This window comes from Artibeus jamaicensis, unplaced genomic scaffold (assembly GCF_021234435.1).
Source record: "Artibeus jamaicensis isolate MK-2021 breed Jamaican fruit bat unplaced genomic scaffold, CSHL_Jam_final contig_889, whole genome shotgun sequence".
In the NCBI taxonomy this organism is placed as follows: Eukaryota; Metazoa; Chordata; class Mammalia; order Chiroptera; family Phyllostomidae; genus Artibeus; species Artibeus jamaicensis.
This window is the reverse complement of record NW_026522005.1, coordinates 4,609,611-4,753,789: the sequence shown is the minus strand read 5'-3', so window position 1 is coordinate 4,753,789 and position 144,179 is coordinate 4,609,611. Positions and strand designations below refer to the sequence as shown.

The following is a 144,179-nucleotide window of genomic DNA, read 5'->3' as shown; positions in this document are numbered from 1 at the left end:
CCAGCAACGTCTGGCATATGGTAGACACAACGCGTATTCGCTGAATGAAAGGATGGGTGTGTGGAAACACAGAAGACGGGATGGGTGGCTGGATGGGTCCTTTCAATGTAGCTCAGGAATCGCCTCCTCCAGAAAGTTGTTCCTAACTCCTACAGGCCCATAATTCTCCTTGTTCACATGCAGCCACAGGGCTGATTGGCTCACACGAATTCTCTGTTTACCCATCTGTCTCCTTATTAGGCTGGGAGCCCCTCAGGGGCAGGGACCGCGTCTCCTCCATGGTTGTGTCTTTACTGCCTTGTCCATAACCACTGAACTGAACTGAAGTAAATAACAGCCACAGCAACCCACATTTCCTTCTCAGAAACTGGTGACAGAGTGAAAGGGGTGTTCTGTTCGCCTCATAGGGAGCAAAGCCCACAGCCCCAAAAGTCTTTGGCAGGAAGGAGCAAACATGGTTATCTGACTTTGAGTGGTTCTGGTGGCAACCACCTAAAATTGAGAACAGGGTTTCAGATATTCTAGTATCTGTTATAGGCTTTTAGGGTTTCCCTTTTTATTTTTATTAACAGATATGTTCCCTGAGAACTGCAAAAAATTAAGATTTTGCCCTTTTAGATGGAAAATTTTTTAAAATTTAGAATTAACGCAGAAAGATTGAATCTCACTAATTAAAAGACTGAAGAAGATTTTCTAATTTTTAAATATATCTTATTGATTATGCTATTACAGTTGTCCCATTTTCCCCCTTTTACTCCCCTGCACCCTGCACACCCCCTCCCACTTTCATTCCCCTCCTTTAGTTCATGTCCATGGGTCGTACATATAAGCTCCTGGGCTTCTACATTTCCTATACTATTCTTAACCTCCTCCTGTCTATTTTCTACCTACTATTTATGGTTCTCATTCCCTATACCTTTTCCCTCTCTCTCCCCCTCCCCCTCCCAGCTGATAACCCTCCATGTGATCTCCATTTCTGTGATTCTGTTCCTGGTCTAGTTGTTTGCTTCGTTTGTTTGGTTTTCTTTTAGGTTCAGCTGTTAATAGTTGTGAGTTTGTTGTCATTTTACGGTTCATATTTTTTATCTTCTTCTTTGAAAAAATATTTTCAATATCTGCCTTGTGCCAGACACTATACTAAGGTATTTTGGAATTTGTTACCTCATAATAGGCCACAACATTAAGTATGAAGTAATCCTGCTCAGAGGATGACTGAGGTTCAGAGTAGTTATGTTGTCCGAGTTCTCAGAGCTGATATGTAGCAGGATCTGAATTAGAATTCATAACTCTTACCTGTAAGGTCTGTGTATCTTCCGCAACATCAGTGGAACACAGGAGGGAATTACTCCTAATTTACCTGCTGTGTTCGTTGGAATTCTTGCATATTGGGCTTTCTTAAAGGGAGGTTCTCCAGACTTCCTCATGTCCCCCCACTGCAGCTCACCGTCTTCACAGCCCGGGTCCTTTCACTGCTGGCAGGGAGTTAACACCACGACGCAAACCGACCGGGCCTGACACGCGGCCATTTCTATGTGAAGGACAGATTGTTTGTGCAGCAGATTCCTTTATAATAAAAATGCGGTACTTGGAAGATCGAAAGCAATTTGGGTTTAAATCATTGTTGGCTTTGTGGGCCAGGGCAAATCAGCAAATAGAAGAACATCTGCCTTCCTTTAAAAATTGTACAGAAATGTTATCACTGGGCAAAAATCAAACTTCCACAAAATGGAATCTTTTGGCTACACATCGCTGTAACAATAATCACATTGTCTGCAAGTCCTGGCCATACATTATTAATATATTTTTAGAGAAAGGATTTTAGTAAATGCAGGTTTTGTGGATTTGACTTCAAGCACAAATACTTTAGCAATGCTTCAGGTTGAGTTTCTGCAGTGGATGTGTTTTGGCAAGAGAGAGGTGGCGGGGCCAGTGGGACTGGAGAGATTGGCTTGAGCTTATTTTGGAATTCAGGGTTTTTTTTTGGAGTGCTTGTATTGATATGTTAATTCGGACTTTAAGTCTAATGTAAACGCCATATTCTCTCTCAGGTAACTCTGGACCCTTCTGTTAACCCTCCCCTGCACCCTTGTTCAGAATTCCCATGCCATCCAGAGCAGGCGGGCAACGGGTGCCGTGAGATGAGCACGGGTGTACCTAGTCTATCGCCCAGGTGCACCTCACTTGTACACTTTTGTTTGTAGAGAAAGTGTTGTGTCCACACCTTGGCTCCACCCCTTCTTAGTTGTGTGGCTGAAGGGAAATTACTTACCGCCCCCCCCTGAGGTAGGGCAGTTTTCTTAACTCTAAAATGGGGGTAACAGTGCCTACTTCAGAGTGTTGTTGCAAGGATAAACTGGATAATGTACGTGAACGTGCCTGGAATTGTTCTGGGACCTTGGAGGCATCTGTTGCTTTACCAGTTATAGGGTAAAAAGTAGTGGTGTGTTACTTGGACTGTCAAACTTTTTGACAAATTAAGTACATGGGTTCCTGTTGGACTCACCCAAGGCCAATCATTGGGATGTGTCTTTGTGTGTGTGTGTTCACATCTGTGTGCACCACGGGGAGAAAGAGAGATTAAATTGTTCTTTGTAGAGCCCACCTGGATGGTGGTTAAGTTCTGTAAATGGACTGTGTAGCTTTATATCCTTGCTCTTCCTTGCACCTGTCACGTGGCCGTAGGCAAGTTCTGTAGTCTCTTCGTGCTGCATCTTTGTCTGTGGAAGGGGAGAGGTGCCTTAAGTTAGTTGTGAAGGTTGAGTTAATATATATTAAGTACTTAGTATGAACTACTTTTATTTAACTCTGTATTTGTAACTGAGCTGGAAACAGAACTCTCTTTGGCTGTTCAGTCCCTGAATCAATAGCTATGTTCTTTCTTTCTAGGATCAGCAGGACCTGGCATTGGACAAAACCGTGGCAGTGAAAGAGACAGAGATCCCAAGGAGGTCTGTGCTCAGGGAGGTGCCAGGGCAATGATCCGTGAGGGGCACAGGCGGGTGGGATGACAGAAGCCAAGAACCTGAGAAGAACAAGAGAGGAGGAAGGGAGCCACAGTATAGTGAAGGGAGCACCCAGGACCCAGTGCACTGGGGACACAGTGACACTCTCTGCCTATTGCTGCTGCTGAAGCTTATGTTGAAGGTAGAATTTGACACTTGGGGTTTGGGAATGTTGCAGGCTTCCAGGGTTAGCTTGGGCAGTGTGGAAAAAGCCTGCGGATTCTGTCTGGTATCTGCAGAAGTGGTTGGGCCTCTTCTATAATACTGTATTAAGTGTGCCACCTAGTAGGGAGGGCTGAGTGTTCAAGTGGGCTTGTTGCCCTGAGAGCCAGAGGAACAAAGCAACCAGGTCCTTTGCGGTGACCTAAGGCAAAGGCTTCCAGTTACCTGCCCCTCAGCCCCCATGCTCAAATCTGTGCTTTATAGAGTTGATGTCCAGAGTTCTGGGAACTGGGTGCTTATTGTCATTCTAAATATGTTACAGGTGATAACATCTAATGGCAAGCAGAGTATCTCTACCACTTTTTAACTGTGTGGTTTTGAGAAATTTACTTAACTTCTCTTTGACTCACTTTCCTCATTGTTATGGACTGAGTTATGATTGCCCTAAACTGATATGTTAAAACTCCTACCCTCAGTATTCCAGAATAGGACTGTATTTGAAAACAGGACCTCTGAAAAAGAAGATTCCATTAAAATGAGGCCATTAGAATGGGCGCTGATCCAATATGACTGGTGTCCTTATAAGAAGAAGAGATCTAGACACAAAAAGAGACAACATGAATGTGCAGGCACAGAGGAAAGGTCACGTGAAGAGGTAGCAAGAGGACAGCCATTTGCAAGCCAAGGAGGGAGACCTTGGAAAAAGCCAAACCTGGTCTTGGACTTCCAGCCTCCAGAACGCTGAGAAAATTAATTTCTGTTGCATAAACCTTGTAGTCCGTGGTATTTTGTTGTGGCAGTCCCAGCAAATGAATACACTCATTTATAAAATGAACATTAAAAATGATGCCTCATGAGATTGTTGTGGAGTTTAAATGAGATAGTTCATGGAAGGCACTTGTTACTTTGCCTGGATCAGAGTTAACTCAATAAACGTTAGATTTATGGGAGGTACACTGGCAACTTTGGTTATATAATGGGGCGGGGTGGAGTGGTATGGGGTGGGATGGAGCAGGGTGGGAAGAGGTTTTCCAAAACACATAGGTGATGTCCTAAATAACAACTGCCATGTATGAAATGATTATTATGTGTGGCTCCTGTTTAGTGTTAGATTTGGTTGCAAGCAACAGGAAAAGACCACCTCAATACTTAAATAACATGAACTGCATGCCCCCCTCCCCTGCCAACATCTAGAAGCAAAGAGTCCAGGGCAGTTATGATACTCTATTATGTTAGGGACTTGAGTTCTTTCCATTTTGTTAAATTGTCATGTGTGGACTTTCTTCCCTGTCTCCTCATTGTCCAAAATGACTACAGGAGCTCCCACCATTGTATCCCAGTTCCAGACAGGGCAAAGGATAAAGGGATAAAGAAGTGCAAGCCTGTTAAAGGTGAGATCATATAGTATTTGTCTTTCATCACCTGGCTTATTTCACTCAGCATAATGCTCTATACAGTCCCATCCATGCTGTCGCAAAAGGTAGGAGCTCCTTCTTTCTTTCTGCTGCATAGAATTTTATTGTGTAAATGTACCATAGTTTTTTGACAGGAACATAAACAACAAAACAAACAAACAAGCAAAATATAACCAAAGACACTGAAATAGAGAACAGGCTGACAGTGACCAGAGAGGAGAGGGGAGGAAATTTCAGGGGGAAAGGGGAAGGGTTTGCAGGAACAAGTATAAAGGACACATGGACAATTACAAGGGGGCAGGTGGAGACGGGAGGGAGGTGGGGAGGGCTGAGGGTGGGTGAACTAGGATGGGAGTAAAAGACAGAAAACTGTACTTGAAAAACAATTAAAATTAAAATTATAAATAAATAAATAAAATTAAGAAAAAGAAGTGCAAGCTTTATTCTAAAGACACTGCCAGAAAACTACACACACCTCTTCTGCTTGAGGTTCTTTGGCAAGAACTCAGTTCAATGGCCACACTTAAATGCCAGGAGACTGAGAAATACAATCTTTATTCCAGACAGGCAAGAACCCAGCTAAAAACCAAAGATTCTATGATGGAGGATAAAAAGGAGAAGAGATATTTGGTAACAACAATTGATCTGTGTAAAACGCGCAATGTGCATACTTACGAGACAAGCATCATTATCATGTGACTTTTTTCAGCTGGGGAGACTGGGCCTTCATGTCTTCATCAGGAGCCCTCCAGCTAGGAAGTGGCCAGGGTCTGACCCGACCCTCAGTCTCCCTCACACTACACTCCGTCCTCCTCATAAGTAAGACCACTGCTTCTCACACCATCAAGGGTCCTCAAGGAGATGGCGACAAGCTCCCCAAATTCCCCATGCTGTCTGACCGAAGACTATCAAGTTAGATTGCAGTTGCTTAAGCCAGACAGGAAGAACGTTTTCAACCTTGCCACAGTGGTACATGGAGACGGGTCTTGAATTCAAGTGTAATGTCATCTTGTCATTCCTGGGAGATGCTTAGGGGCAGACGAGAGAAAACGGTCTGGGGTCTGTGGTGGGGGGTGGGGAGCTCCTACCCCTGAAAAGGCTTCTGGTGAATCTGTGATTAGAAAAAAGGGGGGGGGCTTATTTACATGAAGAAAAAAAATAATTGCTGTATCTGGTTAGCTTAAAGGTTTCCAGGGAAAAAGAAGTCTGACAGAAAAGTTGAAAGAGTAAATGTTAGACTGGAATAGGGAAAAAAAAAGTTTTCACCAAAGTGCCAGGGGAAAGAGAAGTGCTGGGAAGTGAGGCCATTAATAAGTGAGCACCCGATAAAGCTGGCGGCAGTTCTTAAAGGGGGGGGGGTTACTGAGCTACTTTTAAAAAAAGTTCATTTCTTTCTCTTTTTATTCAGCTCATTTATAGGTGTCCATTACAGAACATCTAATCTTACAGGCAAGTAGGCTAAATTGAAAACATTAAAGAAGTCTCACTCTGATGAATTAGACCAAAACCGCAGCTTGAGGAAGCCCAGGAGACCATGTGAGGCCTCGGGAGAAGCTCAGAGAAAGAAAATCTTTCCAACCGAAAGAATGATCAATTCCCAAACCCACAGTGACGCTTTGACTCAGGGAGGGTGGGCGGGCTGGAGGGTGACTGAATCCACACACTTTCAAGGCAGGCGGACGAGAAAGAACAACCTAATCTTGCCTGAAAGCTAAGATCTTTGCCAGCTTTTTGCTTTAAGGGGTCCTTTAAAACACCCCTGACTGGAGTTTTCTTTCTTTGGCTCAGAGGAGAGAAAAGGACCCCGAGACTCACTGAATGATGTTTCTTAAAGCCATGAATCCTACCACTGGCCACCTGTGTGAGGTGCAGTAGGCAGCCCTGGTGCGTCTGAGAGAGGCGGAGCAGCTGGTATCCCCCAACACACACACACACACACACACACACACACACACACACACACACACACACACACACACACTCTCTGGTCCTGGTTCTGTCCTAGTATTTGAATACCTACCTGTGTTAGTCCTCCATTGGGTTAAAGTATTGTTTGTCCCCAATACCTGTTGAACAGCAAAGATTTTTCTAGCAGAGTAACGCACTAGGAGCAATGTATTTCTTTTTTTCTTTTTGAATTGGGGTGACATTGGTTTGTAACATTAGGTAAGTTCCAGGTGTGCAACATTATAATTCAACATCAGTGTATACTGCATTGTGCTCGCCACCCAGAGTCTAGGTGCCGTTACCATACTTTTGACTCCCTTTACCCAGTTCTCCCTCCCTCCACCCCCTCCTCTCTGGTAACCACCAATCTGTTGTCTGTCTCTGTAAGTTTGCTGTTGTTTGTTTGTTTAACTTTTGCTTTTAGAGGACCAGAAAGGTCCGAAGTTGAGTACATTGTCCTGATCGGAACATCACAGAGGAGCAGGGAAAGAGAGAGTGTGGTAAAAGGCAGAAGCACTGAGCTCCTACGATGGACGATGGACGACGTGGGGGGTGAGGATGAGATCAGACTTATAAAGGGGAAGATGTGGGGGCTCCTGAAAGTTTCTAATTTCTCCCTACAAGTTCTACCAGAGGCAAACCTGTTCCTACCTGAGGGCTCTTATTCTTCCTCAAGCCCACTGGGGAATTCACCTTGGAGTATGTGCCTGGAGAGGAGACACCTCATTTCTTTTATTATTAAAATGATAAAATAATAGCACAACCATTAAGCACTATTGGTTCTTAACTTAGGAGAGAGGTGATAAATTCCTGTGAGGATATAATGAAAATTCTGGTTTTACTTCTCAAAAAAGAAACACCCAAAAGCATTTTCTCTACAGCCACACAAAATATTACATATTTTCCCTTGATTTATGGGCACTGTGGGAGCCTATCCTTGGATCCTGTAAGAAACATGGTCTCCTGGTTTAAATGCTCTGATTTATTTTTAATAACCCTAACACAGCCATTTTATTTTTCCGCATTCCTTCTAAGTCTCCCAGATGCATGCAAAATTGTAACTGTACAGTCATAATGTATCTCATACAATGTATGTGTTCTATTTTATAAAATATAACATTATCTTATAAACACTTTTCTAGATGGTATATAGTCTTCATAATTATAAATTTGAATGGATGCATATTATATTGAATTGTTGCAGTGTGATTTTCTTAACTGTTCCCCAGTGATTAGGTGTTTGAATGGCTTCTAATTCTGTAGCATAGATAATGTGGCATTGGATACCTATACATTATCTGCTTCTGTTGAATGTTCCCTTCAGACCTATTCTCAGGTGTGGTTTTACTGAATCAAGGAGGAAGAACATTTTTTATGGCTCTTAAAACATGCTGTCATGTTAATTTTCAAGGGAGTTATAATTTTTGTTACTGCCAACAAAATAGACGTGTCCTAATTTGGTAATGGATATTATTATTGAAAAATATTTTTTTTCTAATTTAGTAGTTGTCATAGCATCAAGGAGACAGCCTGATGTTGGGTGACCAAGAAGTGAAGTAGGAAATGAGAAGAGTGTGTTGGGAGATTAGGAAAGTCTGAGTCTATAATGGAAGTGGACAACACTTCTCTACCTTTTAAAAATATATTTTATTGATTATTCTATTACAGTGGTCCCAATTTTTCCTCCTTTCCCCACTCCACCCAGTATTCCTCATTCCCCTGGCAATCCTACCTTAGTTCATGTCCATGGATCAAGCATATAAGTTCTTTGGCTTCTCCATTTCCTATACTGTTCTTAATACCCCCTTGCTTATTCTATACCTATGAATTTGTACTTCTTAATCCCTGCACCTTTTCCCCCATTCTTCCCCTTATCCCTCCCAACTGGTAGCCATCCAGATTGTCTCCATATCCACGATTCTATTTCTGTTCTACTTGTTGCTCAGTTTGATTTTTAGATTCCATTGTTGATAGTTGTGAATTCATTGCCAATATAGTGTTCATAGCTTTGTCTTCTTCTTTTTCTTTAATAAATTCCTTTAATATTATATGTAATAATGACTTGGTGATGATGAACTCCTTTAACTTTACCTTATCTGGGAAGCACTTTATCTGCCGTTCCATTCTAAATGAAAGCTTTGCTGGACAGAATAATTGAGGTTGTAGGTCCTTGCTTTTCATCACTTTGAATACTTCTTGTCAGTCCTTTCTAGCCTGCAAAATTTCTTTTGAGAAACCAGCTGACAGTCTTATAGGAACTCTTTTGTAGGTAACTATCTGCTTTTCTCTTGCTGCTTTTAAGATTCTCTCTCTTTAACCTTTGGCATTTTAACTTATGATGTGTCTTGATGTGGTCCTCTTTGGGTTCAACTTGTTTGAGACTCTCTCTTCTTCCTGGACTTACATGTCCATTTCCTTCACCAAATTAGGGAAGTTTTCTTTCATTATTTTTTCAAATAAGTTTTCAATTTCTTACTCTTTCTCTTTTCCTTCTGGCACCCCAATGATTAAAATGTTATATTCGAAGCTGTCTTAGAGGCTCCTTACCCTATCCTTATTTTTTTTTAATTCTTTTTTCCTCTTGCTGTTCTGATTGAATATTTTTTCTTCTTTGTGTTTCAAATAATTAATTTGATTCTTGGCTTCATCCACTCAACTGTTTATTTCCTGTAAATTTTTCTTTATTTCATACACTGTAATCTTCATTTCTGCCTGGTTATTTTTTATGCTGTTTTGAAGTACCCAGTGCATTCCTTGAGTATCCTAATAACCAGTGTTTTGAACTCTGATAGATTGCTTGTCTCCATTTTTTCTGGCATTTTGTTCTGTTCCTTCATTTGGACCATATTACTTTGTCTTCTCATTTTGGCAACCTCCCTGTGTTTGTTTCTATGTTTTAGGTAGAGCTACTTTGACTCATTTTCTTAGTAGTATGGCTAAACGTAGACAAGCACACTCATAAATTGGATGAGGTGGAGCCTCACGTAATCTCCTAGATGGGGCAACCTGTGTGAACCAGGTTGATAGAGTCTCAGATAGGGTGTGACAGCTTTGTGGCTCTGTGTGGGGGAGTGCTCAGAAAAGGGACAGTGGCCACTGCCTTGCCTCTGGAGTTTTGTTCAGGAGGAAGCTGTCTGCCAGCACTTGCCCACATGCCAGACACTTCATTTTCTCCCCATATGTTACTGGTGCCCTTCAAGCTGCTGACCTGGTGCTGGAGCCCAGAGGGAGTGAGTCTGTGTTAAGTCCTAAGTCTATTGTGGACCCTACAGAATTCTGAGATGCTTGAGAATCCTGCAGTTTCTTCTGGTGCCCCAACCCCCACTGGTTTTTACAGCCGGAAGTTATGGGGACTTACCTTTCTGGCATTGGATCCCTGGGCTAGGGGGCCTGGCGTGGGGCTGGGAGCCCTTGCTCCCGTGATAACCCTCCTGATTTTTATTCACCTCACGTGGGTGTGGGACTGCCTGTTTCATGTTTCACATCTCTGTCCCTCCTACCCATCTACATGAATGTGACTTCTTTAATTCTATGTTTATCAGACTTCTACACATCTCAATTTTCTGACAATTCTAGGTGATAGTTGTTTTGTAGTTTAGTTGTAATCTTTGCTGTGGTTGTGTGAGGGGACCAGCCATGTTTACCTATGCCTCCATCGTGACTGGAAGTCTCCACTTCTCTACTTTTAAATGGCAGCTGGAGACTGGCAGATGATGTGCATTAAAACGTGCACCCACTGACTTAGGAAACAATACATTTCCATTTTCTGTTCAGTCCCTTCTCAAGCCTTCACTTCTAAGTTTTACCATCAAAATGGAAAATGGGAGCTCGGGTTTAATCAGAACCAGTAGGGTTACTCCGGTTCACTTTACAAGGCTATATTTTATGGTCCGTGTTGGTGGTATAACCCCTTGAGCATGTTGTTCTCTCAAAAAAAAAATGCCTTGTGCTCAACAGCAACGCCATTCAACAGAAGCATAATGTAAGCCACACGTAGTTTTCAGGTTCCTAATAGCCACATTTTTAGAAAAGTGAAAAGAAACAGGCAAAATTAACTTTAATAATACTTTTTTGCACCCATCATCCAAAATACTAGCTACAATTTCAACATGTAATCAATATAAAAATTAATAATTAGATGTTTTACATTTATTTTTCATGTTGTATCTTTAAAATTCAATGCATGTACTTGGAGCACACCCCACTCCCATCTAGCCACATTTTAACCGCTCACTTACCACTCGGGCCCTGACCCTTATATTGAGGAGCAAAGCTCTGCAGTCTCAGCCCATCAAAGGTGTATGGGATCCACCTTTTACTGCAACTGGGCTACTGAGAAACCTTTTCTTTCCATGCTTTGAGCTACTGGAAAATCAGAACCATGTTCTTCACCAGGAAAGAACATTTCATTAAAAAATATATAATGTTCTGGATTGTAGTGCTCACGATGATTGTAGGGGAGATAGTGGGAAGTACTGGTCACCTGCCATGATACATCAGAATAAATAGACTCTCAAGCCCCACTTAGACACACTGAACCGGAACTTTTGGGGGGTGGGAGTCCGGAAATCTGCACTTCTAAGACAGATTTTTAATTACTGATTTTCATATGATAGTATATGGTGCCTGTTATTAATGAGAAGAAATTGAGTCACAAAGAAAGTGACTCCTCCATGTTCTCCTAGTTAGGGGTCAGCCGGCCCTAGAACCTTGACCTGACCTGCCAGGCTCCTTTCCCCACGGCACATTCACTGCCAGCTGTTCTTTCAGCACAGCTCCTGTTACAAAACACCTCCCATGAGTGATAGGTGCTTTTTAAGGACAGTCAAAATACCTTCCTGGGAAGGTAAAATATATTTCTCTGATTAACCCAAACAAGATGAGAAAGAATGAATTTCTTCCTCTAATCTGCCTTTGTCTCAGGTTGAAATTGCTCTCTTGTCTAAACAGTTAGAAACTAATCGTGATAAGTTAGTCAGCCAAAACTGACACTTGTGGTCCATCTTTATATGTGTGTGTGTGTGTACACACACACACACACACACACATATATATATATATATATATATATATATCCCTAGCCCCTCTTCTTATTATCACACTTAGAAATATGCAGATGAATACTTATATAGAAGGGTTTGAAACAAATGCCTCTGACTCTGAGAAGTTTCAGTAACAGAAAACAGCCAAATTTTCTGTTTCAGCCAGGGCCATGTGGCAAAATACTTTTCAGACCCAAGTATGATAATGAAACAAGAACAGCAAGAACAGCAGGTCTGTAAACATCCTGATGACAATGGGGAGCAAACAGCTGGGCTGAGACCAAATCCGCTCAGGCAAATGAGCTCGTGCTTTGGATCCAAGTGCAAGACAAACGGATGCAGGGGAGGCGGCAGCTGCAACACAGCTGGACTCGGGAGGCATGTGATAATGTAACTTGCAAATCATGCTTGAAGAATCCATCCTCTTGAGCCTGGACGCAAACACAGTCACATGCCTGCTGGCCCAATCAGCTCACACACTGCAGGCAAGAGGGAGACAGAAATGTAACTGGGCTAATAAGAAACATTAGCCCTACTACTGGTTGGACATGGCTATCTTTCAGGGAAGAAATTGCACAGGAAATGCACTATATTTGGAAATGACCCTAAATTTAGAACTATCTGAGTGATGTATTGGCCTGAGCAGAGAGTTTAACTGAGAGATGCTTAAATGTCTTCTATAAGCATATAAGGCATTTTTGGGGGTCGTGATCATGGGGTCTAAAATGAAAGGTTATTCTGATCCCTACTATTGTTCCAGTACTTTGGGTTTGCAAAGAGCCTTATATTAACCTTCGCTTCACAAATAAGTAATTAAGACCCACAAAATAAGTAAACATTGGATATGTGTGTGCATGCACACTATATTATATATACCCTATGAATATACACATATTACATATATTTACACATCCTATATTATAATACTATATACATATATAGATATATGTCTACATGTGTATATTCATTCAACAAGTATTTACTGATCAATTACTAGCTTCCGGACAGTGTGAGTGCTGCACCATCAAGGATAAAGGTGACAGCATGGCCCCAGCTCCCAGGACACTTACAGTCCAGCTGGGAAGAAAATATTAAATAAATAATCACAACATAAATACGTAATTAGAGTCTGGATAGGTGCTACCAGAGAAAAGCGCAGGGGGTCCTGAGGGGGTGCAAGAGGGGCCTCACCTGGCCTGGCGTGTGAGAACGCTTCCCTGGGCTGAGCTACCCAGAAGAGCAGGTGGTAACTACAGTTTGTAGGGTTCCTACAGTTTGTAGGGTTCCTGGTAGTCACCAGGAGTCAGGTGACTACCACCGGAAGCAATGGAGTTGCTGATGGTGGTAACTACAGTTTGTAGACACATCGGCTGAGCATTTGGCCACAGAACTACCAGTGCTGAGGGCTTCACCAGGCACAGACGAGGCAGGAGGTTTCCCTAAAAGTGCAAAGTTCACCAAGTTAAATCATAATTTTCAGCCCAAATCAAAAAGTCAGAACTTCGTGGAGGCCAAGGCTAAAGTCTAATCAACTTAATAAACACCAGAATGTAACATACTATAGAAACAGAAATCTGAGTGCAGATGAGCTCACCAACTTATCTTTCTGTGCTTTAAGTTTGCAGAAATGTGACAGCGAGAAGCACAAGGCTTAGTTCTGTCTCTCGGAGCTCTCCGGCGTTCACGCTGCCTTCTCTCTTCTCTCCTTCCCTTTGTTTTTCTTCTGTCTCTATTTCTCTCCTTCTTCCTCCACCCTGTTTATTTTTGACCTTTACAGATTAGCATCCGTGATTCTATTAATCTCAATTATAAATACCCACATTTCACATTAAATGCTATCATCACTTGTATTCTATGTTCCAAAATTTTAAAATGTGTAAATGATATGGAAAAAACTACTATGTTATCACAAAAGCAAGCTTTTGTTTATATTTATACAAACATGCACAGGAAATACAAAGGGTTTGTTGGTGTAGGCTACAATCAGACATTTTCTAGCATTCAATGCTTTGGGTCATACTAATTCTAGTACATTGAGCTTGTGTCTATCTGCTTATCTAAACTAGCCATGAGGGTATTTTTAAGCAAATAGTAAAATCAAAAGAGCATCACAGCTATGTTCTCAAAAATGAAGAGTTTGAATTTTTGCTGTAGTCATTCCTAAGTCAAGGGGAGACTCATTGCCTCCGATTGCTCAAATTCAGCAGTTTCCGAGTGGCAAGGCCATCAACAATTTGGCAGAGGCAGAAGAAGAAGAAAAAAAAAAAGCCAGTGGAACCCAAGTGAAGTTTCAACACAGTGGTTGCCTTGGAACCCGTTTGGAGGTTAACTGTCTCCAGCATTTCCTTCCTTTAGGAGACTTGTACTCCAGTTCCAGTCACATTCCAGCCCCAATAACACAGCGACGAGATGCCCTGGAGGGTGAAGACAAGCCTGTGGGGTGCAGGCAGGGTCAAATCACATCATGGGAACAAGAGGAGATTTTACATAGTTGGAGTGTTGACTGTTTTCCACTTGCCAACAGTGGGATAATTGTGCTCGTTGTTAAATAATTAAATAGGCAGTTTGTATTTATTTAACATACAAACTCTAGCCAATTCATGCTGACAGCTACCAAAATAACCCCACATTTCCTAGCTCTCAATGGCTCAGAACGCTGTTCCCTGACTACGGGGGCATCTCTGCCGCAGAACGAAACTCTCCTCCAAGTCTCCGAACACCTTTTTCATCACTTCAAACAATAAATCAGTTCACAGCGTGTGATCCAAAAACAACAATCCAGTTTTATTGGATGAGGTTCTATTCTCTGAGGCGCTCCCCTCTACCAGCACTGAGCTGTCTTGACACCATTGTGCTGGTCTCTGGGTAGGAGAAAAAGGACACAGGTTTCCCTCATTTGTGCTTCTCCAGTAAACAAAGTGAACGTTGACCTAATGATTTTAAACCAGAAAAAAAAAAAGGGGTGATGAGTTGGAGCAGACTAACCAAGGATTCATGGAAGGGAAACATTTAAATGCCCTAAATGCTGTGTTGGGTGGTCTGTGAAATTTTGGAATCCTCTGTTATAAAAGTAAAATCCCTGGCCGGTCCCCTGAAGTGGCCATTGGAAGTGGGAAAATAATGAGCCATCAAAGACAATTTTCTTAGTGGGTGGAGGGTAGATATAAGAGAGATAATAGGAATATTTATATATTATCGAGGCTTTTATCCTATCACACATGCAGAACTTGTTATAGAGAATATATAGACCAGACCCTTCTTGAGGTTTCCTGGACCCCATAGTGTTTGGGGGTTTTTAGGCACTCTCTGCTAAAGAGGGATCTTTAGTGGAAGCTTAAGTGAGAGAAGAAAGCCATTTGCTCTACCCTGTTTGGCTACCCATCATCCTACAAGATGACAATATGTGTCAACAAGATGACAAGATGACGCATCACACCGTATCATCTTCTCCCTGAAGCTCCTGCTAAAGTGAGCACCAAAGGACCACCCTGGGCGAAGAAGCAACCACAGGTACAAAGCAGGAGGAAAGACCCAGTGGGAAGAAAGGCTTTTCCCTTCTCACCATTCTACCCTTGCCCACTCCCTGACTTCTAAATGGTTTATATATCATGTAATCTGCCTTTTGAGTGATTCTATTGAAATGGACGTAATAAAGGCCTCTTTGTTGTCAATATTAAAACCATGCATCAAAGAGTCAAAATAGCTCCACTTTAAACAGTTCCACATTAGCAGCCCACAGAGGTGGGAGCTTAGGTGAAGAAATCCATTCACACGAATAAGAAAGAAGCAGCCTATTAGGATAGCACAAACATTTTGTCTGGAATATAGTGTCTGAAGCAGGAAGTCCCCTCCCTATTACCTGTGCATTTGAAACAGTCTGGACTCAGTTTCCTCACCTGTAAAATGGGTCTGCCCACTGTTACCGTATTGTCCTGAGGATTGAAAAGGATCAGGAATGGAAGTGCTCTGGGCTCTGTCATCCCTTGTTAGTCCTGTTTTGTTGATCGGCCCTGAGGCACCAACAGAATTCGTCTCTACTTCTGGAGACGGGAGAGTGTGGGTTCAACCTAAGAAATAGTTGTCGTTTTTTTAAGTGGTCACTCTGCCCCTCATTCTTTCATTTGTAAAAGGAGGAAGTTTTCATATAAGGTTTTCTAGGTTTCTTCCAATCTTTTTAAAAAAGAAGGGGCAAGCAGTCTATTCAAGACTGTCATTGGAGTCTTGACCTACTTTGGAATGAGAGGCAGGGTTTAAGTAAACCTCAGCTTAATCTCTATTCACTCAGCCTCTGAAGCAGATGTTCTGAGCCTGGACGCCTCAGGAGCTGGGGCAGACATCTCGGCATGTTTCTAGAGCATAATGGAATGGAGAAGTGGATCATACTTGCTCATCATCTGAGGCCACAACCCTAGGAAACCAATTTAACTATTCACAGAAAAGAAAGATTTTCAATCACAGTCCCAAGTCTCCCATCAAACCCGCTCCTGACATATAACTGATGCTGCTATAAATTTTTTCAACTTCCTGGACCAGGAGTCAGGTGACTACCACCAAAAGCAATGGAGTTGCTGATAGTGGATATTTTGAAGAATCCCTCACCTCTACTTGTCCCTTATTTCTTTTCTCCCCTTCTTGTCCCACTCACTGGCTCCCTCTACATTCTTCCCCATCCTCTTTATCTTTCACCTTCTCCTTTCTCTCCCCTCCATTTTTCCTTCCTCAGCAGTTCTGCTGAGACATAGTATTTCCCGTATTTCTAAGCTTCCATCAGGATAAACACACCAGCCTCACTCACGTTCCCTTCTCCTTCTTCCTTTTCTGTCTCATTCCAATTCCTCCCTATGGAGGACAAGGGCGTGTGTCCAGACTGGAGGCCCGAGCTCCACGCCCACAGCAACCAGACCCCATACAACGTTCAGCAGATCACAGGACCAAACATCAGGCCCTTATTCAGATAGAATACTTCTGCTCCCAGTGGAGACTTAGCACCTGTCAATTGAGTTTCTTTCTTTTTTTTTCAGTTTTCATATAGCATAACCTTTTTAAAAAATTATTGTTCAAGTATAGTTGTCTCCATTTTCCCCCACCACTCCCCTCCCATCCCACCCATCCCCACCTCCCACCCTTGATCCTACCCCTTTGGGCTTTGTCCATGTGTCCTTTACACATGTTTCTTGATGACCCTTCCCCTATTTTCCCCCATTATGTCCTCCCGCCTCCCCTCTGGTTACTATCAGTTTGTTCTTTATTTCAAAGTCTCTGGTTATATTTTGCTTGCTTGTTTGTTTTGCTGATCAGGTTCCATTTATAGGTGAGATTATATGATATTTGTCTTTCACTGCCTGGCTTATTTTACTTAGCATCATGCTCTCCAGTTCTGGATGATGGGCAAAGGGGAAAAAAAGATCACAGGTTGGAGGTTATGGAAAAGATGACATAGAGAAAAAAACAAATTAATCTAAATACTGAGTGAGAGGTGAAAAGCAAAATGAGTTGGAGAAGCATTTTATGGGGGTGGAGTGGTGTTAGTGAGTGGGAATTGGAAAGTAATACAAGGCGGAGAACCAACAAAACCCTGGAATTTATTTATTAAAAATGCGTATTTATTCTTCCATGTTTAAACTTTGGTCACCTTCAAAGTACTCTCCATTTGATGCAATACACATATCAAGATATTTTCCCATTGCTCCAAACAGTTTTTGAATTTGTCCATTTTAATGCCTTTTAGTGCATCAAAACATTTCCTTTTGAGGGCTTTTTTTCATCCAGGGAAACAAACAAACAAGCAAAAGCATCATTTGGGTGAGATTGGTTGAGTAGAGAGGGTGGAGCACAGGCATGCTGTTTTTGGTCAAAACTGCTGAACACTCAGTGGGGTGTGGGCAGGAGTGCTGGTAAATCAGCCATAATGAAATGTGCAAATGCGCTGAAAGAGTCTTCAAAAAATATTCACTGAGCTGAACTCAGCCTCTCACAACAACGCCAGCTGGTACACTGGTGCAGATGGGTTCCTAGAACACCCGCCTAATGTGGAAAGCCTGTACTACAAAAGGCCTGCCTTCCAGAAGATAATCTCGGGGTTTCTTTTGTTCCCTCCCTTGTAGGCAGTAAAGAGAGTTGGGGAGAGAAAAAAAGATATGAACATGTGGTGGGGTTTATATATTGGATCTTTACAACCTTTTTTTTTTTTAAGAGAGGCCATTTAGAAGCTAGATTTTTTTTCTTGATTACTTTGGCTGTTTTATCTATAAATCTTTGAATATAAATCTCTCTGGAAACCTAGGAAGCGTACGGGTTACACATGAGAGTTAGGTAAGTACAGGAACTTCTGAATTGTCTTTGGCTGAAGCTCAGACCACTGAGGTTCAGAAAGGGTGGTCACTGCAGGTATTTCCCCTACAGCTCTCTCTCACCAAACAGATTTTTCAAAGGCCAGTCTTTTCAGCATAACTGGGGAGAGATCAATGGCGGCCCCATGTATCTGATACTTGATATGTCCTTTCTTCACTGAGAAGCTAATGCTTTGGTTCCAGGCTTACCTGAAGCCATTCAGAGACGATCAAAGATGTAAAACTCTTGTGCTAAAAGTAAGCAGGTTTTAGAGCTAGAAGAAGAATTGTCTTCAGAAGAATTTCTGAACACAAATGGCATTTAGAAACCCAATTAATGTTTGATTTTTAAAGCAGAATCTGTAATTGTGTTCAAAACTCTCAACTCTTCAGTCTGATTCTAAAACAAGCTACTGTAAAGATAGCTTTTGGTCATGAAGGTAGGTTTAGCTTTGTAGGATAAACTTTCTCTTTGGAATAGTAATATATTATGTTTTTATAATTTCTTTCATCCTGAAATTTCAAAGCATTTTAAAATGGTTTGAGGTAATATAAAATGTAATGTTTTATAATTTAGGCTATATGTCAATACTTTGCTTGAGACAGAAATTAATTATTCTATGAAAGTAATGTTGGTACCTAATTTTATTTCATTTACAACTGCAAAAGTGTCATTATTAATCATTATGATAACTATTACTGACTGAAAGCAGAGTGCTTATTCTGTTAGGTATTGTGTTAAGTGCTTTACACATATATCTCATTTAATCTCCCTGTGAATCTAATTCTAAATCTGTATGATTCCTTGAGAAAAGTACTACTTTTGTCCTTTTTTCTTACATATTATATAAATTAGGTTAAGAGACGTTAAGTCAGTTATCATTGTTGCATAGTTAGTACAATTGCTAGAGTATCCTTTATTGGGTAAGGACCAGTTAGCACAAGTTCTGGTGGTTAGTTTCCTTCTCAAATGTCATCTACATGGTATTTTAGGCAGCCTCTTACATCATGAAGAGACAGCCTCCTTAGTCCTGGAACTGTGTGGTTGGAATCTCTGCCAGGTCTTGAATGTGCCAAGCCCTCCATTGTCCCTTGACACCTAGCAAGTAGAGAAAACCCAAGGGTGATTCAAAAAATATAGCAAATGACAACCCTTCTCAACTGTCAGCCAGCTCTCTAGAATTACAACTATAGCACACATTGTAGCCAAAAAACCCAAGATTTGAAGATGCAGGGCTGCCATCTTTCCCCTGGATTGTTGCCATCTTCTCCTAATTGGTCTCCCTGCCTCTGCTCTTGTCCCTGCAATTGGAATGATCACCTTAATACATAAAACCCAGATAACTTCCCTGCTTAAAACCCCCCAATGGTTTCTCATCACATTTAGAATAAAACCCATGGCTACACACTTTACATGACCTAGCCCAGCCTTCCAATAACGTGACCTCATCTCATACCACTCTCTCTCTGTCCACTCCATTCCAGCCCAACGCCCTCAGCTGTTTGTGGACCTTCCAACATAGCAAGTCGCTCCTGCCTGAAGGTCTTTATAGATACATGCTGTCACCTCCTGTGGAAACCTCTCACCCTTACTTGCCTCCCGATTTCTTCCCCCTGTTTCTCAGGTCTCAAATGTTATCATTGGTCTTCAGTGATACAGCCCCTCCCTCACACAAGCATACACCACATCTAAGCTCTTGAGACATTTTCTCCTAGCAACCTGTGTGTGTTCTTTTTTTAACACTACTGTCATCCGTATTTATTGTTTCCTATTTTTTGGAGTGCTTATTTGTCTAATGAGTGTCTCTCCAATTGGACTGTAAGTTCCATGAGGGAAAATTCCTTATCTCTTTATCACCATTGTACCCCCCAAATCTGAGGCATCACTTGATCATGTTAGAACCAATAAAATACTTGATAATTTGAATGATTCTAATTCCTTATCAACCACCTAGTTGTTATGTGACCTTTGGAAATACATTCAACTTCTCTACATCTCTGTTTTTATCTGTTAAATGGAGTTTAGAATAACTCTGTCACAGAATGTGAATGGAGGAGCTACATGATAATGCATATAAAGTGCTTCAGAAACCATTAAACCTTGGATTAGACTCGGCATCACCCTCTGAAGCAAAGGGCACTCCTCTGCCCAGTCCATACTACACCAAGCTTGCAGAAGGAGCCGACTGTGGCTCAACACATGAGCAATTTTCTTAAGGCTTGGAATCAGGCTCCAGGGCATTCGGAAGCTCAGAGAAGACTGAAATTGCCCCAGCTCATCCCCTGAGGGGTGCACCAGTCCCTCGGCTGAGCCCACATACTCATATTGCTTATTTAGGCTTCGTTAACTCAGCCACCTCCTGTTGGCCTTTTGTCCTCTTTCCTAACTGACTTCTCCTCCAAAGCACAAAGCCAAAGGAAAACCCACTAGGGCATGTGTATCAACAAGCCCATGACTTTTGTAGGATCAGAGTGGCTTGTGATTATTTTAAGGGAGAAAAAATAGGAAAGCTCTGCAGGCGCCTAACACACGGGACTCTCCTCTGTGCCTGAGAAGCCAGCGCTCTCCTAGCCGCTTACCGGCGTCAGGACGGCAGGGCCGACGTGGCTGATGCCACCTAAAACTTTTCCCAGAGGTTTTGATAAAGCCCCCTTCCTTCTGGCTGACCAGAACTTGAAAAAGTAGTGTCAGCAAGAATGTCGGGGGAAAGGATAGAATGATCAGTTGTTATCTGCCGGGAAGAGGATCAGAATAAATAGAGGTCACCTACGAAGACCAAGGTCTAGGGTCTCCTTTTTTTTTTAACTTTCTTCTTCTCACCAGTGGGCAGAGGGGTGATCTGGGAATCCTCATCCCTGGAGATTCTCTAATCCACCCCCACCAGTACTTCTACGTGAACAGGATGCCTTAGAGCAGACTAGATCCTTAGCTTTTCATTTCCCACGGGTTAGCCTCTGGAACAGAAGAGAAAATAATTTATATTACATATGCTATTCTAAAAACAATAGCTTTTTGGGGTTCTTATCTGGTACTGAAGGGGTGGAAGGTATTTTTCCCAGATTGCAGAAAAGCCCCAGGGTCTGCCAGACACTGGGAGTCTGCCACCGCACCCTAAGACCACTCCACTGTTTCTTGCCCGGATCACTGCAACTTCTAAACAGACTCCTTGCCTCTGAGCTGGCCCCTGCTCCACACCATTTCTAATCCATTCTTCATACTTCACCCAGTGACCTATCTGAAAAAAATCCAATCATTCCTTCCCTGCTTCAAGGATTTTCCATTGTTCCCCAGTGCTCTTGAGGTAAAATCCACACTGTCACACGGCCTGTGAGAATTGCTTGGTATCTCTCCAGCATTATCCTTTGGAATTTTTTTCCTCCTCTCACCACCCACCTCTTCCTACCTCTATTTCCTAGCCATGCTATTCTACCAGCAGGTCTCAGATGGGCTGGGCTCTCTTTGGGGTCTTCTGTTATTGTCCACAGATTATAAAGCCTACCTTCTCACTGCCATGTAGTCAAAATATTTCCCTTGAGTTACTGCACTGTGCCTGGCAATGAATAAGGCAAAATTCCTGCCTTGAGGAGCTCCTAATCAGTAAGATAACTGCCGTCCAAACATCAGAGAGGACAATAGGCACAAAATGAAAGGAGCCCGAAGGAAGGGACCACAGAGCTGGCCAGGGAAGAGTCAAGGAAAAGTCCACAAGGACATTAGAAGAAGAATCCCAATGATAATAGCATATATTTATTGAAAATTTATTTAGTTCTGCGCCAAGTGCTTTATGAACATTTTCTTATCAAATTCACAGGACAGCCCCGGACACAGATGCTCTCAGGAGATAGGAGAGCACAATTGTTATGCACAGGCGCCAGTGCTAGACCCAAACCCTGTCTCTGCCACCTGTAATGTTTGTGGCCTTAGGAACATTCTTTATTAAGAGAGAAAAAGGTATGAAAACAGCATGGTACCTAACACATAGCAAGTGTTCGTTAAAAGTTAGCTACTAATATTCTTTTTGGTTTGCAGAAAGTGTGACTTTTGCAGGGTCACACAGCTAGGAAATGCCAATGGTAGGATTCACACCTGGAACTGTCAGCCTGCAGAGCCCAGGTTCTAGTCCACAATGTTCCTCCTGAGTCTGAACGAGAACTTCGGGACAAGTATTTGAAAGCACTCCTCAAAGCAAGCGTCACGATAACAGAGAAAATGGGCTGTTGACACAGCACCGGCTTGGGAACAGATGCTTGGAACTGAAATCAGAAAAACAGTGCATCTTGGCTAGAGGAGAATGTGCGGAGGCCGAGCCAGCTCAGGTGGGTTGTGCACACCTGGTGAGGAAGCAGCAGCAGTTTCCACCATGAGCTGGCAGTGGGAGGGCTGGGCGGCCTCCAGGAGTACAGGACCCACTCCCTCTCTTTCCCTCCACCCAGGCTGCTGCTGCCAGAGGACTGGGGGACCTTCTGCCTGTACCGCAAAATAGCTCCCTCCTTAAACACCAGGTTGGCCTTTCCCCGCTACTCCGACTAGCTATAATAGGAGCTGGAGGGATACATCAAAGAAACAGCAGAGCTGGGGATCCGTTCAGCAAACTTGCATTGCTCCAAAGGAGCAGTTACAGTGTGTCTACATAAAAGACCCTAATTATCTCTTATCCCAATAAAACAAATTTCAAAGCGTCCACAAAGACCTACTAACCAAATGTGTAATCTGTAACTACAAATCATCCACTGGCAATCAGTAAATGCTTTAAGCCATTACTGAAAAGTTTATGCACTTCCATGGGAGATGGTTTTCCTAAGGCCTTTTATGTTTTTAAACTGAAATATACATAAGCCATTGATTATGGACATAAGCTATCCTCTGTTATGGAATGCCTACCTCAAGATGAATTATCACAAATCTGTTGAGTTTACTGACAATGTGTTAAGAAGAGTTTCTGAATTACACTAAACATGATAGATTTGGGCCCTGAAAACTGAAATTGAGTCTACACTAATAAAATTCTAGTTTTGATGAAACAACTAGCAGCTTTTGGTGTGTCTCAGTCATGACACCAGAGTGTGCAGTCTTGGCAAACCGACCCTGGCTCCTGGGCTGAGCGAGACCCCTATAAGGTGGTTGCATCCACATATCCTTTCATTCAGCCAACAAATACCTATATTGTGCTCCCACCCTGTACCAGACACCTTGCTAGTGGAGGAGAATTAGACTGACAAGGCCATGCTCTCACGGAGCTTATCTTTGGAAGTTGGCAAGAAATAAGTAAAATGGATAAGATCATTTCAGAGAATGGGCTGCTATAGAGCAACTACAAAGAAACAAAGGGATAGTTGACTGTCCAGTAGGAGCCCAGAGAGGAGCTGGTTGAGATTGAAGATGTGATTTGTCAGCTGAAGACTAATTGATGAGAAGGATTCAGTGACATAAAGATGAACAGCCAGCTCTCCACGAGTGAGAAACAAACACATTTGCCAACATGCCTGGAGCATAATGAGCAAAACGGTACAAAATAGTACTGAAGGGGCAGGCGGGGACTGGCTCACCTGGGGACTTGTCCTGGTTAGGAGTCGGAATTTCACTTTCTGTGCAGTGGAAATAGAGGGATGACATAAAAAATATATATCCTCGTACATTAAAAATAAACTTTTGGTTGCTGAGTGTATAATGGATTGTAGGAGAGCAAGAGTAGACAGGGAGGCAGCTAGGAGGTGATTGCAATAATCCAGATGAGAAAAATTGTACACTTAGATTACAGAGCCAACAGTGGAGATGGTGAGAAGTGGATGGATTTAGAATCGATCTTGACATCAGAGCCAAGGGGACTTATTTCATATGGAAAATGGAGGAAAAAGACAAATGAAGGCTAACTCCTGAGAAAGTAGGTGGATGATGGAGGCAGTCACTGAAATAGGGGAAGACAGATGAGGAGGAAATTTCAGAGGATGGAGCTGCAGGAAGCAACACTTCCATTTGAAAATGCGTTGCATCTGCCTGATATCTAAATGAGTAGGTCAAATGCACTGAATGGCTTGGAGCCCAGAGAGGTTAGGGTTGGAGCTTTTCCATATTGGAAAGCATCCCCATCTTAAGAAAACTGAGAACTCGGAAGGGTGAGGGGTTTACCTAAGGTCATGCAGCTCATTCACATAATTGACAAAGGCTGCCCTGATGGGGTCTCCTCTGCCCCGTCAGCGATGTCCATGACTCTCTGGCCTGTGTTGTCAGAACCTCCTACCATGCTGACTTTCAGGCCATTTCTCAAAGGTGCAGAGCTCTTTCCTGCCTCAGAGCCTTATATATGACCTGTATCTTGCCTGGATATTCTTCTAGTTTTCCAACTACTTAACATCTGGCATAATGTCGCTCCTCAGGAAAGCTTTTACTGACCCCCTGACATAGATCGTGTATCCCTTCCACATGCATTCATGATTCCTTTTATGTGTTATATATCATAACCAATTTGAGTATGTGATTATTTGATTAATTGCTGCTCATTCATTAGAATATAAGCTTCATTAAGGGTCTCTTACTGTTGTATATATACCAGGAACTGGGTAATCAGGAAATATACATTGAAACTGATCATTGATAAGCAGTTATTATCAATAACTGTTGAAAGAATGAATACATTTTAATATATTAATTGATGACTAGATAGAGAGGATGATTTTATTACCTGGTTAATATTGAGTTCTTTAGCTTTTCTTTATCTTCCACCAAGTGTATACAATTAAAACATCTTTATATTTTGGAGATGTTGAGAGACTGAAGATAAAGTGCTTTGCTAGTTTAAAAATAAGATAGATAAGTACAGGGTAGTTTTAAATTCAGAGAAAGTAGTAAAACATTATTTAGTCATAATCACTTAACCAAGTTTTTCTTGGAGTTGCAAGCAAATCTATTTCAAAAGACCCCCATTTCCCCTCCTCTCTCATCCTTTCCTCACTTATTTTTAGGAAGTGGAAGTACTTTATAAAATATTCCAACTAAGAAGGGCCAAGAATGTTCCCAGTAATCTTCTAGCTGCAGAATTAATCTCCAAGCAGAGGTCAGAAAAGCTGACTGCATTTTTCTCTCCCATTGCCTATTCATTGATGGCCAAAAGACCCAGGACCAAATATAGCCTTCAGAGGGCATCTGTGGGTCATGGTAGGTAAATAAGGTGCCATTTGCACTTGAGCCAGATGTAAGAAGTTCAGGTACCCTGCTGGAAAGCTTCTGTGCAAAGGGAGAGGCCCTGGGACTTCATGGAAAGGAAGAGAATGGCCCAGTGCATGGGCCCAGCATCCCAGCAGAGCCCAGTCCTCTGCCATCTCCACCAAGGTGCCAGAAATGTGAGTAAACCAAATCTGGAGATCTCAGTTGACCAACGCCCCCTCCACTGCCCCATGACTACAAGAACAGCTGACACTATATGTGAGGCAGAAAAACTGCCAACTCAGCCCACAGACTCATGAGAAATAATAAAATGGTGTTGCTTTAACTTTCTAACTCAACCCTCTGACCCCTCTGGAATGATTTGTTAAGGAACACAAGATAGTAAGAATAGAAACTGCTACAGAGAATGGGATCATTCTGTAGCAAAAGGCTGAAATACATGTTACCAAAACCACAATGGCAGGCACGTTCTAGAAAGGCCTCGAGAATGCATTTAGTATAGCCTGGATGGACCCAAAGAGCATTTTTACTGGAGCCCAGAGAAAAGGCAACCTGGGTTATGTAGTTGCTAAAAGTTTGACAAAACTGTCACCTGTAGTCACAAGGAAGATAGAAAGGGTATTTAATTTATTAGCAGTTATGGCTACGGAAATTTCCAGACAGAATATTAAAAGTATCAACATGTTTCATCTATGATGACATAAGGAAAAGCTTAACTAAAGAAAGAACTAAATGAATTTAACTAAATTCATGTAGAATTCAGAGGAAATAGAGAAACCCCCCAAAGCTTTTGGAGCCTGAAAAGGGTCCTAAGAAATTAAGAAATGTTCTCAAGCAATCACTGCCCAGTTTAAAATGGCCTCCAGGGAAATCCAGATCAAATAGGTGGTAAGACTTTGGGGAAGATAAAAGGTAATGCCTCATAGATCCTTTGAGCTGGACAAAAACACTCTATCCTTTGGGCACAATGAAACAAAGGCACATTTTCAGTATATAAGTGATGAGAAGAAAGAGATGCTTCAGAGAAATTCATCTGGCAATAGAATGTAGGGTGAAAAGACTTAAGAAATAAGGAAATAAAATAAGAAGGTGCTGGGATTCCTTCTCAAAGAGTGTGGCATTGTGTTCTTAACCCACAGAAGAACACAGAGGATTCAGCACCAATTATAGTACCTAGTATGCAGTACATATGCAAAAAATATTTGCTAAATGGAGTAATGTGTGATTTGAATACATTTTACAATATTAATTGCAAAGCACCAGCTCATTTGATTAACATGCTCCAGTCCTACTCTAATTGTCTGCAAAAACAAAAGCAAATATTCAACATTTATAAAGCAAAACTGACACATCTAAAAGAGGAAACAGAAAAATTTACAGAGACCATGGGAGATTTTAACATATCACTCTTAACTATTGATAAAATAAGTAGACAAAAATATTAATACATATATAAAAGACTTAAACAACACAACTAATAAAAGTGACCTGACTTATAAATGTAATAGATATAATACATAAATGGATAGTGGATAAACGGATTGACTTTATATATTTCTATACACACATATATATGTTCATATACAAAAAATATATGTATACTCTACCCCTAAACTGTAGAATACATATACTTTTTGAATGCTCATGAAATATTTATTTAAAGTGTCCAAATGCTGGGCTACAGCATATTTCAAGTATTTCAAAGGATTGAAATTATATAGAGTACATTCTCTGACCATCATAAAATTAAACTAGCAATCAATAACAAAAATATCCCTCAATGTTTGGAAATTAAGTAAGTGACTTGATTAGAAAAAGATGAACAGATTAAAACTCAAGAAAGTAGAAGGAAGAGAATAATAAAGATAAGAGCAGAAATTAGGGAAAGAAAAACAATGGGTAATACAAAGAATTTTTAAAAGTTGACTCTTTGAAAAGATTTTTTTAAATTATAAACTTTTTGGACTTCCAGCAAGATGGAGGCGTAGGTGGAAACACTTTGCTTCCTCGCACAACCAAATCTAAAAACAATAAAGTTTTAACAACAATAAACGCAACCAAACCACAGAAAATTGAACAATACAGAGTCCCAAAACAATGAACCGCTCAGCTAAACTGGTGAGAGGAGTGAAGCCAGCAGCAGAGCAGGTCAGGCAAAAAAGATCCCCCGACCCCAGCAGCACGCAGGCAGCCAAGGGCGCACATCACAGGTGTGGGGTAGCTACAGGTGGACCCAGGGAAGGTGCAGTGTGGATGGCTGTCTGCAGTCGAGAATTTGCGTACAGATAAACCAGTGAAGAGATGGGCATTGAGACAGACTTTGAAGGCCCCAGCGCAGGGTGGCCGGCTCCCACATTTGCGCTCAGATAAATAGGCGGGGGCAAGTGGTGAGGTGGGGGTGAGTAGAGAGGACCTCCGTTGCTCCCTCTCTGACCACGCCCCCACATACGCTACAGTAGCGCCCCCACAGCGCTACAAACCAGAGACCTGGGTGGCCCCGCCCTGGTGATCATCTAAGGCACCTCTCCTCATATGTAACAGGCACAAACAGATCAAAACATGGCTCAAGAACAACTCAGAGCCCCAGAGCCAATAAATCTGAGCAATGAAGAAATAGCCAAACTTTCAGATGTGCAGTTCAAAACACTGGTGATCAGGATGCTCACAGAACTGGTTGATTTTAGCCACAAATTAGAGGAACATATGAAGGCTAAACTAAGTGAAATGAAGGGAAATGCACAGGAAACCAAAAGTAATGGAAAGGAAACTGGGACTCAAATCAAGGGTGCAGACCAGAAGGAAGGAAAAAATGATCAAACAGAAAAATATGAAGAAACAAGAATTCAAAACAATGAGGAGAGGCTTAGGAACCTCCAGGACATCTTTAAACGCTACAACATCCAAATTATAGGAGTACCAGAAGGGGAAGAGGAAACTTTATTTGAACAAATAATAAAAGAGAACTTCCCCATTCTGGCAAAGGAAATAGACTTCCAGGAAATCTAGGAAGCTCAGAGAGTCCCAAAGAACTTGGACCCAAGAAGGAACACACCAAGGCACATCATCATTACATTAGCCAAGATTAAAATGAAGGAGACAATCCTAGAAGCAGCAAGAGATAAGGGAACAGTCACCTACAAAGGACTTCCCATCAGACTGTCAGCAGATTTCTCAAAAGAGACCTTACAGGCAAGAAGGGGCTGGAAAGAAGTATTCCAACTCATGAAAACCAAAGACCTACAACCAAGATTGCTCTATACAGCAAAGCTTTCATTTAGAATGGAAGGACAGATAAAGTGCTTCTCAGATAAGATCAAATTCAAGGAGTTCATCATCACCAAGCCCTTATTATATGAAATGTTAAAGGAACTTATCTAAGAAAAAGAAGATAAAAAAGATGAACAGTGAAAGGACAGCAAACTCATGGCTATTAACAACCACACCTAAAACAAAAGCAAATTAAGAGGACAGCTAGATCAGGAGTGAACCATAGAAATGAAGATCACATGGAGGGTTAGCAACAGGGGAGTGGGAGGAGGAGAATGGGGGAGAAGGTACAGAAAATAAGTAGCATAGACAGTAGATAGAAAATAGATAGGGGGAGGGTAAGAATAGTAGGGGAAATATAGAATCTAAAGGACTTGAGACACATGTTCATGAACTAAAGGGAGATGGTGGGGGAGGAGTGTGCAGGGTGGAGGGGAATGAAGGGGAAGAATAGAACAAATGTAATGGCATAATCAATAAAATAAAAAATTTATATTTAAAAAAATTATAAGCTTTTTGATGTGATAAAGAAAAAAAGAGATAGTGCTCAAATAACCAGCATCAATAATGAAAAAGTGATTACCAGTCTGTATTTTACACATATTTACAGCCATTGAAAAATAACAAAAAGATAGTATAATCAATTTTTATGACTAAATTTAAAAATTTAGATGAACTAGACAAATAGCTAGAAAAACAAAACCTACCAAAAGTGGAGTAAATCAAAATCTGAACACTCACACATCCAGCTGTTGAAGTAATCAACTCTGTAGTGAAAACCCTCCTGGGAAGAAAGCTCAGGCCCACACGGCCTCACCAGTGAGTTCTCCCAAATATTTAGGTTATTGAAGGAAGAAACAACATCCATCTTATACAAACTCTTCCTGAGAATAAAAAAAGAGGCAACACTTCCCAACTTGTTTATAAGACAAAACCCTTTGACAGTAAATCCTAACAAGCACATTATTATAAAGCAGGTCAGGCTCTCTCACAAACACAGATGCAAACAATCCTAGATAATTATTATCGAATTGAATATAAGAAGGAAAATACATCAGGACCAAGCTGGGTTTATTAGAAAAAAGCAAAGCTGATTTAACATTTGAAAAATCAATAGATGAGATTCACATTAACAGAACAAAGGAAGAAATTATATAAACCATCTGAATAGAAGCAGAAAAAGCATTTTGAGACATTTAACACCCATGAATAATGAATTCTTTCAAACTAAAAATAGAAATACACTTCCTTAATGTGGCAAAAGGTGCCTATAAAAATCCTATAGAACACTGGACCTTGAGGGCAGGAGCAAGACAAAAATACCCCTGTTCTTACTTCTACTCAACATTACATTGCATGTCCTACCAATGTAACAGAGTGAATAATATTGCAATTTAACATTGCAATATAACATCTAATTTAATATTATAATAATCATTGATTTAATAATGATTAATTAATAACTGGCATGTGATTACATATTAATTTCATGTGTAATTTAATATTATAGTATAATATTGCAATAATATTATAAAAAGGAATAAAAGGTAAAAGGTGGAAGTCAATAAATAAAACAGTTAATATTTACAGATTACATAATTCGTATCCTACCCAAGAAATTGACATAGAAGTTATTATAAATAATAAGTTCATTCAGTAAGATTGCTGAATTTCATATCAACTAAAAGGTTATTTGTATTTTTATATACCAGCCATAATTAGCAAATAAAATATTTTTCAAATATCATTTACAATAGCATCAAAACAATCAAATACCCAGGGCTCAGTCTAATAAAAGCTCTTCAAGGTCTATATACCAAAAATTATCAAATGTTATTGAGATTAAAGAAATCATAAATAAATTAGAGGTATGCCAATTTTCATGGGCCAGAAGATCGATATTGTAAAGGTGTCAATCTCCTCAAATTGATCTATAGATTTAATGAAATGCCAATCAAAATCCCAGCAGGAACTTTGTTAAAAATTGACAAGGAAATTCTCAAGTTTATATGAAAATACGAAAGGCCAAGAATAGTACCTCCCCCTCCCCCAAATTACAAAGAATTTAGATAACTTAGATTACCAGACATCCAGATTTAAGCCATGGAAATAAAAGTAACATGATGTTTCACCAGGAACATACTGAGAGCACAGAAATAGATCTACACACACGTGGATACTTTATTGGCAATAAAAGTGGCAAAGTAGGGGGGGAGGCATGTTCTCTTCAATAAATGGAGCCACGTCAATTACACATTCACAGTGAGGGGGAAATGATGCTTAGCTCTTCCACCTCATACAAAAATCTGTCCAGGTGGATTATAGCTTTAATAGGAATGCTAAAGAAAAGAGTAAAGCTTCCAGAAGATATAGTATGAGACTATCTTGATGGTCGTAAAAGGGAAAACTCTTTCTTAAACAGAAAGCAAAGAGAAATAATTCTAAGGAAAACAACTAATATACTAGACTATGTTGACATCTCGACCTAGCAGTCAGTGTGACCCTTTAAAAATAAAAATTTCATCACATCACTTTCTGTTCAGTCCTCCAGGACTTCCTGCTGCAACTTCGGTGACAAGCTAACTCTTGCCATGATGGAATGGACATCTGTCATTTCTTTGGTTTTCCAGAATCCTATCCCACTTTCTGTGTTTGGGAAATGCCTGACTTTTGAGTTTTGATGGGTGGGTGGCACACCTTACTTTCCACCCAAGAATACATCAGATATTCATTTTCAGGCTATTTGTCCCCAAGAATTGGGCAAGTGAAGCACTTAACCAATTGGCTGTACTTGCCCACTTGGCTGTACTTGTAATTTTATGTGTCCACTTTCCTGGGTAACACGGTGCCCAGATACTGGGTTAAACTTAATCCCAGTCTGTCTCTGAGTGTGTTTCTGGATGAGATTAGCATTTGAATCTGTAGACTGGGTACATCGATTGCCCGCCCCAGTGTGGGTGGGCATCATCCTATCAATGAAACTTTACCAGAACAAAAGCTCAAGTTAAAGAGAATTCCCTTCCTTTGCCTGTCTGTCTTTGTGCTGGGACATCGTTCTTCTCCTATCTTCAGCCCTGGACTTGGACTGGAACTCACACCATCAGCTGTTCTTCAGCTTGCCAGTGCAGATTTTGGGGCTGCTCAGCCTCCAGAGTCACGTGACCAATTCCTTATAGGAGAGCATATATTATATATGACACATGCATACATTCTCCATCTCCTTGGTCCTGCTTCCCCGGAGAACCTAACATACCCATATACCCACCACCTGAAGTGCCAGTGACTGCAGGGAATCCCTCCAGGTGGTGGGGTCATGCAGCGTGACTGCCGTCCAACGAACGTGTCCTGGTCCCAGTGATGACAGGGGTGCCAGCGCCAGCACTGGCAATGTCAGGGTCCAGCTTTTGTTCCTTGTTCTTGTCACTTCTCCACACCTGTCCCTGGCAATCGAGAGGGCTATCTAAACTCCTTTCAATAAATACCTTTTCTGACATAATTACCCAATCAGTCTGTGACTTACAAATAGACTCGTAAACATGGCTTATCAGGCCTTCCAAGTCCTGGTCACTCCCTCCACACCAATTTCACCATGTACTACCTTCGCCCCTCTGCGCCTACACTCCATCCCTCAGGACTTTTTTCTCCAAACTCGTCTGCCTGGGGAGTTTTGCACCTACCCTTCCCGAGGTCTTAAGTGGTGGCTCCTTGTTATTAATGAAGATTCAGCTCAAAGGGCTTTTCTCAGGGAAGGATTTCGGATGGTGTGATTCAAAGCAAACTCTTTCCCGCCAAGTACTTTTATGGTCTACCCTATTTTCTTTTCCCTGCAGTACCTGTAACTATCTAAAAGTGTCTTGTTCATGTCTTCACTTATTTACAGTCTACCTTTCCCATTGGAAGTCACCCTAGGAGAAGGGGACCTTTCCTGCTTTGTCGCCACTGCATCTTCAGGACCTTGATGGTGTCAGGCACACAGTCGTCTGCAGGAATCGCCTGCAGAACAGACGGGGGAGGGCAAGAGTAGTGTGGAAAATGTAGAAGCTAAAGAACTTACAACACATGGACATGAACTAAAGGGAGAGAATGTGGGGGATGAGGGTGTGCAGGGTGGAGGGGAATGAATGGGGGGAATGGGACAATTGTGATGGCATTTTTAATGAGCCTCAGGGGTGGTCTGCCCTGGCCCGAGGGCTCACCCTTCATGCCTGAGCATTAGTTTCTGAGTGTAATAAACTCGTGAACTTTGTCTTTCTGAGGATCCCGGTGTAAGTCCCCTCGGGCTGTCAGCAGGGGTGGCTCTGTTCATGTCACTTACTGCCATTAAGCCCTGAAAACTGCTGGAGTGTTGGACAGTGAAAAGCTAGAAGGCCAAACGCTGTGATCACCCCAAGCTACAAATGTCACCAGAGGTCCCTTTCTGTGTTGGCAACAAAGGGCATCCACTGGTACATTTCACTGAGAAGCAACGATAACAAAAAAAGATTCATTTCTTTGTTCTCGTCTGACTCCAACCTATCACTGTGGTTCTTGCTGGAGAAAGCGGGGCATGGAGAAGAGCAGGCTCTGGTTTTTCAGGCTTTGGAGAAATAGAGTCAGCTTGGTTGGGTGGGAAGGGGGAGGAGGAATCGGGATCTCGGGAAATAAGGAGGGGAGAGGAAGAGAATGAAAACAGCAGATCTCAGAGGGCAGGTGAGAGGCAGAGAGACGGAGAGAAGATGGTCTGAGGGAGGAAGAAGAGAAGAAATGGAAGGAGGATGAAACATAAAGCAAGTGGAAAGATGCAGGAGGAAGAGAGTGTGAGGCCAAGGGGAGGAAGGCAAGACAAGTACATGGGCCTGCGGCTTACGCACCACTTGTTTTTTTCTCTTTAATCCCAATAAAAGCAAGTTCCCTCATTGCGTTACTGAAAGGAGAGCTTGTGTTTTTAAACTGGATCCCCCGTACTGTCTTTCCCTCCTTTATCTACCCTGTAAACTCAATTAGCAACACCCACGCTGATTAGTAAGCCCCTACGGTGCATTCGCCATGTGTCAAACACTGTGTCGAAGACCTTCCCAGTATTAACTCATAATTCTCACAACAACCCTAAAAGGAGAGGTCGGCACTATTAGCCCCACTTTTCAGAAAGAAAAACTGAGATACAGAGAAGTGAAGGAACTTGCCAAAAGTCACACATCCGATACAGTGATAGAGTTTGGGTTCAATTCTAAGCAGTCTGGCTCCAGAGTCTATCTTCTCAAATACACAGTCATTCAGTAAGTATTCATTGAGGAGCTACTAAATCCCTGACATTGTAAATCTCTTCCAACTCCCCAGGCAAAGCTAGTCGTTCCTCCTCTGTGCTCCCAAGGCGTTGTGTACATGCCTGATCCCATCATGAGAAATTGTGCATGTATGATCTCCCTCCCCCCAGGAGTCCGGCACTGTCTATGCCTTATTTATCACTCTGTGCCTGGGCCCTGGTCCTGTGCCTCCCACTGAAAATGTTTATAAAAGGAACTAAATTGTTGATTAATTAATTAACATTGGCTGCTGTGACTTTGGAGCTAGTGCCTCCGATTCGGAAAGCATGGGCTTCACTTGGCTGGTATGGAGAATGCGCAAACAGCAGTTCAGGCGGCTGAGAGAGAAGTGTGTGACGACTTCCTGACTGTGACCTGGTTCATCCACCTCAAACTTGTGTAGCCCACAGCGAGATTGGGGGCTGGGGCGCAAGGGAGAGAGATCGCAGAGGCCAGTGTAGGAGGCACTACACCAGCAGCTCGTATTTCCCAAGGAGCTGCGCACATCCCGAAAGGGTGCAGGCCTGACTTACGATGTGTCTCAGAGCCCATGGCTGGGACTGCTGCTACCTCTCCTGACCTCTAAGAGAGGGCCTAGTGAGGACAAGGTGCAAGAGAAAGGCCGTCGCCTGTTCTCAGCAGATTCAGGGGCATTCACAGAATCAAACTCTAAAGATCAACCAATCCGGTAGTTTTTCAGACTTATTTTTTGTTTCAAGTAGCAGAACTATTTTCTCTAACAAGATATACGCACTAGAGAAAAGTCAGGTGGCTCTGGTTAAAGCAAGGGTGAAGATTCGAAGTCCCACCCGCTCCCATCCTCATGCTCATTGAATGTTTTGAAAACCACTGCTATATCAGAACCATCTCGTTTCAGAGATGCCCAAACCCGTGGGCTGAAATGACCTAACGAAGTCACCTAGGTGGGATCCAACAGGTCCGAAGAAGAGTTTCCTCCATTAGGACCCTCTGCTTCTTTTACAGTGAGGTCTGCTAGAAACAAGGATGAGAACGGTGCTCTGTACTTTCTAGGGTGTAGCTTTCCGGGCACTCTCTGGAGCGCGCCCCGAAGCTGAAATGCTGATGTTTGGGAGGACCCGCCTGCAGCCAGAGGAGACACAATGGGAAGCCCCGAGTTACACCCCGTGCACTTGGGGAACACTTGACAGGTCGAAGAACTCTTTTTAGATGTGGCAACATAATTCGTTGAGAGATTAATTTGTGTGACAGGCAAAAGTTGCCAGAAGACAGGGTCACTCCTTTTTTGCAGTCTTCATTTTCTGAGGCCTAGGTCCATGGGAGGCGTTAGGTTAGGTTTTGCCAGAGCTGGTGACAAGGTGAGTGGGGATGTGAAGTGGAGGCCAGGGGGCTATTTGGGGAAGCTGAGACCTGTGGGCTTTGTATTCGTACCTCAAATAATACTTAAAGTTGCATAAAATGAGCCTAAAATATACATCGAAAAATTGAATAAGGGGGAAACAAGGAGCCAGGCAGGAGATTAGTACGAAGTGTTTATCATCAAATTGTCTCCGTTTATAAGGGGCGGATCGCTAATTTGGTTTTAACCTTTCTAGGGGTGACTACAAAGAGAAAAAACTGATTTGACTCACAAACTCCATTTGGCCAAAGCATTTCTTTTCATGGAAAAGCGCTTATTCTGGGGCCAGAAAGAGATAGATCTCTCTCATGGGCCTTAAAAATGCTGTTAATGACAATAATACAGTACAAGTGATCTGGGTGCTGTAACTCACAGGTTGATTTAAAAACAAAAACAAGACTGTTTAAAGTGAGGGACTTACTTACAAAAACATCATGATACAAACATACGTTTTATTCAAATGAGCCCTGTGAATATCCCTCCACTCCCCAGTCTGGGAGGAGGCCAGCGCACGCCCTCTCCCCGACTCTGAGTCCTCTGAGGTGACGGATTGCACCACCTCTGTCCCAGGAATCACATTCACCATCTATCACTGTAATCTGTAGTCAAAGTGAGGAGTGAAATTAGAAAATTGGTGAAGCATTTTGAGTATGTACCTGTAGATTTTTTATAGTCCTCCCCCATTTTTTTAAAAAAGATTTATTTATTTATTTTTACAGAGAGGGAAAGGGCAGGAGAAAGAGAGGGAGAGAAACAGCGATGCGTGGTTGCCTGTCACATGCCCCTCACTGGGGACCTGACTGGCAGCCCAGGCATGTGCCCTGACTGGGAATCAAACCTGCAACCTTTTGGTTCACAGTCTGGTGCTCAATTCACTGAGCTACACCATTCAGGGCTCCTCCCCCATTTTTTTAATGGTTGTTATACCTGTATCTACTGTGACAGCAATTTTTCTTGGCGGCTCATCTTTATGAAGTCTTTCCATACATTTTCCTTTACCTCTATTGAAATAATTCCTGTCATACATTTTAGAATATTTTAATGCATATATATCAAAAAACATTAGCATGATAAATTCAACTGGCAAATATGTTTGGGAACAAAAACCCATGACGTTCCCATTGGCTGATGTGAGCCCAAGTGGACGGGCAAACTAGAGAATAACCTACTTGCACAGCGTGCCCAGTGGGTGTGAACCTTTATCACTCACAGAGAGCCTAGAAGGCTCTGGTTAAAATAATAGCTACTCCAGGAAGACTGTGAACTCAACTGCCAGAACTTAACATAGATTATCTCATTTAATCCTACAAACAGCCTATGGTCTAAAACAATAGTGTCAAACTCATTTTCACCAGGCCGGCCACATCAGCCTTGCAGTCGCCTTCAAAGGGCCAAATGTAATTTCAACTCCTTTAACTGTTAAGGAGTAGTTACATTTACACAGCCCTAAAATTATTTCAGCACTTTGCAGGCAACCATGAGGCTGATGTGGCCCCCAATGAAAATGAGTTTGACACCCTTGGACTCCAGAAGCTATTCTTCTTTTTCTCTTTTCCTGGCTATAAACACATAAATTCAAGTATAGTTGGTACCCAATATTACACTGGCCCAGAGCAACTATGTGACTCACCTAAAGTCTTAATAGATGGCAAAGTTGGCATTAAAATTCAGGTCTTCTCAACTCCGAAGACCAAAGTTAATCACAATAATGTCCTTTTTAGAATTTCCTTAATCTAAGGTGGAAGCTGATAGAATAACCCAATGTATAATTCAGAAGAGCATTTCTGGAGTTATGATACAACAGGACCTAGTCCATGTACACAGCTTTCTTATAGTCCTGGGCAGAACTTGGCTTTCAAAAGGGTGGGAAGATGAACTAATTATTCTTTAGACTATTGTGCATTGTTTCTGTCAACCAGGCTTTTGATGGATTCCGAACATCTGGGAGCTGGAGGCCTATGCTGCCTCACAACTACCTGGAGTGCCGCTGCTTTCACTGTCGATGAGAGGCAGACTGATGCTCTCCTCATCAACCCAAACAGGGGTAAGGATTGACATTCCTGGGGGCAGGGGAGTTGCCATCACTGGAGAGCAGTTCTTAGAGAGAGTGATAACCTATTGTTATCGGAACAGTGAATGTCTAATGCAACCCTGCTGTGATTTGGCTGTATTTTAATCACAGGCAACTGAACCGTAGAAGCACATGTGTGATTGGAAAATAACTCCTTTTCTTTCCATTTCCTTTAGACACCTGTGAAAAGCTAATAATCTTACTTTTAAAATACATTGAATAAAAATCAACCCCTTCTACTTTCTCAGATCATTTTTCCTTGCAAAAGGATCTTATACTTTCAGACTTAACCTTTAATGAGGACACACACCTTGCTGGGTATGGCTCTAGAATGTGCCAGATGTGACTTCATTTAATAAACTGACCAAAATCTATTATCATATACTCCCCCTGACTTAGCTTTTAACCCAAACAAATACATGTGTGCCAACCTTAGACTTCTAGTAGCTAATATGACAAACTCTAAAATCATCAGGCTTTTGGTGTGTCCATACTGTGGGAAATTATAAGTTTAATTTTTAAGTGGTGATCTGGAGTGCTAATCATGATACAGTAGAAGTTAAAAATGTGTGTTGCAGAATGTATAGTAATCACATTTCTTCAAATAACAGGAAAAATACAAATGTACATATGTATATATTTATACAAAAATAGAAAAGTGTGGAAGGAACCATAACAAAGCTAACACTGATTACCTAAGGGGAAATAATAGCCGAACAAATCTTCTCAAAATAATAGTATCTTACATACAAATTAAAAAGAAATTTGAGAACAAATTGGTGCTGGAAAAGTCTGGGAAACTTGCAGGCAGGAAGGTGTCCTTTCTTCCTTGTCTTCCTGTTGAGTCAAAAGGGGAGTCGGTCTTTAAGTGACTGGGGAAAGTGCCCCAGTGCAGGAAATCTTCCAGCAAGAGGAGACACGAGCCACCGTCCCCCGTGCTGCACCAGGGCAAGACAGGATTTTAAGCTGCTGAGCTGCAGATGTGGTTTCTCAGATGTGGTCTGGGAAGGACGAGATGGTCGGACTGGCTGTGGGGAGGAGGGTACCGGCCTTCCAGGCAGACTTCTGGGACTCTGCCGCTGCCACTGTCTGCTTTGCATATTGGGATTTCCATTTAACTTGAGATTCAACATCAACACCACTAAAAAACATTGAAATTTTCTGATTCCATTAAGAGGGATTTTGAAGTCCAACAAAATGTACTTAATCTCCCTGAGCTGTAGTTTCCTCATCTGTCTAATGCAGGACTGTCGTGAGGATACAATGAAATGATACAGGTAAGTGCTCAGCACAGAATAAGTGGTCACTTAAAAAGGATTGCCCTGGCTGATAAGGCTCAGTTGGTTGGAGCATTGTCCTGTGACTGAGGGGTTGAGGGTTCAACTCCTGGTCAGGAAACATACCTAGGGTGCAAATTTGAGCCCCGGTCTGGGTTTACCCACGAGACAACCAACTGATGCATCTCTTTTGCTTTGTTTCTCTCTCCCCCTTCCTCTTGCCTTTCCTCTCTCTCTCTTAAAAAAAAAAAAAAAGCAAGGAAAAAATGTCCTTGGGTGAGGATTTTTAAAGATTAAAAAGAAGATAAAAGGGTCACCTAAGTGGTAAATAGAGATACAGGTAGGGCAAGTGATAGGTCTGGAGTACACCTATAGTGTACATCTTACACTATACCTGCTGTCTTCAACTTTCCTCCATCACCTTCAGATATCATGCTTCAGAGACCTGGGTTAAACTGTCACCCACACATGCTATGTGCACCTACTCACCCTCAAGACTTCCTCTTTCTCTGGAAAAGACATCTCATTCTGCAAGGTCAGAAATCTAAGTCCTTGTCAGCCTGAAAGAAAGAAGGGCAATAGAGACCGACAAAGCTCACGTCTAGTATTCATCACTGTGGAGAAGACCTCTTCCTGTATCCTAGGCCAGGAAAAATGTGAGGCCTTTACTAAACCAGGCTGACCCAGGCCTTATCAAGTTTGTCCTGATCACAGTGGGAAAATAGATACATGAAGACAGTTTGACGGAGTGGATCAGAACGCAAACTCTGAAGCTAGACTTCCTGGATCCAAATCCTGCCTTGGCCTCTTATCAGGTATGTGAACTTGGTCAAGATACTTGACCAGCCTATGCTTTAAAATTATAACTATTTTTTTGTTCTTATGCCTATAAAATAATAACTATTGCATATGGCTATTTAGAGAATCAGATAACTATTAACTATGTATGTAAAGCAGTTAGAACTATATAAGAGCTATATAAGGTGCTATATGGGTTAGCACATGTACTGTATTTTCTATACCTATGACCAGGCAGACATAACTAATCAATGACAGAATTCTTTTTCACTGAATCTGCTTGGGGTCTCTGTATCCTTCTCAACAAAGCTACTCCATGAAGTTGCTTACTGCATAGCTCACCAATGAAACCTATTTGCATACCAAATGCAAATTGATACAGCTACTATGAAAAACAGTATGAAGTCTCCTCAAAAAATTAAAATGAAACTGCCTATGACCCAGGAATTCCACTTCTGGGGTATATATATGAAGAAACCCCAAAACACTTATTCCAAAGAATACATGCACTCCTACATTCATTGCAGCATTATTTACAACAGCCAAGACATGGAAGCAGCCCAGGTGCTCATCAGTAGACAAGTGGTTTAAAAAGTGGTGGTGCATATATGCAACGGACTATCACTCAGCCATAAAAAAAGAATGAAATCTTACTATCAGCAACAACATGGATGTACCTAGAAGAAACTGTGTTAGGTGGTAAGTCAGACAAATACCATCTGATTTCACTCACATGTGGAATCTAAAGAACAAAATGAACAAACAACAAAATTAAAACAGACTCATAGACACGACAACAGACTGATGGTTGCCAGAGGGGAGGGTGTTGGGGACAAAAAGTTGAAGGGATTGAGAAGAACAAATTTGTAGTTACAAAATAGTCCTGAGGATGTAAATTATTGCTTAGGGAAAATAGTCAATAATATTGTAATTACTATGTGTGGGGCCAGGCAGATACTGGCAATATCAGGAGAAACACTTTGTAAAGTATATGATTGTCTAATCATTCTGCTGAGCACCTGAAACCATACAAATAAATATTGAATGTAAAATACAATTTAAAAATTTTAAAAGAGAAAATTACTTCCACACCATATTACTGTATAATGTCAACTGAAATAAGTGGATATGAGCAATAAAGTCCGTTCACCCATTCCAACTTTTTGTACCAAATACTCTGCATGAGTAAAATGCATCCTGATTAGAGGCAAATGATGCTTCTAAGGGAGAGCTGGCACTTGGGCCAGGCGGCCTGCTGTGTGGACACAATGTGCTCGGCTGCCCTAGGATGCCTATTCACATGCTGGGACAAACAGCCATGCAGACGTCCTTTTGCCTGTCCCCATTGTTCATTTGCTATAGAACAAGAGTGGCTGCTAAGCCACAGACCACAAAGAAAAAGGTCAGTCCCACAAAATACACCGCGGTCCTGCTGGTGTGCTTGAAAAAGCACGCACACTTCAAAGCCAACCATGGGCGGAGACACAAAGGCGAGCCACTCGGGAACACTTATTTCAACTAGGAGCATTTACTGAGGACCCCAGCCTTCATGAGGTTACCCCCCCATAGAGGAACCCACATCATAAAAACTGCATTTAACCAGTGAAAGTGGAATCAACAGTGAGGGAGACATATGGGTAACAGCTTGTTAATTTCTAACCAACAATAACAACTGTTGAAGCAAAGGAAAGGTGGCAGCTTCGCCCACACTCACTGATCTGGAATTCCTGATTTGCAGCCCCCCACCCCGCCCTAATGCTCCTCTCTACACTTCAGACCCCAGCCCCCTCTGCAAACACAAATTTTTCTCATGAGGCTCAAATGAACAAGACTGTTTTTTGGAAACATCAAGAGAAAAATGTTCTTGGAAGATATGGGGAAGTTCACATGGTGCATAAGGGAGTGGGCCGATCACAGACCTGTGAAATCAACAGAAAAGTCTGAAGCCTCACGTGAACTTGTACTTCAGCTGCCATTCTCCCCCACATTTAGAGGAATTGGCAATGAGCAGCAAAGTGGTTTTGATCTACCTTTTCCTTAATTTTTTTGTATTTTTTAGATGAAATGGCTAAAAGATCATCCAAAGCCCAGTGAACACACAATAAAAGACAGGCTCGGGGACCAACTAGAAGGCCAACCCTGCTTTTTAATCCCAGGATTCAGAGGCCAAACAAGCTAGCACTGGCTTCTCCACTTCACTGCTCAGAGCATGAGCTTTAGGGCAAGATAGTGAGCTTCTCAGAGGCAAAGTTTCCTCACCTTAAAATGCAGGTAAGTAATATCTCCCTCCCAGTGTTACTGTGAGGCTTAAATAAAGTAATATGTGTAAACATCTAATATAATAAATCCAGGTACATAGTAGGCATTTAATAAATGTTAGCTATTATCATCATCATATCACCATTGTAATTATCACTGATAATTATTCAAATGAGACACCCTACCTATTGTCATTTCTAGGACCACAACATTTAGAAAGATCCCAGAGAAAAGAAATGGCTCAATGAATGAGTGCATGTTCTAAGAGAGTGGAATATGTGGTGTCTTCTTACAAGGCAAGAATAACTGGAAAGTAGTTTGTTAAAATCATTGGAATGGCTATTCACTGCGAAGAGGAAGGAGGGAAACTTTGGGGATCATAGCAATGCTGTAAAATTGCATTGTGGCTGCAAAATTCTATACAATATATAAATCACTGCTTTATACACTTAAAAATGGATTTTATGGTATGTTAATTACACCTCAACAATGATGCTAAAAATATTCCCCATGGACAGGAGCTGAAGGGGAATCACTTTGCATGTAGCATAGAAAGACAGAAAGAATGAAAATATGGAAGGCAGATTAAGAGACATGGAGGATAGAGTGAGAGGCTCCAGGATGCACTGAACTGGAGTCCCAGCAGAAGAGAAAGCAGGATGAACAGAGGTAACTTCAAAGGGCTGAGGATTTCAGAATGTTGATGAAAGACACCAATCCCTAAATTCAAAAGGTCCAAGGGACCACAAACAGAGACAAATAGAACTTCACGCTTACATATATTATAGAAACTACAAAAACCAGAAAACAAAGTCAGAAATCAATAAAGAAAAAAACATGAATAACTGTCTTCAAAAGAACAGACTGATCTAACTTTCCAACAGCAACAATAGAAACCAGAGGACAGTGGAAATAAATGTGCTGAAAAGTATAATTGCTATCCGTGATTTCTATGTAGAGTGAAAATATTTTTCAAGAATAAAAGTGAAATAACTTAGAAAGCAAATCTGAGATTTGCCACCTACAGACTTGCACTAAAACTAAGTTCTTCCCCATTCCTCACAGTCACTGCAACTTTGACTATTCAATGATTAGTTTCGGTCCTAACTTCAAGAGGCCCAAGATCAGATCAAGGGTTGTTAGATTTATCAAGGATGCCCACTTAAATTTCAATTTCAGATAAACAACAAATTGTTAGAATCTGTATTCTCTAAACATTGCATGTGACATTTACTGGGTTTCTTATTTCATCTGGCACACCCACTCTCTATCAGGGGAGAGGGATCAAAGATGTAGATGAAATTTGCCAGTGGGTAAATGGCAGCCACATCCCAGGGATTAGAGGAGATAGATCAGAGTTTAGTGGGAGCGTGTCAGATGAAAGAAGACAATGAAGGGCCAGAGCTGGAATTCTGACCTTTCAAGGGCTGATGAGGAAAACTGAGAGATGAGGAGACAGGGCAGGCCAGGAGGCAAGTTCCGAGGAGGAGGGGTCCCTCCCTGCAGGAAGTTTCATTCCTTTGGTAAGTATTGAGTGTCTGCTTCTGTTTTAGATAACCATTGAGAGGAGTGCTCTGAAATGGACACTTTAGCAATCACTTCTGTAGTTTCTTAAGAGTTTTCAGAGAGTCAATTTCAGTATTCCATTGAAGACCAGGCCACCTGCTACAATACAGAGGGTTTTGAAGTCTTTCTATTATAGATTAAATAAATGGTGTCCCATCAAATTTGTATGTTGAAGTCCTAACTGTAACCCCTAGGACTTCAGAGAGCTTATTTGGGAATAAGGTCATAGCAGATATAATTAGCTAAGATGAGGTCATACTGGAACAGGGTAGGCCTCTAATCCAATATGACAGGTGTTTTTATATCAAGAGGGAGAATTTGGACAGAGATGCATGCACTGAGGAAGAACCCCATGTGAAGAAGGCAGAGATCTGTAAGGGAAAGAACACCATAGATCACCAGAAAATCACCAGAAGCTAGGAGGTGAGGCAGATTCTCTCAAACCCTCAGGAGGCAGCAACCCTGCCAACACCCTGATCTTGGACTTCTAGCCTCCAGAACTGTGAGACAATAAGTCTGTTTTTAAGCCACTCAATTCGTGGCCCTATTTTGCTGTGTCTAATGCACACCCATGTTTTTGTGCACATTATACATGGATTATACCCATAGTGTATAATCATCACATCTATGTGTAATGTGCGTCTTTATTTTTCCCTCAAAATTTTGGGCAAAGGGTGTGCATTATACATGGTAAATTACAGTACTTTACAAAAATTAACTCAAAGGAAGTTTTCTCAACTGACACCAAGCCCTTTCCTGGGGGTGTTTCCCATGGAGACACTGACCCTGATGACCCTCTCCCAGGGTCAAACCTTGGGTAGGGACGTATCCTCAGTCTTCAGCTTCTGTATTTCTAGCCCAGGGTCTTGTCCTTGGTAACTGACTTCAATGCCTTCCCCACCTCCTAAATAAGGAAGAGAGTTACTGCCACTTTCCCTTCCTCTCCACCCTTCCCCATGCACCCAGTCCTCCTTCACTTCTCTTTCCCACGAAGCAGCTGTGCAGGCCTGGTAAGGCTGCCCAACACTTTCCCAGTTCCCCTTTCTTTCCCTTCTCCCCAAAGCCTCGCCCCAGTGTGAAATGAAGTGGCCTTCATAGCCCCAGACTGGAGGAAAAGCTGTGTTTTCTTTATTTCCAGGCTTTTCTGGATCCATTTCCTCCCAGATGACTTTCCCTTACTCCATGCTGAAGGAATGTTTAATTATTCAAAGTATATTAATTAACCACGTGTGAAGCACTGTGCTAGCAGCCTCAGGAGCATCTGAGATGGAGAACACCTGTGTCTCAAGACAATGAAACTTGGTAATCATTTAAAGGTAGGTGACAGGTGAGTTTGTCCTTAGACTAACTCCAGTTGACTTATCCAGGCTTCCTGAAGGTTTAGACTTTAAGGCACCATGGCTCCAGGGACAGAGTGCTGAGACATGAGTGATGTCTCCAAGGGCAAAGGAGTGGAGATGCCAGCCTGGGAATGCCACAGATTTGCCATCGCTGAAGAGAGAGACTCAGATCTAGATTCAGATTCTGGCTCCACGTATTACTAAGTGAACTTGAGCAAGTTGAAACCTCTTGCAACCTTAGAACGATTGCACCTCAGAGTCTCTCGATAGTTAATATTTTAACAAGTAAGTAATAATAAAACCAATGGCTCTGGAACAGATAGGTATTTTAGGTTGATTGATTTTTAAGTCTGGATATAGTGGAGCGAGTGAGGAGGTAAGACCAGAACCCCACTAATTACAGCACAAGGCAGAAAAGATTGTTAAGAGTGATGGAAGTGTGACGTGCCTTGAGGACACACACCAACTGTCCGTGGCCTAGAAAGGTGGGCCTGTTGGGAGAGGACACTGGAGTCTGAGGACGGAATCAGGTGAGTGGGGCACATTCATGAGCCTATGGCAGTGGGAAAAAACACCCAGAAGAAAGACTGGGACAAGAGCAGAGAGCCTCCAATTCCTAGCTAAAACGCTGGGATTCTAATAAAGCAGAAATCTCTGAAACAGAGTCAAGTGCCATAGCAAACCAGCACAGTATCATTTACATTTCAAAACACAAGATGCAAATTTAATTGTATAGTTCTTCGTGGGGTGACAACTGAGTTATGCTGGTACAGAAGCATCTTATTCCTTCCTAATAAGACTAATTAGCCATGATAACAGTTGCCATTTTGGAGCACTGTTTGTGTATTACATGTATGAACAAGGCGATCTTGACAGCCTCATATTAGTACATCAAAGTAGACACTACTATGATGAGCATTGAGATTTCAAGAGCTTATCTGCCCAAGGTCACCCAGCAGCAGTGACAGAGAGAGGGCTGGCAAAAAGATGGGACCCCGGTCTGAGCTTGCACACCACACACCTGATATACTTTGCTATTAAAAGCTGGGGCAGTGAGGGGGACGTAGCCACATACAAGTAATGTAAAGGCTGCTGACTGCTTCTAACTCAAGATATCATGTGCATGAAAAGGTCCAAATGACACTTGAAAACATTCAGAAATTACTTGTTTTGTGATCCCTTAGCGTTCATTCTTATCTAAAATAATGAAAATCGCCTGAAATGTGAGTCCATTTTTCACTAATGTGTTCCTGGCCACCCACGTTCCGCCTGATTTTCAATGATTCTTCTTCATTACGGGTCGCCTTTCACCCTCCCCTTTCCTTTCAGTAGATACATCTACAGGTGCAGATGCCACGCTGATAAAGGAAATCAAGATGGACGGTGTTGTGTTCACTCTTAACAGGGTAACGTGGCTCAGGACAGCTCTTGGCTTCAAGCTGGAAGGCTTCCCAGGTACCGTGCAGGATCCACTGGTCTGGACAGTGTCTCCTGATCACAAAGGATGCTCCAGCAACAAGACAGCCCTGAACTAACAATCACTTCCTTCCAAGTGTGTGATAGGACTTAACTCAGTTCCAGAAGCAAGTGAGTGTAAGGACTGAAAGGTGGAGCATGGACATCTGAAGATCAACTAACCTCTCTTCAAAACCGAAGCCAACAAGAACACGAACCACTTTCTTGGGAGACTCTCCATGTCAATCTCGCAAATTAGTTTACTGTTATGCTAATTTTTAGACGATCTCTTTTAGGAGGAACCATACCAGTTATATTGGATGGAACCATATAAAACTGCTGCTATTTGACCATTATTTTCCCCACAAAAATGGTCATTCCACGAGTCAACCTAATAATCATCATCGTAATGTGTTGAATTCCCAAAGTGTTTTCTCTATTTATTTTTCTATTTAAATGGAGACAATGAATTATAAAAATAATATAAGAGAATATATAGCACATCCTAAATGTCTGTTGAATTTTCAAGTGTGTAACAGTGGATTGAGTCTTGTTGGATCTTATGAACACCGGGTACAAAACTTCCTAGTGTCCAGGTGAATGCACCTTGCCACCTTAATGTGTAATGTCACTAAGCTTAAAATAATCAAAAGACCCACTTGATTTATATATTTACATTTTTATTAGAATTCTTCAGAACTGTCAACAAGTGGACAACATATCAGGAAAAACACACATGGAACACCGACATTCGTTAAACTTGCACTGCTTCCATATTTACACATAAAGTTACTGTATATATAAAAAATATTTTCAAGGACTCATGGGCTTGGGGATATTCAAAAGACATTATTGCTACATTTCAATATTTACAAAAAAAGCCACAAAATAATTTCAAACATTAAGCCACTGCAAAGAAACATCTGATGTAAAAAAAAAATTATAAAAATATAAACTTTCAAGAATACCCAAGACAAAACTCTCAGTGAAGTGCCCCTGAAGTACCTAGACATCTACAGTTAACGATCACTTTTCTTACTCTAATCAAAGTCAACAGAAACGCAAAAAAATTTTTCAAAGTATGGCAAACAGTGACAATCTCTTTTGTTGACCAAAAAAAAAAAAGCCCCAAAACCTGTTACCTTTGGAAAGGTGCGAGAGCATAGAACTCCAGTGCAAATGGTTACTTCCAGATAAATGGCCACAGTTCTCTAAATGTCATCTAAGGGACCTGGGAGGGGAAACCGTGAAGGCGGCATACCTGAATCTTGCAAGACAACACACAGACCTTGCCATGTACACAGGGACCTCTTATAGTTTGGCAGTGATGACAAAGAAGGTAAACTCTAAGAATAATATCCAGGCTACAACCTAAAGGGTACAATTTAAATACGTTTCAGTGGGAGAGTAGCATTAGTAAGGTCTAAGGAACGAGTACAGTATGCTGAGTATAAATAACCGAGTGCCTTAAGTGCAGGTGGATTGCAAATAAATAAGTCCTTAGGCACTGCATGTCCTACACGCCTCTATGTAAGCTTTGGGTAAGCTTCTTGGGACAGCTACGTGAAGGGAATCAAGAGCAGCATGAATAGCGAAAGCCAAGCTACTTTTTGGGTACTGAAGGACCCTCGTGGTCTCAGGGCAAGAATGCCCCCCGAAAAGATTTCTCTATAGGCATACACACACGTGCACACATACACACACATAGATACTGGCCCAGTGTCCAGGACATGCCTGCAAAGGAGGCTGAATCTCAATTTTATTTCCTGCTCCAAACTAAGACAGCACTGTTTTCTCACTCCTGCCAGAGCCATGCAGTAGATCTTTTCAAATGGTATCAAATCTATTGAACACAATGTCATTGTGAAGCTAGTAGGCTTGTTCTGGACAATCTATGAGCAAGTTCATTGGCGACAAGAGGAGACTTTTGTTAAAACTGTACTTGACAATTATGTTCTCTCTCTCCCTCTCAGCACTAACTATGTCCTTCAAACTTGCCTGGCTCTTCATCTATTCCTACATACAGCAGACTTGAGCCTGAGTTGTATCCAGAAACGACACCTTGTGGGTTTCCCCCCTCAGACACATGAACACATACACTGCAGGATGGGTATATACAGATGCAGGCTGGGGAGGACCTGTCTCCACTTCACTCCCCAACAACAAACTGATGAGAAAGCAGGTCAGTAGCACAAAGGCTCATGCTCAGTGGCTAGTCTTCATTCATGCTCGGGGAGCAGCAGTTTTTCATGGTCTATGTCTCATTCCCAGCATGAAATAGAGTTCTTAAGCTCAGATATTCATAGACTCCTGACCTTTGTCCTAATAACATTCTATTTTCCACATCAAGGGCTTAGCTTTCAGCGTCTAATCTTGCTACACCATCACATCATTATGGATGGTTACGAGGGCCGAAGGTGACTACTGCCATTTATTCAAATAAACTATCAACCACACTTTTCAAACAGAAATAGAGAAGGCTCAGAAAGGGCTCAAGGTGTCTATGGTCTATCCCAGTCTCCCTTTCTCCAACTCAGAATTATGTTTCATTACCAGCAGCTACTCTGCTATTGAGAATATATGCAGTTTGAACCCTGGCAAAGGGGTGGGGGCTGATGACAAAAACCATCAGCCACTAAAGTGTGCTCATAAAGACGGGATTACAGGGGGGGTGTCCATTATCCTGGAGTAGGATGCTAGTCGAAAAAAATAGTCATAGAAACCAGAAGAACGGGGATCGCTGTGCTGGGGAGACCCCTCACACGTGTTCTGCTTCAGACGTCTTCGTGAACAAGCAGAGGCTGGGTGGATGAGGCGCTGCTGCCCACGGAATTGATCCGCACAGAATGGTCCACCACCACGTTCTCCTGGTTGGGGCTCCAGTTTGCTAAGTTGGAATAAATCTGAGGAAAACGAGTCCACAGTTAATACACTAGCCCCTCCACTGAGCACAGCAGCAAATGGAGCACATTCGCAGCTTCAGAATCGCAAATAACTTGAGGAAGACTATTAAACAGAGACCTTCACAGCCCCAAACCAAATCATATGACAAAAGAAAATGTGAGTTTTGCTTTACCCCTCATTTTCCCCAAGGCCCCATTACATGGGAAGTGCTGGCAAAAACAACAACAACAAAAAAAACCCTGCTTTTCTGCTAGGACACTTCTAGGAACAAGCACCACCTAATATATTTTAAAAGTTTATAAATCTAGGCAGCTAACTACAACCCAACAGCCCATGTAATTTGCTGGGAAATCTGTGGCCCTTCCATGGGTCTTCCACTGAGAATCAAGCACTTGGATGGAAAATGCTGTTTCATTTGAAATACGCTTTGACACCCAGAAGAGCAAACCATAACCCTGAAGTACCAGGGGTATAATGCTTAGAAAAGAGCTTCAAGCACACAATCCAGAAAAAAAGCAACTTAAAAAATCTGAGTCAAAGTAAAGATCTATCTTCCTTAAAAGAGGAAGAAAGAATGGATTTGGGTTTTGAATTCCTCCCTCCTCCAATCACCGGGAGGGATCTCACAACTTCAAACAGCTCTTCATTCTGTGTGGCTTGTGGGCATGACAGCTCTCTGCCATTTTCTGGCTATGCTTGTTTGAGCAGAAGGCTTATTTCACTGCAGTAACAGGCTGTCTTTTTATGCTTTTATTCTAGTTCATATCACCCCAACCTTCCAAAGGCCGAATGGCCCTGACATGTGACAGAGCGTCCACGCCGACCTCATGACCAGCACATGGGGTGGGGGAGGAAACATGGTAAATCCTTATGGAAACTTCTACTTCCTCACTTCTGAGTGTAAAGCCCTCCATTCTCTTCACACACCAGAGACAGAAAGAAGGGAGACCCTGGGTGGGACCAGAGTGTACTCACATGATTGCTGCTCTCCGAAATCTGCTTCTCAATCAGCTGGACGATCTGCTTGAATGTCGGCCTCTTTAGGGGGTCGGCATCCCAGCAAGTCTTCATTATGTCATACCTGCAAAACGAGGGCCGTGTCCCATCACCCCTCAATGCCTGTCACCCGTCTTCAGGTGTACACCAAGCAATCACTCCAAAAATAACACCAGGGCTAGGCACCTGGACATTCTGAATGGCACACACTCTACATATAAAATGCTGCCGAAACCCTTTGTGTATTTGGTGACAAGAGAGGAGGAAAATAAACTACAGAAATGACATTTGACTAGGGTCTTAAACAGGAACCAGGTGACATTTCAAACTGGCCCACTTGAAAACCCTCAACATCTGGGCTTCTGTCTTTAAAAAGAAAAATAAAAGGGGAAACATAAACTGAAGGAAAACATCTTGGCCCTTACATTTCAGCAGGTGCGTGCTCAGGGCTCAGCATTCGGAAACCTTCCTTGATCATCTTGTAGAACTTAGAATCGACCGGCATTCCAGGGTAGGGGCTGCTTCCTGAGGCACAAATGGTTTGCAGATCAGTGTTACTCCTAAGAAAGCAGGATGCTGATAAAACCTTAAGAAGGTGCTCTGAGCCTATGAAGGTGCCTGTGGCAAGGATCACTTTACCTAAAGAGAACAGCTCCCACAGAAAAATCCCATAGGACCAGACGTCACTTTCAAATGTGTACACACAGTTGAATATGCTTTCAGGTGCCATCCACTTCACAGGCAGCCGAGCCTGTAATGGAAGCACAGTGCAAATTCAGAACCTCCAGAAAACTGAGTACAATATGTTCCTACCTCCTGCTGAGAGGTGGGGGCGAGGACCTACCTGTCCTCTCACAGAAGCCTTTTATCTATATAACTTCCGGTGAATCCCATCTACCTCTGAAACAGGCAGCTCACAAGAATGCCATCCTTATTTTCAAGATGGGGGCACTGAGTCACTACAGCACAGGCATCAGAGGCAGACAGACACGGGTCCTAATTCTGACTCTGCCACTGGTCTTGAGCACCTCGGATTTGTCAGTGACCAATGAGTGTGTTTTCCCTATTTCCCTTCATGCTAGAAACTTGGCTTATGACAATAAGAACTGCATTTCCCAGCCCCTTTGCAGCGAGGTATAGTCATGGGACTCAGTTTTGGCCAGTAAGTTATAGTTATAAGTGTTGTAGGGAAGCTTCAGGAAAACCTCCTTAAAATACAGTTGGCATGTGCCTTTGTCCTCTCCCTTCTTGTCTCGTCCTGTACCCTGCCTTCTGGATGTGGTGGTCTCCCAGCAGTGGCCATCGTGAACCACGAGGATTAGGACTTCACCCAGGGATGGTAGAACACGGAGAGAGGGAGGATTTGGTTTGCCGGTACTTCGTGGCGCCTCTGTAACAGGCCTGGCCTGCTGCTCCTATACTTTTTTCTTTTCTTTTGGATTTTCTGTTGTATACAAGCAAAACTCTCCCCAAGTAACACATTGGGAAAGTCCTTAAATATCTGTAACTAAGCCTCTCTATCTTCTTCTATAAAACAAAATTAGTACTTCAAATTTCATGAGTTGTTCTGTGGGTTAAATGATGATAATGCAGGTCAACATGCTGCGCACAGTCCCGCCAATGGACCAACACCTGGTCCGTTGCATTAGCCAGCACTCAGCACAGAGCAGCGGTGTGTGAAGGCCGTGACTAGTCCAAGAAGGTGAGGGGCAGATTCAGGGCTTACAGTCAACAGCCGAACCGCACGTCTGAATCCTTTCTGCTAAAATCGAGCCAAACTTTCCATGACTATTCCTCTTAAAGACATTCTGGATTCCTGGATCTTAATGGACCATAGAAAACTAAATCAATCCTTCTCTTAATCCATTTAGAATGGAAAACTAAGGCATATTTTTCTAGTCTTTAAAGTTATTTTAGTCCAAAGGAAAAAAATCTTTCCAATATCCTCCCTGACCCTGAGATTTTGTGCTAACGCTGCTGTAGGGGCTCTTAACCTGAGATCTTGAATTCAGGTGCCTGTGAACTTGGAAGGGAAGAAAAGATATTTCAGTGCACACTAACTTCTAAGCAAAGTTTAGTATTTCCTTAAATTCTGAATGAAGGCAATAAAGCACAGCAGCCAGAGCAGGACCTGTAACTCTGTCACCGATCGCAATCGCAGCTGCCCTCGTCCCGTGCCTGCACTCACCATCACTTCAAAGTGAGAGCCGCTTGCAGACCTGTGGCTGCAATAGAGAACTCTGTGCAACCGGGCACATGGACTGTCGCATCACAAATTTATTCTCGAATATTTTGATAACTGTATTTCTGCTTCACTGGCTCCCTGGTTATACTACTTATTTTATTTTGGACATTTAAAACAGTGTTCTTACAGAAGAGCCACAGGATTTGCCACTCTAAGACAGAGAGACCCTGGCACAAAAATGACTAAGAACCTATGTAATGATGAAAGGACTTCCAGAGAAACTGACCCAACAAAGAGATCACAAGTGGCTATGCTGTACATTTGGGGGTGGTAACCAACTACGTGCCTCTCCGTGCTGTTTTAACTTGTCCATACATGTTCCTTACTCGTTCCCTGGTGAAAGGGACATCTGAGATCGGTTAGTTCAGCTGACTTGAGCTGGAGTCCATAATACGGAAGCCTAGTGGGAACTAACCCATCCTTGGCAATTCCAGCTAAGGTCACTAAGCAGTAATAGGCTATCAATGAACTTATAACCATTGTCATGATTACTGATATTTCAAATAAGACAGCTATAAAAAATAGTAACCAAAAAGAGTGCCATGTAAGTATTAACTACACTGTGCCTGCCTCTATTCTGAGCACTTTGCATATATTAATTGACTCAGTCCTCATTACAGCTTTATGAGGAAACTGACAGTACTATTCCCGAGAGGAAAAAACCAACATTCAGAAGTGCTGGGTAATTCTTGCCAAATATGACACAGCCGCTACATGATGGAGCCAGATTCGACCTTGGGGAGACCGGGTCCAGAAGCTGCTACCTTCTTCCTTTTGTGGTTTTGACACTTCTCAGAGGCCTAAAAACCATCTCACATTCCTCCTTCTAACAGCACATCAGGACATAAAGAACATCATTTTATTAATGGTTCTAATGATAAAATCTAGTCTCAAAGCAATGCATGCTTTGATCAGGAAGTAAACCTGGCGATGTTTCTATAAACCTGAGTCAAATACAGCCAACCCATAAAGTGACAAAGAAGAAATTATTACCTTATCATAAAGGATGCAAACAGCTTCCTTTTCTATGGTCCAGGACTAAATCTGGACTATAGAAATGGGTCTGGGAAAACTGATGTAGAAGACTATGTGTACAGGACTACATGACTTCCATGTTAATGGGACGCTGTGCTGGAAATCATGGGCTCTACCAACCTCTACAACCTGGGTCACCCCAGACAAACATCACTGAAATATACCATAACTCTTCAAATGTGAAGACACTGCATTAAAATGCCAAGGGCTTGTGATACAATGAAAACTGGCAAGGAAGTAAAGCACTTTAGAATAAAATCACTAAGCTCTATAAACCAATTATAACTTATGAATTGATTTAATATGCTGTTTATTGATTATAAGATCCAACATTCTCTATACTTAATTCTGAACATTATCTTAGATTTTAATCTTTTTCACAGGGCATGTCAATCTCAAAATAAAATTCTCCTGCTCTGACCTTCAGGTTCACATTTGTTTCACTGGAGCAAAATCGAGTTCATTGCTATTTGGAGGCTATAATGAAAACTAAGGCTATTTCTATTTCCTTCACATGCCCCATAATTACACAATTAGAATGGGGAATTCTATTATCAGAATGTTAGTTGTAGTAATGTTCAGCATAGCATGCAAATGTTGCAAAAGTACACTTAATTTGACTGCTAAAGTACATGGTATCTCAAAGGTAGGATTTGCATTATGAAAATCATAAAAAAACAATTCATATGAAAACTGGAAACTAAAACCCTTCACTGGACTGTCAAGGTACTCACGTTTCCTTTGACCACATAATTAGAGTCATTCTTGATGTCTCTGGCTAGGCCAAAATCACAAATCTTTGTAATTCGACCATGAGTAAGGAGGATGTTTCTGGCTGCTAAGTCTCTGTGAATACACTGTATCAGAAGAGAGGGGAGGGGAAAGCCATTTAAATTTATTTTAAACCTTTAAAGGGTGAAAGCTATGTTCAATGCTACAGTGCTGCTTCTGTTATACAAATCCAATACTTCTGCTTCCCATTTCAATTATTTGGTACACCAAAAAGAAGTATCTAAATTATGCCTTGAATGATGCTCAAAATTTGTGTTTCACATTGTTAGGACCTTAATTACTATAATCACTTTCCAAAACTAACTTGAATAGATGCTTTCTTGGGACTGCTTTCATTCATAGGAAAACACGTTAAATAGTCATATCATATTTTTTACACCAAAAACTCATTTCGCATGCTTCTCTGGGAGTGTCCTTTTATAGAATTTCTAAAAGGTCTTTGTAACTTCAACTTGACACCTCCCAAGGACACAGGGAAGAGGCTCTTTATTTCAGCCATCCTATATCCTCTTTTAGTACGTAATTGTTCGGAAATGGCACCAGTGACACATCAGAGTCGGATCTGTGACCTTATCCTATTCTGTCCATCCCACTTCCTCAGGAATTCCTCTTACCCTGCCAGACACCATGTTCCTTGTTTTGGTCCCATCGTTCTCTTCCTATCCTCATTCTTTCCCCAAATGTTTATTATTCTCTCTGATCCCTTCTTCCCCCAACACTTTATATACCACACATGCAATACGAGTAGCCTAATTTTAAGAAAACCCAAGTATATGCCTCCCCACGTGCTGCAGCTCCATGAGGTGCCCTTTCCTTTCACTGATAAAATAATTACTTATTTTCTAACAGCTTCGGTATCCTAAAAGCCAAAAGGTTTAAATGAATTCATTGCATATAAAAGTACTCATAGAAAGCTCATTTAGACAGGATTACACTTTAAAGCTTATACATGAGAACAGGAATTCCAACGAGACAGCAGTTGGAACATGAAGAAACTAAACTTCCTTTGCTTTTGGTTACCGCACGTCAGAACGACGCTCTGCATTCTAACTATGGCTCTGAAATGCTCCATTCTGGGAAGAAAGATTCCTCCGAAAACCACTCCCACTTACGTTCTTCGAGGCCAGGAAGGCCATACCCTTTGCCACCTGGTAAGAAAAGCTCAACAAGTCTTCCAGGTCCAGGGCCAACTCGTCATCCTCCATGATGGCGGGAGTCACATCTCTTTCTATGTATGAGCCTGTGGAGAGGAGAAGGATTTTGTTATCAATTAACACCTTAACGGCAAGGAAAACAAAAGACAGTAAGTGACATCAGTAAGACCAAAGGCTGGTAACTGATGTGAACTGGCAGGCCAGTGACCTCCCCCAGTGTTCAGGACAGGTAGATGTTGAATCACAAAGTCATATTCACAATCCTGGAGTAGGTTACAAAACCTTTACAGGAGAAGGATGGTGGATTATTATAACAACCTCCTATTTTTGATATATAAAATATTTATTTGAAATAATACAATGTGCAAAATACATATTTGATATGCATGTATTTTCACAGATGCAATAAGATGCTTAGACACAATAACCCATGCTTTGACACTAAACACCCCCTGGTAACCGTCGACTGCCACTGACCACTATTGGCATTGTCATTGGATGCCACTATAAAGGAGAGCTGGTCACTACTAGGAATGTTGTTATATTCCATGGTGGTATGAGAAATCCTCTGTAAATAAAGTGGGTTTTATCACTTGACAGGTACCCACCTATTCTCGCTGATCTCCTTTTGTCTGCCTTGGTCGGTACAACATAAGAAACTCCGGGTTTCATGTCCATGTACTCATTGGTGCTATCGTTACTGCAAGAGAGAAAACACATATCAGATCATGAATGAACAGAATGGGAAATGGGGGAGCACCCATGGGGCAGGCTCTATCTCCCCCTCCCTCTTTACATAATAGGCTGATTTTAGTCAATAAAAATATTGCCAAGTTTGAATGCAGAAAATCTTCTTTAGTCAGAGATGAGTTTTTAACATTCAACCTTTGGGCCCCATCCCCAAGAACGAGATGGGGTTTTCTGTGCTCAATCATACACGAGACTCACATTAGAAATGTTCCATCTCTGGACACTAGAGATTTAATGGAAAACAGAGCCCAAAAGCATTATCCCGTATTACTTCAAACTCTCTCTGAATTAGCCCCAAGAGACAAGATGAAAGAGACAAAGAAGCAGAGTTTCTGAGATGTGTAATGGGGGAGAAGACAGAGACCATTAACATACAGCAACTGACGGAAGATGGTTTAAAAAAAACAAGTTTGGTTCAGATGAACACCAATAATTTGGATGATTTTCTGAACCATCTGGACCTCTTGAATCTGCAACATTTGGCTGGAGAGTCTTCAAGATTTCTAGTACTTCCTGCTTGTGATTAGCATAGAAACACCATGACAACTATCTCCTTCAGAGCATGTGGATGGTTCCAGTCCCATATGGGATCCCAAAGCACAAAGAACACCACACAGGACTGAACAATTTAGGCCATTATTTCAGAGTTAAAAAATACATATGAGACCAAGGCTTTAGAAATAAGGCAAAGTGGCTCATTTATTCATATAAAGAGCATATGCTCTGGAGAAACTAACAAAAGGTGGTTGCTAGTGTGTTTTACTACTACTTGACAATACTCAAGTTTACAGGGTTAAAAAAATTAAAAAGCTTCACCTGGGGTTTAAAACTTTAGCCAGAGGTACAGAAAAGGTTTTTAAGAGGTAACTGCCCATCAATAACACTTTACTGAGGTTTCCTTAAGGGCCTGCAGTGAAAAGATTAGGAGACCAAGTCTTGCTATCTCAAAACGTAGGGAACACGGTGAATAAAAAGAAGAGACAAAACCCATCACACAACTACAGAAAATATAAAGTCTAAGGGATGGGGCACGAGAGGTATGATTTCTGTTGGGCTGAGTGAATCTAGGAGAGTTGCTTTAGTGGTGGATCTTCACAACATTTGGAAAAAGGGGGCAAGGCAGGCAGAGAAGATTTCTATTCTAGTTGTAAACCACACTAATTCTCCTTAAAGGAACTTGAAGCTCTTTACATATCATTTAAATTCAGAATGCTATCAGTGATGAAAGAGATGAAAATAAGGTGCAGAATTTCTTTAAATGTGCTACAGTAGTTGTGCCTTTTTATAGCATAATGAGTTTTTTTAAGGGTAAAGTACATAGAAATAATTTAGAGAGAGATGGTGAGAAACCTACATGCAGAGTTATATTCAGAGTATTCTGCCATTCTGTTAAAAGTTTTCAAGGAATTTATTGTGACAACTTGACAAGCTTTTGCATTTTCCCCGTACACAGTGTCTCACTGGAAAGACGCACATAGCACCGGCTCCACAGTACAGTGGAGTGACACGCGAGGGCAGAACCGTGACGAGGGAAACAGCTGGACACTTCATTCAGGTGGACAGAACAAAAGCTTAGGAAAAAACTAAGGCTGCATTTAAAAAACCAGCAAAAATCTAAGTTTAACACTACCTGAATCTTTAAAAACACTATTGGAACTCTGCAAACTGTTCATCACATTTAAATGATTTAATAATTCTGATTTTGCACCTCAAAGTACCTCAGTTCATTTTTTTAAAGAATCAGTCTTGATTGCAAACCCTTGTGACCCCAGAACTGCCTGTCAACAGCTGACTATTGATGTAAATCAGTCTTACCAGGAAGGCTCCTTTGAATGCAGAAGGTTCTTATAAAGTGCTGCTTCTGCGTGATCTTCTTGCTTTGAGCAAATAAATGAATCACGTTTTCTCCTCAAAAAATTCAAAAGATCACCATAGCAACAATACTCTGTAATGACCAGGGTGGGCCCTACAAGCATATGCAAAAAGGTTAGAAAGAGTTGAGGTACATAGACAAATCCCGCCTCTCATAAAAATGCCCTGGGGCGATCCAGGCCAGTAGCAGTCAGTTTCAGAGGATAAGCCTACTGGGTACCAACACAATCGTATCTATTAACTGCTTATCAAAAAGTAGCTTTATGTGGATAAAACCAAATATGCAAGCCTCCTTTTACCTAAATTTCTGAGTGGTCAGGGGCCAGGTATGACTGCTGGTTATGCTATTATCAAACTTCCTACATGAATCCTTTGATTCACTTCTGCTCACACAGAGTGGAGCTCATACCCTCTTGGTATTATTATGGAAACAAGGGCACATGCAAAAAGGAAAACCAACCTCATGGAAAAGCTGGCGGAGACCCATTAGAAAATGGGAGAACCTGAAATGACAGGGCATCACCTGTGTTCTGAACACTAAGTCAAACATTTTCTTGGTGTTGTGAATGCCTGAAACTGCGGCTCTGAAGTTAACAGGCACCTAATTAACTTGGGCAGAAATTTCTCATGAACTATTCATGATGTGGTGAAGTGACGTTTATGGGGACTGTTTTAAGAAATTATATAAAGTTGTCAACTTGACCGTGGAGCTCTCCAGATCTCGGGGAACAGCTCCTTTCACGCAGCTTTGTTCCTTTAGACCAAAACGAAATCCCTGATGGGAGGCTCAACAGATGCTTCAGGATTAGAAATTTATTTTTAACAAAAGTGAAGCGTTTGCCTCATTTGATGTATATTCGAGAGCCGGGAGGCTTAAAGGCCTACTTTTAATTATGGTATGCAAATGACTATTAACCCTTTAGTGCCTAAACATAATCCAGCAAAATATAAAGCCTGCGAGATAAAAAGAAAAGTTTTCTGGGCAGGTAAGATATTCTCGTGTTATTCAGGAGGTTGATGGTGTCGGTGAGATGTGCACCACAGTAGCTAAGGTATATCCTGGGCTGTCCCACCCACTGATGATAAAACTAAAATATTCATTCTGCAGAACAATAATTGGAGTGGGGCAGGGGGTGGGATTCTACCAAGAAGTAACAACGACCTGCGTAAAAATCTTGCAAGGAAGTTATTAGTCGGGCACTGTCAAAATCATCTCAAAATTTCCCCCCTTTTGATAATTTGTCGGTCGTGGCTTTACCTCCAATGGTGCATGCTCCAAGAAGATTCACAATATTCATATGGTTACCGAGGTAACTCAAGACTTTGAGTTCAGACATTAGGGCTTCTCGTTCTGTTAAATGGGCACTTGCTAAAATTAGAAAGATCTTAGGTTAGCAAAAATAAACGTTTTTGGCAAACTTGATGTTGAGCGCTTGCAGTAGCCTGTGGAAACTTACGTTTGAGCATCTTCACAGCAACAGTCATGGCTGCATCCGACTTAATTAAGCCATAAGCGGTGGCCTCAACAACCTTCCCAAAGGCGCCAGCCCCCAAGGTTTTCCCTGCAGAAAGGAAAAGAACAGAGTGGGTGGTGGTGGAGGGACCAAAGGACCATCTGTGTAATTTTAACATCAACACAGGAATTAAGGACAAATTTGTCTAGATACATTTCCCTATAATGAGGTTTATGCCAAACCTAACAAAGATGGTGACAATTCACAGAAAACATTTACTGTTCCAGGTGGAATAAAGCAAAGAAAGCTCTTGGGGTTCCCTAAAGTCACTGTTCTGTGTACACAGGAAGGTTCCTTAGAAAGCCCCTCTTTCGTACTGACCAAAGCTCAGCCTGTTTCTGGGAAACTCCCATTTGTGATCATAAGGAAGTTGCGTTGGGTCTATGTAAACATAATTGTTCCCATTTATCTCCTCGACAACCTTCCACTGCACTTCGTACATGGGTTTCTGGTGGGGGGAGAAAGGGAAAGACATATTACCTTTTAATGATCAATGTTTCAATCATGAGAGTGCTCAGAGCAGAGAACAAATAAATGGTTACCTGTAAATATTTGTAGGTAAGAATCATCACAATAATGCACATCATACCGGCGGCAATCACAAAACCAATCAGCAAAGGTGTGAAGAGGGTGTGGGAATGGATTTGTTCTGAAACGAAAGAGGAACATGGAGTCACGACCTATCAGCAGGACGGGGTCTTCGCTGTAACCACCAAACCCCAGACCGCCCATCTCCCACCTCACAGCCCACAGCAGCGTTCACAGCCACGCGCACCGCAGCTGTGTGCCTTGGTTATGACCTTAGTCTTGTTATGCAAAGGAATCTTTGAAAATAACTTTGACGCAGACCCTATGGAAGAGAGCATGAGATGTCCACAGCACAAAAGTAATTTTATGCCGTTTGTCAATGAAAAGCAACATCTGAATGAACTTAACACTTCAACCAAATCCCTTCCTTCGACAACTTTTAAGAAATTTTCTTTATGGATGATTTCTATTTTCTCCTCTTTGCTTTCCTGTACTTTCCTAATTTTTTTCCATGGAGGATGAATCTCTTCTACAACTGCGAAAAACATTTTTTAAAGTGTTCTTTTTATTGCCCCGTCTGGAAAAAATCTATGATGCAGAACAATGTAAGATTCTTCCCCTCATTACTCAAAAACTGAGAACACCCCACTTTTGGCACTCGTCTCTGCCAACTCGGGAAAAACAAAAACGGAGCCCTGAGAATGTGGGCACTCAGCTCTTTGTCTCGTAATGTCACACCAATTCATCAATGCTTCCACAAGGGTCGTTCAACTTCTGTGAGGAGAGCTAGTCACTCATGAATCAAGTTTTAAAGATGTTGAAGAAATAGCTCACGAACACAACTTCATAAAAAGCAGTGTCGATTTTCTGATATAGAGTCTGGCAATGTGTTGACATAACTGACTTTAAGTGGAATTTAAATTTTTATATTTCCCTAATTCTGTTTCTGTTTAGATATAAGGTAAACATAACCCCCTATTTTCCTTCTCTACTCCTTTTTAATAAAAACAATTGGAAATACACAATTCATTACATATATATGTGTGAATGCATACATACAGACATATGTGGACACACACGTATAAAATATATATAGCATACAGTTAAAATCACTACATACATTTTATTAACAGACCAGTAGAGAATGGAAGTGAGTTTGATGATGGTACAGTGCAATGTAGATTATTACCAGAAACGACATGGTCAGTGATGGGATGGACTTAAAATCATGACTGATAATGGAAGCAGAGCCTAAGCATCCCCTTAAATTGGATTAAAAAGAAATATACCTTTGCTGTTACCTTTAAATGCAAAGTTTAAAAAGGCAGAACTCTTGCCCACATCATTGTAAGCCCTACACTCGACCGTGCCATTGAGCTTGAATGCACTGTAGTCGATGGAACTTTGAACCACTAGCTTTCCAAATGGCAACACAGAGGAGTTCTGTATCTGCACATCCACTGGCCCGACGGGAACAGAACACCTAGGGGGAAAGCAAACGACAGCCCAGACTTACTTCAGGAAAATCCATCCCTCCAACGCCCGGGTTCGTAATTGGACATTTCCCTTCGCAAACAAGAACACCTGATGAAAAAGGATCACTTCTGTGGTCCGGGGAGCAGAAAAGCACCGTGGGAGAGAAGACGGAGGTGTGCCTTTAGAGGGAGGTGTGGGTTTGAATCCTGACTCAAACACCTGTCCTGTTGACTTCTGACAGGCCAGTTCAAAATCTCCAAGTTCCCACCGTTCCTCCCACAGCTGTAAAATTGGGATAGGATGACCCATCTTGGAAAGTGAAAAGGTTAGGAATGACTTAAATATCCTTAGATAAACTAATAGTGAAAGGATGTACGAAGGGTTGAAAAGGAAAAGCATGGGGGAAGAAAGCATTGTCTCAACAAGGATGACCACAGCGACCCCTAAGACCCCAGCAGTGAGGACCCCACAACTGGAGGTTCCCTGGAGGAAGCTACAGGTTGTCCTGCCAGGGCGTGGTCCAGGTGGCAAATACCATGTAGAGCCAGACCCTGATGACTCTATTTAAATTACCCCTCCCATCCCATCCCCGTGTGCCTAGTAGTCTTCTGTTCTTACCTTGCTCTGTTTTTCTCCTTAGCACTTAACACCTGCCTACACTGGTTGTGTATTTCATCTTTTGTCCCTCTGTACCCATTAGAATATGAACTGACGAAGCTGGGACTCAGGTGTGTTTCATTTACTAGACCTGTGTCTGGCATACAGTTGGCGCTCCATCAACATTTGTCGAATGGCTGACTGTAATTACCGGGTGGCTTCCACTGTGAACAGACCTGCCAGGGGTCTTGAATCACCCCTATTATTCCCCCCCCAAAACACTCTACTAACACTCAGCTGAAAACAACAATCCTACGTAACCTCTTCCAACTTGTGGAGATAAAAAGGTCTATTCAATGAAAAATAAAATTTCTATTTTTATCCTGACTATTCCATTGTGATGTTACACTGGGCTGTTAAAGCCTGAGCATAAAATACCATTTGATGGATAAAAACGGCAACGCTGACCCTGTTTTCATCTTCAGGTAATATGAAAGGACAATTTAAGGCTTAAGTGTGGATGCTCGGGGAGAGGAAGCACAACGCCAGATGCGCACTGCACAGGGGCTGGGCACCTAATCAAGGAGGAAACTGTCTTAAAATACAGAGCTTACAAACAGCAGATGCGCGCCGCAACTGCACGGTCATTACTTTTTGGTAACTTGGCAATTAACTTCTGAGGTAATATTTTTTGTGATAACTACAGCCACGTTTCCCACACACATTACCTCCTGTGTACAGAATGGAAATCTAATTACTTTGCCCCGGAAAATTGCTTTATCTACCTTCGGGCTAGAAATTGCATGATAAATCCAAAAAGATAACCACCAAAACAGAGAAGTCATCTCAGTAATCATTTTTCAGCAAACAAAATTAATGTCTACCAAGAAAAATATAGCAATTATGCTGCCTCAAAATCCACGTGGACAGAAAAAACGTAATAATCAAAACAAAGCTTTGGGGGAAAAAAAGTCTGAAAACACAGTTGAAATCCAGCTGTATTGCAGTCCTTCCCTTCTGCATGTTAAGTGGTAACCGAATCATCTCACCTCTGCTCAGATCCTGGGCAAAAATACCAATCTATGGTGGGCTCCGGGAACCCTGCCGCCACGCACTGGAGCATGCCGTTCACCAGCCCCTCCAGAGTCAAGATTTCTGGTTTTGCTGCAACAAGAGGAAAGTAGCCACATGTCAGACTGCTGGGGAGTCTCACCGAGATTCACTCCACTCGTGTCCTTAGAACCTTCTCGAGGCTGAAGAAGACCCAGAGGGAACAAGTTATTCAAGGGGACAATCTGAACCCAGAGTGGAAGGTACAGGGGGGGTTGTGAGGGTCAGGCCAGGAAAGGCTGGAAGTTGGAGCTGCCCAGCCGCTGCACCGGCTGTCCACTCTGCAGATGTGGGGGTCCCCCGGAACTCCCTGTTCCGGGGACGGCGGGAGCAGAGAGCACAGGGTCACCTGGTGGGGTTTCTGTTTTCAGTGAGCGGGAGTCGGAAAGACTGCTTTAATCAAGACATCAGCACTCCAGATTATTTTAAAGGTGAAAATTCTGTTGCAAGGACTCCTGCCATCAGGATTTCAGGTTATTGTGGGGACTGGAATAGATGAACACAGTAAGAAAGAGGCCCTGTCAAGAATTCCCTCTCTGAGTTTTTTTTTTGGGGGGGAAGGGGAGATGAAAAGTGGTACAGATAAATAGCTGAATCACCCTATTCACAGAAAACCCAAAACATAAGAGCAAAATACAATATGGGCTTTTAACTCCCAATTTTTATTTCAAATGCAAAGTATAGACAGAAAATTAGAAGAGGAAACCAGCCTAAGAGTTTTATTCATACATATTATCTAAACCTGAGTACAATCACCAAAAAAGTAAATTATATCAGCAGGAAGGCTCTAATTTGACATTTCTGTGTAACTACAATAATCAAAGGATATTCAATCAAGGTTGCCCTAAGTACTGAAAATTCCTGAGATTATTTCAAAAGTGGAAGGAAATGAAGTTATGTTCACTTGTCCTGTTAGTAACATATTTGAAGGACTTTTAATCCTTTGAGAGGGAGTAATATAAACTGAATGGTGATGGGTTCACCCAGAATCCTTGGTGCAACATCGAGGGCCCAGCCCGGGCCCAGGACACGGAGGCCACATGCGTGGTGGACAGACCACACATGGGGCACCAGCCCTCATCGGTTCTGCACCCTTCGTCAATCTCCTCACACGTAAAATGAGATCAGTGACAGTACCCGTTTCATGGGGATGTTGTGAGAATTAAATGATGGAGCATGAGCATGAGTCACAGAAACGAATGAAACACTAAGAACGATTCGTAGAAATGAAACGACTGTTAATGACTCAGTTAGTCTCTCCTGTGCAGTGCCAATACTCCTTGGTTAATCAAGTCTGCTACCAATTAAGTTCACTATATTTACTACTCTAAATATTCTCTTCCATAAACTAAAAATTGCTTCTTTAAGACCGTGTGAAAACGTGTGTATGTTTTAATATGATAAACTGGGAATTTGACAACAATTATATTGCAGCTGATAGGAAAAGTATATGTGGGGAGAAGGAAAGACCGACAGATTAAAAGCTGAAGAAGCTTATTTTCTCAAAGGAAGGTAACATTGATAAATGACATCTTTGTAGAACAACCTCTCAGCACCTCACCTCCTTACAGGCAAAACAGCTTGGCAGAGATCAGAGTGTCCACATGCATGGCACACCCACCTGTCACTCAACCTGGCTCCGCTGATGGGTTGGCCATTTGGCTAATACATACGGAAAGAGTGACACTCCAAAGCAATCTCAAGGTAGAGCCATCCTTGAGAGTTTGGACCCAATGCCAGCTTTCACAAATAGAGCAAGAAAACGAGCCATCGTCTTGCGAAGGCATCCATCTGGCAAGCTTCATTTAATTATAATGGGCAACTGTGTGATTGAACTGGAAAGTAGGACATAACACACAAAAAAGTGGAACTTTAAGAGAGTGCTATTTGCTGGAGACTGCAGGCGCCATACGGTGGGCATCTCTGGACTCAATGCAAGTGTCAGCTCCTTTTCCGGGCCACTCTCCACTCTCCAAAGACAAGGGGGTTGATCCCCATGCTTCCCAGTCCCACAGCACTTCAGAGCCCCCGACACTCATGCAACATCCTGGTCCACCTCCTCCACCAGACTGTCTGTTCTCAGGGCAGGAACCACGTCTTACTGGACATACCTCTGACCCCTAGCAGAGCCTCACCTGCGTGGGACACATGGCAAAAGCTGTTGAATGATTATGTCTCCCCCACTGGAACCAGTCCTCAGGGGTTCCAAAGGAATTCCATTAGAGTCACAAGAAGGGACCTGGAAAAACAGCCTAATGGAGACATCCCCGTGCAGGGGCACTATTTCCACTATTTTTGCAAAGGTGGGAAACTCATGCATACATCTGGATGTGTGAATTCTTTTTAATGCTGAGATTAATGTTGAAAGGGGAGGCTTATACTAAATAGACAGCAAAGAAAACTAGATAAGACTCAAATGGGAATGAGTTCATAAGACAGATTTCCTGATACCAACATGCCTTTTGTCACTCATTCCTCCTAACACCCCATGAGTTTTAGTGGAATTGACTCAATCAGTGAAAAAAGGGCTGAAAGCATACCTTCAAATGTTAATAATGGCTATTGCTGGGTAATAGGGTTATGAATAGTTTCTATTTTATTCTTTTTTTAAAATTATTTTTAAAAAAGTTTTGTGTACAATGAACATGTAGCTAATAATGAACCTATAAAACATTTTTAATTAAAAAAATTGGAACAGTTCAAAATTATATAATCAATCACATTTAGCTTTGATTTTAAGTGCTCCAAGCCTTCCAGCGGGACACCTGGTAGCAGTTGCACATGGCCAGGGCTGGCAGGCCGTGAGGTCTGGCTGGCCTACTTGCTCCTGTGTGCCGGTTAATTAGCAGATTTTTTCAGCGATTGTCCCAGTCACCACCTGAAGCTTGTGGAGCAGCTTTTGTTCTGCTGGGCCTTCAGTTGGTCAACCAGGCCCAGAAGGTCCTCTAGCTTCGTGCATTCAAAGTCCTAAGAGGTCAAAATGCAGATCCCTGGGCTCAATAAATAAATAAAATCTTTTAAAAAATACCCTATAGGGACCCTTGATCAGATCAAGACTAGGGTCAGGCCAGAAAAGCTCTTAGGATGAGGAATTTAAGGAGGCGCTCATCCTCCAGGTAATATAAGTACAGGGTTGGCACCATGAGTGAGCGCCTCCTTAACTTCTGCATCCTGAGTGCCTCTCTTGCCTCACCCTAACTCCAGTACTGTCCCCAGTGTGGGTGATGAGAGACCTCACTCTGAACAGGCTAAGTGATGCAACTGCAGTTTGGACTCTACATGCCAAGTTGGACTATGAAAATGTTGAATGCATAAGAATAAGCTAGGTATAAATCTGACTCCTGAAAATGAAAATCTGGGCTTACCTGAATTTTGTTAAGTGTCTCAAAGCACTGGGTGAAGCATTGAATACACATTTTACTTTTAAAGATACATAACCCTCTGTGATTACCAGGTTAAATCTAAGCTATGGTTTCTTAGACATTATGCCATCAGCAGGATACCAAATGATGCTTTCCCCGATTCCTCTCAAGTTAGAGGTCTCACTAGGCCTAAAAGGTGTATAAGTTACATGTTTCCTGTGGAGATAAAAAGAGCTCCCTTTCTCTGGTGTCTCAAACAACACTGATCAGCTTTGGAGGCAGATTTCCCAGAGCTTATAACTTCTACTGAGAATTTATTACTAATGGAATGAAAAATCTTAACCACTGATTTACCCTACGGATATGTGACCTTGAAAGATATTCCTTTTCACCACCAGCAGGTCCATTCGAAAGGCAAGAACAGAACAAATGTTGAAGAACACAGCACTAACAACAAGAGCTTGGGGGGACTGGGGGCGGATACCCAGTAACTGGTGGGGAAGCATGAGTGTGAGTACAGCTTGCCTCACCCTTAACCACCAGACCAACTTCTGCTGTGAATGCACACTGGCCCACACTCAATAATCAGCAAAGAACAGACTCAAGTCTCCAAATGATAAAAGATTAATAAAGAGGAATCATAAAAAGAAATTTTTTACTAAGGTATAACTGACAAATAACATCATATTAGTTTCAGGTATGCAACATAACAATTTGGTGTTTGTATATAATGCAAAATCACCACCACACTAAGTCCAGTTAACATCCACCATCCCACAGTTACAAACATTTTTTTCTTGTGATGGGAACTTTTAAGATGCTTTCTTAGCAACTTTCAAATATGCAATACAGTATTAACTTTGGTCACCCTGCTGTATGTTACATCCCGTAACTCATTTATTTTATAATTGGAAGTTTGCACTTTTAAACCCCCTTCATCCATTTTGCCCACCCTCAACCCCCTCCTCCTGGTGATCACCAGTCTATTCTCAGTATTTGAGTTCAACTTTATATATATATTTTCCACATGTCTTCTTGCTCTGCCTGGCTTATTTCACTGATGATAATGCCCTTGAGGTCCATCCATGTTGTCACAAATGGCAAAATTCCATTCTCTTTTATGGTTGAATAATATTCCATTGTATGTATAAGCCACCTTTTCTTTATCCATTCATCCATCGATGGACACTTTGGTTGTTTCTGGAATGAATTTGTCTTTCTTATTGTGGGTCTGCTATGTGTCTAATGACAACCCAGCAATGCTCTGTAGCAATTTGTTTCTGCCCAGGTGCGTCTGAGTCACATCTTCATTCCCATTGTAACACCATTATAGTGAAGAAACTTAAACCAGCCAAAACAGGAGTGCAGGAAAAACTCAGGTGAAAAAAAGGAATACTATATAGTTTTTTAAAAACCCAGAATAGATATTTGGACAATATATTTTGTTTTATACATTCTTAAAGACAGGCAGAAACTGGCATATGGACACTTGAACAGAAGTTTGTTTAACAAACAAAACAAAAATTCAGCTACAATATCTTGTGTATCTAGCTATCTTTAATAGAGTGTGTAGCATTTTAAAAGGTCATTCTCCTAAGGAAGGGATGCTCTGAACTGGGGGTAAGCAACCTTTTCATGTAAAGGGTGGCCATAGGGTCTCCTATGGAAGTAATTCTGCCATGGTAGCCCAAAGGCAGCCACAGGCGTGTGAAAAATGTACATGTCTGTGTTCCAATGAAGCTTTACTAACAGACACACTGAAATTTTAATTTTATTTTCATGTCTCATAAAAATCTTCTGATTATTTTACAACCATTCAAAAACAATTCTTAGCTTATGCCCCATTCAAAAACAGGCTGAGAACGGACTCTGGCCTGCAGCTTGACAGCCCCAGTTCTAAACCGCCATCGGAAAGATCTCCCAATTCAGAGGTCGAGTTAAAACAAAACAAAGAAAAAGGATGGAACTGCTTGGAGAGGACTGTCCCCAACCAGAATCACTGTGTAGGACCACCATGGCCACGTGTCCCTGACATGAGGCTGGGTGGGTTAGCAGGGTACACACATCACAACTGTAAATCAGTGAATTCATGTTGCCGTAGGATTCAGAAGTGGGGGAGAGGGGCTATTGTCACAATGCCCGTGGAAAGATTGTGCACCCATTCTTACATTTATTTAAATTTCTACTAAATTATAGGTGACCCTGTAGTGCATTTGTAAATAAAGGAGGCCAGTCTGATGTAAAAACACACGTGGGTCCACTGGAAAACTTTTTCCCAGAGAGTAGAAGTTCCACTACTATAAGATGGACGACTAATGGTTTGTTGTAGAAAAGCAGGTCCCAAGTTCAGGGGCAATTCTAGTATAAGATGACATGGTTACATGCCTAAACCTGTTTCTCCCACTCTTCCACCAGACACGGGAAGAAAGGCCTAATCACACCAACGGGGACCTAATGATTTAGACAGTTACCTTGTTTCCTAACAAGTGTGGTGTTTAAATAGATCCTTCAAATTAGCAACAGGCGCCCTACCAGACCAACTTTCTTGTGACCACGAAGAAAACATGATACCAACACTTTGGGGGGAAAGGTGGGGGAGGGGGAAGGAGACTGTAGTTCAGAGCCAGCGTTCCTAAACTTTTTCAGAATGGAAGAGAAACTCTACTTTAAAAGCAGGTTGCTGTGATACCCCCTTTACTCCCCATTTAAATGCCTACAGCCATCTTTGTATCCACAGAGAAGCTCTTCATACGGAGGAGATATTACAGTGTCAAATCAGAGACAGCACTCACAACTCCCAAGCAATTTAAGAATAAAACCTCACATTCCAAGTTCAGGAATAGAAAATAAAAATAGAATTCAGATACTGTCAGGTATAGCCAATGAGCATGCAAAAATACACATTCATGTAAAGAGACAAGCAGCAATGTTTACACGGATTAACTGCCTGCCACCCTAAGGAGACCTGAAAATCATTCCTTCATTTAGAGCCGTCCTGAGACCCTGCACTGCGCACCTCCCACGACATATGCTCTCAATGCAGCAATGTGAGAGGTCATGACAAGTGACAACCTTACTGACTTCTAGACACTCAGGCAAGGCCACTCATTGGAGGTTACACAAGATAATTATAAATGTTCATTGTCAGATGGGTTTCCTTCTCAGACCTAGTCACATCACTTCAGAGTCCCACTTCACAATGCCCAATGTCTCATAACTGCATCAGACACAGGTTAAAATTATGAACTGTCCACATAGTGAGATACCAAAATGATGCTGTGGAGGAGTATTTCATGACATGGCAAGATGCTCAAAACACATGTATTGTTCAGCACCAAACACAAGGTTGCAAAAAAATAGAACCTCATTTTTGTAAACAATAAGTTATTTTAATGGTCTGAAAAAATGTAGTAATACAGATATTTTTTAAACTGGCTTGATTCTTATTTTGGCTTATTCTCTGTGCTTCATGTAACATTTTATAATAAAATTTTTAATTTAAAAACACTATACAAATGTTTGCATGCACCAAGCTACATTCCAGTAGCTTGGTGTGTGTGAAGCTTAGTACTGTGGTAGTCTTAACAACAAATTCCTGAAGTCAAGAAAATAAATCAAAAAGGAGTTATATGTTTAAGTCCAGTATTTTAATACAGAAGTAGTTCTAACAGAACCCTCCTAAGGGTGGGGAGCAGGGACACAAACCAAGCAAAGCCTCTCAAGCAAAACCCAACAGGTAAGTGGGTCAGCAGTAAGTCTTAATAAACTCATTAACCTCTAACACAAGTATGGTTTGCACACCCCATTGTTGGGAAGGTCCTATCATCTTTAACAAATGGAAACAGGCTAAGAGGTTAAGAGGTAGGAAGACATTTCCACCTTCTAAAACAGCAAAGTTCTAGCAACTTCACTCTCATGTCATGAGAACCTGTGAAAGCACAGCCCCACACCAAGCAGTCCTCAAAGGCACGCCCACCATGATCATTTGACCTTGGGAGAAGTGTCACTGGGCTGCCGTCCAAAAGACCCTGATGTTTCTCAATACCTAGACGGTGTCATGGGCCCTGCTTGCTCACAGGAACTGAAAATGATTCCCAACCACAAAATGAAAAGCACTGAGTGTAAAGACCAGGTGTTGAATGTGAGTGAAGGCGAAGGTGCAGAGTACAAAGGCCAAGATGGCGATGGGACATCGTGTGCAAAAAGGAGCATGTGCAAAAGGGCTCAGTGCAACAGAATAACTATGCATACCTGAAAGAACTGAATCATCCCACCCTCTGCCTATAGCTAAATATTCTGTATTTATAGCCAAGAAGCAACACCATTAGAGCTATGCACTCACCCTTCTCCACTCCTTGATGAAAAACACGTTTCCACCCTGCTTCCCTGAGCTCAGTCTTGTTCTGTTGGTGCACACGGCACCGGGCAGAAGGACCTTGGTGTGGGTCCCTGATCCAGAAGGGTCAGTAACACAAGGTCCCTGAGACCTCCCGCCAGGTGGGTGACCCAGATGGCTGGCTGGCAGGCAGTCCAAAGGCATCTATCGACACGGCCAGCCTGACAGGTCAGCCCTCACCTTTGCCAGATGGTGGACTAGGCATGTGCTTTATTTGCAGGGTGTTACACTTCCAGTGGCTTCTCCCTAGAAGGAGATGAGTTTAGCCACTCATAACTGAAATTAATTATGACTAAAAATACATACAAGGCAGCCCAGATTTTGCAAATGTGGTTAAAGGGAAACTTTCTCATCCAGAGGCCTCATTGGGTGATTTATTACTTTGATTTGGGTATACTGTGTGATCTATAAATAGTTGCCCACACCAGACAGGATGTTAATTATATAATGTAATGATTTAGAAGTAAATTATTTAACATTTCCTTCAATTGTTTCAACCTCCTGTTAACACTCTGTCACAACCAGTGAAATTGGTGCCTTCTGAGAGTTAATTTGGTACAGTTCAGCGGTCACTTGGCTATCCGGTCTACTTTAACAGTTCATGGTTCTATGCAAGCCGACAATGAAAAAAGAGCCCTTTAGTTTTCTATGCCGTGCTTGTCCTGCTGCCTGCGTGTCTGCCTGCCTGCCAGCCCCACCTGCGAGCTGCAGCCCTCTCACTCACCTGCAGGTTTGTCAGTAAAGGACAGACCTTTTAGACTGTGAGGCTGATGTGGCCCCCAGTGAAAATGAGTTAGATACCCCTGACCTAGCTACGTCATCTGCTAAAAACTTTAAATTCATAATACATATCTGGAAATGCTACCCAGATCAAACCCACAATGAGAGGTCACCTCAGACCTGTTAAAATGTCTATTATCTAGAAGACAAGAGATAACGGATTCTGGCAAGGATGTGAGGAAAAGGAACGCTTGCACACTTTTGGTGTGTGCAAAAGGGGTGGGAATGGTAATGTACAACCATGACGGAAAACAGTCTGAGAGTTCCTCGAGAAATGAAAAATAGCGCCACCACAGGATCCCACAATCCCACGTGTGGGCATAAATCCCAAGGAAACAAAACCGTTCCTTGAAGAAAGTGTATCTTCACCTCTGTGTTCGATGCAGCATTATTCACAATTGTCAAGGTATGGGGACAACCCATGTCCCTCAGGGGACAAATGGATCCAGAAAACGTGGTCCACATACACAATGGAATATTGCTCAGCCTTAAACGACCAGAAAATCTTGTCTTTTGTGATAACGAGAATTAAACTGGAAGGCATTATCCTAAGTGAAGGAAACCAGATGGAGAAAGACACACATGGCGCGGTGTCACTTGCATGTGGAATCTTTTTAAAATAGAGTTGAACTCAGACACAGAGTAGAAAAGTGGTCGCCAGGGGCTGGGACGGGGGAAGGGCCCAGGGAGAGGTCGGCGGAAGGATACAAACTCTCAGTTCTAGAAGGTGTAAGGGGGACTAATGCATGTCACAGTGCCTATGGCTGACAACACGGCAGTGCACAACAGAAATCTGCTGAGACCGTAGGACTTCAATGTACTCACACAAACAAAACACAACAAAATGAAACAAAGTGAATAAACATGTAAGCTGATGGATGTAAGCTGATGGAATATGTAAGTTCATTAACTCGATGGGGAGATATCCTTTTGCAATGCAGTATACATAGATCAAATCAGTATGCTGGACACTCTAAATATCCCCCACTTTTATTTATCAATTATACTTCAATAAAGCTGAAAAAAAGTTACTGGATATCTTAAATTATTCCAGAGGTTTGAAAAACAATTGACTTATCATATCAATCATAACTTCTTTCTGCAATTATGTAAATTACTTCAGGATTCACATGGGATACTTGAAATTAGAAGCCAAATTAAACTTATAAAATATTTATATTAGTGATTAACATTTCAGTCCACCAAAAAGTCTAAGATTTATTCATGAAATTTTGAATGAAAAGGGAAAAAAGCCAAGTTGATGAATTAGGGTTAAAATTCCTGTTTGGCCTTTTTGCTGTACTGGATTTTGGAAAAACCTTATTGTGTGACATATATTTCAACCACAGAGAGCACAGGTCCCTAAACAAGTATCGTAAGCCGCCCAAAGAAAGTGGTGATGCCACTTGGGGATCGTTTCCGAAGTTCTCAGAACTCTATTTTTCTCCCAATTTTGATCATCAAGAAAAACAAATGCCCATTTCCCCAAAGCGCAAACTTTTTTAGAACTACAAAACCTACTGCTGTCTACATCTCTGGTAGCAGTGAGAAAGTGATTACAGTAATACAAGTTCCATTCAAAGGATTGTTGTTTTGTTTTTTAATGAAAACTCCCAGTAGTTTCCACTGGAAGTTCTGTTGAAAATGGTAAATATGTTATGATACGTCTTTACCCTTACAAACCACCTTCGTTGCCCCTGGGCCAACTCAGCCCCAAACTGTAGCTTGGTTAGAGAGGTGAAAGACAGCTTTACATGTTACGTATTTGTCCCTTAACACAAACTAACAGGATGTGATTTTTTTGAAGTCCTACATGAGTCTTCAAAACACTGTCTCTCTCAATATACTCAAATCTACATGTGAAATTTCCAAAACAAATGGGTTTTTCAACCATCAAGCATTTAACCATTCAAAATCAAAGATTTTCATGAGCACTTCTCAAAACTGAATCCATTAAGCAATTATACATCCACATCACTGATAAAAGGAGACTGAATTTCTGCACTAATATTCTGATTATGCACTTATTATTCTGATTTTTATTAATTCTAATTTTTATAAAGTATAATTTCTTTCATCCCTGGGGCTAAACTTATTTACAGAATAAACCATACAGTAGCATCAACATATGCTAAAATGTTGTGTCAAAATGGGCACCACTGCTCCAATTTTAAATTTTACAACTATTTTTAGCTTTTGATTTTAAATTTCAATTTCAAAAAAATCTTGTTCCATAATAGTATTAGATTACTTTTTCATATTTGTCAGTAAAAAAATATCAACAAAAAAAATTAGCTACCTAGCCCTGACTGGTGTGGCTCATTGGGTCAGGCATTGTACCGCAAACCAAAGTCACCAGTTCAATCCCTGGTCAAGGCACATGCCCGGGTTGCAGGCCAGGTCCCCGGATGAGGGCATGGGAGAAACAAGCGATCGGTGTTATCTCTCACACATCTATGTTTCTCTTCCTTTCTTTCTCCCTCCCCTCCCCTCTCTCTAAAAATAAAGAAATAAAATCTTTTAAAAAAGAAATTAGCTAACTATATCTCTGAAATACAATTGGGACATATTTCACAAGAGGCTAATGTTTTAAGTTTCACATGAACACTCTATCTCTATCAAAGCATTTGGAGATCAAGAAATCTGCTGTTAGGAAGGTGACCTAACTGCCTTTAGTCAGTTTAGTATTTATAACAAACTGACATCAATAAAAAGATTTCCTGAAGAGCTTAACCTAGGACAACAGAGTCCACACTACCCTCACCTGTTAACCTGGTGCGTGAAATCAGCAGCTCAGTAAATGCTGGGTGGGTGTCTGCGACCCAGGCCCCAGAATACAGAAAAGGCCTGCCGCACTACTAGGAATTCCAAGAAAGAATTACTTGGGGAGGTTAATGCCATTTCCTATCTAGTTTCAAACAGGCAGGAGTTCACGAGCAGAAGCGATTAATACTGATCCTGTTAGATGGCAAATTAGCCTGCTAAGTAAAATGGTAGCAATTTTGTCACTCAGAGAAAAGTAAGGGTGATTTTTCGTAGATGTCTCTCCAAGATCAGTGACTCACAACCCACTGGCAGACCACACACTGGCAAATGGAAGCACAAAAGGGGAAAAGAGGCACATCTTAAGGCCTCCTTGGCCTTGAAGCCAGGGAGAAATAAAGATGAAACTTAATTTTACAAAATTCCCAACTAGTGAGCTTCTCGAGGCGAGGTCTAGGGAGTGGGCCCCGTCCAAGACCCACTGTTACTGTTCACAGGAGGCACAGACAGACCGAATAAAAAAAGACTTATATTTTCTATTATCTCCCTTCTTTTTCACTTTACTTTTCTAGTAACTGGTTCTTCCTCTATTTTATAAGTATTGACCCAGAATGAATTGAAAATTTTTTTTAAAAATGCCCTTTCCCATGGAAAGTTTGAGAAGCACCGCACTGAAGCCCAGAAAATAAAGTTTCCTGCGGACAGTGTGCACATCATAATTGCGAGGGTACTGATTAACCTGAAATCGTTCTTCAAGCACTTGAACAGTAAGATTTTTCAGAAGCAGGTAATTGTGCCCATGTGTACCCTACACTAAGCTCCTCTGATTAACATCTGAATTAATCTAGAGATATCCAAATTGTGGGTTAATGAGATACCACATCATCAAAAACTGTTCCAAGGAACCGAGGTATTAATGAACATGATTCCCTAGGAAAAGGAAAATTCTGTGGTCAAACAAGTGTAGGATATTTCCTCCGTCTCGGCCCCTTCCTGGGGAGCCCTAAGACACCTCAGCACATGCAGGATTTTGAGAAGGCCTATGATTAAGAAAAGCGTCTAAGTACAGACGTGACTTTATCTAAACACGCATCTTGTTCAGAAAACACAGTTTTGGAAACACGGGTATAGTCAAAAGCCTCCGTCAGCAGCCAGAAACACCCCGAGGATTACTCACGAGCTGTTTGCTGTCTTCATTTTGCACACGGACCATGCTACCCAGCCCCCAAGACCAATGAGATAATGATATAAAATGACTTCATACAGCTCCTTGAGGGCAAGAAATTGGCTCTCATCCTGCAGCCCAACACATATAAAGTGCTCAGCAGTTATTAAGTTATTATCTAGGGAATGTTCCAGGTTGTCTCAGCAGCCCCCAAACCCAAAATGGCTCATTTAGTGGCCACTCCCTCGGTAACCCATGTCTTTGGAGGCCTCCCATCCTCTGGTCCCCTGGCTGGTGTGGTGTGACAGGTACTTGGAAATGTAGAAGGGCCCAGAGGAGAGCCAGGAGGAAGCCCAGCACTTGGAAAAACCACCCAACTGGTGGTCACACTCCCGTGGCCTCAGCCTCTGGGCAGAGATGGGGCAAGACTCAGGGATGCAGGTTCCCATGTGCACACCCCACTCCCACCCAGAACTACCCGACTCCCCTCTCCCGGAGTGCCCACGTGGTTGGTACTCAGGGGAGACCCACTGTGCTGGGTCAATATTGCGTCACCTTAGTGGGAGAACAATCTCAACACAAAAAATATCACAACCCCAAAACAGAAAGCACCGTAACAAGAAATCATGTCAGTCCGGCTCCTATTCACCCTCTGGCTCCCCATTTCAACAATCAACAACAACAAAATTTTATTTTTAACTTCTATGGTTCCTCTGTTTACTTCAAAGGCAGCACCCACAATTTGAGCAACGTCTACTGGGTCCCGTGGTCAGTGAAATGTAGGGCAAGGAATTGGTCTCCGTACACATTCTCGCAACCACCAAACCACAAGATCTTTGTTAAGGTCAAAATTATCATGAAACATTATTTACACAGTATATAATGAGCTGAGTTCTGCAGCTGTTACAAACACAAGCCCTAACTTGAAATAATAAAAATGAAGAAAGATAAGGAATCTTTGGTTTTACTCACTGTTCACGTAAACATTAAATGTCACGGAGGAATCGACGTCAGAATTGGACACTAGAAATGTGTACGTGCCTCCTTCGGTCCCTTTTAATCTGGTTAAATGAAGTTCACTTATATATCTACAAAAGAAGAGACAACAAATCAATCACCTGTGGGCTGCCTGCCTTGAGTACAGGTCCTTTGCACAGTTTCTATTTGGAAACATATGCCTGTCTAGGGAAAATACAGCTCCCTTAATTCAGTATTAAACAAGGTCCACAGAAACAAATACAAACACACACACATATTTAATTTGGGGCAAGTGCCTGCTGTGTGAGGAGGCGGAGTGATGAAAAAACTTTCTCAGCATCAAGGAAACCTCACGGAGACTCCAGCCTCTCCTGCCTCCTGAGCTGTCCTCAAGGCCACCTTCTCACCAGTGTCCTGAACCTGCCTGCTCTGCTTCGCTTTGACAACACTGGCCTGGAAAAACCCCAGACTGGCAGGCTGTCTCCATGCAGACACTGCAAAGCACCCGTGGCAAGGTCAATGCTGTTGCCCTCACCTTTCTTCTTGCAACACCACAGTCTCCTGGCACCCCTCCTACCCCGCCACTTCTTCTGAGTGTTCTTTGCACTATATTTGCTATTCAAGCTTCTGTTTCACTGCAGGACTGGCAGATATGGCTGTGTGGACTGAGCACGCATGGAGTTACTGACATGGGCTCCAGTACGGATGGGGTGCCCTGGGCAGCCCTGGACCCGCACGAGCTACGCAACCGACTGGACACATGCAGAGTTCAGACTCTTCCCATACTGCGCATGCTCCCTGGGCAACTGCTCTCGCACTGAACTATTTGCCATTTGCTCCCTTTCAAACCTTTACCTCCCATCCAGACTTCTCTGGCCCAAGGCATCCTCTACTGAGCTATTTTATGCCACCATCTCCCCTGCCTGGGTGCAGCTAATAAAGACCCACATATGCACCTTCTCTCAGGACTTGCCCTCGAGCCCTTAGATGCACTAGAAAGTTGACTGCACCCCAGGTCTATAGCCAGTTAAGAGACTGACTATAGGGAGGGACACAAGCCCAGCTCCAGAGCACCCTGGGGTCAGACCACGCCCCAGCTTCACCTCAGCCACAGCCCTTCTTTCATCCTTTCCCCCAAACTGCCTGGCAAATCTCTTGCTCCCTCAATGAAACCCTTGCCTGAGAACCCCCGACTCAGGCTAGGGAACCTGATCTAGGACACTTCCTGCCTGTGCATCTCCTCTCAAGGTCAACCTCAAATTCAACAAACCCCAGGCCCTTAGCCCCTCCTATCCTGGAATGGGATGCCTTTCACCATCCCACCTGGTTGATGACCCAAACTCCTCCCCCTCTCTCACATGCCCTCAGTCCCCTAGTCTTGTTAAGGAGGTATAGCTTAGGCACCTCCCAAATCCAACCCCTTCCTGCCAACCCTCCCTTAGGCCTTGGCCCAGGACAGCATCATCTCTCACCCAACTTCTTACAACAGCCTGCAGCTCCTGACTGGATAAATACCCAAACTCTAAGCGAGGGAAATAAGAGTGCCTCCTCACAGGGCTTGTGAGGACTAGACTTATTGAGTGAATATATGAAAGGTACTTTGAATGGCACAGGTAAAAAAAAATGCACGCAGTTTACGTACGTGAAGCATTACTACTGCTGTTCTTTTTGTTATAAATGTTTTGAGGATCAAATGAGGGCTCTGCTGTAAAAGAGCTCAGGTTCACTGCCTGGCCCGCAGCTACTCCATGATTCTTAGTTTCTTATAGTTAAAAAAAAAATGATGAAAGGCACTAACTTCCCTCTTTCCCTGAAGCAAATTATTTAATGTGTCCCTAGTACACGTAAGTACCCTAGAAACTGTGGGAGAGAACTAGCCTCTGTTTTACACATGAGAATACCCGGGCACACACTCTTTTGTGCACTTTAAACATACAGCAAAATGTAACGCTGGGATGAAGACTTGAGGAAGTAGCCCCAAACTTCCTTCTTTGCCAGGGGTCCTCTAATTTATGGGTCATGGAGATAGGATCTGGTAAGCTAAGCAGAAGAGGGGCAAAATCCCCTTCCCCAAAGCACGGCCCTCTTCTCACCTGATATTACTTTCATTCTCAGACTTGGGATAATTTTCCCACTTGTCGGCGAAGGTTTTGTTCATATACATCCACTGTTGGCGTTCGGGTTTCGGGTATGCCTCATATTCAACAGTCAGATCTACATTTTCTCCATCATTTACAAATACTGTCGTATTTGCCATTGAGATGATATTAATAAATCCTTTATCTAATCAGAACAGAATAAAAGAGAAAGAAACCGTTATCCACAACTACCCAGCAAAAAGCACAACTTCATCTTCAGATTTCAAAGATATTGACTGGTTTCCAGCACGAACTGGCAGTAACAAGTCGGAGGGTTAAACTGGCCACTTGACATTTGTGTTGCTCCTGTGTAGTCACGGTCCCGCGTGAAAGGACGCACACTGGAAATGTTCACTCACCCTTCTCTCTCTCCAGCAACTCTCTCACTTAAAGACCCCCATCCACCTTATCAATCTGCTATAACTACCAGTCTTGACACTTATTAGGTGGAAAAGTATTTATAGGACTAAATAGCCCATATCCAGACTCAATATAAGTGTTTATTTGATAAGAAAATAACATAAATCAAGAAGGGACAAAGAGTCTCAATGTTCAATAAAAGTGTTGCACTTGGAAAAAAACTGAACTAAGGGTCGTCTCATCATATAATATATTGCAGATGAATCAAGGACAGCATTTTAATAATCAGACCATGCTTTTAACTAAACAATAGAACACTTATTAAACTTCGATGGGGTGGGGGTGGAGGGGCGGGTTTCTAACTTTTTTTTAGAAGCATCATAAGACAAAATCATAAAAGACAAATCCAAATACATAAACATTTGTAAATGTCTATATAGTAAAATTAATTAAGGTAACAGGAGAAAGGACATAAAATATAGAAGAAAAAAACATTTAGTTAAATTAGTAATTAAGGGATCACTTTCACTTATTAAAAATAGCGAAACCTCAATAAAGCTATTTCAAAAATGAAGTATACCCATCCTATTGATAACGATAGCAAAACTAATTTGAAACAAACTTAATTTTCCGAGTACGATAAAAGTGGCCGACTGCGTGACACACTGCAGGCTGACACAACTCTTAGGGAGCATTTGGCAGCACAGATTTTTAAAGATCATTCTCCGATTTAACCCTGTAATTGACGTCTGAGCACTCAGTGAGTTGGAAAGCTACGTTACAAAAGAAGTGCTATTTACATAAGTGAGAATAATTTAAAAAATGAGAAACTGGTTAAATAAAGTAGCCCTTAGGTATAATTATACATTATTAATATTAAAAGAACTTGATAAAGAGCACAATAAAATAATTGCCAATATTATTTTTATAGCTACCATTTACGGAATACTTATTAATGTGCCAAGAACTGCCCTAAGTACTTTAGCATACATTTTATTTAATAATTATAAGACATATGTAATCTTATAATAGTGAAAGAGAAAGCTTATAACCCCTAAATTACAGATGAAAAAATCAATTCCTAAAGTGGGAGAGCTTAGATTTTAATACAGGTCTGTGAAAAGCTAACTCTGACCTCTTCTTACCACAGTATTTCTTAAGAGTCTCTACTTTTATGTAGAGACAGAGGAAATGAGTTATATGTATAAATAAAACCCTGTTGCATATAAATATACAAATATACCAAATCCTAAAAATGGTTGTACCAGTCAATGGAGTTATAAGACTTTTCTTTTTTTTCAAATTTTAAAAATGAATTATGAAATGTAAAATTATTATTACTTTTGGTGCTGTTCGGTTAAATATATTGAAGTCCAAAATGACATTGTCAAAATAGTATTTACTGCCCTTTAGTTTCTTATATACTCAGTATAAAAAATGGAGTCCAACTGTCCGAGGTACTAACTGAAAAAGGATTTTTCAGATGAGGATGGAAAATCATTGAAATGAAAACTGGCTATGGAAACCACCACCTTATTCTAATTTCTGAACTGTAAATGATACCCCCTGCCGCTCTTTAAGCTAAACTAGGTTAATTTTTTAAAAAATGTTTCCTCTGAACGATACACTAATTTTTCAGGTTTTCAAGGTTATAAATCCAAATCACACGATGCAAAATACTCAAATTATTACCGACAACAATAGTGCATGGAACTATTTCTCTATCACCATGTAAAAAATGCTTCTCTTAAATTCCCCAAGTTTTCTATAGTCCGGTTTGCTCAATATAGGTTTATGTCCTATCATGGAATAGAGTGTCAAATTCATGAAGTGTAAGAATTATTAGAATCAAAGAATCCACCTGTGTTGGTATAACATAAAGTATGATTTTTTTCCAAGTATTTCTGCATTAAGTAATTAAGAAGTTCTTTGATAATGCATTAATATTTAATTAGGTACAAACACTGTGCCAAGTACTTCTATAAATGTATTCCCTTTTCTCCTGCACACAGCTTTGGGACTTTGTGGCTTTGTTTCTCAGAAAAGAAAATGCAGGCAGAGAAAAAGCAGGGTCCATTCAAAAGCTAAGTGGCAGAGCCCCAACTCAAAACCAAGACAGGGCATCCCAGACCCCTGGACTCTCCACTACTCCACGTTGTAGCCAAACCCTACTCTATATTCCCAGCCGCTAGAGAAATTACTTTTTCTCTGTCTCGTCCTGTTCTTGTCCCATCTCAACCTACTCCTGAAACAATACAAAACCAGATTCAGGTTTCTCAGCCACAAGTGTTTCCAGTTACACAGTTATATTCTTGGAAATTGATGAATGGATTTAAAAAATCTGATTACATACAACAATATGCTCCAAACATCCTTACTAATTGCTTTCTGGAGCTGAAGCTGATATATCAGCATACTCCCTAATCAACTTAGCAAATTAGCACTTACTGGGTTTAATATTTTAAAAGCATAGCCTTCTATTTAAATTAATAAATGGTCCACAATTACATTTGGGGACAGAGTAGTACTCTTTCTCTGCACTGACTCTATAATTGCAACCAAAGTGTCTTCTCCACGTTCAGTCTGGTGAAACCCCTTCGATCATGTCACGGTCAGACATACCAAAATTATGTGAGATTATTGTGGGATAAATCACAGACCTCTGACATTGCTACATAAATTATTGAAGAAACGTGGAAGGAAAACAGGGAAATGAAAACAAATATGGCAGGATTTTCTTATTGCTCATGATGAAGAATTTCTCCACCCTACAGGTACTTCATCACAGTCAAGCACGAAGAACAGGGTTGCAGGAAAGAGACAAGAAAACAGATTAAGTTCAAACAATACTGAAAAGACAAAAAATGTGTAAATGAAGTCATTTTGAAATCGTTATTATTTTCTGTACATCAAAATCATCAACTGCTTCAGCACATTCTGCTCTCTTTAAGTAGATGATTGGAAAATAGAAATTCATTGAGATTTCTAGAGTAGGGAAGAAAAGGTTAAACCATACGATGGGGTTACGGGGCACAAGTTATCATGTTCCAGTTCATGCTCTGTAGAATCAGTGACCCATGTGCCTGTGCCCTTTTTCCTGAGGGTTCCTGCTACCACCTGGAAGGATGGAGGGCAGGGTGAGGCAGGATGGGGTGGGGAGGGGTGGGGAGGGAAGCCCTGCTGACTCTCCCCTGCTACAAATGAGCTAGAGCCATGAGTGGAAAATGGTAAGCCAAAAGGCTGAGGAGCCCCACCAAAAGATTCAGAGAAATTCTTCAGGCCCTAAGCATCTGCACCCCTCCAGAGAAATTCCACCCCCATTTCCAAACTCAAGTCACTCAGCAACGACTAGAATTTTTGAAAAAGCTCAGCTTTGCTTTAGTTGTTTGGTGGGGGTGGGGAGGGTGAGTAGCTCAGAGAATGAAAGGTTTGAAGAACTTCAGTTACAGCTCTCCACTTCCCTCCAGGAAAACAGGTAGAATTTGCTTTTTGTGGTCTGGTGGAAAGAAGCTACAATGGTAATTCTCATTCATTCATTCATCCTTATGATAATATCATTCATTCAATGATAATAAAAATTTCCAAGAATCTGTTCAACATTCCCTTTGCATAAAAGCGAACTAATAATTTCTTCTTTCACTACTGCCAGTAATTTACACATTCCCATAGAGATATTTACCTATGACTTCCAAGGCTGTTGTGACATTTGCTGATCCAAAAGTATTATTGGCATAACATATGAACACTCCAGAATCATTCACTCTTGCCGAGCTGATAGTCAACCTTTCCTGACGCACAAAATTGAAGTCACCCTGATGCCAGCTATTACTCTTTACCTGTGCTTTGGTTTGCTGGTTTCAGAAGGAGAGAAAAAGAAATCAGAGATTACCATAAAATTTATATTCAGATCTTTCCTAGGCAAATTAAAAATAGCGGCAATTAACTTCTCCATATTAGTGTTCATTATACACTACTTAAGTAAGAGTAATAAAGCATCCTGACGAGTCTGTCATTGGAACACTTCCTACTACAGGATTAGATTGAAAGATAGTCATTAATGATTGGGAAAACATGAAAATTCATTTCCTAATAATCATAGCACACATAATTCCAAATTCTTTGTAGTGTTACTTTATTAAGAGTGCCAAATTTTAAAAGTCACTATATAAAAATACCGCAGAACGCTGGTATTTTACAATGAGTCAGCATACTTATATCAATATTTCCCGTTACATATTTTTTCTATTCTAACTCCCAGTAATAGAAAGAAACACATTGTGAATAATAATCATGTTCTATTTTACTAACATGTATACTATTTTTATGAGTAAAAAGGGAATCGCAATGTCTACAACTAACATGAAAATTCAACCTACAGTTTTTACTAAGCAGAATTTTGGCAACTCTTAAAGGGAGTTCTAAAATATATAACACACACCAAACCAAGCCCCAGCTCATTTACCCATGTGCCGAAGAGCAAAGGTCGTGAATTCACCCCTGCGATATCACCCTCCCACTCTAATTGTTTCAAGACATGGAGAGATTACTTGGATGGAAAATATCATGGGAAAAAAAGAACCAATATAAACTGCGGCTATTCTCTGAGAAGATTAAAAGAAGTAGCCTATGGCTTTTTGCCATTTCCAAATTTTCTGAAATGTGACACATTCCTATTACAATGGGAAAAAAACCAACAAAAAAGAAATTAAACGGGAGCTGATACTGACATGGAACGAGACCGAGGGTGATTGGTTGGCTGGCCTGGTGAACCCGTGAGCCTTCATCTGCTCTGACAGTGCTGTGAATCAGCACAGCCCTCTGCACAGCACCCTGGCGGCCAGGCCAGGGCCCTGGTCACTCCAGCAAATTCACTTCAAGGAGATAACTCAACAAAAAACTGAGGCTCTAAGAGCTTTACTACAGACTCAGGGATGAACTAAATGTGTACCAGGTATCAAATTTATGAATATGTGAAAACAAGAAAATATATATGTTACTTAAAAAACATAAATTGAGTGTAACTTAAAACGCAAACATGTGACAACACGTGCACATGAGGACAAAAAGAAAACACCAAAAAATGTATGTGGGCAATACAGCACTTATAAGGGCTGGCCACATGGGACTGCTGAGTACTCAGTGTGAAATAGTAGGAATTGAGTTGTTTCTAAAATATAATATAATATATGTCCTAAAGATTGAAGACTTAAGATGAAAAAACAATGCAAAAATGTCCCATTAATAATTTTACGTTAATTACACAATAAAATAATATTTTCAGTATATTGGGTGAAATCAAATATATTATTAAAGTCTTATTCTACTTTTTTTACTCTTTGTCATATGCTTCCTAGAAAATTTAAAATTATACAGGAGGCTCACATTATATTTCCACTGCACTACTACATACAATGGTGGGGTTATATCTATTTCTCTTTCTGTTATTATAGTTTTCGAAGAATTTTTACATTGAAATGAGCACAAATCAAAGCCGACTACCAGAGTTGAATGTTTTGAAATGAAAGGATGAGTCTCTTTGTTGACTGACTGTGCGCCTGGGCAGGCCAGGACACTGCTAGCCTTTGTTTCTAGAAGACAATGAGGGAACAAAGGTCCCAAAAGAGCTCTGCAGTTAGGAGCACCATGTAGGTTTAAAAATACTCCTTCTAAGACAGCCTTCTAATAATTAGTTGGCAGACACCTGCCACTTTACTGCGTAAGATCCACTGGTAAGAAGATGCAATAGGAAGGTGAAGTGACACTTTCTCTAGCTCTTCCCAGTCCATCATGTCACAGGCTTCTCCTCTGAGAAGGAGGGGGGACAGGGGACAGATAACATACCCCATTGCAGATTTCAGGAGTCTGCCTTGTAGTTCTTGTAAGAGCACGAGAGCATTCAATAGGGAGCTAAACAGGGACACTGAACACGTCAGTGCCAGAAGGAATAGCATGGTCACAGTGAGGCAGTATCAACACCTGGACCCAGAGACCCCACGTTAGGGCACTGTCAGAGATCATCATCAAAAGCAAGTAAAAATACGAGGGTTTATAAGCATCAGAAAAGCTAACCAAGGTTCACAAGTGTTGAGTAAACTCCAGAGTCTCTCACATTTTTAAAACAAAACAATTGCAAAACTCCAAAACAGTTCTCCCTAAATTTCATTGTGAATTAAACTTACTTTAAATGGTTAAAATCAAAGAGCATGGGTTTTTAAGATAATTTGATAGCTTTAACAGTGCTAAGTATTCCAAATGAAGCCAAAGGATATCAATGTAAGATTCATAGATGAACCTTGGCACGGAGCCACGAGCCCCATCTGCAATTCACACATTACATCTTGCTCGCACGTGATGTGGTTTTCCTTAACCCTTGGAGGTGTGCACTGGGATTTCCCCAAAGGGCTCCCAGCACTGAAGGCTTATCTACCAGTGTCACTGGATTAATTGGGAATGGCATGCAGGGCTCCTGGGAAACACGGTTCAGAACAAAACTGCCTGGGGCAATTTAATTTCTCATCTCAAAAAGGCTAATTTTCCAGTTACACTGAAGCTCAAATACACACACGGTCTAAACTGTTCTCTTATCTGAAATTAAAAATTATAGAAAGCCAATTAATATAGGATTGTGTTCCGTGAGGTTAGTCAAAAATCCATGCATGAGCTATTATTGTTTTTTATTAAATTATATGATATGGAAACTAAAACTTATTCCCTGAGCCATTGGTTTGAAAGAATCAGTCTGCAGGACAATCCATTCTTCTAGTCAATGGCAGCCTTCATTTAGCAAGGTATCATCCATCACAGGTCTACATGAATACCATGATAATGCTTTGCATTATGCTAATCACCATGGTTACTTGTTTGGCAAAGAATTCTTTTAAAAGGCATGAAATTGCCATTGTTGAATATAGGGCATGAGGAGGAAGAAAAGAAAGAAGAGGAGGAGGAGAAAAATATAGTATTTCCTTTTTTCCAGTGTAATCCACACATGTGTACTGAGAAAAAATGACCATGACAGTGCATTAACTAGAGGGCCAAGATCATTAAAAAAATAATAACTGAAAACTCAGTTAATGAAAATTGTAAATGAAGTATTAGAGAAATTAGACATTTTAAAGGCCTTGCTATTAATGTGAATATTTCGAGAGGAAAAAACTTCAAATATAACTTGCTAAAGATTTATTTAATTTCAAGGTACGCCTAACACAGTAATCTGACATATAGCAGACATGCGATACGCATTTGTCAAATAAATGAGAACTTAAACACGTTCAAATGTTTCAGATTAACGATAACCATTTTATTAATAGCAACTAAAACAAATAGAAAACCATTAGCAACTTGATCTCAGGTAGCCAGCCTCCAAGGAGGAAATCAGATCCACACAAAAAGAAACCCATCTCTCAAATGGCGAAACCTTTCTGCGGAAAGGGAAGACCTTTCTGGTTAATATCTGAAAACAAATCTTCATTTTATTAATGCAAAGAAAAAAATGGCAACTCTTCCCAATATTTTAAATAATCTGGCCTGAACAGTAATAGCTTTAAAAACTGAGGTATTTATGCAGTTAACCATTAAGTGGTGTTTTTTTAAATTTCCTTTCTAAAGTCATTCAAGGAAATAGCACGAAGTAAGAGCTTAATTCTGAAGTTCTCATTTAGATTTCCTAAATCCTTTTAGGAAATCTTTGAGATTTCCTGAAACAAACTTACCAAATGGCATTTGTGTTACCAGGAATGAGCACACAGATCTGCATACGGTGCTGTGAAAGGGGGAAATACGCATCTCAGCACACCCCCAGGCGGCCCCCTCAGAGACGCACCAGCGGAGCCGTCCCCCAGGACAAGTAATAGGCTTTTTTAAAAAGAAATGTGATGATCTCCCACAGAGACAGAATGATAACATTGAGGAAAATGAAGAAAACGATTCACGCACCTGGTTGTTCTCCTTTATCCACAGTGAGTCCACAGAACTAGACACATCTTTTATCGAGCATGTCACTGTAAACTCTTCCCCTTCCCTAAGAAGGTAGCTTGCTTTGGACACGGACACAACGGGGACAGCTCTGATGGCTAGAATAAAAAGAAACGCAGCCCTCAAATAATGCCTCCTATCAAAAAGCTGACCTTTTCCCCTCAGATGCACACAGCTTATTTTGGCATATTTTAAGTAAAATACAAAGCACCATCCTGAAGGATCTGTATTACTCGCACCCCTGAAGACACCAGCACTTAAATCATGCATCCTTCAAGTAAATTCATTACTATTGAGTGAAAAGGTAGGAATGTCTACTCTGAGATTCCAGTGCTGGACAATGTGATTTTGAAGCAGGCAGAAGCCCCAGCCACCAGAGGGGAGCAGCTTTCCCCTTCCTCTCACTCAGCCTTGGTAGTTCATGAGGACATGACCTACAACTCATTACAGTCTTTCCCCCAAACAGGTACCATGCGTTGTAAAAATATCTTACTCGTTTCTGAAAGTCCCAGGTCTTAAATAATCAAATTTGCCTTACTTCTAGGGAGTGTATATTTTCAAAAACCTTGATAAAAAACCATTCCATAGCTGAGTACCAACTGGTGTTGAATGAGATGATCTCTGAGACACAAAATCTGTATGTCCTCTTGCTACCAAAATCATCTTAATGCCACAATGATAAGGTCCATAGGCAGTTGGCACTTTCCTCCTCGGATTTTGTGAGTTGTTTGAGGATGCATTAAGATTAAATAGCTGAAGCGAAAGTCGACTCATATATCAATAGTAAATCAAGGAGTGAATAATCTGTACACTAATGTTTCCAAACAATGTAACTAAACTTCCCCAGTGGACTTCTCTTGGAAGGAATACTTTCATGCAATTATGAAACTCTGACCGTCCCAGTACGGCCTTACTGCCAATCTACGGTACACACACCCAGCTGAAGGCAGCCGTGGACTGGTCCCATGGGGCTGGGACCAGGCAGTAAAGAATTCACAAGCAGCTGACATTATTCTGAAGTTAGGGGAACTGAAGAGCCAGCTGTCTGATGGACTAAGATGGACCACTCTGAAGAGAGAAGTCTTCTTCAGGTCATCGGATGCTCTGACTCCCAGAAGAAGGTACTACAGGGCCCATACCTGCCCTCACTTTCAGGGTGAACTTCTTTGACAGCACCGACTTGCCCTTCTTGTCCGCGGAGCAGTGCAAGCAGAGCCGATGGTACTCGCGCTTCACGTTTCTGATGGTGATGCCGGCCTTGGGATCCGCGACGAATGTCAAGTCCTTGGGGAGAGGCTTCCCCTCGCACCCCTTAAGGGAGTAATTGGTCACTTCTGGGTCAGTCAGAGGACAGCGGACCAGCGTGTCATTGCCTTCTTTCCCATACAAGGGAAGGTCCACAAGGAAAAGCTTTGCAGGATCTATAGCACATCAAAAGTTAGTGGTTTAAATGGTTGCTCACAGACACTGAAGACACTTTTAAAAGACCAAAAATGTTACCTCTCACAACAATTCCCAGTAATTCAAACAGCTGCTGACTTTTGCCTTTGCAGGCAAAAGTAGAATTTATCCATGTTAACAAATGCCAGGCCCTACGCTTGGACCACTGCACACTTTATATGTCTAATTCTCAAAACACCCCTAGGGGGTGGGCCCTATCATCCCCACTTTACAGATGAGGAAACTGAAAGCCCACAAAGGTGACTCCACGTGGCCCAGACGTGGTTGGGCAGAAGTCAAACCCAGCCTGACCGATTCCAAAATGTGTACCCTCAAAACTGAGAATACTGCATGGTAACCATCACTCTTTTTCTGCAACAGGTAATACTTCTGGGAGCATGGGCCAAGAACAGGCTGTCTGATGGTACCTATTAGGGTCAGGGAAAGGTGTCCTCCCTCTGACCCCGCTGGGTGGGCCCTTCCCAGAGTGCCTGGTCTCCGGGACCTTTCGGCTTCTGAACTGAATCCAGGAAACAGTCAGCAGACCACCCAGCGCAAATGACACGGGAGCCTCACACTCTATTCCAATTTCTTGAAAGTGAAGTTAAATATAACTTTTGGAACTCAAGTAATTTCAAATGCACAAGGGGAGTTTATGAGTTTCGGGAATACTTTATCATCTAAACTAAAACCCGGGTGAGTAAAAGAGGGTACAAGCGGGGGAGACTCAGGCAGCCCAGGACCCCACACGCACGAAGGCAACCTCGCTTGGCACGCATGCGCTGCCGCCCTTTCATGCCTACAGAGAACACGGACACGTGGTCGGGCCAACGGATTCCATCTGGGATTCGTTTTTTTGTTACCCTCTTCATCTGAAAACTAGGTGCTCCATAGAAATCAGTCTAATATAATTAAAATATAACTTTGGCCAATTTTGAAAGCGTTTTCCAAAATGTACCTCCCTGCCTTCCATTTATTTTGTGAATAAATTACTTCCTGCTGGGTGAACAACAGTGCGAGGCTGGAGTTGGCTATTTTCCCATCTACTCTTTTTCAGTTGCTGGAATCTAAACGCTCCAACGACTCCCCAATTTCCCACATGGCTGGAACATAGATTACATAAGTATCCAAACATCTTAAATCAGTTATAATCAAGTATATTCGAAGTTATTGAGGATGACTTTCCCTACAAAGAAAATGTGTGAGTCCTGACACTGACGTGCCTAATCCAGTAACTTTCCCCATTTAGTCAGTTGCCTACCCATCCTACTAATAAGCGAAATGATACTTATTACCACCTAGAAAATAGAGAGTACCTCTGTCAAAGAACCGTGCACAGGCAACGATTCAACAATTATGGAGCCACATCCAGAGGCTAAGCTGGGCCTCTTGAAGCATATTTCTTTTCAGCTCCCCAACCAGGAAAGGACAACATATCAACTAAGGAGGGGCAGAGTCAATTTCATGGTAACCGTTACAGCAAACATGCGAGTCAACCTCATTAACCTTGAGAAAGCTCTGACGTGCACGACTGTTTCCCTAATAACAATTAGGTGAAGCAGACAGACCAGATGACCTTATCAAATGATGCAGTGAGGAACTGAGACTCGTGAGGTTGCTCAGGTCTACAGTTTGGGATGAATGTATTCCTTATTCTTCCACGGTACCATGGACAAGGCCTTCTACCCAGGCCTGTGACAGTGGTAGCCCCGTCCAGGTAGGAGCCCAGGCCGAGAGGTGGGCCGTACTTCTCTTTATAACCTGGCTGTGTCTCCTACGCTTCGTGTGCTTCAGTTTTCACACCAACAAAAACGTCCTCCTCTCCTCCCGCCCCCAGCAAACCTCCTCCTGACAAATATATCAGAAGCACAAACAGGGGAATCACTGAATTAATCACAGGAAATGAGTTACAGAAATCCAACTGTCATATTTTTCTTTTGTTTCTAAGAGGTCACTATTTTTTAAATGAATCAACTGACATCTATTAAGAACTTAGGAAGGGCATGGGGTGCGTTGCTGACTGAGTTATTTTTCTGATTTTTATCCCCTAAAAGTGGGTCAGTTCTTTTGAAGTGTTGGTCTGTTTAGGCCTTTAGAGACCTTTAGTTCCCTGAAGCGTTTTTTACTAAGTAGAAGTCTCTGAGATCTCAAGGCATTAAAATGCAACCTTCCCAAAGGGCCTAATTTATTCTCCGAGTTTACCCAGAGCACGGGGACAAATGGTCTCACCATATTGTCATCTCATTAGGAAGAGTGTCACAGGCTTGCAGACCTTCAGCTGGAATCATACCCAAAGCTATGTATCAAAAGATGGAGAAACTGACAAAGAAAAACTTGCTTTAGGCTTTCTAGACCCAGCCAGCCATCTTATACCTATGGCTTAGCCATCTATATGTCATCCATAATTAAGAACAAGATATGAACCTCTCTGAAGCACAGCATCAAAGAGAGCTGAACATTTACCTCTAACGAACACGTAAATGGAGCTGCCCAAGCCGTCCTCGTTGGTGCACGTGTAATTGCCCGTGTTGGTGGCCTCTGCTTTCTCCGTGATCCACTCATTGTGCACTTTCTCGCTCTGCTGACCCAGGGTCTCAAAAGTCCATTTGACAAACCCTGGATCAGTGCATACCAGCCTAATCTCGTCGCCAGCATTGACTATTAACTCTGATTCTGCTGGATGGATGGATGGTGGAGACAGTCCCCCTGGACTCACAGATGGTTGAGAAGAGCCTGCCAAGAAAAAGGAGAATCGTGTTGAATGTGATCTTTTTCCTTGGCGAAATAAAGCATCTCTTCAAACACTGATTTCCATCTTCCGTGTACTCTACAATAAAAATAGGACAAAGCTGCCCTGCTATTTATAGTCCATAAAGAGTTCTGTTTAAAGTGTCTTATGTTCATCTAGAACACTGTTTTCTGTAACCCTCAATTAATCCTGAGGGTCACACTTGGTGTGCAAACCAAGATTTGCTGGATGCCCTGGGCTCTTCTGGGTCAAATCTAGAGCTGGGTCAAGTTTCCTTTCTGAATATGGGCCATTGCAATGATACCCACAGGCTGACACCCAGCCTAAAAACGGCGAAACAAAATAGCGCACTATTCAACAACAACAACTCTTGGCCTGTCACCATTTCGCATTTCGGCAAAATGCACACGACCATGACATAGCTTGGCTTTTTCTTAAAGCTTTGTAAATTCGGGTATTTCTATGTTGTTCTCCTTATACAGTCATCAAAATGACAACTATTATTGAGTTTCAAACAATAAGGCAGTCAATGAAAATCCCATTTTAAAGATCAGATCGTGAGATATTATTTTATGGCAAATGTTGGGTTACGGTCCGATCAACCTAATGCTGAGACAGGTTTCCTAGGTAGGAAACTGGTTTAAAGATGGAATCTTCACACTCTGGATACAAAGCTTGAACCCTAGAAAATTCACAGCAGCCAATTCCCTCATTCATCTGCTGCATGAATGCAAACATCTGTTCATTAATTACAATCTTATGATCTGCAGAGGCATCATCCACGGTGCTGGAGAAAATCCATGTAAGTGCGGCATGTGGTCCTTACACATGGGCCTGCCTCCAGAGCTTCGGTACACTGCGCAGGTGTTGAAATACATGAAACATAGCTACATGGTTCGGGTGTAAGCTGAAGACAAAGTCAGAGATGGGCTGCACCTTGACAATTATCAGGAAGAGGCAGAAGAGAACACAGCCTGAGAAAAGGGCTGATTTTTTTAGTGCTAAAATGAAACCAGCCTGATGGAAATGGGGTTCCTTCATGGAGACCACGTGAGGTAAGACTATAAGCAGGCTAAGCAAGATGGAACCAGGTCATCCAGAGCCCTGAGCATCTGGTATAAACACGTGCATTGTACCCTAGAGACCAGGTAGAGTCACCGCAGGTTTCTCTATAGACAGAGGGCATGCACAGTAAGATGCCAGAGATCAGCTAGATTTGGGAAGCTCTGGTCCTCAGGGAGGCCAAAGCAGTAAGAACCTACATTAAGGATTTGAGACTAAAGAGGAAGATGAAATATACTGTCAGAGGAAGAACACATTAATGGTGATAGGTTATAGTGCAATTAAAAATACAAAAGGTTGAGTCATGAGTGACCTGGATGAGGGAGAGAGAAGAAAAGGCCCCGGGGTGACCTGGGCTGGGGCAAAAGGAAAACAGAATTCCCCAGGAGGTTCTCAATCTCTTCTGCAGATTTGTGGAGGAAACAGCCGGTGTGCAGAGAATCTGAGTCCCCTCCACGCACACACAAGGCGGGAGACAAGAACTGACCTGAATTCTGAAGGAGTAAAAGCCATCCAAGCCAGGTGGAGAAGGGAGTCGGCGGGAGGCAAAGGCAGCAAGAGAAAGTCCTACCAGAAAATAGTCCGAAAGGAACTGGAACAGAGACCTGCTCCCAGGTGCTACCTGGGCAGTAGATGGACTTCTAACCCTACAGCCTGAAATTCAGATGGTGGAAGCAGTAGAAAGACTGGGATCAGATGACCAAGGGAAAGGGTTTTTGGAAAAAAGAGAAACACACCAGGTACCAATCTTAGAGAGTTCTTCCAGCTAAGAGGGTGTAGGAAAGAGTCAAGGGAGACTTAAAAAAATGGAAAAGAAAAAAAGAAAGAAAACCACCAGAAAGAGGCAAGGCTAAAGGTACAAGGAAGGCAACAGATGAGAGGTTTCAAAGAGAAGCAGGGGGTGGGTCTGAAGGCAGATGCTGAACAAGATCAAAGGGAATGAACAGAACAAGAGCCTCCAAAATTTGGTTAGACAGAGGAGGAAGTCCGAGAGGACAGTTTCAGTTGAGCAGGAATTCCTGTTTGCTCCAAGGTGTGAGGCTGCAAGCGAAGGCCTCTCTGTGGAGAACTACACCAAGAGACAACAGAGAGACAGATTTGTAGTCAAAGAAATTTAAAACAAAAAGAAAATCAGTTTTGACATTTGCAGGTAAAAGGAAGAGCCATGGAGAGGGACAGACAGAATATGCTCTGAAGGGTTGAAATTATCCCTGGCAGGTGTCTAGACGACTGGCCTCAATTTCGGTTTTATCTGGACACATATTTCATCTGGGTGTTTTTCAACCAGGGCATCAACTGTACCTCCGTGATGGCAAGCAAAGTGCAGCCCGGATCGGAAGACACTCAGCAGCCCTGATTTGTAGAAGATAATGAGGTGAATTATAACCATCAAATGTTATTAAGCACCAACAGCATGAGAAGTGCTATAGGTGAGACTACCTGTGCCCAGTAAGTAGCCTTACCATCTAAATGGAACAGCCAGAATATGGAAATGAAGTGGTTGGGATTATTTTCAAAGTCATACAGAGTATTAAACAATAAAAACGGGCACAGCAATAAATAGAGGCACTATCATTTCAATTATAATGGGAGTAGTTCCAAGCGACTGTGAGTAACGTTGACAGGAAATTCAATCCAAAAACTCTTAAAGAATTCATATCACAGATATTTCAATCAATTCAGTCTTCTCATGACTGCATTGTAAGGACATGTGTAGATACTGCAATCCAGGTGAATAACTACTGCTCATTTCTGGGAACCTACCATGCCAGGCCTAGCTGTGTGATTTAAGGCAGGCCATTTGACCTCTCTGGGTCCAAGTTTCCACAAGTGAAAAATGATGATAAACAGAGCTTCATCTCATGAGAGTTCTTATGGGAATCAAATGCAGTAGATATATGCAAGGAGCTTAACACAGGACTGAGCAATTTTTAATAAATCCTAGCTATTACAGAGAAGTAATAAAGCATACGAAGTAAGAGCTTGGCTCTTGAATTAGACTTGCATTCTGGCTCTGACACTTACTAAGGATATAATCCTTAGGCAAGTTACTAATCAGTTCTGCTAGTTTCCTCATCTATAAAAGTATGGACAGTAATAGCAGGCTGTTATGTAAAGCACTCAGAACCGTGCTTGGGCACACAGAAAATACATCATTAATATTAGACACAATTATTCTAAAACAGAACCACTGAACACCCCTCCAATCAGTCCTGACTTATGGACATGAATGGTTCTGCCAATTCCCAAATGGGTTCCTGCCCAACTTCTCCCTTCCTTGGCAGCAACTCCTAGCAATCTTTCCTTCAAAAGGTGTGTGGTAGAGACCACACATCCTGTCTATTCTTCTGCCCCACCCCAGACCAGCCACCGTTCGCTGACCACTTCAGACAAGTAGCATCCTCTTCTAAGAGGTCTCCATGCCTCCAGCCTCTGCTTATGCCACCCCCAGCACATCCTACATCATAACCCTGAGATCCATCAGCTGAAAATACCACCTTTTCAACAACCCCAGTCCCAGTCTCAAAAGCCCTAATGGAGACAGCAACTACCACTGACATCAGGTACAGCTTACAAAGCACTTTTATGGGATTCAGTTCTAGCTGATCCAACCTCTCTAGTAAGACAGACCCTTAGGGCTGGCTGGCTAAGGATCCTGTGCAAGCATTCATGTTCCTTCACATGTTCATTTTTCCGCCTGTGCCCAGGACACACCTACTCTACTGAGTCACCTCCCTGTTGAGTAGAAGGCCCAGTCTTCATGGATGTTGTTCGCTCACTGCTCCAGGTCACTAAATCCCACCAACATGCCCAGCTACGTCAACTACATGGCTTGCACTGACGCTCAACAGTCGTCTTCATCTAGAGCTTACCTGCCCTACCTGCTCCAAGGTCCTGGGGACCTCAGAGCAAGAATTCTAAATTGTACTTTGCCCCCAGCACGGTCATAAAAACACTCACTTCAATCCCTGAACATATAAAAGACCAAAAGAATGACAGGTTCCCAAACACCCAGCCCTGGTAACAGATGTCAACAGTCCAGGGACCTAGCCCCAAAAGAGGACAGATGTCAATTCTGCTCTCTCACTAAGAAAAGGGAGTGGCTGAATCCATCCGTTAAAACGGCCACGGATACTTACAAAAAAGGAGCCTCGAAACTTGAGATCACTAGCTTAGGCTTCACTCCTAGGGTTTTAAAAAATAAATTTTTAAAATCATTACCACCAGAAGCATTCAGGGTTTTATTTTCCAAATAAATTATTTATCAGCTCAAGTTTCAAACTCACACTATTGAAATGAGAATAGAGTTTATATTAGAGAGGGACTGTGGGTATTATTTATTCTCTTTTTTTCCAAACTATCTTGAATGCTATTATAATGTTCTCACAGTAAAAAAAAAAAGACTGTAGAGATTATGTTAAAAGGTGTGTGTGTTTACACATATACCTACCTTTCTACCTTTATTATGTTTAAAATTCAATACTGATAAGGTATTCCAACTGAGTTTGGAAATTGCTCTAAAATTACAGGTTTTGAAATGCATCTGGTACATAGCAAATTCTCAACAGATGTTTGTTAAATTGGGTTTTATCTACATCAGGTCTCTTTGCATTAGAAAATGTACTTCCCTAATTATATTTGGCTAAGGCTAATATTAAAAGATGTTTTCTGTTCCCTGAACAGATATTAATTAATGAGCCAAAAAAAGGTAAAAAAAAAAAAACATAAAACCACACCATTCTGGGACCAACTACTACAGTCAATGATGACTCTGAGCAAGGAACTACAGAAACTATTCCGCAAGCAGTTATCTAGAAACCTGGCTAAGTGTTGAACCCAGAAGACAGTCCTTGAACTCAAAAGAGCAAAACACAAGGCAGGAAAGGGGCATTTGTGGGCAGTCAACAATGCAAGATTTTAACAGGAGTTCAAGGTACATGCCAACATATCCTCCAGAACCTCTTTCACACATATGAGATTCGACCATACCCCAAAGAACTGAAAGCAGGAACGCAAACAAGTATTTTGCACACTCATGCTTATAGCAGCATCCTTCACGATAGCCAAGAGGTAGAAACGACCCCAGTGTCCACAGACAGATGCACAGATAAACTAAACAATGTGTATGCATACACCTGAATATTATTCAGCCATAAAAAGGCATTAAATTCTGACATATGCTACAATATGGGTAAACTTTGAAAACATTATGCTGAGTGAAATAAGCCAGACACACAAGGACAAATATCGTATGAGTCCACATATATGAAGTACTCAGAATACATAAATTCATAGAAACATAAAATAGAACAGAGATTCCAAGAGCTAGGGGGAGGGGAGAAGGGAGAGTTACTGTTTAATGGGCACAGAGTTTCTGTTTGAGATGACAAAAAATGTTCTGGAAATGGACCATGGTGACAGTTGCGAAACACTGTCAATGCACTTACTTAATGGCACTGAACTAGACACATAACAATGGTACTTTCTGCCCAGGCTGGGTTGGAACATCATCCCATGCACCAAAAATTTGTGGGTTCAATTCCTGGTCTGAACACATACCTGGGATGTGGGTTCAATCCCCGCTTGGGGTGCATACGGAAGGCAACTGATTGATGTTGCCTCTCACATCAGTGTTTCTCTTTCTCTCTCTCCCTTTCCCTCCACTGCCTTTCTTCTCTCTCTCTAAAATCAATGAAAACATATCCTTGGGTGAGAAGTTTTTTAAATGGCACTTTTATATTATGTATATCCTACCATAATTTAAAAAAATCAGCAATTCTTCAAGGCACAGGTGAAGCCTCAAACTTTCTCAGCTATCCTGGCTCTTTCTCATATGATCGCTGTGACCTCCAGTGTTAGCTTCTGTGAGCCACTTCACTTTGTTTTAAATCACCTCATTTAACAAACTAATTTGTCATTGTTTGTATTTGTTCCATGCAGTTGTAACTGGGGGCATGAATGGCATCTTCATTCCCATTCCCTATCACCTTATACAAGGCAGGCATTCCAGCAGGTCTGCTCACCCTCTGGGCTCCATAACCTAAGAGTTTCAAACCATACTGGCTACTACGTCCAGGAGACTTTGAATGCTCAAGATTATAAGATTCTTCTCCCAAACATCTTGCTTCTCTATTCACACTACCGGGGTCATTAGGTTTTATTCTCAAACCCATTTACGGAAGTTGGACTTGACATTTTATTATATATAAGTTAAGTAGATGTTATAAGAACTGATCAAATATGAGTATGCACATTGGGGGAGAAAGCTGTTGATTCTCCGATAACTTCAACCCTTTATGCGGGGCTCACCTGAAAAAATACTGTCTCCCCAATACTGCACATTGGGGGAGAAAGCTGTTGATTCTCTGATAACTTCAACCCTTTATGGGGGGGCTCACCTAAAAAAATACTGTCTCCCCAATACTGCACATTGGGGGAGAAAGCTGTTGATTCTCTGATAACTTCAACCCTTTATGGGGGGGGCTCACCTATAAAAAAAAGACTGTCAATTAAGTGTGAGTAAAACACTCGAGGATTGTGGGAGGGCCTCCAATTCCCAAACACAGGGGGATTCTGCATTCTGACTATTTCACAAGCACTACATTTATGAAATAAATGTAGAAATTGCAACGAGAAATTTCTGAAATGAGAAATTGCAGACCTTGCATTTTGGGTGTGGTCTGTGGATACCAAGTCAGAACCCCTCTGAGAAGTCCCATCAGTCAACCCAAACTCAAAGTCAACTGTAACTCAAAGACAAGACTTTGCTTCTCTATCCAAAAGAATGCACCTGTCCACCTGTCTTTTCTTAAAAGACAGGAAATACTCAAGGTATGCCTCTGCGTTTTGGGATCTGTCGATTAAAAGATGAAGTGAGAGTCCAGACCGGCCTTCTGAGGGTAAAGGTTCTCTGACCTGTGGAAGTGCTGGTGGCTGCTGGACTGCTGTGCTCCCCAGTCACGTGCCATGGAGGCTGGACCATGTCAACCGTCTCCACCATCCAGAGCCCCCCCGCCCCAGGTCTTCATTCCCTTCACAAATGTCTAAAGCTGCAAAGACTGATTTACCGCTGAGGTTAAAAATGAGGAAGTCCTTTCAAAACCTTTTGTCCTTTGGACACAAATATAAGGAATCAAGCAAAATAATGGCAAGGAGGAAAACCCACACAGAGAGGCCTCGTGCAGCTTTGGGGAAGGAGGGCAGGAACTGTGACTAAGGCAGAGCTGAAAACTCCATTGTAGTTCAACCGCTCTTTGGTGTGTGTGCTGTTTAACCACAATTTGCAATTAAAAAAACAACAACACTAATGATTTGTATATCCTACTGTTTCTGGCATACTTTTACGTCCCCATAGGAACAAAGTGAATAAAAAGCAAGATAGAAGGATCCTAGTAATTGCCCACAACACCCGTGAGGCTTTAAAACAAGTAGATGATACTGGAAATAGAATAAAGCTGGAGGAGGGTGTATAATGAGCTCAGTGAAAATCACTCAAGTACTAAAAAAATGGTCTTGCCCAGGGACAAGGAGACAGCGCATCCACTCAAGGGACCACAAAGTGAAGGAAGCTCTGCTTTGGCGGACCCCAGAACAGCCCCCACTCTCCTGCACCGAGGCCACGCCACCATGACCGTTCATGTCTGCCATCTCTACATGGTGATCCAGGCGCTGATGGGGAGCTCAGCCTTATATAGAAGACAAATCCAATTTAAGTAAAATAAAAATATTGAAAAGGGAAGAATGTGTCCCCAGGACCCATAGGGAGCAGCCATCATTCAGCCTGAAAGGACCACAAAGAGCCACAGGGGAAGAGGCCTTGAAAGCTGAGCCAGGAAGACTTCGTATGTTTGCATGTTTGCACGGGTCCTGCTTGTATGTCTAAGCAAGGAGGGGAGAGGCCAAGGCAAAGTTCTCAGAGTGTGAAGGTATACAGTGATTCAGGAAAAGCTTGTACTAGAAGGACACCCCACCCCCAACTGTGAGCGTGCAGGATCCGAGGCAAGGCCTGTGTCCATCTCTAGCCTCAAAGCCACACAGAGCACCAGAAATACAGAACGCGCTCAGTGAGAGCACAGCACACGGGAAAGGAATGACTGGCTACGTATGGGAAATGTGGGGGTCAGGGATGGGGGAGGTCATTGGGGGTATCATCCTACAGAGTGTGCTTCTCTGATCTACGGTATTTTCTAACTAGCTTTCTTGAAGGTCAATTTTAAACAACTTTAAACATTCCTTTATATTATATTACATTATATTATATATTATATTATATAGCTTAGAAAAGAAAAAATCTAATGCATTTTTCAGGGGAAATATGTTTTTAAAGAAATTGTACTACCTTACAAATATACATTCCAAAACACCATCCAAATGCTGACTACCTCCAGTCTTGAAAAGAGCAAGCCTGAGAACAGTCCTAAATGGATCACATAGATCTGGGTTCATAATTCTGCTGTTTCCAGAGGATTCTGGGTAAGGGAGACTTCAGATACATACTTAACCTTGCAATACAGAGATGAAAGTACTTACCTGGGAAGAACTCATTAAAATCTACTCAAATTTAGACATGAGGTAAATAATAAGTAGTTGACATGATTTCCTCACTGAATTTTAAGTCTTCCACTGCAGTACTCCCATGTTGGGACCTGGTACAATATAAATTTGTATTGAGCTTTTAAAAAGGAAAAAAATACTCTACTTGCATGCCAGGTCTTTGGAAATACATTAGGTGCAGAATATTTAGTGATCATACAAAACCTGTTTCAATATTTGAGACAGTTTACCATTTCAAGCAATAGCAACATACCACTGTAAAATGACTCAAATTTTGTCATTAAACTGACTTTCAAATTTCTAAAATTTCTAAAATGTGAATGTCAGTTTTCAAAAGTCACAAAAATAACAAAAATTCCACTGCAGAACAGTATTTGAAAAAGCAGTCCCTTAAGCACATTTCAATATTGTCTGAAGATTATGAACTAATTGACAGAAGGAAACCAAAGGTCAGAGCAATAAAAGCTGAAGCATTAGTCATTAATGGCAAAGAGAAACGGCCCAGTAACAAAGCAAGCACTTTTGAAACGTGTCTTCATTGATGACACGGTAACTGAGCTCCTGCCACTTGGCCTGGGTGGAGCTGGGACCAGGACACAGAGCCGGAACTCCCAGCCCAGTGGGGAAGCAAGTCACACAGACGACTACCACACCATGAAGCAAGCACACAGGCCAAGAGAGAAACATAGGTGGTGGGCAAGAAGAGGGATGAGAAAAGAATTCCTGGAGCTCAAATCAGAAAATGTGTGTGTCCTGGCCAAGCTTCGGGACACAGGTGAGCCAGGTCAATTACATGGGAGGACCATGAGGGCAAACACCACAGCCCTGGTCAGGTGCATTCTGAGAAGCCCCAGAATCCTTCAGAATCGCTACAGCACAGAGGGGTGAGGCCAGGACTCCGGTAGCACCTCTGTCATGGTAAGGGGGTGAACCTGCATGATGGGGATCTATGGATGCCTGTTTGGGGGAGCCCTCTGGAAGCAGTGAAGGATAGCACCAACAGAACTAGAGACAGGACAGCTGAGACAACTAGATCCTGACAACCAGCCCCAGCATCTGCCAGGGGTGGCAGCGACCAAGAGGAGATTGGTGTTGACTAAGTGAGCAAGGGGTCTCAGGATAGGCTGGATCTACAAAGTGAAGTGAGAGGAAGGAGAAAAGCCATCCCTGTTGTTGGCTTATGTGACAGGGAGATGGGTGCCAATAGACTGGAAGAGGAAGAGCGAGTGGATGGCAGCTGGAAGGTTCTGGAAATTGCCGGGGGGTGGGGAGGGTTTCTCGGGGAGGTCAGGGCCACAGACATACTCACAATGGGTACTAATGGGAGGTGTCCATGAAGTCACTCAGGGAGTGAAGAAAACAAAGGATAAAAAGGCAGAGAAGAAAAAGACATGGCCCAAGGTGGCTGGAGTAGGGTAGGGATGACAATGACCGAGAACCAGGAAATTCCAGGCTGGAGGGTAAACAGGGCCTTCTAGACAGACTATAGAATCTCTGAAGACATGACAGCAGGCAGAGGAGCAGAGACGGACAGAACCAGCCCCAAAGTCCTCAGCACATGGGAGGACGGGTCACTGACAGCAGCAGAGGGGCAGAGTCATGTGACTGACGCCGCTCACTCCCATCCCCAGTTGCACCTAGGACGGCCAACCCCCCAACCCCACCTCACACCAACCACGGCAGAGTCTCTGATGGTGCTGCGATCCTGGGATGTGGGGGAAGAGGAGCTTGACTGTGTGTGCTGTTGGGGGACAGCAACTTTGGGGCCAGTTGTGAGGAGGAGAAGGGTGGAGGGCTCTCGGGGTCAGTGAGCAAGGAAGGAGGTGGCTAATGGCCAAGTGGAAGACACGGGTGGGTGAACAAAGGCGGCTCAGATAAAGAGTTGCGGGCTGAACATCCACAGAGGCAGGCAGCCAGGGAGAGTAACACAGAAGCAAGGAATGGGGGGCAGGGACAGAGAGAGAAGTGACTAGCAGAGAAGACGGCTGAGCAGGCCTGCCAGAGGCTCCTAAGGGCTGATGCATGTGGCCATAAAGGGGTCTGACCCCAGTTAGGCACCAAAGGCAGGGGGAAAACACCATTTTATGACCCTCTTTCGTTGGACCTACTCTTTTCAGCAAAACGCCGTTGGCACAAAGGAGCCAGTGAGACCACATTTCCCATGGACCCCGGAGGAAGGTGGTTTACCAGGCTCCATGCTAGAAAAGGGGTGTCCCTTGGCACATGGGGCGCCCTCCTTGAGGGAAGCGGGGTCAGCTGTAGCACCCCGCCCCACCTTCTTCCTCCCTCACCTTTCTGTGGGTTTTCAGCCTGGGTGGACTCACCTGTGGCTTGGGCCCTTCCTGCTTCTGCTGCTGAGCGTGGTTTCCTCCTGGGGCCCAGCCAGGCCCTCTATTTTCTGCCTTAACCACATAGGCAAACCCAGCACTAATAAATCACCTGTGTTGATCACACCTTTCCTGTGACTTTTGCATTTCCTGCTTTTCTGGTGGTTACTGTGATCCCAGGGCAAATCATGCAGACCTCCTGCTCTGCTTATAAAGCTTCCCCCACCTCAGATGCCTCCGTATTGTCTCCCTGGAAGCTTCACTGCAGTCAGATCCTCAGTGCCTTCCTTCCACTAGTTCCCAATTCACAAGCATGCCATCTGGTGGCAAGGGAAGATGCCCTTGGTGGAGGTGGGAGGGAGTATAAGGTGGGGGATAAATGGTGGAAAAAAGCTTAAGAAGAGAAGATGCCCTTAGGCTGCTTTGCCTTTGGAAAAGCACACTCAAGATCAAGGGGATGTTAAAAGTTCTACATGCTTCTGAGGAAACTTACTAAGAGGACAGAACAGTAAAGCTTCAAGCTTCCAATAAATGCCATTTAAAGATGTCACATCTGTCCAAGCTTTTCTCAAGGTGGAGGGAAAAAAATTAGTGATTGTTTGGTGTCTGCTAAGATATTTAATATTTGTACATTTGAGATGAAATGCATCACTACAAGTTTTTGCTCTTAAGCCGTCAGAGGAGGATGTCAGGAAAAATGCGGTGACGGGGACAGGAGAAGGTCGGCATTCCAAATCTCGGGCATGTCACCTGGGTTCCCCAGCCCTCAGTTTCCCATTCTGAAAAACTATAAAGAGGTCATTAAAAGCCATCAAAAGCCCCAAGATTCTATAATCAAACACTTAGGCTATAAGAGGGTCAAGATAAAGCTCCTGATAAAAGATCCACTTGGCTGGACATAAAAGGTACTCAACTATTTGTGGCAAGCATGAATAGCAGTGATTCTTTTATGATATAAATAATACAACTAATCATCTGTTTTTAAACCTGTTTGAACGCAGAATTAGAATAAGAGCCTAAACATAGGATTTGATCCCTGGCTCACACATCTTACAAACTGAACAACTGTTTGTTCACATGTGTCACTCAGTACTGAAAGGAGCTTCTCAGTGTATTCTTCTGCAAAATTTCTTCTACACATGCACATATCGCCAGCAGCAAAGGCTTCCATACAGCTACTTAATATACTTCCTACTCACTCATCCTAAGAAAAATACAATACCATGTCTGAGGAAGCCGGACTTCCCCTTTTTATCTCAGCCAGAGAGACCTACGGACAGGAAACCCTCCTCCAGCATCATGAAGTCGGTCTTGGGGGTGTCAGATAAGGTCTGGACTTGACCGAGCACAATGTATTTGGATCCATCCCCGAAGCAAAGAGGAACTTCCTCATTTTCAGTTGGTTTTCTCAAATAGCCCAGAAGAGCTCCTATTGTAAATATGTAGATTTCCCTGTTTTGCGTTCTGCAAAACATTTACTGAAAGCACTAGGGATTTGAATCCAATCAACAACTGACCAAGACCCTCACCACCTGTGAAATTTGGGATGCAAGTTGGAGAGCTCTTCCTTCAACATTTACTTCCTTTACTTACAGGAGGACTGAAGAACTAAGTAAAAAGGCAAGATGAGCATGGCCAAGGTCATCTACGCTAGTCAAAGGCCAGCTTCTCCCCCGAGACCTACCAAGCACCCTGGAGGGGGGGGGGTGTGTGTGTGTGTGTGTGTGTGTGTGTGTGTGTGTGTGTCACCTCCAAGCAAACCCTCCTGGATGCACCAGAGAGAGAGCTGTAGCCGGATCCTCACCAGATTTTGCAGAAGGACCTGTCAGGTGTGAACCGCCTCCCCATTAGCACCATCCTGGACGAGTGTGGCAGAGTGTGGGCAGCGCTCCAGTGCTAACTAATCACCCTACCATGTCCTGCTACCAGGAAACCGACACTTCCTCAGTGTCAATTCCCAGGCTCAGGAGAATAACTGAGGTAGTGCCAGTGGCAAATGAAAACTCCGAAAAGTAAAACTGCATGGCTCCACAGGCCCCAGTTCCAATTCTACAGCAACTCATTCCAATGGCATCAGATGAAATACCAGCAAAGTTAGGGACTGGCTGGTCAACACTCGCACACACAAACATAAGCGTATGCCAACTGGGCATTAAATTTCTTCCACGTGGCAAAACATACATAACAAAGTCTACATTTTAACCCTTAATGGTTGAGTTGAGTGGCATTAAATACAGTCACGATGTTGTGCAAGCATCACCACTAGGCACCTCCAGAAGTTTTGCATCATCTCAACCTGAAACTGCCCTCGACTCCGCACTCTGTTCCCCCACCGGCCCTGGCTTCTCTCTGAATCACTACTCGAGGGATCGCCTATGAGGGAAACCACACGGTATTTGTCTTCTTGTGTCTCGCTTATTTAACTCGGAATATTATCTCCAAGGCTCATCGGAAGCACGTGTCAGAATTTCCTTTTTAAAGCTGAATGGTATTCCACTGTAGGTACATACCACATTTCTGTTTACCCGTTCATTCTGATATCTGGGCTGTCTGCCTGAAGCATGCTTTTTAAACCCAGCCTTCAAACGTGATCTACACTTCTGAAAGGCTTCTCTGATTTCCTACCTCTAAAAAAAAATGCTAGGAATTGTACTTGGCTTAAACAGATATTTAAGCTAATTCTCACCATAATGGGTGAATCAATACAGTTTACTAGTGGATATACCCTAAATCCTGCTTTGAATGGACCTGTCACACAGGGAAATTGCGCCTTCCCCTCATTCCGTATAGAGAAGCAGACAGAACATATTTTCCTTCTGTTTCCACTTTCAAAATGTCATTTTATAGCCACAAGGGTGGGGTTTTTTTACACCAAAGGAAGTAAAAACAAAAGTATTAATAATAACATAGAAAAGGAATTTCATCTGAGGCAGCTACCAGAGGAGAAGTTGCCAGCACTGAGGACTGTCAGACAGACTTGAACTGGCAGGGAGAAATGGTTTAGCTGCAGCTCTGATAACTGGCCAAGGCAAGGCCCCTGTCTCCCCTCCTTTCACAGAGTGGGCAGAAACATACAGGGAGCCCCTTTTGATTTGCCTTTGTGTTACGTTGCCACAGGTGAGGTTCCGTTTTTTGGGTGCTAGAGAGAGCCAGTTTCTGGGAAGGCAGTGGGTGGGCTTTAGGGTCTGCATTGAATTTAAAGGACTAGGACTAAGTTTGAGGGGAAGAGTGTCCCTCCCAGGAGGGGGCCTATCCTAGAGCAGTGGGAAGGCCACACTTGGGTGGAGGGCAGAAGAAGAAACTGGTTTGGGTTGCCTCAGTGTCCCCATGAAATGCAAAGCTGACTGTCCTTGGGACGAGTCTTCAGGGGTCTCTTAGCAACTTAACTCTCAAAATGGTTCAGAAAAAATAATATGTAGATACACAGACAAAGCAAATGTGGCAAAATGTTAACAATCAGTGAGTCTAGGTGAAGGGTACCCTGGCGTCCTTTGTACTTACTCTGGCAACTTTTGTAACTTTATTTAGCAGCATTTGCAGGTCTAGAGGCAAGCTCAGGGACTGGAGGTGAGGGTGCTGCTAAAGCAGCAGGAACACAGGGCAGGGGGGTGGGGTTGGGAGCCAGACACCCATTGATCCCAATCCCAGCCACCTGAGACTGTGGGGAAGCTACCTGACCTTTCCAAGCCTCCATGCTGACATCTATAAATTGGGGGCAAAATATTTCAGGGTTCTTACGTCATCTCTAAATCTTTTATGTGGCCTGCACTCAATAAATGGCCCTGTTACTACTGCTGCTGCTGTAATTACCATGCTTGACAGCAGCAAAGGCGGGTGAGAGACAACCAGAGACAATACAGAGCCACGTGGGGATCCAGGATGGACCGGGAAGCAGGGGGCAGGGGGCAGGGCAGACGGGTGTGGAATGAGCTGAAGGCATGAGGAGGAAAATGGTATCTAATAAAGACAGATAAATAAAGCACCTAAGCACCAAAACATAAAATCATAGCCATTCGTGCTACCAACACTCCAGGCCAGCTCAGCAGATTACAGCTCTGCTGACACCAAGTGAGAAATTGTGTTTATGACTGTAGCTCCCAAACTTACTGTGTTTATTACATCCACTTAATCTAACTGCAGTTTACAATAGTATCACAGGTTTAAGCTCGAATGTAAAAAACAAACAAAAAGCCATACATCAATCAAGTAACTTAACAAATTAGTCAACAGATAATGAGTTCCGATATTAAAAGCAAGATTCCAACAAGTATGTCAGCATCTTTACCCTCAGGTCTTGAAACCCCTCATCTTAGAATTTGAGCCCTTACTCTCAGTATATGTCTTTATAAATAAACATGTGTAGGCTATTGGCAATCCTTCTATTAAATAGCAGCAAGGCTTCCTTAATGTCTTATCTGAGACCAATGTCCCCCCTTGAAGCTGTCGCCTCTGGAAGGTGAACACTGTGCTTTCGCTTTCTAGAACAGGAATGAAAAACTCTAGCTTTTTACCCAGGCCAAAACAAACGGGCTAAAATAAGGCAAAGAAGTGCATCTGTTTTTCTCTTAGACTTGGAAGTGGGTGGGAAGAATAGGATGCCCCAACATCAACTCTGTGAGCAAAGCAGGCGACTCTTCTTGGAAGTCCTGAGTGGGGAGGGGACAGCAGTCATTTCCCTGAAAACTCCCTGGGGGCCACCTTTACCACTCTGGCTGCTGGCTTCTTGGCCATGTATTCTGAACACCTCCGAGATCAGAGGATTTCTCTTTTCTTGTGTCCTTGGAATAATAATGCTTAGGAACTTCTCTAGGGTGTTCCAGAGGCCAGACCCCAAATTAGAAACAAGTTAAAAGATTTTGCTACCACTGTGCAAGGGACCTGCCTTTCCAGTAGTAGGATTACATGTTGGTAGCAATTGCTCTCATAAATAACACTCACCAGATGACACCTTTATCACTATTGCATATATTAACCAGCCCCATAACTTAGGGATAAAGATGAGACTGCACCCTCCCCCGCTTGCCATCAGCCATTCATCTAAGTGTTTCCTGAAGGCTTACCATGTGCTGCGCCTTTGAGCTGCAGCGAACAAGGCAAGGTCTCTCCCCCACATGGAGTTTACATTTAGCTCCACCATTGAGAAATAAACTATTATACAATGATATAATTACAATGTGATGAGTACAAAGAAGTGCACTGTACAAGGAGAGCTGAGCTCACCTACTCCAGGGGGTCAAAAGGCAACATATTAGCCAGGAGCAGAAGTGCACTAGGAGGCCCGAGGGCAACGCGGTACCCCTGGCAATGCTGGATGGAGCACCTTTACAGAGTGAGAAAGCGGTGAGAGCAAAGGGTAAGGCAGGCGCCATGTGCAAAATGGAGCTGGAAAGGAAACACTGGAGGCCCTCATTTGGATCTGCATGCACGAATTTATTCTAAGAGCCCTGGGTTTGAATCAGAAGGGTCTCAGTCATATTTTCCTTTCTAAACACCACCTCTAGAGGGGCCTTTGGATCCCCTCTCCCATACACACGGGAGCTTTCTGAAGTTCTCTGGCAGCCTCCGCTGAGGGTCTGCCCCACAGTACTGCAGTTGTGTTTTCCTGTCTGGACTAACTGAAACTCTATCTTATTAGCGCAACAGAAGGAGAACTGAGAACCCCCTCTGACACTCAAGAGACCACAGGAGCTTTAACTCTTTTTTTAAAGATTTATTTATTTATTTTTAGAGAGAGGGGAAGGGAGGGAGGAAGAGGGAGAAAAACCCCAATGTGTGGTTGCCTCTCATGTGCCCCCCCCTGGGCACCTGGTCTGCAACCCAGGCATGTGCCCTGACTGGAAATCAAACCCGTGACCCTTCAGTTTGCAGGCTGGTGCTCAATCCCCTGAGCCACAGCAGCCAGGACAAGAGCTTTAACTTTTTAACTATCACCGCCCACTGCTGTGAGAAAGCCCCGTAGGTTTTACATACACTCTAGACCAGTGGTTCCCAAAGTTCAGCCTGTCCCAGAATCACCTGGAGAGCTTATTAAAATGCATTGCTGGGTCCTGCTCCAGAATTTCCAATTTCAGTTGCTCTGGGTGGGGAGGGAGGGTGCATTTCTGACAAGACCCGGGGGATGCTGCCGCTGGTGGTCCAGGCCCCCACAAGACAGGCAGCTGACAGAAGAAACCCATGACATTAGCGTAGCAAAAAAAAATTTTTTTAAGCAGTATCTGTATCTTGGAACTTACAGCAAACCTGCAAAAACAGATTGTCTTGAGTGAGCAAATCTGCCTGGCTTTTACACCTAGAAATCGGCCTCACACTGGGTCCCCCTGACAAGCTTTGGCAGCCACTGGGGCACAGATTTCTCAAATCCCCAAGCTTCAGAAGTGGGAAATGTTGCAGAATTCACCAGTCGCAGCGACAGGACTCCGTAACAGTGACACTAGGTGGCAAAGACAACTTCTGCAGCACGTCAGACCTCAATCTGTGCGCTCCATCTGAGGGCCCAGGGAGCACGGCCACAGCCCATGCCAATCCAGTGAGGGCCTCTGGGTCCCATTCACAGGGGGTGAGACACAGCAAAAATAGCACAGCTTCCCCTCGACCACGGGTGCCCCTGCACACGGCCCTGTCAAACGCCAGACAATTCCTGGTGAGCAGTCCCAAGTCATTCACCGATGTCCTAAACTACTAATCAGACCCTTGCAGTAACCATTAATTCTACAGCCACTCTACATTTGAATTAACAAAATAAAAAAATAGTTAGACCAAAACAATCATATTGGTTGAAAAGCACACAAATGGGCAAAATTAGTTTATTCAAATTTGCTGCAACATTCATTAGAACACTTGTTGGTCAATTTGCTTCGAGCGTGTTCACTTTTCCCTTAATTTTTCTTGGGTGACATTTGTTCAGAGCAATACATTAGGGCTGTTACCCTTCTGCAAAGAATTCCTAATGACCGGCCCCGGTTCGAGATGATTTCTTCTCAACCTCTTTGTAGAAAATAAGACGGAATGTCTGAAAATGATCGATCTGTATCTTCCAGGATTTTAAAAAAAGACGTCCAATATGTCCATTTGTTACCGAACAAGAGGTCCGAGGGAGGGGCAATACAATATTTGGCCCACCTAGGGATGCTCAAAACTGCTATACAACAGGGACCCCTCCCAAGGACAGTATACTAAAATCTACTGGGCTCTTCTGTCCACCGCCAATTGGAAAGACATCTCTCAATGCCAGAGATTTGTGAAAAGGAAACAAAATGTTTATTTAATGCTATTCAGGCCTAATGCCACCACTTAAATAGCAAAGTCCTTTAGGGTATACACCTACACCCACACAGCTCTCCCTTCTCCCACTGTCCCAACTCCGGGTACCGTAAATCAGGAAAGGAACACACGTCTGTGTTTCAGGCCGCTGGCTCCGTCAGCTGTATCACCATGTAGGCAGGATCTCTCGAGTTAATCCAGTCATGTGGCACCTTCTCATGGTCCACTGGCAAGAGTTCTTTGTACCCAGTTCCGGTCAAAGTCTCTCTTGCTTTCCAGGCCACATGGCCAAAGGGGGCACCCCAAAGCTGCATGGGCCTCTTCTACCAAAGCTGCAAGGCTCTCCATTCTGCCCCAAACGGCGTGGTCCTCTCCTCACCTGGGCAGTTATCCCCTCATGTCCTGGAGCCCATCTTTTCCAAGTTCTCACACTGGTACTTTCCCTCAGGGGCGCAGCCCCTAGTTTCATCCTGAGTTCAAGCCACTCCCTTCTCCCTGGCTCCAAACTTGGCCACAGCTATTTAACATATCTATGAAACCAGTTACAGGTTATAGATATGTTAAATAATCATTCCAGAGGTTAGCTGCAAAACTGTTGCTATGCAAAACAACTCTCAATGGCCCTGCTCCATTCGTCCCTTGGGGAGGGTGAGGGCATCTTAATATGTCTCTCCAATATTCCTATACACTTTGAATTCTGGACACCATTCCAAATCTTTTTTGGGCACCCCTCCTGGCTGCACCCTGTATCACATTGAGAAAGTTTCATTTCTTCCTTAAATGGCTCTAGAACAATGTCTATCCCTAAAAGAAGAGCAAAGTGAGCCCTCTTCTAAAATTGTAACCTTTCAGTATGCAATTTAAACCAAAGGCCAACTGGAGGAAACTCAAGTTGGAGAAAAGAAATTTAATATATTTGCAACTCTAAATTAATATTATGACAAGCCCCAGCAGCTCTTTTTTTCAAATCACTATAATTAGAAATATGCAAATGTTTCACTGGGGAAAAAAAGTGAAAGCAAAAAATGCACCTAATTAAGTAATGGTTTTATCTTTATTAGATGGTATTAAAAGTATAAGTGAGCTTGAAAGTTTTTAAACTACAATAGCATTATCTTCTTCAGAACTCAAAAAATATCACACCAAACAATGGCAAAAATCTGTCACTTTTGATATATTTCCCTCAGAAAAAAATGCCTCAGATATGAGCCTCCTGGTCCTCAGATGATTTTGACCTTTCCACTTTGTCATACACCGTCAGTTTAGGAAACTAATGCCACACCAGCCACCAAGGGTTCCAGTTTGCAGACAGTTCCAACCCCTTACTTTTCTCTCTACAACACATTTTTCATAACTGCTTTTGGGAGAAAATTGTTTTTTAAAGACAACTACTAGTGATTAAATGTTTCAAGACTTGGCTGCTTTGGTCCCCCACTTGGTAGACTCAGAGGTTTACCAAGCTTTATGTTAAAAAGTCCACAGAGACGCTGGGCAAGATGGTGGTGGCGGCATAATGACTGAATCTCCCCAACCCACCCCAACCCTAACCTTAAAAACAGACAAATAGAGCAGAACCAAAACGAACAACGTGGACAACAAACCTAGGTGAGAAGGTCTCCCCGTGACCCCTGGGTGTAAAGACGAGGAGACAGGCCCCCAGCAGCCTCCCAAACTGCCCATAAGTACTGGCTGGAGAGCTCGGAGGGCCACTCCGGGAACACGCCCGTAAACTGGCAGACGGCTTAGCAGGCTCCCATTTCACAGTGAGGGCAGAAGGGACTGTGACCCATGTACGTCTAATGTGCTGGAATGTTCTGGGTGAGGGAAATGCGATCCCTATGAACTAACGAACTAGGACAGCCCCAGACGGAGGAGAAATTGCTGGGGATGAATCTAAGATGAGGAAACAGGGACCAAGGGAAGGTTCAGATGGGCTGGGGGGGGAGGGAGGGAGGAAATGGGGACGCAAAAGAAGTAAGACCTTACGATATAGAAAATGAGTCCACGTTTTTAACCACCTCACGAAAACAGTGTAAATGGGTCCTCTCGCACTCTGAAGCTGGAAAAGCTCTGCTAAAAAATATAGGACAAGTCACAATGAGTGACAGAATAGAATCACAGTTCAATTCCAAATAGTTACTTAAACAAAAAATAAGACACAGAATGACAGCCCTAGTATAGACCATAAAATCATGCCAGAAAGATGCAAAACAAATGAAAACTATAACCTAATATGTCAAAATGAACTAAATGAAATTAAATAAATGAAGGAAGCTATGAAGGACAGCATAAATCAGAATTTTAAAAAGGCAGAAATGAGTTGACTGGAGAAACTCGAGGCTGGAAAATGGAGGTGAAAAACTAAGAAAAAATTAGAAAAACAGTCACTTTAGAAATGAAGGGTAAATAAAAAGAAAACAAGAGCAAATAAAATAGTGTCTTACAAGAACTAGAAGACTGAAAGAAGGAAAAATTTTTAAATTCAAACAAACTATGAAGCCATTAAAAGAATTTCAGAGAAAGTGACTGATATAGTGACTGATATGAAAGTGACTGATATGGAAAAGAAGATCTAACATATGCATAACGGGAATTCCTAAAGCCAACAAAGAACAGAATACAAATAGCTGTACTATAAGAAAACTGCGCTAGGAAAGAAGACACTTGTTTCACATATTAAGTGGCACATCATGGCAATCTTGAGCAAGCAATACTATGAAAGTACTGGACTTCAGGGAGTAAAGGTAAAAACCATTCCCTCAGGAATCTGGGCAAACATACCCAAAGCTAAACGTGAAGAAAAGAAAATCAGTTTGTCAGCTGACTTTGACAACACTTTATGGCAAAAGCCAACACAGTATTAGAGATAGCTGAGCAAAGAAAAGATGGGCCAAGGACTTATATATCAGCGAAACTTATTTTAAGTGTAAAGGCTACAGACAAGTGGTTGTGAATGCATAATTCAGAAAATACTTCCCATGAGTCCTTCCTGAGTTATCTATTAGAGGCGCTTCAGAAAATGGTTAATTGTATGTTATGTGAATAAAAAAAGATCAAACATGAATAGGATCAAAACTCTAAATCGCCAATTTATAGGAAATGCAGAGAACGGAGAAATGCAATCAGCAGAATTTAGACTGAAATAATGCACAGGACAAATCCTGTTTCTTCAACAAAAATACAGGGGAAAAAATTAATCAATAAAAAAAGGACTTAAACATCATATCAACCAATTGTAATATGTGGATCTTGTTTGGAGTCTATCGAATGTTTATATATTTTATACTTTTTTCAGTAGGGAAAAATGTGAATGCTGGCTACTCAGTGGCACTGTGGAGTGATACTGATTTGGAAGGGTGTGACATTGGCATTGTTGTTATCTTAGGGACGGGACTCGGTATTTTAGAGCTCCATGCTGAAAATATTTACAGATAAAATTCCATGGTGCTGGAGACATGCTTTGAAATAATGAGAGGGTGAAGTAGACAAAGATAAAGCAGAAAGACTGGTTGCTGATCCAACTGGTGAAGCTGGGTCAATGGGTGTATAAGGGTTCATCACATTATCCCCTATGTGTGAAATGTTCCCATCATAAATAACTATATATGCTAAGTGAAGGTGAAGTTCAATTCCTCCATCCTGAAATAAAGTGGCTGGTCATCGGTTTTCAAACAACCCAGGAAATTGCCTAGAAGTTATAGGTCCCCTACTCTTTTTGTTTGTTTGTTTTAACCATTCCCTAGACTCAAAAGATAGCAAATTTAAACAGGGCCTATTTAAATTTAGGCCCTGAAAGTCTCACACCAAACCATAGGTGCTAACCAAAGATTATTATGCCAGATAAAAATATTTTCTGGCTTAGAAACACTGAGTCTTTCCTCAAACCTACAGCACGTACTTTAAAGCGACCGATGAAATTTTTAAGTACCCGTAGCTGTATTCCTAAAGCTGATGGTTTCATCAGAATCGTTAACTAACATCCCACCAAGCAGATGAGGACTCGTCCTTAATGCCTTCAACCAACCTTGGTCATGCCGGGCACACCTTCTGGCCCGTAACTCAAGAGGCTACCACTTCCGTCCCTAGCCCGTCTGTATCTCAGATTTCTTCCTACCAGTACCAAAGGCAACAAGAGTCCTGTCTGTGCCCAGACGTTGACAGACAAGGACCTTCCAGTCCCGAGTATTTCCACAGTGTCAGTTCTCACCTGGGGGACTCAGTCCTTGACTTGAAACTGAGCAGCTTATCACTTCATGGGACCCACAGAGGCCACCCTAAAGCTATAATGTAAAAAGTCAGATGGAGTCCACCACGTCACCTCACCAGGCCAGCTGGTGACAGGAGACTTGAAACACGATGGGCGGTGTGCCTGACGGTGGCTCAGTGGCACTCTGCCAGACCCAGACTGCTACTGGTGGAACACAGGTATTACTAAAACCAAAGATGGTCAGATACTAACAAGAAAAGGGTGAAATGATTTAAAAAGGAGGTACAGGTCCCTCCAGTTCTGGGAGACATTCTGAAGAGCATTCAGCCTGGACTCCTGAAGCATCTGTCTCATTCTGGTATGTTCTGGGGGGAAAAATGGTTCCAGACAAACAACTCTGGCACACTAACGGCTCCATGAAGCCCTGTAAGTGAAGACACCGGGCGCACATACTTATTCGGCCCCCTTCGTGAACCCTCAGACAGAACACCTGCTCCGGAGGCACAGGGCTCTGCAATTACAACGGCCGGGGCAGTGAGACACTAACTGAGGGGATGCGCAGCCTTTCCGAGGGCAGGGCTGGTGGCAGGGCTGGTGGCAGGGCTGGTGGCAGGTGGGACTCCGGTGACAAACATCTCACAAAGCTTCTGCTGAGTGAGTGCCTGTCCACCCCTCTCCTCTCCCCAATCTCCCAGTTTGCCTTCTCTGGCCCTTCCTTCCCCATTCTAAACCAGTCCCCTCCTGACCCTGAGAAACTGCTTTCTCTGCTCCCTTCCTCAATTAACCGTAACACGGAACTGAAATAAAGCTATATTAAGCTGCTTTCTATGAGACCCTAGACTATGTTTTTTCTGGGCTCTCTGTGGGCCCAGGCTCAAGAGAAAAAGAATTCACTAAAACATAAGCCCCAAGAGGACAAGGGTTTTTACCTGGTGTGCTCAATGCCTTGGTAATACCCCACGCGATGCTTTGACAATTACTTGTGAACACATCTAGGAAGTCCTGGTTTGGGGTCAGTTTAAAAGACACTAGAAGGGACCAGCAGGACGAAGCTGTAAATCTTGAGCCCTACCGTCGTGTGGCCAGAGCTGCGGCTCCAGGTCCCCTTGTACGGTCAGAGAAGCCGAGGGGCCCTGCCTGGGACGCAGCTCACCTGACCGCAGGGCCGCATGCTCGCTCTTCTGCACCCCCTCCCTCGGCCAGCCTCTCTTCAGAAAGCAGCCGTTCCAAAAAATATCCCATGAAAATGCTGGAATGTAAATTAGGCTACACATTCAGATCTACTAAAAAATGCATAAACCCGTCTACATATGCTACTAGTTTATTTTAAAAAGCAGGAGAGGCGGGGTTGGTTCAATGAAACTCATGAATCCTGGTTGAGCTAAAAATCTGTCTATTTCCCGGCAGTAAATGTACCAACTACACTAAAATAAGTAGAAAAACACTTAAACATCCCCATTAACCATTTTCAAGTAGCTATTCTAAGGGCACACTTTGGATTAAGAATCCTGGTTTGATTTCATGTCAAAATACTAAAGGCTACCGCTTTGCCAGGCCATTTCTTCAGGTGAACATCTTCCTAAGGTACACACTCCACTTTAGTCATTAAAAAAGAAATCTACATTGTGAAATTTAGAATGGAAATACATTTAAAATATTCTACAGGCTAAAAAATTATCATCGCTGTAAAGCTATCCAGTCTTTCCAAGCAGAATAATCCTCAACTTTTTAAAAACATTGTCTTGTTTTCTGAAAAACATGCACTAGCCAAATAACAGCCAATGCCACCACCCGCCTACCACAATTTCAAAATCACCAGTTTTCCACGGGAGCCAAATCTACATTGGATCCCTATCTATAAATACTTCCAGGAAAAAGAAATACCAAGCCCTGACCAGTGTGACCCAGTTGGTTGGGTATCATCCCACAAATCAAAAGGCCACCTGTTTGATGTTCCCACTCAGGGCACATGCCTAGGTTGCGGGTTCAGTCCCCGGTGGGGGATTGATGTTTTTCACATGGATGTTTCTCTCCCTTTCTCCCTCCCTTGCCCTTGCTCTTCAAAAAAAAAAAAAAAAAAAAAAGGGACACCAAATAATTTCCCAAATTCTTTGTGATAACACATCAATTGTTCTATCTCTGCTAAGTAATCCCTCTGTTTAGGGCTCTACAAAGGTCATTATATGTAAATTACTGGCAGTTCTGGGTGGTTTTGAAGTTTTCACAGGCTCTGAAATTACCTGAGTCACCTAGGGGTAAGCCCAAATGCAGCTGGCTGGCTGGCTCTCTTCACTAAAAAAACGTGAAAGATACAAGAAAAAAGTAAAGATTCCTCCTCTTCTCATTTTCCCCCCTCGGTCACGAACAAGGCATTCCTTGGCAAGCCATCTCTCAGGCCTTTTCCTTAAATGATAGACTTGTGCTTCCCACAAACAGCCTTTCAGCAGAGAGCAGTAGCCAACACCCCTAATTACTTTCCAGGGCAAAGCTGGAGAGCCCAGGGCAGAACCCCAAGATGTCCTAAGCGACACAGGGCCTTTACCGAGGCTTGGGAGTTCTGCTTGGTGCTGGCTTGGTTTGAGGGTTTGTAGTCATTGTTGTTTTACAAATGATCTTATGCAGACTGCTACATACCCAGCTTATCATTTAGCTAAATATTTACAATCTGTTAATAAGCATCTACTGTAACCTGTTATCTCAGGTGGGGGTGATGGGGCGGGCAGGTTGGGCACTGTAATTAGCCCTAGACCTAAAAACAACACTAAGTACATATTCTCAGGAGGGAGCTGCTCTGAATTTGAATTGTACACATATGTAAAACATGCAAAAGTGTGATCTGTACTTTTCCGTTTGTTAGTTATTTCTGAGTAAGCAACTAATTGACCACATTACACTTGTGCAAATCTCATCACATATGGCATTGTAGGAAATACTGCAATTATTGACGAATATAGATGCAAGTTCCTTAAAAACTATCTTCTCTCGTCTTCCACTAGTCTCTGCAGGGATTGGTTTTACAGGAGGCTTTTGGCTAACTGCAGCCCTTTGCTTGCGCTGTTAACATCGTGACCAATTCCTGTCCTGCTCTCCAAGATACAACTCAGGTGCCAGATCATCTTCCTCTGAATCAGCCATTCACCTCATAAACTGATGGCCATTCCACCAAGCCCACGGTAATGAATGCTGGACCAGGACTGTTATTTAAGTATTCCAAATCCTACTGCATTAGCATCTCCCCCGCACTTACCTTCCCAGATCCTAGGTTCTTAACAGGCAGGGATCCCATCTGAGACTGCATCATACACTTCACTATGACCAGCAAACGGGTCTAAACAACCAGTAGCTGTTGAAGTGCCATTTCATTTCTACCACCTTCCCCTACTGGACCCCTGGCTGATCTCCCATGTGCCACTGAGCCACGAGCCTGGAATGACCAAAGGGAAGAGGACAGGTGGGACAGGAAGCCAGAGTCCAGTAAGCCACCCGTGGGCAGTCCGTCCCTGAGTCCTCAAGGCGAAAGGACGTTATGCTTACAGACCTTCCCATCTCCCCACAGCACTCCCGGCTCCTTCTCAGATGATCGGTCAGTCAGTCGGGCAACCACAGAGCACAGTTTTAGGTTAGGGATAATGATGATAGAGTATGGATTTCTCCAGACCTTGAACTTTCTTTTGTTTTTCTTATTTTGACACTCAGCTTAAGCTATCACACTGCACAGTCCGTTCCATGGTTAGAGGCTAGATCTCCCCCACCCCCAACTGATCAATAACCCTTTAGGCTGTGAGCTCCTTATTGGCTATTTTCAATATAGCCAAAAATTGTGAGGAGGGTAGTGAATTATGTTAGAGGCTATCGCAATTTATGAGAAACACTCTCCTGGACACGGCAGTGACGAAAGAAAAAGAGCAGGTTATTTTACATAAAAGGACTTCAGACAGGCCCTGAAAGGGCCATCGATCCAACTGAGGTGGGCAGGACCTAACCATCGCAAAATGAAAGTTATTCGGCTTTCCTCATAACTGCAGTGAAGACCTATAACTAGTTCCAATCAAAGAATTTTCCTTAAAAAAAAAGTTAATTTTCTCCTGGGGCAATTTAAGCGACTCTCATTTTGTCCCATTCTTCACTCACACATTACAAATATTTGAGGACTGTCATTACAAATAAAGCGTCCTCCATCTTATCTTTGCCAGGCTTAATAAATCCAATGTAGGCTGCCTTCAAACGGCCTATTTCCCAGAGCTTTCATTAACTCTATGTCTCCTTCTATATCCAGAACGCCCTTGTGTCCTCTAAGAAACAAATAAATGCCCTTTTCAAAAGTAAACACTAATGCTAAGTATTTAGTTTTCATGAAAATGTACTTTTATTATATAGATGCTAAACAAGACACAATTTTTTTTCATTTTTGAGGGGGTTGTTTTTTTTATCATTTCAACACATAATTCTTTATAAATCCCAGCTCCTACCACAATGCCGTAGGGTCATGTTCCGTGACCTTTGGGGTTTAGTTTTTTACGTGGACCTGACCCTACAGAGAACTTCGTGTGTGTCTACCATCTGTGGAACTGAGTGCAGCCAACAGCCAATCAGTGTGCAGACACACACATCCTGCCCCCTGCCCACGGCCAGTGGAGCTGCTGCTCCTCTTGGCTTTATTTCCGTTAATTCCCTGGTACCACCAGCGCTCCCACTTACACACACCCACAGTAATTCCCGTGCCCCTTCTCCTCGAACTCGTCTGTGCCTGACATATCCGAGGTGCCTGTAAATTTGCCAACTGAGTTAAGTCTGCATCTTTCTCTTTCTCTTAAGTACTGCCCCTTCTTTCCAGAGCACGCACCCTAACACCCAGGGCCTCACCCCTTCATCTGAAGAGTCAGGTCTTCCCTGTGCCCAGCTCTGCACCAACACATAGCTCTCAGCCATGGAATTCGCTGTCCTAAACAAGGACCCTCAGAAACTCTCCCTTAGGTATTTATACACCCATGTTCATAGTATAATCACTCATAATAGCCAAAAGAGGGAAGCCACCCAAGCATCTGTTGATGGGTGAATGCATAAAATGTGACATATTCAGGCACATACATATACCAACGACATATGCTACCATGTGGATGAATCTTGAGGACACTATGTTAAGTCAGTGATTTTCAACCTTTTTCATCTGATGGCACAGATCAACTAATTACTAAAATTCCGTAGCACGCCAAAAAAATCTTTTTTGCCAATCCAACAAAAATAGATATAATTTTGATTCATTCACACCAAATGGCTATTGTGGTGTTATTTGACATTCTCAGGAAAAAGAGGTCAGTGCCTTTTGTATATTTTGTCAGGTATTGTATGTCTTAAAAATTCTTGTGGCACACTGCTGTGCTAAGTGAAATTAGCCAGTCGCAAAGACAAATACCGAATGATTCCACTTACACGAAGTCCCTAGAGTACTCAAATTTATAGAGACGGAAAGTAGAACGGTGGCTCCAGGGGCTGGGGGAGGGGAGAGCAGGGAGTCAGTGATTAATGGGTACGGTGCTTCGGTTTTGCAAGCTGAGGCGTTCTAGAGACTGGCTGTATGACAATGTGAATGAACTGAACACTACTGAACAGCACACCTAAAAGTGATTCACAAGGAAAATTTTACATCACGTGCATTTTACTAAAATTTAAACACTCATGCCTTCCTTAGTCTCAGCTGCCCACAGCAAGAGGGTGTCCAAATTTTGGAAACAGGTTGCAGACTGGGCTTAACCGGACAGGATGGGTGAGCAGCTCTGGACTAGTAAGCAAAGCCCACCCTAGCCTTGACTTCAAAGCTTTTTTCAGAATCTGGACCAAACCCTAAATGCTCCTTGAGGCTAAATCAAAAAGTCTACCTTTCCAGCCTCTTCCCCGCCGGCTCCCTACCCCCAGCCATCACCCCGACAGATTGGACAAGCCCCAAGTAACGTCTTGATGTCTTGCTTCTGTAGCTTTTTCCAATTGAAGCCTCAACAACAAATGCTCTACCTTCTCTCTTTCAAGGTGCAGAAATGAATCTCAAATGTTATCTCCCACACAGACAGCTTTACTAATCCCCTATTGCTATCACCCACCCATCAAGGCACAAACTCCTCTCCAATGAAATCTTCCCCAAGCACTTTGCTCTTCTTAAGACACCAATTCTACTTTAAATGGGTGGCTGTGTTCTTATGTGTCCCTCCTCCAGCCCTGGCCTGTTCCTGGAGTCCCTGCGAGAACCAAGGTACAGAGACTGATAAACCTTTGTTACACTCAACCTGAAATGTTCGCTGAGCATTTATTGCGCTCAAAGTGCCGTGCAGGTGCTGGAGAAGAGGAGAGATGTTAAACCTGTATTTACTGAGCCACACTGAGTATCCAGCCTGGAGCAACGGACAAGTTCAGCTAGGTCCCTCACTCCTAGCGAAGGCAGTCACGGGACAGCTCCTGATCTCAAGGACCTTTCAATGCCACTTTACAAGATAACAGGGTTCCAGGAACCCACGTGAGTTACACTTTCTTTCTCACCTTGAGAAAATGACCATTTACAGACTTTCCCCCTCTTCAACTTTTATCCAGTAATCTACATCCCATTTGAAGGAAAGCAGGTTAAATAAGGTTAAATAAAAAGCCAGAAAGAGAAGTACGCAGTACCACAATTATCAGCTTTCAAAACAAAAAAAGAAGAAAAAAACTAGACATTCAATGTATATACTTCATCTTAACACCAAAACATACTTTTAGTTAATCTGATTTGACACCCTTTCCAATTTTTTTTTATAAGAAATAAAGCCAAAAGAGGAACACTAAATCAGCATGATAGTGAAGCGCCCACCGTGCTCTGGCTGGGAAGGCCACGGTGCTAACTAAGCCTGCTCTGTGCAGCTGATCTACACCTTTCAGGAGCCCTGCGCCATCACGCCCGTTCTACAGACAAGGAAACAGACTTTAGGGAGAGAGAGGTGAAGGCTCTCACCCAGATCACACGGAGCAAGCGGCGGAACTGGATAAAAACACAAGTCGCCAAATACGGAGCCCACGCTTTTAAAGTCTAATCCCACAGGCCCTAAATATCTAATTAACTTAAACTTTAAATTTGCAGAAGTGCTGAAAATCTAGCCATCAGAAAGGTATACCTTAGAAGAGATCTAACAAAAGTGTGGAATAGCCAAAATGTAAGCGTGAAGGCTAAAGCATGAGCTGTGTGGAAAAATTATCAGGTACAATTATTGTACCAGGTACAATCAGGACAAATGATCATCAGACCAGGAATTCTGGTTCCCTGCAACTCCAAGGTCAGCTTAATCTCTAAAACTAGTGATTCCCAACTGTTGTGTCAAAAGCTGTATGACGCTCAAAACTCCAAGTTTGTGCCAGTTTAAAAGGTGTCCAGTTAGCAATTACTGGTACTGCATACAGGATTATAATGAAAAACAGCCAAATTCTGCATATTTGCAGAGTTTACTCATGTATTAGTTGCCTATTCTACCCAGACCCTGTGCCAAGCATCTTTACAGAATCTCTTTCTAATCTTTAGGGTGATTACATTAGCGTAGGTATTATTCCCATTCTAGGGACAATTATAATTTCTACTTTACAGATAATTATGGCTGACATGTACTGAGCTTGTACTCTGAGCCTCCCGGGCCACACCATTCTACAAACTTTATGTGTAGCAACACATTTCTGGCACAGAAAGGTTAACTAACTCCCCCAAAGTCACGCAGCTAAAACTAGGATGAAAAAGTGAAGCTCAGCAAGGTTAAACAACTGGTTCCGAGTCCACAAAGCTATCAGCTGCAGAGACAGCGGGTTAATTCAAAGCTGTCTCACTACTTCGGCCTGTGCTCCTTCTACTAGGTATCTGTGTAGTACCACCCGGGCTTACCAGGGCCCAAGCGAAATGCCGAAATGCCTTAATGCCTAGGGCTTGCAGTAGAGAGCAGTGGTATTGCCTAGAGCAACCTGAACAGCATGGGTCCTCTCTAAAGGGACAGAGTTTTCAACTCATCAAGAGAGCTGGATATAAATTCTCCATATTTTTAAACATTGCCTCAATGGTTTCTTAAAAAGCATCATGTAAGCCAAACAAAACATGTCCATGAGCTATGGGCTTGCAACTTCTCTTTACTTACTGAGAGTCTAAAGACAAAAGATGAGCTGTCTCATGTCCAAAATGTCAGGCATCAGAACTTCCAAACCAGGCTTACTCTCAGGGCTCCTCTACTTTCAACAAAGGCTGACTCCACATTCAGAGGTTTACCAATAGTAACTTCCTTGTAGGTCCCTCCCTGCTCTGGATTTGCAGCCATGGGGAAAAAAAATCCATGTTTCAGAAACTGCACATGAAATTTTGCATAGTTAAGATTCTTTCAAATGTCTTTCAGACCCTTTTGGTAAAAGTTATTACACATGAATGCAACAAAATAAAGCACTTCTCACATCCTAGCCTGTAGCTGTTAAAACTAAATTCATTCTGGAGAAAATTCTCTGCCTTTGAGGGATCCCTACTCTGCAGTCCAGGTTCAAGAATCCCACTTGGGACACTGTGGCTCATTTCCTGGTGTCCCTCTTTAATCAGCCTGGGGAAGACTTGAGGAAATGAGTCAAAATCCTAAATGCAACTTCTAGTGACTGTCAACAACAGCAGCAAAATCCATCATCACAACATCTGTACACAAACGTACTCTCCAAGGGAAGCCCAAAAATACTTGGTGCATTGCTGAACAGAATTTGTCTGAGGAGAAAAGCTGTGAGGGTAGCCTGCCGTATCTCTCACTGTGCTTGCTCAGGGTAAATGGTCCAGTGGTACTACCCATCACTGAGGGTTTTCTCGTTCACGAACACGCCACAAGTTTATAATGCTAAAATCATTTTTACTTTTTGGAGTAGGGGAATGGAAAAAATTTCAACTGACAGCATCATTTGAGCACAGCTTATCTTCGTTTCTGAGGGACTAACCTCAGGCTTCACTGCTGATTATTTTGGGGACTGACTCACCCTCAGCCAGTTCCCCCAGCAGTAAATGGCTGGGACTGGAACAATATTGCCTCCTGGGCTTGTTGAGAGGACTGGAAATGTCAGTTAAAAGCAAGGCCCCAGCACAGTACCTGGCACACAGTTTCCAATTACAGAGCAACACTATGTACGGTACAGGTATTGTGAAATTTCAGGCACCACAGAAAATGTGTTGTAATGGCACAGCATACACGATTTATCAAAGCATAAGAATAAACGTGTGGATGACTGGGAAAGACCAGACTGGGGATAAATGACTTCTTTGGGATTCCTCTGTAAGACCATCATATTATTTCCAGCAGGATAATCACCCAGAATGTGTACAGCTGCTGGGAATGACTAGCCTCACACCTGCAGGAACAGGGGAAGATATGATTCACTACTCCTACAGGTTCATCCTGCTGGGCACGAGAGTTGTAAATACTTGGGGGAGGGAAGAGGATGAAGAGTCTGGCAGAGTTGGTACCTCCTAGTCCTCAAAATGAAACTGTAGATGAGCACATGTGGATTAAGGAGAGGACAGCACAAACCACATCTCCCTGCATTAGCCAGGGGCAGACTAGGAGGGTACCACCAAATGGTCCCTGTGGTGCAAGAGGCAGAGGAATTTCAAGGAGGCAGAAAGGAATCAGGGAAAGATATCAGAAAAGGTGTAGAGGCTACACTCAGAATACTGGTAGAGGAGAATTTCAGACCCAAAGGATCCTTCAGGATGTAGATACCTCACAGGCCTCTTGAGGAAACTGGCCTCCCCCAAATTTAAACAAACTGCCCAAGGGCACACAGCCAGTAAGTCGCTGAGAAAAGAAAAACCAGAGGGCAGCAAAAGGCTTTGTCACCACACAGTAAAGCACCGCCCCCCCACCAAGCCAGACCTGAAAATTCCCTTTGCCAAAAATCTATTGGATGGAGTAGGCTAATTATGAGGAAGAAGGAAGCAATAAATTCATTTCATTTTTAATTCTGTGAGGTTTGTCTCTCTAGTGCTCTACTGGGGTCAAATTCACATACAGTAGCTGAATTTTAAAACGCCAAGAGACAAAGATGCAAGGACCAAATGTGTCATTTGAAGCTTAGGTGGTCAGACCTGTCCCGGAATCTGGGCACTCACGTAGCATCCTTCCCACCTCACAAGGGTCCAGAGGCAAGGCCCCTCTTCCCCCAGAGGAAAGACCTCACAATGCCTTGCAAGACCGGAAGCCGGAGGCTGCACCTTGAGACCTTATAGGAAACCTGAGCGAAGTCTATGGAGTCCCACAACAGTTCCTAGCGATGCTTCTTCCCGTGCAGCTCCGGAATTTCAGCTCAGACTCACTTTCTATCCTTACGTCATCAAAGTAGCCTCAAGGTTTTGTGTTTTGTTTTTTTGTTGTTGTTGTTTTGTTTTGTTTTAATGACCTGGGAGAGAACAGGGCTTCAGGGTTGGCCAAGTGACCTGCACTGGCTCAGGCACCAGCGACATCCCCCCACCCCCTCCCCCCAAAAAAGGAAAGAAGGGGCAGGAAGCCTTAGGGCTTCCAGGAGCCTGCAAATCCTCTTACTCCACCATAATACCCAAGTTCCCGCGCAGATATAACTGGATTTTAATAACAGTTTTAAGATTCAAGTAAGATTTGCAGAAAGTTCCACTCCATCTCCCACCCCCATCCCCCCAACTCAGGCAGCCCTTAAGTATCGATATCACGTGGGAGGGGGTGTTGCAAAACGGACCAGCGATTACAGGTCAGACACCGATTGGAAGGGCTTGCAGAGCTCCGCCAACCTGGCTGGGCACTATGGCTGAGCGAGGGAGACAGCCGGGTTCTGACACCTCGGTGTCCCAGTGCACTGTCCCTACCTCCCCTGACAGCAGGCAGCCAACGCAGCCCCCAGCCGCTCAGAGGAGCGTGGCAGGAAAGAAACAGCACCGCAGCAGAAAGGGGCGAGCCTCTGGCACGGGATTTACAAAAGCAGAAAGTCTGCAACCTAGCGGCTGCTTTCCACACGCCCTGCCCAAGTTGTCCCTGTAACTGCCACCTCGCGTTCGCAGGGTCCCGCCCCAGAGCCGCACGCTGCGCGCTCCCCTTGCAAAATAACCTGGAGACCCTGGGGACGCCTCAGACTCTGACCCTTGTCCACGGGTGATGCCGCGAGCAGAGACAGAAGCGGGTCTATCCCCACCTCTGGGGCACAAAGAGCGCCAGCGGTTGGAAAGCATCAACCGCAGAGGAAAAAAAAAGCTCTCCAACTTTGCCCCCCGCGCTGCTGAGAAGCTGCCGGCTGGTCCTTAGTGCGCTGGTCACAGAAGCGCAACTTTTAACAAAAGGAAGCAGCGGCCGCGCAAGAAGTAGATAACGTGCTTGGTGCGAGTCCCTGACCCACCCGCCCGCCTCTGCCCTCGCGCACCCTCGGGACAAAAGCAGACCCAAACTAGCACGTAGCCCGCACCCTCAGCCAGCATTCTCTCACGCTTAAGCCCCCTTGCTGCCCTCATTTTCGGGAGACCCCAGTTTAGCTACCCCTCCACCAGTGGCTGGGGGTTCCTCACGCAGGTGAGCGAGAATGGGCGCCGGGGAGTTCCAGGGACGCCTGGAATCCCTCCGGGTGCTGAAATGCAAGGGCAGTGGGGACCGGCAGCCGCCTTCTGCGATACACCAAAGAAAGCTGGAGCTCTCGGGGGCACAGGCAGCGGTGGGGGGCGCGGCCCCGGAGCCCGCCTAGCTCTCCCACCTGTCTGGAGGCCGAGCAGGAGGAGCAGGACGCAGAGAAAATCCCAGGCGCCGGGAGCGCCTCTCATTGCGATGGCAGCGCTAGGATCTCAGCTCCGTTCCACGTTCCAGCTCTCGCCCAAGTGCACCAAGCGCGGCAAAGCCGAGCCCCCAGAGCCGCGAGCGCGGAGGAGCAGCCCCTCCTCCCAGCGCCCTCCCCCTGCGCCCGGCCACGCCCCTTCTCGTCGCCCCTCCTAGCCTGCCCTTCCTCAGTGCCTCCCTGGCTCCCGGATTTCGCTACTCTCTGCCCGGTCTGGCCGAGACCTGTTTAATCCCTGGGGGCTCAGCCTCCCTACGTGGGAGGAGGGCGTGCGGGCTTTGACCGCCAGCTCTCGACCCCGGAACCCCTTCTCTCCACCTCTCCTCCCCTATGATGTGGTCGGGCCGCCAGAGGCGGTTCCCCTACAAGGGTGGTGCTGCCCTCTGGCTTTGTACAGCTGGGGACAGCTTTCACATTGGGACACCGGCCTGCCACCTGGCAGGTGCTCCCCGGACAATGAAGGTCGGCCGCCTGGCCCTCCAGCATGCTTCGGAGGGAGGATGTTGTTTGCTGCTGATAGTGGAGGTAGTGCGGAGGCAGGATGGAGTGGCGGGCGGGCAGGAATTGGGACCCGGGTATTCTCCATTCCTGTTAGTCAGAGGGGACCAAGAGTGACACCTGCCACCGCGGTAAAAGGCTGAGGCGGAGCGTAGGTAATTCTTTATGCTCAGTTTCTACACCTGCTTCTTAGCCTGTAGGAGCACAGTTGGTTTCTATTGGTCTGAGTGGCCTCCACCAAACAAGCTCCTGCTGAGACTGTTTTGGAGTGGAGCTTTGTAGTAGGGGAAAGGGGAAAGGGGTTGTCGGGTGCCTGGTGAAGTTTGATCTGGAAGCCTGAGTTTTTAAATCCTTTTGAACCTAAGTCATTGTACTAAGCCCTCTGGGTGCCTTCTCTCTCTCTCACTCTTTCCTCTCCATCACCATAAGGTTTTTCTGCCTCTCTATTAGAAGACAGTTACAGGGGCGGGGATCCCAGGGTTCCTTTTAGCTGCCCTAGCCTATACCATGAGCAAAGTATTAGTAAAATGATTCTCTTAAACCAGGTTCCACTGCCTAGGAAGTATTTCACCCAAGGAGACAATAGTATCTGTTTAGGATTTTATAGTTCCTTCTTACATTGAATATTACTTCATGCCCATAATACTGTAACAGCTCTGTAAAGGAGAACAGATACGCTTCTTATTTTAGTTCCAAAAGTTGCCCAAGATCACACAGCTAACAGAGGGGAGACCCAGTCATTTTAAGACTGCCTGCAGGTGTATGAACTTTCCTTACACGTTCTAATAAATAAAGCACCCCTCTAGAGAGCTTAGAGTAGAAAATAAAAGGGAGGTGCCATCAGATAAAGCAACAGAATAATTTAGATACACTTAGACTCTTGTCTAAAGTAGCATCCAAAATTTATAACTAACCAGCCCCCACTTTATTTAATATTGAAAGCTCTCCTGTTTGATGTTGATAGGACCTAAGTTTAAGAAAAATTATTTTTAAAGCTAATCACTTAAAAATTATCACAATCAACAAATATGATTGCTTCTCTTTAAATTTATCTATTTATTCAATAAGCATTTAAGTGTCTACTGTGAATGGGAGGCACTAGGCCCTAGGCCCTACCACAATCTTCACAGTCAAGCGTGGGGACCTGCACCCCAATGTCCTAGCAAATGGTTTACGTCATACAGCTGTGGGAAAACTGAAATTCAAAGTCCTCTGTCTGTGTTCGGAGCCATTGGACCATATCTCTTTCTTAGAATGACAGAGGTAAAAGCTACCACTCAAAGCAATCACAAGTTTCTGGGATCTTGATTTATTTCTAAAATCCATTTTGTAGTGAGAAAAAAATCATGAGTTAAAATATCAACAATCTGCCTGAGAGGTAAAATTTACAATTTTCTTCTTCAATCAGCTGATATTGGAGAGGATAACAATCAGCAGAGTGGGTGAAAGAGACCATACTGCAATTCAATTCCAGGCAGGAAACTATCAGGAAAAACATACCAGCGTAAGTAATTATATTATACAATGCAGGGCTGTCTTTCATATTCACAATTCAACAAACATCTCTTGAGCACCTAAGTAGGCACAAGACCTACAAAAACATCCTAAGACAATGTCCCTGCCTAGGGGGCTTCACAGTCTTGGGGGGAAAAAAACAGATACCCAAATAAGAAACTACAGTATCAGCCAGTACGCGCTAAGTTGGCCATATCAGCTGGTAGACTATTAAAATCCTTGCCCGCTGATTAGAAAAATGACACTCCCCTAAACACCTAATTGCACTCTCGCTCCAACCCCTTTGTTGGGATACTGCAAATCTCCTCGGATCCGTGAAAGTTTAATGCTGGACACAGCAGAGTGTCTCCAGTTCCGGTGCCTTTAGGGTTATTAGCTATTTTTTAATGTTTTTATTTATTTTTAGAGAGAGGGGAAGGGAAGGAGAAAGTGAGGGAAAGAAACATTAATGTGTGGTTTCATCTCACATGGTCCTCACTGGGGACCTGGCCTGCAACCTGGGCATGTGCCCTGACTGGGAATTGAACTGGTGACCCTTTGGTTCGCAGCCCATGCTCAATCCACTGAGCTACACCAGCCAGGCCAAGGGTTATTAGCTATTTTTAATAATACTCCCTGTCAACTAAGTACTAAAAGGAAGCATTGAGAAGGGACTATGAGTGAAACACCAACAGAACAAAATATTTTAGATCATGTCCAACAGAAACATTTACAATGGTGCAAATGTTTTATATCTCAGTAGGGCGTATGGGACCAGTTCTGTACTCTGTTTTATCATAGCTCTGGATCCTTTCATGAATTATACCTTAGGTATTTTTATTTTCATAATTGTATCAATTCTTGATTGTGACTTGTAAAAACCCAGCTCAAATGACTTAAGCAAGCAAACAAGAAACATAAAATGTATTGGCTCTTGTAACTGGAAAGTCCGGGGCTGATAGTGTTCTAGACTTTCCGAGATTCAAGAACTCCAAGTCCTCAGGACTTGAACTTGGTGTGTACACATATGCATTTTTCTCCATCTTTGTGCTTTCCTTTATTGCTCCCCTGAACTTGTGTACACTCAGAAAGCTCTAGGCTTACAGCTCATTAGTACTGATGTAAGCAAAGCTTTTCTGACCTTGTGAACATCTATAAAAATACTGACTTGGCTTAGGTCACATGCCCATCTGGAACCAGTTACTGAAGCCAGATGGAATATGATGATTGGCTAGGTCTGGGTCACATACCCTTCCCTGGAGCTAGGATTGGGGTTGACTTCATCCATATCATTAGGCCATGCTTAAGGGAGAGGGATGTGCCCCCCTCAAATTGAGGTACTCTCACCAGAAGGAGCAGGAACGACGCTACACAAATAGAACAAAAGATGTTCACTCTAGTCTCACACAGCCCAACTCTTTGATTGAAGATTTTTTATATTTCTGATCGTAAAAGTAAAGATGCTTATTGTAGAAAAAATTAGGAAATACCAAAAATGATAAAGAATGAAACAAAACAAAACCACCCAATATATAATTACTAAAGAATTCGTTTTTGTGTGTTTATTTCAAATCCTTTTGTCCTGCTTATTCTAAGGAGTTTTTTAAATATAATTTAAGATTCTATAATATTTGCTAGTTTTCTACCCAGCTTTTCCATTAAGATAACATAAGCATTGTCCCAAACCATTAAAAATTCTCTGGAAACTTAATGAATAACAGTACTATAATGTCCAATTGGATGCAACACAATTCTGGATGTTTAATCTTTTCTCTAATTTTTTCCAGTTTTATTTCTATGTATATGACTTGGTGATGAACATCTTGGTGAATAAGCTATTCCTGCCTCTGGTTATTTATTTAGGATAGATTCCTAGAGGTAAAATTACTACACTAACAGTCTAATCCTTTTCAAGTTTTCTACCTAATAGTCCCATTTTTCCGGTAGCCCTTTTAAAGTATTTTGTTCATAAAGTGGGAGAAGTGAATAGACTCTATACCAACAATGACCACCTCACAGTTTGTGAGGTTGAAAGAAGATGGTGTATGCTCTTAGTTGAAGCTTTCAGTCAGTATTTATTGAACATCTATATGCCAGATGTGCTACAGTACGTGCAGAGAATGTAAAGTTAGACAAAATACAGATGCTGTCCTCCTGGGATTTGCAGGGAAAGAAGATGACATTGGGGGGGGGGTAAATATTATTTATTACATTGCTATACATACTCTGAGGGAACTCTATGCACAGGGTAAGGTTTGAACACGGAGCAGCACCTAAATTACTGTGCAGAGACTTCATGAGGTTCCCCAAAGAGGCACCAATTAGATTCTGAGGATCAAGAGAAAAGGAAGGCAAAGCAGCGGGGAGAACGTTCAAGTGTAGGAAGCACACATGCAAAGGATGAGAGGCATGAAAAGTCTGAGCATTAGGAAGAACCACAGCTGTGTGGCACAGTTAGGGAGCCAGGGCCTGCTGAGGGTGGAAAGAGTTGAGACTACAGAGATAAACAAGAACATTCAGGCCAACAAACTTGAACTTCACCTCCTGAGCTATGAAGAGTCACTAGGAGACGTGGTGCTGGGGTCAGATGTGATAAGATTCTCAATTTGGAAAGATAGTGGAGAAGCTCAGTAAAGGATGAATTAAAAGCTGTCAAAACTTGAGGCAGGAAGAAAATAATAAGCCTACTATAGTGATCTACAGGGAGAATGTGGACAGAATTAAGCTGATGGAGGTGAGAATGGTGGGAGTGGTTGGGGGTGAATAAGACAGATGTTAAGGAGGCCTTGATCACTAACAGTATTGGGGAAGGTGAGTGGGGACAGGGACTCCAGGATGGTGCTCTGACTTCTGGTACATGTGTCCCTTCAGCAAGACCTGCAACTAGATTTGTAATGGAAGGTAAAGGATTGGAGTTGAGCCTATGGGGTGCGAGGTGCCTATGGACCCCTCCAAAGCTAGACAAAGCTAGACCTAGAGCTGTTGCCAAGGATTTGGATGAGGCTACCCCAGAGAGAATACGCCATGAAGAAAACAGAGGGCTGATTTAAGGGACAAACGGGGCAAAATGGTTCAGGGAAGGATGCTGGCGAGTCAGAAAGGTGAAACACAAGAGGGCTATGACAAAATGAAAGTAGGAGCCTTCCCTTGCGTCCTATCTCTTAGGAAGATCAAAAAGATTTTTTTTTAAATATGCATTGATTGGAGTTTGTAGTCATGAGAACTGACAACACCTAGCCAGTTCTAAATTCCTTATACACACTAACTCATTTAACTCAGTATAACTCTGCCTAGTAGGTACTCTTAGTCTTTCAATTTCACAGCTGAGAAGACTGAGGCATGAGGGATTTAGGTAACTTGGGCAAGTTTGCATTGGGACTCAAACCCTTAGCAGGCTGGCTGCATAGCCCCTGTGCTTAATGACTGCAAACACTGACTTCCCTCGTTAACCTGGAGATCCTTGGTGACTAAGCACACACTCTCACACCCAAGCACACACACAAACACGCACACTTTTCAAGCCCAGAATTGGGGCTATGGTGGGTTGAGCAATACCTTAGAATTGAAGAGGTGAATCTAAGAATTTATTATTTGGTAAGTTTTCAAGAAATGTAATGGAATACAAAAAGAAGAGATGGGACAAAAGATGCAGGGAAGACTGGAAAGCCTGGAGCAGTTCATAGGCTGAAGTGAAAGCACCAGATGATGGAGATTCCTAGACGGTGGCAGAGGATGATTGAAAGGGGGGATGGAAACACAATCTAAAGCCCCGCTGGAGGAATGGGCAGTAGAAAACAGCAGGGACAGCCCAGCAAGAAATGGAGGCAATGTGCGGGGTCCGTCTGAAACCCTAGAGTTATATGTACATATGAGTCTCTCTATATAACAATTTAAATATATACATTTCTAAATATGACACTAAAGGATTACTTTGTCATAATTATCAACGACCATTGCTGGGTCCCATGCCTGGGGCACTGTGCAAAAATAAATACATAAATACCAGCTTGATAGGGTCCTTTATCTAATTTCATGCTACTTCCCAGAATTAGGAATATTTCTAACCTTAGAGTCACATTGGTGTTCCATAAATCCCCAAAGCACAGGGTTGACAGCTCTTAAGTAATATATGTTTCGTTGCCTTACATTATTAATAGAATTATTTGTAACCCTGTCATAGCCTTTCCACTAAATGTTCCATTCTTTGAAGGGCTTGCTGCAAACCAAGCCATGCATACAGTAGGCACTGCATGTCTGTAAAAATGGCATTACTGACAAATTGGGCCTCTGGGCTCTTTTTCCTGTGATTTTTATTTTATCAGGATTTGTTTTGACTCTACGAAATCCAGCTTCTTTTTATAAATTATTATTGTTGTCATAAATTTGTATAATCCACATCTGTCTTAATCTCATCCTGAGTGCCAGGACCTTTTCACCTTTTTTTACGTTTTCCTTAGATGCTGATAGAGAAGTCACATAGCAGGAGTAAGAAAAACTTGTGTTAAGATTCAAAATATTAAATAGTTGAGTAAATACAAGGAGTAAAATGTACTTGACACAAAAAGAGCACATATATATCAGGTCTCCTGACTGGTGGAGGCAAGCAGTAGAATTGTTTCACCTACGTGCAAGTCTTAAAACTGGCGACTAAATGGGCTCATATTAGGGACCTGCCCTTAAGTCTTGATCTGTAGAAACTATATCTGCACTGCAAAGGATGAGAATATGAGCATGGCCCCTGTTACACCAGTGCTGTTGCCTAAACCATTCCCATCAACAGAAGTAGCTCTGGTCATAGCTTATCCACAGGCCTCCATGGCTAAACTGATGTAGATTTATCATGAAACTAGGACACTTTGGGAAGGGAAAGGGAACAACAGTCATAAACTAATCTAGGAGGAATGGTTATGTTGAGTGTGGAGATTATAGCAACCTTTCTGCTGCTACACCAGATCAGGTAGGACTCAGATCTCTTGCAAACCCAGGCCCTGCAGGAAGAAGTGCCTTGAACAGGTGGCTGCTGGGATTGAGTCCTGCTGACCTCAGTTTAGAGGAGGCTGTAAGCAAAGAGAGAGCGAGAAAAAGAGTATGAGTGCATAAACACTTGCACATTGACAATTAAAGTTAATTAACTTTAATTGCCTTGCACATTAAAAAAATGAATCCTGGCCAAAATCATCATTATCATCATCATCACTGATAATAATTATTAATATGTATTACTATTATTAGTGGCATAATAACCAGAACTACCCACTCTTTCTACTATGAAGTGCCTTCAAGACTTATTAATGGGTCATAACTCTGTTGGGCTATCATAATAACAGCTAGTGTTTATTAAGTAAGTATGATGTTTCCTGTGCTGATCTAAGTGTTTGCCTCTATTATCCCATTTCTTCTACAAACAACCCTTTGAGGTCAGTCTAGTATCAGCCCCATTTACAGATAAGCAGTGGGAGGCACTGACAGGTCAAGTGACCTCCTGAAGGTCACTGGGTAGTTAGTGGAGGAGGTAGGCTTGGAGCCCAGGCATCCCGGGAGCAAACATCTACACGTGCTGCTTCCCTCTGTGCCATGGTGCTAACAGTAGGTTTTCAACCTGACTGTGCAGAACCAGAGGGCAGGGGTTACTTGTCACCGTCTCTGTGCCCTCCACAGTGTCTTACACTTGTTCAACGTTCAAAACCTTCTCGCTGCAAACTAACTATTAAAAAAAAGTGTGTGGCAAATGGAGCAGTTTGAAGCCTGACAGGCCATTAAGCAATACTATTATTGTAAGGTGTGGTAATAGTATTGTGTTAATGTTGACAATAGAGTTCTTACAGGTCAGAGATAGATACAGAGTCAGTGATGAAACGCATGGTGCCTGAGAATCTCTCCGAATTACCCAGTGGGGTGGGGAAGTGGGGAGCGCGTGGGGATGTAGATGAAGCCAGGCTGGCCACGTGGCTGGTGATTGTTGACGCTGGGTGACGGGGAGACCTGGGGTTCCATTATACTATTGGAGAAGTTTAACTATGTCCACAATGAACAGTTTTTAAAATTTGTTTACAGAATTTAGCCAAGTGGGAGAAACCATGGAATGCCTGAGGGCAATGCATGGCATAGCTTACACCCCAAACACCCATCGGCAGGCTTCAACCCTGTTCAAGTCGCTTAAAGGTTCTGGGCCCGTTCATTGTCTTCCTTTGTTTTACAAAAGTTTATGTATTCATTTTTATACAGAAGGTAAGGAGTGGAGAGAGAGAGGGAGGGAAACATCAATATAAGTCAACTGATTGCCTCTAGTTCATCCCAAAGTGGTGTCCTGGCCCCCACAACCCAGGCATGTACCCTGACCGGGAACTGAACCTACAGTCTTTTGATTCCCCGGCCATAGCTCAACCCACTGAGCTACACCAGCCAGGGCTGCCTTCCTTTCTTAAAACAAGTTTGCCCTTGACAGTCTCTGAATTCTACCCAGTTCTAAACATTTATGATTCTCTGATTTGGGGGCAACAGTTGAAGGAAAAAAATAAATCACCAACTCTTTGCCCTGATGGCCAAAGACATGCCAAAACCTTTCATACTCCTTTAACTTCCTCCAAGTACTACAGCTCTTCTTTTCATTCCTTTCACTTGCTAGGTCTGTTATCTTGGGAAAGTTATTTAAACTCAGCACCTCAGTTTCCTCATTGGTAAGATGGGGTGAGAGTAGGGTCACAACAATCTCATAGGACCATGACAACAATGATGTGAGTTAATGTATGTAAAGGGCTAAAAGGGGTGCCTGGCATCTAGTAAGCACTCATATTTTTTATTATCTTAATTTTATAGCTATTAAAACTAGTCGTGGTTCAGTGAGAAGTGATTTAGCCAAAGTTTATCAGTTTTAATAAACAATGGAGCAGACATTTAAAGGCAAGTTTTCTGATCATAAATCAGTGCTGCTCCCACTGAGGACATTATTATGAAAAATAGCCATTATGAAAAATTATACTAGACAATCTAGAAGGATTGGTTACTATCCTAAGACTCCAGCAGTCATCGGAAACTAAGTTAACATTGGTCGCTAACACAAAAACAGTCTGAGTTGCAGACTGTGCAAGGCCTCTGGGTCTCGGAGCCAGCCGGCCTCTCTCCCAGACAGTGTGGAGCCCAGGGCAGTGCAATCGGAGATCGCTGGGTGGCTGAAAGGTAAATTACACTAGGCAGCTAGAGCCAGCCCAGCACAGTGACGAGGATGGGGGCGTGCTTTTGTTTGCAAGCTGGAAAGCTTCTTAACCAGGCACACTGGGCCCCGTAGGAAGAACCGGGCCTTCTGGGCAGACCGACCTCCAGCAGCCAGTTTATTTTTCAAATGTTAGCAAAGTATTTGTAATTTTTCCAGAAGTTTTACCATCTTCCTTTCTCCTCTTCCCTGCAGTGTTAATCTATAGTCTCAAGATTGTTGTTTTTTAATAATCCTTTTAGAGATGTTACAAGCCAAAGAAATAAAAGTGATCTCTATGTGTTCACAGTATTTAAAGATAAGTTGTTAATGAAAGAGAGTAAGTCACAGAATAATGTGTATAGAGTGACTCAAATCATGTTAAATAAATACTAGGTGGAATTATACAAAGGTGCTAATACTCTACTTCTGAGCAACAAAAATAGCGAGTGTAAATGGTTCCACCAAATAGATAACTCCACCTCTGAAAGGATACACCCCCACCTGCTCACTGTTCACCTCAGGCAAGAGGGTGGACTTGGGGAAGGGGAGTGTAATCAGAGTTCATTTCTTCCTTTTGTTCTTTCTGCACTGTTTGAACTTTTATCCCACTACATTCACACATTACTTTTATGATTTAAATAAGTGGCTATTTGGCAAGTTTAGCTTCATCATGTATTTCCTGGAATGCACTTACAATGAATAAATATATCCATCAAACATTTCTGACCTGGATATTTTTAAGAACATTTTATTTATCTTTAGAGAGAGAGGAAGTGAGGGAGACAGGGAGAAGGAGAAACCTCAGTTGGCTGCCTCTTGAGCAACCCAGTCATGTGCCCCGACTGGGGATCAAACCGGTCACCTTTCGCTATGTAGGTACGGTGCCCAACCACCTGAGCCACACCAGTCAGGGCAGTCCTGGGTACTTTTGTCTTTGGTATGTATCAGAGCTCCACACTCAGATGTCTCAAACCTCTGGGGTTCGCCTTGATTGAATTTTCTATATTTCTCATTAGTATGACATTGTTTATTCATGTAGGAAGCGAGATAGGGTAGTGGGCATAATTTCCTTTTCATTTATTTTTAAACTGAAGCAACATTTCTAACCCCTGAAGACTGAGTCGCACCACTATGTATTTTAGCTGGGGTGACTGCTGACACACCTTTTGTGTCTCAGCAGTTCCCACTCTGCATAGTCATGCCTGCATAATGACGTTTCCGTCACCATGGACGGCAGACACACCTGTGGTCCCATAGATGAAACAGGGCTGGAAAATCCCTGTCACCTGGTGACATCATTGTGCAACACACCACTCAGGTGTTTGTGGAGATGCTGGTGTAAACAAACCTGCCACGCAGCCACTGCCGAAAGTGCTTACATGTCATTGTGTACAGTACGTGCTACTTGGTAATACAGGACTATGGTACCAGTTTATGTGCTTACCACACCACACCTTGCATCTTTACTTTACTCTGCCTACGTATATTTAAAAAGTTCGCTGTAAAACACTATGCCGTGTTTTGCCGGCAGCAGCCTCATACATCTCATGCTTATCACTTCTCTTGATTGCATCATTTTCTCTTGTGCCTGATTTAATCTCATGCTGATGTGTACAGTCACATGCAGTACAGGCTGGTAGCCTAGGAGCAGTAGGCCATACCATCCAGCCTAGGTGTGCAGGAGGCTGTACCACCTGGGTTTGTGTAAGTGCACTCTGACGTTTGCACAATGACAAAGCCACCTAACAGTGTATTTCTCAGAATGTATCCCTGCCATTAAGCAGCACAGGGCTGTATTGTAATCGCCTGTTCACCAATCTGTGTCCCCCGACCTCCCCTGCCTCCCGCCACCCTGCTTGCCACACGCAACTAGAAAACAGCCGCCAGTTCTGCTCCCTAAGCCCTCCCTAGCATATAATGAGCAACATAATAGGAGCTCATCAAGGTTCACTAAATGAATGAAAGCTTGCATGCCTTCGGGGTGGGGCAACTCGTTTTATAATTTGTCCATTTTTATCTCAAAGAAAAGACATGGCATGAGTATAGCGATGGCAGGGCAGAGCTTTAAAGAATTACTCATGTAATGGTTCAAGGGCAAAGAGCTAAAAGCAAGTCAGAAACTTCTTTATGTTTTGTTCAAAGCCCACTAACACTTCAACATGTATTAAATGTTAATAAGCAGCTATCTCGGTCAGTGGGTTAAGTAATAGCAATGGGGGAAGGTGAGAGGTGAGGAAATATAGGAAATTACTTTCGGAGACAGCTTGGCTCACCAGAGCACAACTTGTATAATAGCATACGAGTGATTTAACCATGTTATCTTTCCCCCTTTTCTCACACAGCAGGCTCGGTGAAGTGGCAACATTCTCTGTGCTCAGGCATCTGCAGAGCCTTGCAAAATCTGGGTAATATCAGAGAGGATCCAAGGGTTGGGTCACCTTCTTCTCCTTAGTGACAGAAAAAAAAAATCACCAAGATTTAACAAAACTGTCAGAAGCTGATTGTAGTTTGTGATTCATCCTTTCTTCCTCCTCCTCATATTTGACCATTTGTCTGCATAGTCTTATGAAGGCTAAGGAAAGAAACAAAGAGAATTTGTAAGCACAAGTTTCTGCTCCTTAATGGCAATTCAAAATAATAATAATAATAATAAATAATAATTGCTAACATATTTTGAGCACTTCCTATGTGCCAAGTAACTTACTAAGATTATTGGTTGAGGGGAGGGAAGCAGTTTTGCCCAATGGGGGCATTTGGCAATGCCTGGAAGTATTTTTAAGTGTCACAACTTATGGAGCAGAGAGCATGAGGAGGTGACACTGGCATTTGGCAGACGGAGGCCAGGGAGGCTGCTGAATATCCTATAGGGCACAGAGCAATGCTCCCATAGCAAAAAATTATTTAGCCCAAAATATTGATAGTGCCAAGATTGATAAACCCTGCTTTTAGTGAATTATCTTGTTGAACACTCAAAACAACTCTCAGAGATTGTCTCCATTTTACGGATGAGGAAACTGAGGCACGAACAGGTTAGGTAGCTCGCTCCACACAGCTAGTAAGCCACAAAGCAGCTTTCCAACCCAAGCCTGTTAGACTCTGGAGGTCTTAACCTTGACTATGGTGTGTTGGTGGGAAAAGAGCATATAACCTTGGCCTGGCTGTGGGTTTGATGATGACATAGCAGAGAGCTACTGTAGCAGGGCTCCTAGCGTTCATCAGGGCCCTGTGTAGGACCGTGGAGGCCGATGGCTTCCACTCCACCTCTTCTCTTTGTTCAAAATGTCAGCTCTCTGGGGTGCTTACGGTCTTTGCCATGTTAACTAAAACACTCCGAGATTGTATTCTTTGTAATAAGATGATATTGAGTTATAGTTAGTAAAAATAATATTTAATAGAAATATTAATAAAGTAGTTTGTGAATAGTTCTCCACAATAATAAAAGTATTAGCAAAATCATAAAATATGAAATTTGACCTTTCCTCATCCCATGGAATTTTTCCTCAGCCGTGCATATCAATGGGCAGACTGTACCCCAAGTTCTGTGAAATTCATGAAACAGCCTTTTATCCCTCATCGGCTCTCATTTTCCATATTTTACGAGAAGCAAACATTTAAACACATCTCTACCAGTGCAGCACAACAATGCCAGACCCAGCAATGCGGTATTTCACATGGCTGTAATTGTATTTCATACATAAGGGTTCCCCTTGCCCTTCAAAGTCCCTGAAGGCCTGTCATTGGTAGACTCTACCAAAAACCATCTATTTCCCACAAGGCCGAAACAGGTGCCATGTATAATGGACCAATGTAAAACACACTAAGAATATTAGGGTGTGTGCTATGTTTTTTCCCCTTCTCAGTGGTTATGCTTCTTTCTCATTCCTACATCTTGCCATCATCAGATTCCTTGTTTATTAGCTTATTATCATATTTGACTTGATAGTTTCCATCTCACATGTCTTATGACACTCTCAACTATTTGCAGTAAAAGAGAACAGGGCCACTGGGGGTCATTCAGACCCCAAATTGAATCTGAAACATTAGCATCCTAGCCAGCTTCAGTGCCTGGACTTTATAGGCCTGCCCTGAAGTTACTGCAAAACAGCTCAGAATACAGCGAAAGAGGAAAAGAGGAGGAAGAGGATAAGGCCCAGGATGTCCTAAAGAGCAGGGGAGAAATCCTTCAATAATTGAACTGTGGTTATCTGTTGTTTATGCTACTTTTAAATAAAAGAGTATATTAGAATAAAATATGTACCTTAAGGAAATACAGGGTCTGGCAGAAGTAACACATGATTGAGTGTGGTTGGTAGGGTATGTGAATGCCTCACACGAGATGGACAGCAGTTTGAACACTTCACCTAAAACGCCATATGGTGTGCTTGGGAGTGGTATTGTTACATGACAGAATTACATGCTTATGATTTTGATTTGCAGGCTGGTGCTCAATCCACTGAGCCACACTAGCCAGGGCTGATTTTGTAATAAAAGATTTGGTATCAATTACCAGCTCATAAAGAAGGGATGTTATTTGTGCTGAACCCTGCATTTCAATTTAGTAGGATGGCTGTTATTCAAATCTAGCACTAACATTAAATCACACCATTGAACAAAGTACAAGCTAATAGATATTTTATCTTTTGAATTTAAGGCAGAAGAAGATAGCAACAAACCCAATTTAGAAAACTCAAAATAAACCTGACTCTTCCCTATACCACCTAATAACTCCCACAGGGGGAGTTATTTTTCTAAAATAAAAATATGAAAATCCCATGCCTATCTCAAAAAGCTTCAGTTGCTTTCATCATTGCCTAAAAATGATGTTCTAAGGCCTTAGCGTGGCCTTTCTCGGTTTGGCTCTAATTTAGCTTTCTAGCCCTTCTTCTTGCCAATTCTCACTCCTTTTTTTTCCTTTTCTTCATTCAAGAAGCTTCGATGCCAGTCAGAGCAGACTACTAAGGGTTCCCCCAAAACATGCTCCTATTGTTGAGCCCTTTGCCTAAAAGCTCCTTCTCATTTCTCTATCCAACTCAAACGATCCTTCTAGCCCCAACTTAAATGATACCCTTCTCCCTTGCCAGAGTAGGTTGTTTGTGTCTCAGCAGTTGAAACATCCAAGGGGTATTTTTTGTCACTTGCGTAGGTGTCTGTAACATACACTAGCTCTGGGCTCAAATTGTATCCATCATTTGTAACAGAACCAGGCCCATAGTTGGGGACCAAGGATGTTTCATTTGAATTAAGTGATGATAGGAAGTATGCTTTTGATACCAATTTGCCTTGGAAACTGAGATTAATATCTAGCCTGGGCCATCTGGTATACTTTGAAGGAATTTAGGTGAAAGTGGTGTGAACAACATATTCTGTCCAGAATACGTCAATCCCTCCGAGAAGTGTGAGATCTGACTAATTCATAATCAGGTTTCTATCAGTTCAATAGCATTTCCCAAGTTCCTTGACCCCAACTGTCCCATCATAGGCTGAAGATACTTCCGAAAATATAAAAGAATTTTTCCCACCCTTGTTTTCCCAGGAAAGCCACTTCCTTGCAGTAATTCCAGTCATGTAGTAATTATTATATTGGGACAAGGATTCTGGGAGTCAGCGACATACAATTTTCATTATAATTTGCAAAAACCTGGCAATTTAGCAATGTCTTTATTCTTAGTGAAATTGCACATAACCAGCGTTATAAACATTCCGCCTAAATGAGATCCACTTGGGTATATTGTACTTAGGAATTTGTAAACACAGAAATTTCTGTTCTCTGGATCCTTGCTGAAGAAGCAGCTACCACATTCCGTTGGGCTCCTAGTCTCGGGCTTTTTCCTTAAAGACTCTCTAGGCTGTGAAAAGGGGACAGCAGAAATTGCTTTCCTGACTCAAAAATTAGAAAGGCACGAGCAACTGCTGAGGTGCCAGACAGGCACAGGCCTTATGAAAGGACCACCCAGCCCTAGGATGCAAACTAGAGAACGAATCAAGGACGTTAAGTTTGAAAATGACCTTAGGGCAAGAGTTACCGGCTCCACCATCTCCAGGCTGGTGGGTGAAAAAGTCAGCTACTGTTGGAATATAAGAGCATGTGGCCTTTTTGAAGAGGAACAAATCCTCCTCTACCCAGGTGAGAGTTGATGGATAGGGATGAGGGACACACTGTTGTCCAGAATATCAAATCTTCCAAGATAAGCTGAAAATCTAAACTGAGGGTGTAAATCTCCCTATTAGGAAACTAACTGAAATTCATTTTCAAACATCATGTAGATCCCAGTAAAAACAATGCGTAGGCTGAATGTGGTCTGAGGCCACCAGCTTGCAATCTTGATTTAGGGGGCACGTGGCCCACCTCCTTTATCTTACAGATGATGCTGCAGGTGAAATTGATTTCACATAACCGGTTAGAACCCAAATCATCTGATTTCCAGTTCCCTTATAATTGTTCACTTCAGATCAGGCGTTTAAATCCGAGACAACTGGGGAGTAAGGAAAGATGTACCTGGTTCAGAACAGGAGTTTCCCGGCCCACTTGAGTTTGAAGGACAACAGGATGTCAGGTCCATGTTTAGGTCCCTCTCTAGTCTCCCAGATCCTCAGAACTAGACGGGCACTTCCTTAATGTGGTATCATCAGAAATACCTGGAACACCTTACAAACTGCAGATTTTCAGGTTCTAGCCGAGAACTAAGCAATCCAGAGCTCCAGGGACATGCATATTTTTAATAAGCCCCATCAGTCATTCTCCATGATCCTAAAACACGGTGTCTCTAGCTGGGGGAGTCGGGAAGTCTAGACTGGCCCCATTCCGAGGCTGAGGTCCTTGGGCTGGGAGTGGCGGGACTCTTGTGAAGTACCTACATGTGCCTGTTTTCCAGGTTTTAAACAGCGTTCTTTCCCAATTTCCTAGGTTCTTGTTTTCTCACCCTTTTAGGGGGAAAAAAAGGAGCAAGAAAGGCTGACCCTGTTGTGCGACTTGGTATGTGGTCTGACTTGGTTTTCAATAGCACTGCTGGGTATGATATTTTTATTCAGATAGGAACCTGAACAGCTATAATGAACTACTTAATTAAATCATGGATCATACACTCCTTTTAAATTATACTCAAGCATTTTATAATTTTACTAGTTCTTATTTTTTTACTATAATCTATAAACATTTAAATGGAAGCTATGAATTAGATTTCAAAAGAGAGGAGCAATTTTAGACTGTGACATCCATTTTCATAACACTCCAGTTTATTTTAAGGGACAATTAGTAGCACTTCCCAAAATGTATCTAATTGCTAGTCTAAATCAAACTCTGCACTTCTTGGATGTTTTTACCCACATCAGCCCTAATTCTTCCCACAATGACCGAAACAATAAGGGGAGAGGGGCAAAAAATAAAATTCTAAGTGTAAAATGCTTATAATTAACTTAATTTTCACTCCGAAATCAGCCCAGACTTACTTAGGCCAATAACTTATTTCTGAATCTCATGAAGCACTTATTTGGACCCTTATTATGGACATGGCCAGAGTATGTCCTGCTCAAATGTAACTGGAACCTCTTCATTTCAGACACCAGCAGTTTTGATTACATTGTTTGGGGGCTTAAAATGTTTTTAACTGCCCAGATTAGAAGTCAGATTTCATCGGTGTTGATGATGTTCACTCATCACCAGTCTATAGAATAAGCGTGTAAACAGGTCTCGTCAGGTAGCTGTTTGCCAAATTCCAAGGCATATGGCCCAGGAACAGATTTAAATAATGTCTCTCCCTTCCTTAGAAGTTGGGCACATGGTACCCTTGACTAATTTTTATGAGCTTAGTTAGCTTGGACCTATGAGGAACAAATCAGTTTAGCTTCTTACTCCATGCTCAGAATTTAACACCACAGAAAATCTCAAGGCTGAATCATTTTTATTCTAGCCACTACCTTGCAGAGAGCTTTGAACAACTCTCTGAAGGACTAATCAGGCCTAACTTCATTTCAATCTTGCACAAATATTCCCTGAGTTGGTTCTTCATTTCTGATGAAATTCTGTATTTATCGAGTTTAAAAAGCCCCGATTTTTATTTTCAGGATGACCGTATGGGGAGGGATTCTTGTGCCACCCCAGACGGTCAGAAACAGCAGAGAGGACATGGGCCTGCAGTAGGGACAGCTGCGGGTACCCCACTCCCGCCCATCGTGCCACGCGGCAGAGGACAGTGTGGCTAGATCTTCCGAATTTGCAAGAAAAGTTGGTGTCAAGATTTTTGTATGAAATCCCAAGTTTTAAACATGGGCACCTGAGTTAAAATACTACCCAGGTCAAACAATACACTTCTGTGGGACATTTCTAGCTAGTATACTGCCAGTCGGCAAAGTCTGTGTTATTAGAACCATTGCTCTGTGGGTTTATAGTCTTTAGGGCTAAATCCTTTTAGAAATTTCACCGTGGATAGCTTTTATGTAACAGAGTACACATACAATACTTACTGTGTCTCAAGCACATATAGATACTGGAGATACAGCAGTGAATAAAACAGACAAAATGATGTTTACATTCTAGCATATATTTACAGTCACGGAATTCACAAAGGTTGAAACAAGAAAATATGAGAAATTGAGGGATAGAAAAAAAATCTCAAAATTTAAAGCTAGATGATTTTAACAGACACTTTAGCCTGTCATATAGAATTTAATAAAATTAAAACTTTAAAAGCAGACTCCTCCACAGAAAATGCAGCTATGCTTAAAGTATTTCTTCTTCACAGATATTCATGGAGTCCCTACTTTGTACCGAGTGCCTTGCTAGATATAAAGGATACAATGGTGAGAAGGAAAACATAATTTTAGCCCTTTGCATTCAAGTGCAGGAAGCATAAAATAAATCAGGAAAAATATAAATAATAATAAATTAAAAATAAAAATAAATAATGACAAATTATGATGTTATACAAAGGCTAAAATAGACACTAATGACCAAAATAAGAAACCTAGTTTAAATACAGTAGTCAGGTAACTTCTGCCTAAGGAAGTGACATTTAAGGTGAGGTCTAAAGAATGAAAAGGAGTTACTTGAAAGAAAGAGATAGGGTAGAAAGAGGATATTTACATAGAGGAAACAGCATGTGCAAAGGTCCTGAGGCCCGAAAAGAGCTTATTTATGGAACTGAAGTCTAGTGGGGTAAGAGGACAGGGTTTTGAGTCTGGAGAGGCAAGCAGGGCCATGGATCCACAGTAAAACCTTTGGGTTTACCCCACGTGCAAGAGAAATTATGACAGAGTTTTAGTAAGGGGAGTGACGTGGTCTGATTTAAACTTTTGAAAATTGGCCTGGCCATTGAGTGTGCAAAAAGCACACAGAAGTCAGGCAAGCATTGACACAGGGAGATGAATTAGGGCAATGGTTGACTGCCCAAGGATGGCAGCACTGGAGACAGAAGAAGGGCATAGATTTCAAATAAATTTTGTCTAGGGGGTTGCTTGTAAGTCCCAGGCTCTCTCTGTTTGCCTCTTCTTCTTCTTTTTTTTTCCTGGGAAGTAAAAACACAAGGTTAAAGTCAACTAGGCCTCCTGATATGAAAAGTCAGTGCAGGAAATGTACAGTCCATTCTGTCCTAGTAATAACATTTCTGTGAACTGACTTACACTGACTTTAAGTCCACAAAGATAAACATCAAGGGCATGATCCTGTCTGCGAAGTATTTGCCTTAATGCCAAAAACTTAAGTCACTAGTAGTTCTTTAGATTCTGAAAGATATGAACAGCATGATTGACCCTGTTATCAAAATACTTTGCGTGTTTGTTTTATTGCTTACTTGCTAAAAAATCAAAGCAAAAAAACCCCAAAATAACCTGACACCATTGTAGCAGAAGAAACTTCATGGCAACTCTTAGCCAAATAAAACTCATGAGGAGTTAGTCTTGGAGAAACTTTAAATGAGTCCAACAAACTCACTTGCTCTTAGACCTGAGATTCCTGT

General features: G+C 42.6%; 1 protein-coding gene across 2 annotated transcripts; it reads right to left on the bottom strand.

Moving 5' to 3' along the window:
- Window positions 1-46,411: 46,411 nt before the first annotated feature.
- Window positions 46,412-125,117, bottom strand: KIT (KIT proto-oncogene, receptor tyrosine kinase). 2 transcript variants are annotated; one of them, XM_037152151.2, is made up of 21 exons: window positions 124,968-125,117; window positions 90,545-90,814; window positions 87,781-88,062; window positions 86,603-86,739; window positions 82,347-82,518; window positions 78,263-78,452; window positions 76,164-76,279; window positions 62,665-62,779; window positions 60,832-61,025; window positions 59,557-59,663; window positions 59,336-59,462; window positions 58,958-59,062; window positions 58,759-58,869; window positions 57,444-57,594; window positions 55,487-55,578; window positions 54,837-54,964; window positions 53,667-53,789; window positions 50,292-50,403; window positions 50,078-50,177; window positions 49,632-49,737; window positions 46,412-48,655 (listed from the first exon to the last, which is right to left on the bottom strand). In XM_037152151.2, the coding sequence occupies exons 1-21, from the start codon at window positions 125,032-125,034 to the stop codon at window positions 48,527-48,529; spliced, it is 2,934 nt and encodes a 977-aa protein (XP_037008046.2). In that variant the 5' UTR covers window positions 125,035-125,117; the 3' UTR covers window positions 46,412-48,526. The 2 variants fall into 2 exon arrangements, with proteins under 2 accessions (XP_037008046.2, XP_037008047.2); XM_037152152.2 differs by having other exon boundaries at window positions 60,844-61,025.
- Between the last annotated feature and the right edge of the window lie 19,062 nt (window positions 125,118-144,179).

Bases quoted from the DNA above. Each gene is read 5' to 3' on its own strand.
- KIT (XM_037152151.2), bottom strand. From the start codon at position 125,034: ATGAGAGGCGCTCCCGGCGCCTGGGATTTTCTCTGCGTCCTGCTCCTC. The intron at 76,280-78,262 runs GTGAGAAGAGGG...CTTCTTTTGTAG, and splicing joins GAGAATGAAAGTAATATCAG to ATATATAAGTGAACTTCATT. The intron at 62,780-76,163 runs GTGAGTAAAACC...CTCTTGTTGCAG, and splicing joins ATTTAATGTTTACGTGAACA to CAAAACCAGAAATCTTGACT.